This window comes from Zophobas morio, unplaced genomic scaffold, assembly GCF_036711695.1.
Source record: "Zophobas morio isolate AGI-343-1 ecotype UQ-CSIRO unplaced genomic scaffold, CSIRO_AGI_Zmor_V1 ptg000004l, whole genome shotgun sequence".
NCBI lineage: Eukaryota > Metazoa > Arthropoda > Insecta > Coleoptera > Tenebrionidae > Zophobas > Zophobas morio.
The window spans coordinates 4,039,179-4,182,622 of NW_026972109.1; the positions used below are offsets into that span (position 1 = coordinate 4,039,179).

The 143,444-nt window shown below is 32.4% G+C and overlaps 9 protein-coding genes and 1 long non-coding RNA gene across 19 annotated transcripts; 5 read left to right on the forward strand and 5 right to left on the reverse strand.

The window, feature by feature from the left end:
* Positions 1 to 22,540: 22,540 nt before the first annotated feature.
* LOC135137918 (tyrosine decarboxylase-like) lies at positions 22,541 to 71,670 on the reverse strand. The gene is made up of 9 exons (XM_064067701.1): positions 71,420 to 71,670; positions 30,563 to 30,879; positions 30,155 to 30,514; positions 29,356 to 29,895; positions 29,140 to 29,305; positions 29,021 to 29,088; positions 23,163 to 23,362; positions 23,028 to 23,111; positions 22,541 to 22,745 (listed from the first exon to the last, which is right to left on the reverse strand). Exons 2-9 carry the CDS (start codon positions 30,875 to 30,877, stop codon positions 22,586 to 22,588), a joined length of 1,893 nt encoding a protein of 630 aa, XP_063923771.1. The 5' UTR covers positions 30,878 to 30,879; positions 71,420 to 71,670; the 3' UTR covers positions 22,541 to 22,585.
* LOC135133674 (receptor-type tyrosine-protein phosphatase epsilon-like) lies at positions 39,954 to 42,513 on the forward strand. The gene is made up of 11 exons (XM_064062151.1): positions 39,954 to 40,101; positions 40,156 to 40,403; positions 40,453 to 40,573; positions 40,708 to 40,883; positions 40,929 to 41,358; positions 41,405 to 41,538; positions 41,585 to 41,672; positions 41,720 to 42,063; positions 42,112 to 42,227; positions 42,278 to 42,410; positions 42,460 to 42,513. The coding sequence occupies exons 1-11, from the start codon at positions 39,954 to 39,956 to the stop codon at positions 42,511 to 42,513; spliced, it is 1,992 nt and encodes a 663-aa protein (XP_063918221.1).
* LOC135134188 (uncharacterized) lies at positions 48,275 to 48,876 on the reverse strand. The gene is made up of 3 exons (XR_010281241.1): positions 48,656 to 48,876; positions 48,478 to 48,604; positions 48,275 to 48,343 (listed from the first exon to the last, which is right to left on the reverse strand). It is a non-coding gene; the product is annotated as an uncharacterized LOC135134188 (long non-coding RNA).
* Positions 61,947 to 63,355, forward strand: LOC135134194 (receptor-type tyrosine-protein phosphatase T-like). The gene is made up of 6 exons (XM_064062824.1): positions 61,947 to 62,245; positions 62,298 to 62,385; positions 62,438 to 62,787; positions 62,838 to 62,965; positions 63,016 to 63,151; positions 63,203 to 63,355. The coding sequence occupies exons 1-6, from the start codon at positions 62,090 to 62,092 to the stop codon at positions 63,257 to 63,259; spliced, it is 915 nt and encodes a 304-aa protein (XP_063918894.1). The 5' UTR covers positions 61,947 to 62,089; the 3' UTR covers positions 63,260 to 63,355.
* LOC135137897 (receptor-type tyrosine-protein phosphatase alpha-like) lies at positions 66,114 to 69,447 on the forward strand. 3 transcript variants are annotated; one of them, XM_064067681.1, is made up of 11 exons: positions 66,114 to 66,175; positions 66,225 to 66,472; positions 66,527 to 66,774; positions 66,994 to 67,147; positions 67,241 to 67,425; positions 67,492 to 68,148; positions 68,195 to 68,267; positions 68,329 to 68,678; positions 68,730 to 68,857; positions 68,905 to 69,040; positions 69,089 to 69,447. In XM_064067681.1, the coding sequence occupies exons 2-11, from the start codon at positions 66,328 to 66,330 to the stop codon at positions 69,143 to 69,145; spliced, it is 2,133 nt and encodes a 710-aa protein (XP_063923751.1). In that variant the 5' UTR covers positions 66,114 to 66,175; positions 66,225 to 66,327; the 3' UTR covers positions 69,146 to 69,447. The 3 variants fall into 3 exon arrangements, with proteins under 3 accessions (XP_063923751.1, XP_063923743.1, XP_063923760.1); XM_064067673.1 differs by having other exon boundaries at positions 66,117 to 66,175; positions 68,195 to 68,282; XM_064067690.1 differs by lacking the exons at positions 66,114 to 66,175; positions 66,225 to 66,472; positions 66,527 to 66,774 and adding an exon at positions 66,875 to 66,890 and having other exon boundaries at positions 66,957 to 67,151; positions 68,195 to 68,282.
* Positions 71,671 to 73,484: 1,814 nt separating the features above from the next.
* LOC135137864 (receptor-type tyrosine-protein phosphatase C-like) lies at positions 73,485 to 89,679 on the forward strand. Of its 6 annotated transcripts, XM_064067645.1 has the most exons (12): positions 73,485 to 73,734; positions 73,786 to 73,816; positions 76,193 to 76,282; positions 76,335 to 76,582; positions 76,793 to 76,949; positions 77,042 to 77,226; positions 87,784 to 88,440; positions 88,487 to 88,574; positions 88,621 to 88,970; positions 89,022 to 89,149; positions 89,199 to 89,334; positions 89,383 to 89,679. In XM_064067645.1, the coding sequence occupies exons 3-12, from the start codon at positions 76,201 to 76,203 to the stop codon at positions 89,437 to 89,439; spliced, it is 2,088 nt and encodes a 695-aa protein (XP_063923715.1). In that variant the 5' UTR covers positions 73,485 to 73,734; positions 73,786 to 73,816; positions 76,193 to 76,200; the 3' UTR covers positions 89,440 to 89,679. The 6 variants fall into 6 exon arrangements, with proteins under 6 accessions (XP_063923715.1, XP_063923707.1, XP_063923691.1 ...); XM_064067637.1 differs by having other exon boundaries at positions 73,485 to 73,816; XM_064067655.1 differs by lacking the exons at positions 73,485 to 73,734; positions 73,786 to 73,816; positions 76,193 to 76,282; ... (1 more) ...; positions 76,793 to 76,949; positions 77,042 to 77,226 and adding exons at positions 86,211 to 86,578; positions 86,660 to 86,760; positions 86,816 to 87,063; positions 87,283 to 87,439; positions 87,536 to 87,717.
* A 4,677-nt stretch (positions 89,680 to 94,356) lies between these two features.
* Positions 94,357 to 98,708, forward strand: LOC135137854 (receptor-type tyrosine-protein phosphatase epsilon-like). Its single transcript, XM_064067612.1, has 15 exons — positions 94,357 to 94,751; positions 94,806 to 95,053; positions 95,274 to 95,427; positions 95,521 to 95,702; positions 95,769 to 96,258; positions 96,311 to 96,471; positions 96,525 to 96,612; positions 96,662 to 96,744; positions 96,794 to 97,182; positions 97,232 to 97,364; positions 97,417 to 97,657; positions 97,709 to 97,908; positions 97,958 to 98,086; positions 98,143 to 98,291; positions 98,341 to 98,708. Exons 1-15 carry the CDS (start codon positions 94,607 to 94,609, stop codon positions 98,549 to 98,551), a joined length of 3,003 nt encoding a protein of 1,000 aa, XP_063923682.1. The 5' UTR covers positions 94,357 to 94,606; the 3' UTR covers positions 98,552 to 98,708.
* Positions 98,709 to 103,287: 4,579 nt separating this feature from the next.
* On the reverse strand, positions 103,288 to 104,923 carry LOC135137951 (facilitated trehalose transporter Tret1-like). The gene has a single exon (XM_064067734.1). The coding sequence runs from the start codon at positions 104,086 to 104,088 to the stop codon at positions 103,480 to 103,482; it is 609 nt and encodes a 202-aa protein (XP_063923804.1). The 5' UTR covers positions 104,089 to 104,923; the 3' UTR covers positions 103,288 to 103,479.
* Positions 104,924 to 110,720: 5,797 nt separating this feature from the next.
* Positions 110,721 to 113,790, reverse strand: LOC135137928 (facilitated trehalose transporter Tret1-like). 3 transcript variants are annotated; one of them, XM_064067717.1, is made up of 3 exons: positions 113,353 to 113,790; positions 112,325 to 112,405; positions 110,721 to 112,238 (listed from the first exon to the last, which is right to left on the reverse strand). In XM_064067717.1, exons 2-3 carry the CDS (start codon positions 112,389 to 112,391, stop codon positions 110,914 to 110,916), a joined length of 1,392 nt encoding a protein of 463 aa, XP_063923787.1. In that variant the 5' UTR covers positions 112,392 to 112,405; positions 113,353 to 113,790; the 3' UTR covers positions 110,721 to 110,913. The 3 variants fall into 3 exon arrangements, with proteins under 3 accessions (XP_063923787.1, XP_063923794.1, XP_063923781.1); XM_064067724.1 differs by lacking the exon at positions 113,353 to 113,790 and adding an exon at positions 112,776 to 112,877; XM_064067711.1 differs by lacking the exon at positions 113,353 to 113,790 and having other exon boundaries at positions 112,325 to 112,515.
* Positions 113,791 to 126,627: 12,837 nt separating this feature from the next.
* LOC135134215 (protein glass-like) lies at positions 126,628 to 141,532 on the reverse strand. Its single transcript, XM_064062845.1, has 5 exons — positions 141,458 to 141,532; positions 133,703 to 133,962; positions 133,319 to 133,631; positions 133,023 to 133,263; positions 126,628 to 127,054 (listed from the first exon to the last, which is right to left on the reverse strand). The coding sequence occupies exons 2-5, from the start codon at positions 133,921 to 133,923 to the stop codon at positions 126,642 to 126,644; spliced, it is 1,188 nt and encodes a 395-aa protein (XP_063918915.1). The 5' UTR covers positions 133,924 to 133,962; positions 141,458 to 141,532; the 3' UTR covers positions 126,628 to 126,641.
* Between the last annotated feature and the right edge of the window lie 1,912 nt (positions 141,533 to 143,444).

The window sequence follows — 143,444 nt, forward strand, 5'->3', positions numbered from 1 at the left end:
TCTTGGCGAAATCTATAGTTTAGTGTTCCTAAAAAATAACTTTAACAGAACAGAATTAGTAAATATTTTTGGGTTTTCTAGAGTAACAATTAATAGATATTTTGACGAAAGTACAACTATGTTTCACAGATTCTAGAATACGAAAATGTCGTTTTCTCATTTTCGTGTACCTATCTGTTGGCGATTTTCGTGCAACTGTTGCTGAAAAATCGCCAAAGTGAACAGAATAAAGTGAATTTTTTTTTTGATTTTCTAGGTTAAAAATTAACAGGTATTTTGACGAATGTGCAATTTTGTGTTTTATTGCACGCTTCACAGATTAGAGAATACGAAAATGTGGCTTTCCAATTTATGTCTATGTCTTGGTGATTTCTATTGTTTAGTGTTGCTGAAAAATAGTTAACATAAACGTTGAATAGAATTAGTAAATATTTTTCGGTTTTCTAGAGTAACAATCATCAGATATTTTGACAACATACAACTCCGTTTTTTTTCATGTTTCACAGATTCTAGAATACGAAAATGTCCTTTTCCCATTTTCGTGTGTCTGTTGGCGATTTTCGTGCAAGTTTTACTGATAAATCGCCAAAGTGAACAGAATAAGTGAATATTTTTTGATTTTCTAGGTTAAAAATTAACAGGTATTTTGACGAATGTGCAATTTTGTGTTTTATTGCAGGCTTCACAGATTAGAGAATACGAAAATGTGGTTTTCATATTTGCGTCTGTCACTTGGCGAAATCTATAGTTTAGTGTTGCTGAAAAATGGCTAAAATAAACGCTGAATAGAATTAGTAAATATTTTTCGGTTTTGTAGAGTAACAATTAACAGATATTTTGACAAATGTACAACTCCGTTTTTTTTCAATGTTTCACAGATTCCAGAATACGAAAATGGCGTTTCCTCATTTTCGTGTATCTGTCGGCGATTTCTGTTGCTAAAATCGCCACAGTGAACAGAATAAGTGAATATTTTTCAGTTTTCTAGAGTAACAACTGACAGATATTTTGACGAATGTACGGTTCCATCTTTTTTTTCTATGTTTCACAGATTATGGAAAACGAAAATGTGTTTTTCTTGTTTTCGTCTGTCTGTTGGCGACTTCCGTGCAAGTTATGTTGAAAAATCTCTAAAATGAACAGAATATATGACTATTTTTATTTTCTAGGTTCAAAAATTAACAGATATTTTGACAAATGTGCAATTTCGTGTTTTTTGAAGTCTTCACAAACTCTAGAATACGAAAATGTGGTTTTCTTATTTTCGTCTGCCTGTTGGCGACTTCCGTGCAAGGTATGTTGAAAAATCTCTAAAATGAACAGAATAAATGCCTATTTGTATTTTCTAGGTTCAAAAATAAACAGATATTTTGACAAATGTGCAATTTCGTATTTTTTGAAGTCTTCACAGACTCTAGAATACGAAAATGTGATTTTGTTATTTTCGTCTGTCTGTTGGCGACTTCTATGCAAGGTATGTTGAAAAATCTCTAAACTGAACAGAATAAATGACTATTTTTATTTTCTAGGTTCAAAAATTAACAGATATTTTGACAAATGTGCAATTTCGTGATTTTTAAAGTCCTCGCAGACTCTAGAATACGAAAATGTGGTTTTCTTATTTTCGTCTGTCTGTTGGCGACTTCCGTGCAAGTTATGTTGAAAAATCTCTAAAATGAACAGAATAAATGACTATTTTTATTTTCTAGGTTCAAAAATTAACAGATATTTTGACAAATGTGCAATTTCGTGTTTTTTGAAGTCTTCACAGACTCTAGAATACGAAAATGTGGTTTTCTTATTTTCGTCTGTCTGTTGGCGACTTCCGTGCAAGTTATGTTGAAAAATCTCTAAAATGAACAGAATAAATGATTATTTTTATTTTCTAGGTTCAAAAATTAACAGATATTTTGACAAATGTGCAATTTCGTGTTTTTTGAAGTCTTCACAGACTCTAGAATACGAAAATGTGGTTTTCTTATTTTCGTCTGTCTGTTGGCGACTTCCGTGCAAGTTATGTTGAAAAATCTCTAAAATGAACAGAATAAATGACTATTTTTATTTTCTAGGTTCAAAAATTAACCGATATTTTGACAAATGTGCAATTTCGTATTTTTTTGAAGGCTTCACAGACTCTAGAATACGAAAATATGGTTTTCTTGTTTTCGTCTGTCTGTTGGCGACTTCCGTGCAAGTTATGTTGAAAAATCTCTAAAATGAACAGAATAAATGACTATTTTAATTTTCTAGGTTCAAAAATTAACAGATATTTTGACAAATGTACAATTTCGTGTTTTTTGAAGTCTTCGCAGACTCTAGAATACGAAAATGTGGTTTTCTTATTTTCGTCTGTCTGTTGGCGACTTCCGTGCAAGTTATGTTGAAAAATCTCTAAAATGAACAGAATAAATGACTATTTTTATTTTCTAGGTTAAAAAATTAACAAATATTTTGACAAATGTGCAATTTCGTGTTTTTTGAAGTCTTCACAGATTGTAGAATACGAAAATGTGGTTTTCTTATTTTCGTCTGTCTGTTGGCGATTTCCATAGAATAGTGTTGCTGAAAAATAGCTAAGGTGGACGTCGAATACAATATTTTTCGTTTATCTTTGATAACAGTTAATAGATATTTTGTACAAATCCGTCGTTTTTCTATGTTTCACAGATTATGGAATACGAAAATGTGGTTTTCTTATTTTCGTCTGCCTGTTCGCGACTTCTGTGCAAGGTATGTTGAAAAATCTCTAAAATGAACAGAATAAATGACTATTTTTATTTTTTAGGTGCAAAAATTAACAGATATTTCGACAAATGTGCAATTTCGTGTTTTGTGAAGTCTTCACAGATTTTAGAATACGAAAATGTGGTTTTCTTATTTTCGTCTGTCTGTTGGCGATTTTCAGAGTATAGTGTTACTTAAAATTAACTAAAGTGGACGCCGAACAAAATAAATAAATATTTTTGGTTTTCTAGAGTCACAATTAACAGATATTTTGACGAATGTACAATTCTGTCTTTTTTATATATTTCACAGATTGTAGAATACGAAAATGTTGTTTTTCCAATTGTCGATTTCCGTGCTGAAACGTAACAATTACCAGCTATCTGTTTTTAGCGGACGATAAATTTAGACCGACAATTACTTGTGGTTTCAGTGTGAAGATTGGCGGGCGTTACACCATCCTTAATTAATTAAATTACGTGATGTGGTGGCTCTTTTTATAACCACATCTGTCACCACTTCCTGCAACCGTGAACCGTACCTAGAGGAAGCAAATTTGACCACTGAAGAAGCAGCAAATAATGAACGAATTCATCCTTTGAAGTAAAAAACTCGAACAGAAATTTTAAAACTACCTTAGAGGAGTGTTAAATTTGGCATAATCGACTGTGAAAGTCCCTGGGCTCGTTACGATATTAAAAAATAAAATAATAAGATTGTCCCTGATTTAATATGCTTCCAGGTATTAAACCAGTTGGCGTTGCAAAATTTCAGGAATTTCGGGCCAATTTGATTGCAGTGAATTAAAACAGAGTTTGATTATTTTTCAAGGTTGTTGTTTTACCCAAAACGTAGCGAACTGAAAGCAGGTAACTGATATTAAACTAAACAAAAATTTATTTCATGTAAAGAACGTAAGGGGAAAATTTGGCATTTCCCGAAACCCAGCTGTATTAACTGCACAATGGAGTGTCGACGTCACACTGTCTGCTGAAAGAGTACTGAAAGAACTTTGTAAAATAAAATAAACATGCTTAGCTAGAAGCTGGTTTATTTCTCAATGTCACCTTGTTTATTTTGAACATCAGTATGAATGATTTTTGCAGAAATACTAGACAGACCAGATCAGAGTAGTGTTACAGGTGTGCTCTTAAAAATAACTAACAGTTTAGTAGTGTTTGAACGATGAACGATGAAAAAGAAAATATGTATTGCTATTCTAGATGCATTCGTTGCAACAGGAACGTTCGGTCAGTCGTATTTGTGTGTAATAAACAACATTGATTGTTTAAATAAGCAATGTATATTATTTTTATCGTAAACAGTAAACATCGTTAAGTTTGAATTCGGTTATCTGGTGGAAACCCACGCCACCCCCAAAAGCTACAACTACATGTGTGGCATTTATCGTCAAAAAACGTGATTTATTTAATCCTAGGCACTTATTGAACCAGCGGTTTTGGAAAATTGTGTGGAATTAAGTTGTTTTTTAACTTTGTGATTACATTTTGTAATTATATAATAATTGGACTGTTGTTTCCAACGTGAAAAACAACAATTAAAAACGAATTCAGTAAAATTCATAATTACCAATTTTGTTAATTATTTAAACTAATTCGTTTTGTGTTAGTAAATAGTCGATAAGTTTAATCACTTCGCATCTTTTGTGTTTTCTCTTATTTGCTGACGTAAAAATGTCGCTAATGAACTCTACAAACTTTCTATTTTTTACAGAATTAAAGAAATTGGAAAAATATTAACAACTTGATAACATGAGATATTTTTTTTTGTTCTTGGAAATATTGTATCTTATGTTAGCTAAGTTAAGTGCGTCTTAATTATCGCTTTATATTTAATGGCCATGAACGAGTGGCTCAAACACTCAAATTGAGTCCAGTATTGTTGGAATTATTCTATTCCCACTAATAGTAAATCTTTATTCGTTAAGTTTTCATTTCATAATTAAACCGCAAGTGTCACATCATTTTTTAAATTAATTTTCATTAATCTTGCATGTTGTTATTGTTAATTAACAGGAACGTCGTCCGTGACTTTTGACCACAAATAATTGTTTTCATTTTCATTCTAATCATTCACCAAGTTATAATAATAATCCCGAGAGTGCACGAAACTCTAATAAAAATCACAGTTATTACACAAACGCATATTAAGGTGTGAACGCCAATTACGTCGAAACTTGCATTTCCACTGACGTCATTTCTTGGTGCAGTGGATCCCCGAGTACACTCCTCTTCGCTTCTCGCTGTTTGTATATAACCTCAATAACTATAATAATAGCCTAGATTTTTTATACACAATTAAAAAAAATCCCCATTAAATAAAATTGTGATTTATGGTTATGATAACAAAGAACCGCTCTGTACTCTTTCATTACCTAGAGATCTAACTCCATTGAAAAACCCAAACGAAAGTGATTTTCCATCCGTGTGACAAAATCTTAACGGTTATTAAAACATGAGTAACAAATTAGCGACCGTTTTTGAAAGTCATCGAACTAGAAATTGCAGGATCTCCGTTAAAAAGTGATGAAATAGCACAAACGCAATGTCATTTTTCTCCAATCCGGATACAGAACCTTTTGTTCGGAGCGATATTATCTGCAAATTGCTATGTCGAAAACTATTCTAACGTGAATGGTAAATCCTTTTTATTTTTTGGAGCTTCCGGGAGATGAAACAGAACGTAAGAATTGTAGTAGGATGTGGTGGCAGCGTAAAAACGGGATGAGGTTAACAAAAGCGGTATTTATTTATCTTAGTTTTATTTTGGTAAGTGTTGTAAATCATTTTCCGGAGGCAATTCATAAACTGCGATATTTAGCGATCCGGTGGTTTTAGACATGTGCGTGAATACTAACCTGGATACCTGTTATTATTCGTACGCCCACAGTCGGATAATGGAAAGTTAGAAGGCTATTCTTTTCTGAGATTTTGTTTTTTTTTCAATTGGTTTTTTGTGTCTAATTAGCACAAATTCTACTAGATAATACGTAACGAAAGCTGTATCCACTGTGGAAAAAAGTGTTGACGAAGTATGTAAATTAGGTCGTGAGTGTCTGGACCGATGAATTTTTCAGTTCTTTATTTGCACGTGTCCAGCAGCATTTTATTTTTCATGACTACAACAAGGTTAAATTGCACTTTATGTGGCAGCACTTTAATTAAAACAGGCATTTGATTATTTTTCAAGGTTGTTGCAGTTTTACCCAAAACGTAGCGTCAAAATTGTGAATAATGTCCGAGTAAAACATCTCGGGTCACTGGCTGAACTAGGCGAAGTATGCTGGGAAGACCGATTCACTTAATCTATGACTCACAATCTACATTCTGAAGAAATATCAAGTCAAGCAAAACCGGCTTAGTGTAAAGTGCATAAGTTAATAGTGGAAAATTCTGCATTTCCGGAAAATCCAGCTGTATCAATTACACAATGGCGTACGACGCCACAACTGTCTGTTGAAAAAATACTGAAAAAATTTTGTGAAATAAAATAAACATGTTTAGTTAGAGGGTGTCAATATAAATATGGAACCGTTTTTTATGAAACACTAGGCAGAGTAGATCAGAGTAGTGTGTGCTTTGTTTTGCACGAATTATATATTTAATAATTGTGAGAAGCCAGAATTAAATGATTTTGTTTGCTTTTTCGAGGTATCGGACAAATGGCCATTTTTATATTTTCTCGACGTTTCATGACCCCTGGACTACGAAAAAAGTAGTCTCCTGTTTCCGTCTGTCTGTCTGTCTGGTATTGGACCGCTTGTTGTCAAATTTTGTATATTTAGAAATATCATGTGGATGTAGATGTTTTGAGGGGACGAACTCATTCAAATCAAACGGTTTTTTCAAATTTTGAATTTTTCAGTTTTTCATTTCTTGAATTTTCGATCTGCAATTTTTCGTTTCGGTTTTTATTTTCTTTATTTTTTCAATTCTTCGGTTTTTCAAAGTTCTGATTTCATAATTTCTCCTTCTTTCAATTTGAAATTCTTCAGTTTTTGGATTTGTGAATTTTTCAGTTTTTCAACTTTTAAATTTTTTAGTTTTTTCATTTACTCTATTTTGAAATGTTTCGACTTTTAATTTTTCAGGTTTTGACTTTACAATTTTGATGATTCTATAATTTTTCAATTTTAGTTTTTGGGGTTTCCAATGTTTTGATTCGATGTGTTTTTTCTTCCTTCCAATTTTTCAATTTAACAAATCTTTTTCTTTTATTAGTTATTCAATCTTTCAATTTTTCATTTCTTCAGTTCTTCGATTTAAAATTTTTAGATTCTCCACGTTTTCGATTTTTCAATTTTTCCGACTTTTTGGTTTTTTGATTCTTAATTTTTCGATTTTCCAACTTTTCAGATGTTTTCAATTTTTAGTTTTTGCGAATTTTAGATTTGCAATTTCACGACTATTTTAACTTTTGGATTTTTCAGTTTTTCATTTCTACAATTTTCGATCTGCAATTTTTCGTTTCGGTTTTTATTTTCTTTATTTTTTCAATTTTTCTGTTTTTCAAAGTTCTGATTTTATAATTTCTCCTTTTTTCAATTTGAAATTCTTCAATTTTTGGATTTGTGAATTTTTCAGTTTTTCAACTTTTAAATTTTTTAGTTTTTTCATTTACTCTATTTTTCAATGTTTCGACTTTTAATTTTTCAGGTTTTGACTTTACAATTTTGATGATTCTATAATTTTTCAATTTTAGTTTTTGGGGTTTCCAATGTTTTGATTCGATATGTTTTTTCTTCCTTCCAATTTTTCAATTTATTAATCTTTTTCTTTTACTAGTTATTCAATCTTTCAATTTTTCGTTTCTTCAGTTCTTCGATTTGCGATTTTTGGATTTTCCACTTTTTCGATTTTTCAATTTTTCCGACTTTTTGGTTTTTTAATTCTTAATTTTTCGATTTTCCAACTTTTCAAATGTTTTCAATTTTTAGTTTTTGCGAATTTTAGATTTGCAATTTCACGACTTTTTTCAATTTTTGGATTTTTCAGTTTTTCATTTCTACAATTCTCGATCTGCAATTTTTCGTTTCGGTTTTTATTTTCTTTATTTTTTCAATTCTTCGGTTTTTCAAAGTTCGGATTTTATAATTTCTCCTTTTTTCAATTTGAAATTCTTCAGTTTTGGATTCGTAAATTTTGCAGTTTTTCAACTTTTAAATTTTTTAGTTTTTTCATTTACTCTATTTTTCAATGTTTCGACTTTGAATTTTTCAAGTTTTGACTGTAGAGTTTTGATGATTCTATAATTTTTTCAATTTTAGTTTTTGGGGTTTCCAATGTTCCTTCCAATTTTTCAATTTATTAATCTTTTTCTTTTATTGGTTATTCAATCTTTCAATTTTTAGTTTCTTCAGTTCTACGATTTGCAATTTTTAGATTTTCCACTTTTTCGATTTTTCAATTTTTTCGACTTTTTGGTTTTTTGATTTCTAATTTTTCGATTTTCCAACTGTTCAAATGTTTTCAATTTCTAGTTTTTGCGTATTTTAGATTTGCAATTTCACGACTTTTTTCAATTTTTGGATTTTTCGGTTTTTCAAAGTTCTGATTTTACAATTTCCCCTTTTTTCAATTTGAAACTCTTCTGTTTTTGGATTTGTGAATTTTTCAGTTTTTCAACTTTTAAATTTTTTAGTTTTTTCATTTACTCTATTTTTCAATGTTTCGACTTTTAATTTTTCAGGTTTTAACTTTACAATTTTGATTATTCTATAATTTTTTAATTTTAGTTTTTGGGGTTTCCAATGTTTTGATTCGATATGTTTTTTCTTCCTTCCACTTTTTAATTTTATTAATCCTTTTCTTTTATTAGTTATTCAATTTTTCAATTTTTCGTTTCTTCAGTTCTTCGATTTGCGATTTTTAGATTTTCCACTTTTTCGATTTTTCAATTTTTCCGACTTTTGGGTTTTTTGATTCTTAATTTTTCGATTTTCCAACTTTTCAAATGTTTTCAATTTTTAGTTTTTGCGAATTTTAGATTTGCAATTTCACGACTTTTTTCAATTTTTGGATTTTTCAGTTTTTCATTTCTACAATTTTCGATCTGCAATTTTTCGTTTCGGTTTTTATTTTCTTTATTTTTTCAATTTTTCGGTTTTTCAAAGTTCTGATTTCATAATTTCTCCTTTTTTCAATTTGAAATTCTTCAGTTTTGGATTCGTAAATTTTGCAGTTTTTCAACTTTTAAATTTTTTAGTTTTTTCATTTACTCTATTTTTCAATGTTTCGACTTTGAATTTTTCAAGTTTTGACTGTAGAGTTTTGATGATTCTATAATTTTTCAATTTTAGTTTTTGGGATTTCCAATGTTTTGATTCGACATGTTTTTCTTCCTTCCAATTTTTCAATTTATTAATCTTTTTCTTTTATTAGTTATCCAATCTTTCAATTTTTCGTCTCTTCAGTTCTTCGATTTGCGATTTTTAGAATTTCCACTTTTTCGATTTTTCAATTTTTTCGACTTTTTGATTTTTTAATTCTTAATTTTTCGATTTTCCAACTTTTCAAATGTTTTCAATTTTTAGTTCTTGCGAATTTTAGATTTGCAGTTTCACGACTTTTTTCAATTTTTGGATTTTTCAGTTTTTCATTTCTACAATTTTCGATCTGCAATTTTTCGCTTCGGTTTTGATTTTCTTTATTTTTTCAATTTTTCGGTTTTTCAAAGTTCTGATTTTATGATTTCTTCTTTTTTCAATATGAAATTCTTCAATTTTTGGATTTGTGAATTTTTCAGTTTTTCAACTTTTAAATTTTTTAGTTTTTTCATTTACTCTATTTTCATATTTTATTCATTATGTGTCTTTTGTGAGCAAGGTGCTGGCTAAAAAAGTGCCGGATTATTTATTTTCTAAACTGTGTAAAAGAAGTGATTCCCATAGTAGAGAGTTTAAATTTGTTGAAAAACAATTGACTATACCCACTCATATGACTGCTCGTTTTGAATCATCTTTCTCATATCTAGCTCCCTATATTGTGAATCACTTAGATCAATTTCTTGATAAGTATGTCGAGCCAAGTCATTAAAAAGCAGCTAATTTTTGATATTTTACGAGGTACCGACTTAGGCATTTCTTTTAATAAATTTTAAATTTGTGTTCTTTTTTATTGTGTTTGATGTATGATTTTATTTGTTTTATTCTTAGGTTAGTTAAGTTAATTATCAGTAGGTATACACTGTTAACTAACCGTTTGTACTGTTGTGCAATAAACTTATCTATCTATCTATCTATCTATATGTCTTTTCTTCCTTCCAATTTTTCAATTTATTAATCTTTTTCTTTTATTAGTTATTCAATCTTTCAATTTTTCGTTTCTTCAGTTCTTCGATTTGCAATTTTTAGATTTTCCACTTTTTCGATTTTTCAATTTTTCCGACTTTTGGGTTTTTTGATTCTTAATTTTTCGATTTTCCAACTTTTCAAATGTTTTCAATTTTTAGTTTTTGCGAATTTTAGATTTGCAATTTCACGACTTTTTTCAATTTTTGGATTTTTCAGTTTTTCATTTCTACAATTTTCGATCTGCAATTTTTCGTTTCGGTTTTTATTTTCTTTATTTTTTCAATTTTTCGGTTTTTCAAAGTTCTGATTTCATAATTTCTCCTTTTTTCAATTTGAAATTCTTCAGTTTTGGATTCGTAAATTTTGCAGTTTTTCAACTTTTAAATTTTTTAGTTTTTTGATTTACTCTATTTTTCAATGTTTCGACTTTTAATTTTTCAAGTTTTGACTGTAGAGTTTTGATGATTCTATAATTTTTTCAATTTTAGTTTTTGGGGTTTCCAATGTTCCTTCCAATTTTTCAATTTATTAATCTTTTTCTTTTATTGGTTATTCAATCTTTCAATTTTTAGTTTCTTCAGTTCTTCGATTTGCGATTTTTGGATTTTCCACTTTTTCGATTTTTCAATTTTTCCGACTTTTTGGTTTTTTGATTCTTAATTTTTCGATTTTCCAACTTTTCAAATGTTTTCAATTTTTAGTTTTTGCGAATTTTAGATTTGCAATTTCACGACTTTTTTCAATTTTTGGATTTTTCACTTTTCCGTTTCTACAATTTTCGATCTGCAATTTTTCGTTTCGGTTTTTATTTTCTTTATTTTTTCAATTTTTCGGTTTTTCAAAGTTCAGATTTTATAATTTCTCCTTTTTTCAATTGGAAATTCTTCAATTTCTGGATCTGTGAATTTTTCAGTTTTTCAACTTTTAAATTTTTTAGTTTTTTCATTTACTCTATTTTTCAATGTTTCGACTTTTAATTTTTCAGGTTTTGACTTTACAATTTTGATGATTCTATAATTTTTCAATTCTAGTTTGTGGGGTTTCCAATGTTTTGATTCGATATGTTTTTCTTCCTTCCAATTTTTCAATTTATTATCTTTTTCTTTTATTAGTTATTCAATCTTTCAATTTTTCGTTTCTTCAGTTCTTCGATTTGCGATTTTTAGATTTTCCACTTTTTCGATTTTTCAATTTTTCCGACTTTTTGGTTTTTTAATTCTTAATTTTTCGTTTTTCCAACTTTTCAAATGTTTTCAATTTTCAGTTTTTGCGAATTTTAAATTTGCAATTTCACGACTTTTTTCAATTTTTGGATTTTTCAGTTTTTCATTTCTACAATTTTCGATCTGCAATTTTTCGTTTCGGTTTTTATTTTCTTTATTTTTTCAATTTTTCGGTTTTTCAAAGTTCTGATTTTATAATTTCTCCTTTTTTTAATTTGAAATTCTTCAATTTTTGGATTCGTGAATTTTTCAGTTTTTCAACTTTTAAATTTTTAGTTGTTTCATTTACTCTATTTTTCAATGTTTCGATTTTTAATTTTTCAGGTTTTGACTTTAGAGTTTTGATAATTTTTCAATGTTAGTTTTTGAGGTTTCCAATGTTTTGATTCGATTTGTTTTTCTTCCTTCCAATTTTTCAATTTATTAATCTTTTTCTTTTATTAGTTATTCAATCTTTCAATTTTTCGTTTATCAGTTCTTAGATTTGCAATTTTTTTATTTTCAATTTATCCGATTGTTTGTTTTTTTTATTATTAATTTTTCGATTTTCCAATTTTTCGAATCAAAAAATGGAAAACTTGTAGGATAAAATACGAAAACACGAAAAAGTATAAAATTAAAATTTTGAAAAATCTAAAAATTAGAAATCGAGAACATGAAAAATTGAAAAGACTAAAAATTGAAACAACGAAATATTGTAGAATAAGGTCCCAACTGTCTTCTTTAAAAATGTAAAACCTTCTCGGGGACCCCAAACGCCTTTTTTTTAATGCAAAACCTTCTCGGGGGTCCCAACTGTCTGTTTTAAAAATGTAAAACCTTCTCAGGGGCCCCAAATGTCTTTTTTAATAAAATGAAACCTTCTCGGGGGTCCCAACGGTCTTTTCGAAAAATGTAAAACCTTCTCGGGGGCGCCAAATGTTTTTTTTTTAAGAATGTAAAATCTTCTCGGGGGTCCCAACTGTCTTTTTTTAAGAATGTGAAACCCTCTCGGGGACCCCAAATGCCTTTTTTTTTTAGAATGTGAAACCTTCTCGGGGGCCCCAAGTGTCTTTTTTAAGAGTATTAAATCTTCTCGGGGCTCCCAACTATCTTTTTCTATTACACTGTGAGTAGTACCTTCTATATTATTTTTATTCCATAGAGGTTATCATGAAAAGTAAAATTCGGCAAAATCAAATTTTATAATTTTTCAGAGAAGGAGGGAAGTATATTTTTTTAGAAAACGTTAATGGCAGTTAATGCACGCAAAATTTACTAGCATAAAAAATATTTTGCAACTATGTTTACACATGCATGGATTAGGATTACCCACATTAAAACCATTATCTTGTTTACACTATTTTTAGGTAACCTAGAATTCGATCACTTTTCACACAAATTCGTAGACTACTTTACGACTTAGAGCGGATTTATTATTGCAAGATGTCCCTGAGCAAATATTTATAAAAACTCGTTTACAAATTTTCTAGCACAATACACAGTGTAGTCAAAATAGTGCGACATATTTAGTTTGAAAATGTATTAAGAGAGTTAATCGTGTAAGCTATCAAACCTATTACCTTGAAATGATAATGTAATTGTGGTGCTCTCCTTCAAAAAATTGATGACGTCATTTCGACGAACTTAAAACGCAGTACCTGTGTTCAACCCAGATCCCATTAATAACCCCGTCTACAACTTCTCGAAAGAACACTGTAAACACATTTATTAATACAAAAAAGAACTAAACACTGAAAGTAGGTTATTTTGGTCTACTTCTCTATTAAAAATACCTTGATTAATTGACCAAATATTTGCCAAATTCCAGTATACTCCGTTCAATCAATTTCAAAAAATGTGCATACCTGATGTACATTTTCCATAAAACTGACGCAAAGTCGATGAAACTCAAAATGAAAACTACCCACCTACTGAACTCAAAATTTGATTAACGGGTTTTTATTTTAATCCGGATACGTTCACTGCTCGATTAATGGATGAATCGTTTACGTTAGCGTAAAATTTTCAACAAGCCGTTCGAGGAAAAAGACTTAATGAATCTGGTGCACTTCGGTATGATCTACAAAGTGGCAGACTGCAAATAAAGTTAGTCATTCGAGAAACGTAACATTGGTCTTGACATTGGCCGAGGTCCAGTTCTCATGATTGCTTAATAGAATTGGTAAAATCGTATCACGCGTGCTATCAAGGATTTGTTTTCGAACAGGAACTGAATTGCGTAACGGTTCGAACACCAGAAATGGAATCTGGTATTGAAATTCCAGAAACAAAAAAAATGAGACAACGTCACTTCAAGCGAAAGTGTGCGTCTTTAGGACACCTACACGGTTCCAGCGAAAAACTAAAGAGCAAATTCTTTTGTGGCATGTCATCCGGTAAAATTTTGACCGGTTCTTCACTAAGTTAGTCTAAATTTTGTTTGGTTAAGAAATCTTGAAAATATTTTTGTTTGGAGTTTGGTGAAAGATACGCTGCAAAGTTTTCACACTTTCGACCAATTTTGACCATGCCAAAAAATGCGGGCTGCTGTTTTGGCGATTACTCACCGTACACGTAGGTATGACGTAGACCAAAAATGTTTCATAGGTGGACTTAAAGTCTCAATGTTTACAAATTTCTAAATTTATTGGATATAGTAAAGCCGAACTACCAGGATAAATATACACTTGCACAATATAAATCGCCGCTGTCACTCTTCCAGACTTGCTTTATTGTCTCAAAAATTTCTATTAACACACGTATTTAAAAATTGGCCGTGGAGGTATAAATAGCACCGTGAATAAATGGTTAGATTTCCTAAATTCTGTCATCGGTTTCCTGGGCGGTTTAAAAAAATCAACGTCTTCATTTTTATGAAGTTGTTTCATTGACTGAAATAATTGAGGTGATGTCAAAACAGTAGGTGAAGGATTCCTAAAAATTATTAAGATGATAAATTACAACACGAGCTGTGAATAATAAAAAAAAACGGTTTTTCTATTTTGACTGCGGGTGATTTTTGCAACGTCTTTGTTGCATAAGCGCGTTTTGAAACGTTATCACATCAAAACATGGAGAAATCGTGATGCGTAATCCACATAGATTTATTTATTTTTGCTGAATTAATATGTAATAGCTATAATCATGACGTTTTTATTATCGATGACGCGAGTCATTTTCTGCTTACGTAGTTTTTAGCTGCTTTATATTCAGGTTGACACTAATTTGTGTTAAAAGTCAATTTTTCTTAATAGAGAACAACGTTGATTCATCGAGGCCAAGTGCATTTTTTGTGTTTGCTTTCAGTTTTTACTTACCGAGCGTAAGCTAAGGACGTATTGTAATCGAGTCCTTCGACAGGACTCCCTACTTTTGCGTTGTCTTGACTTTTCATGCCCCTTAGAGTACGAAAAAATAGGTCCCCCGTCTGTAGCTTATCACCTAGAGTTTTTAGAATTGCTTTAAAATTTGCAAAAACACTACTGTTACCATTAGTATAACACTAAACTACTAAATTCGCAAAATCAAACCTTGTAATTTTTCGAAAAATCTGGATTTATTTACCTTCAGCCAATTTTTTGTTTTTTCAATTTCTTTATTTTTTCAATTTTTTCATTTTTCAATGTTTCGGTTTCATAATTTTTCGTTTTTCCAACTTTTATTTTTTTTCAACTTTTCAATTTTTTACCTTCAAATTTTTCGATTTTTCAATTTACTTTTTCCAGATTTTGTATCACAAGTTTTCTTGTTTCCGTTTCCTTTATTTTTTCAATGTTTCTTTCGATTTAATAATTTTCCAGTTTTTAAATTTTTTAAGTTTGCAATTTTTGAGATTTCTCAATTATCTGTTTTTCCGCTTTCTTTAATTTTCGGTTATTCGATTTTTAAGTTTCTCAATTTTTAATCTTTCGATTTTTCAATTTTTTGGTTTCTTCAATTTTTCGAGTTTTTGATTTTCAGTTATTAGATTTTTCAAATTTTTCATTTCATAATTCTTTCTTTTTTGTTTTTAATTTTTCCATTTGGCATTTTTGCAGCTTTTCCATTTTTTTTTCATTTAAAAAATTGAAAAATCGAAAAACCAAAAAATCGTAAAAATTGAAAAATCTAATAACAGAAAAAAAAACAAAAAATTGTAAAATCGAAAAATTTCAAATCGAACGGATATTTAAAAGTTGAAAAAAATTAAAAAAAAATGGAATGAAGAAAAACGAAGCGAATCGAAAACCAGTTTTTTGGTACCACAATTTTTTGTTTTTTAAATTTCTTTGATTTTTCAATTTTTTCGTTTTTCAATGTTTCGATTTCATATTTTTCGTGTTTGCAACTTTAATTTTTTTAATTTTTCAATTTCTCACCTTCCAAATTTTTCGATTTTGCAATTTTTCAAGTTCCTGATATTTATTTTTCATTTTCTCGATTTTTTAATTTACTTTTTCCCGATTTTGTATTACAAGGTTTCGTGTTTTCATTTTCTTTATAATTGTTCACTTCTTCAGTTTTTCAAATTTTCAATCTTCAATTTTTGAATTCCTAGAGTTTCCAGTTTTAAAATTTTTCAAGTTGGCAATTATCCGATTTTCTGATTTCCTTAATTTTCAATTATTGGATTTTACAATATTTCGTTTTTTCGACTTTTAAGTCTGTCAATTTTTAATCTTTGGATTTTTCAGTTTTTTGGTTTCTTCAATTTTTCATGTTTTTGATTTCTAATTTTTAGATTTTTCAAAATTTTCATTTCATACTTATTTCTTTGTTTGTTTGTAATTTTTCCATTTTGCATTCTTGCAACTTTTCCATTTTTTTCATTCGGAAAACAAAAAAATCGGGAAAAAATTGAAAAATCTAATAACTGAAAAAACCGAAAAAATGCAAAATCGAAAAAGTGGAGAATCGAAAAATTTCAAATCGACGAAGAAGAAACGAAAAATCGAAACACTGAAACACTAAAACTCGAGATACTTAAAAGTCGAAAAAAAATGATCCAGAAATTGGAAAGAAGAAAAAACGAATCAAACCGACAAACAATTTTTTGGTACCACAATTTTTTGTCTTTTCAATTTCTTAAAGTTTTCAGTCTTTTCATTTTTCAATGTTTCGGGGTCAATATTTTTCGTTTTTGCAACTTTAATTTTTTTTCACCTTTTCAATTTCCTACCTTCCAAATTTTTCGACTTGGCAATTTTTCGTTTCCTCTATTTTTCAAGTTCTTGATTTTTACTTTCCATTTTCCCGATTTTCTATCACAAGTTTTCATGTTTCCATTTCCTTTCAATTTTATAGTTTTTCATTTCTTCAGTTGTTCAAATTTTCAATCTTCGATTTTTCAATTCCTCGATTTTCCAGTTTTTAAATTTTTCAACTTTACAATTTTTGGAATTTCTCAATTACCGGATTTTCCAATTTCCTTAGTTTTCAGTTATTCGATTTCTCAATTTTTTGGTTTCTTCAATTTTTCAAGTTTTCGATTTCCAATTTTTAGATATTTAAAAATTTTCATATCATGTAAATCTATGAGATTCTCTAAAAAAATTGTTAAAGTACCTGAATTCAACTATAATATTTCGGATGTAGTTGTAGAACAAGTAGCATATTTTTGTGACTTGGGTGTAATGTTAGATCCAAAATTAGCCTTTACTCTACATGTTGATAAAATTGTCAATAAAATTAATAAAACCTTGGGATTTGTTCTAAGACAATGTCAGGAGTTTACTAGCCTTCGTGTCTTTTGCATTTTATATAATTCATATGTTCGCTCATTATTAGAGTACTGCTGTATAATTTGGTCACCTTACTATCAGCTCTATATATCTAGACTTGAAAAAATTCAAAGAAAGTTCATTAAATTTTTATGTTTTAAACTAAATGTTATATTTGATAGGAATAATTACGAACTCATAGTTAAATATTTCGGGCTTAGTTTATTAATAAGTCGTCGCCACTACTTTGATTTGTGCTTTGTTTTTAATGTGTTAAATAACCGTGTAAATTGTTCCGACATTCTTAATCTGTTTTCTTTACATGTACCTAATCGCGCCACAAGAGGTTCTCATTTGCTCCAAGTCCCTTTCCATCGCACACTATATGCTCAAAAATCTCCGTTATGCCGCATGGCTAAACTGGCGATGGAGTATAATGATCTGAACTTTTGTGGTGTGTCAATTAATGTTTTTAAGAGGGAGCTGAAGAATGCTTTAAATATGTAAAGTGTAACTATTGTTATGATTTGTAATGGTATATTCCGTAAATAAACTATTATTATTATTATCACACTTTATTCTTTTTTTTGTTTTTAATTTTTCCAATTTGAACTTTTGGAACTTTTCAATTTTTTTTAATCGCAAAAGTGAAAAATCGAAAAGCTAAAAAATCGGAAAAAATTAAAAATCTAATAACTGAAGAAAAACCAAAAATTGCAAAATCGAAAAAGTGGAAAATTCAAAAATTTCATTTCGAAGAACCAAAGAAACGAAAAATCGAAACACTAAAAAACTAAAAATTGAGATATTCAAAGTCGAAAAAAAATTAACCGAAAATTTCGAAAGAAAAAACAAATCGAAACCATTTTTTGGACCATAATTTTTCGTTTTTTCCGTTTCTTTAATTTTTCAATGTTTTGGTTTCATAATTTTTCGTTTTTGCAACTTTATTTTTTGCAACTTTTCAATTGTCACCTTCCAAATTATTAAATTTGTTGTTTAGTCAATTTTTAAATTTGCAGTTCTCAATTTTTAATTTTTCGATTTTTCAATTTTTCGTTTCTTCAATTTTTTAAGTTCTCGATTTTTATTTTTAATTTTTCCGTTTTTTTCTCAATTTTGTATCAAAGGTTTTCGTGTTTTAATTTTCTTTATTTTTTCAATGTTTCTTTCGATTTTATAATTTTTCATTTCTTCACTTTTTCAAATTTTTAATCTTCGATTTTTCAGTTTCTCGATTTTTCAATTTTAAGATTTTTCAAGTTTGAAATTTTTCAGATTTCTCAATTATCCGATTTTCCGCTGTCTTTAATTTTCAATTATTCGATTTTACAAAATTTCGATTTTCGATTTTGCAGTTTTTTTCGATTTTTAAATCTCTCAATTTTTAATCTTTCGTTTATTCAGTTTTTTGGTTTCTTCAATTTTTCAAGTTTTTGATTTCCAATTTTTAGAATTTCCAAAATTTTCATTTCATACTTTTTCTTTTTTTCTTTTTAATTTTTCCATTTTGCATTTTTGTACCTTTTCCATTTTTTTCATTCGAAAAAAAAAAATCTAAAAACTGAAAAAAATGACTGGAAAGAACGAAAAAATGCAAAATCGATCAATTTTTTCATTTTTCAATGTTTCGGTTTCATAACTTTTCATTTTTGCAACTTTAATTTTTTTTAAATTTTCAGTTTCTTACCTTCCAAATTTTTCAGTTCTGGGTCAATTTTTAAATTTGCAGTTCTCAATTTTTAATTTTTCGTTTCCTGTATTTTCCAAGTTCTTGGTTTTTATTTTTCATTTTCCCCATTTTTAATATACTTTTTCCTGATTTTGTATCACTATTTTTTCAATGTTTCTTTCGATTTTATTATTTTTCATTTCTTCAGTTCTTCAAATTTTCAATCTTTGATTTTTCAGTTCAACGATTTTCCAATTTTTAAATTTTTCACGTTTGCAATTTTTGAGATTTCTCAATTATCCGATTTTCCGCTTTCTTTGACTTTTAATTATTCGATTTTACAATATTTCGTTTTTTCAATATTTTGGTTTCTTCAATTTTTCAAGTTTTTGATTTCCAATTTTTAGACTTTTCCAAATTTTCATTTCACACTTTTTTCTTTTTTTGTTTTTAATTTTTCCGTTTGGCTTTTTTGCAACTTTTAATTTTTTTCATTCGAAGAATAAAAAATGGAACAACTGAAAAATCGGAAAAAATTGAAAAATCAAATAACGGAAAAGAATGAAAAAATGCAAAATTGAAAATGTGGAAAATCGAAAAATTTCAAATCGAGGAACCGAAGAAACGAAAAATCGAATCACTGAAAAACTAAAAATCGAGATACTTCCAAGTCAAAAAAAAAAATTAATCGGAAAATTGGAAAGAAGAAAAAAGGAATCGAATTGAAAACCAATTTTTTGGTACCACATTTTTTTTTTGTTTTTCAGTATCTTTAATTTCTTAATTTTTTCATTTTTGAGTGTTTATTTCGATTTTATAATTCTTCATTTCTTCAGTTTTTCAGTTCAATTTTAAATTTTTTCAAGTTTGCAATGGTTGGGATTTCTGTAATTTTTTAATTTTCAATTATTCGATTTTTCAATTCTTTGGTTTCTTCAATTTTTCAAGTTTTTGAACTCCAATTTTCAGATTTTTTAAAATTTCCATTTCATATTTTGTTCTTTTTTTGTTTTAATTTTTTCATTTTGCTTTTTTGCAGCTTTTCCATTTTTTCATTGGAAAAATTGATGTCTAATATTTATTTATTTATTTATTTATTTATTTATTTATTTATTTATTTATTTATTTATTTATTTATTTATTTATTTATTTATTTATTTATTTATTTATTTATTTATTTATTTAACTGAAAAAAACGAAAAATTGTAAAATCGAAAAATTTCAAATAAAAGAACCGAAGAAACGAAAAATTGAAACAGTGAAAAACTAAATATCGAGAGGAAAAGAAGAAAAACGAATCGAACCGAAAACCAATTTTTTTGTACCACAATTTTTCGTTTTTTCAGTCTCCTTAATTTTTTCATTTTTCAGTGTTTCGGTTTTATAATTTTTCGTTTCTGCAACTTTAATTTTTTTTAACTTTTCAATTTCTCACCTTCCAAAATTTTCGATTTTGCAATTTCTCGTTTTTTCAAGTTCTTGTTTTTTATTTTTCATATTCCCTATTTTGTATCACAAGTTTTCATGTTTCCATTTCCTTTATTCGTTCATTGTTTCTTTCGATTTTATAATTTCTCATTTCTTCAGTTTTTCAAATTTTTAGTCTTCGATTTTTCAGTTCCTCGATTTTCAAATTTTAAGATTTTTCAAGTTTGCAATTTTTGGAATTTCTCAATTATCCGGTTTTCCGCTTTCCGTAATTTTCATTTATTCGATTTTACAATATTTCGTTTTTCCGATTTTCTAGCTTTTTTCGATTTTTATGTCTCTCAGTTTTTATCCTTCGATTTTTCAATTTTTTGGTTTCTTCAATTTTTCGAGATTTTGATTCCTAATTTTTAGATATTTCAAAATTTTCATTTCATGTTTTTGTCTTTTTTGTTTTTAATTTTTCCAATTTGAATTTTTATTTATTTTCATTCGCAAAATTGAAAAATCGGAAAACTAAAAAATAGGAAAAAATGAAACATCTAATAACTGAAAAAAACGAAAAATTGCAAAATCGAAAAACCGAAGAAACGAAAAATCGAAACACAAAAAACTAAAAATTGAGATACTTAAAGTCGAAAAAAAAAATTTGAAAAATTGGAAAGAAAAAACGATTCGAAAACCAATTTTTTGTACCACACTTTTTCGTTTTTCAGTTTCTTTAATTTTTCAATTTTTTCATTTTTCAATGTTTTGGTATTTTTTGTCAATTTTTAAATTTGGAGTGCTCGCTTTTTAATTTTTCGTTTTTTCAATTTTTTGTTTTTCCATTTTTCCAGTGCCGATTTTCTAATTTACTTTTTCTCGATTTTGTAAGGTTTTCATGTTTCGATTTCCTTTATTTTTTTAAATGTTTCTTTCAATTTTATAATTTTTCATTTCTTCAGTTCTTCAAATTTTCAATCTTCGATGCTTCAATTCCTCGATTTTCCAGTTTTTAAATTTTTCAAGTTTGCAATTTTTGGGATTTCTCGATTATCCGATTTTCCGATTTCCCTAATTTTTAATTATTCGATTTTACAATATTTCTTTTTTTCGATTATTAAGTCTCTGAATTTTTTGTTTTTCAAAATTTTCATTTCATATATTTTTTCTTTTTTGTTTTTAAGTTTTCCATGTTGCATTGTTGCAGCTTTTCTATTTTTTTCATTCGAAAAAATTGAAAAATAAAAAAAGTGGAGATACTTAAAATCGAAAAAAAAATGAATCGAAAAACTGAAAAGAAGAAAAAACGAATCGAAAAATTGGAAAACTCAAAAACTGTAAAATCAAAAAATCGAATTGTTAAGTCGAAAAACTGTATCGTTGGAAAATCGAAACATTGAAAAATCGAATAAATAAAAAAAAAAATTAAAATTCAATATCTGAAAAACCCTAAACTCGTAAAATGGATTACATATTTATAATGAAAACTAGAAAAATTGCAAATCAAAAATTGAAGAAACGAAAATTGAAAAACCGAGGAAATGAAAAATTTTAAATTGAAAAAAAAAAAAAAATTAAAAAAGTCAAACTTGAAAAAGCAAAATTTTAAAATGGAAATATTTCAGATGGAAAAAAGAGAAATTATAAAATCATAACATGAAAAATTGAAAAATAAAGAAAACAAAAAACCGAAACGAGAAATTACAGAAGAAAAATTGAAGACATGAAAAATTGAAAAATTAAAACTGAAAACTCGTGAAATTGCAAATCGAAAAACTGCAAAATTTAAAAATCCATCCAAAAGTTCGAAAATTGAAAAAGTGAAAAATTTTAAAATGAAAATTTGGAGAGATAGACAACGTAGAACTGAAGAAACAAAAAATGAAAAATTGAAAATTTGAAAATCGAAAAATTGGAGAATCGAAAAACTGAAAAAATTGAAATTGAGAAAACAAAACATTATAGAATCAAAACCTTGAAAAATCGTGAAAATAAAGAAAATAAAAAACGAATCGAAAAATTTAAAAACTAAAAATTGAAAAATTCAGAAGTTGGAAAATCGAAAAACTAAAAAATTTAAACTTGAAAATCCGAAAAATTCCAAGTCGCAAAAGTGATTAAACAAAAAAAAAAGAAAAATTGAAGAATTGAAAATTTCAAGTCAAAAAAGCTGCGAAAAAAGCCGGATTTGTTGGGCTGTACGTCAGGGACTACGGAAGTTCTGTCAAGATAACCTTCGACTAATTTTTATATAAGAAAATTCTTCTTAACAAAGAAAAATGTCGATTCTTCAAAACCACGTACATTTTTTGTGTTTCCTCCCACTTTATTTTTAGTCTTATTCAAGACTACAGTAACAATTCTTCATTTTTTTTATTTTTAACCCTTTCGAGACAAACACTCCCACCCTGACATTTCCTTTACGACCCACTAAATTTCCTCCAACTGAACACAACAACTCCTCCCGGATGGTCGGGACATAAAATAATAATTACGCCAAGTTTTATTACTTTGCAAGCCTAATTTATTATAATTATTGTACGGAAAGCATTACACTGATTTAGCGATTTTCGTGGGTGTGGGTAGAGTGCAATTTTCGGTTCAAAACCGGCGAACGTTTCGGCGACTTGCTGTTGTCACCCTCAGGGGACGGCGACTGACCACCGTTGCCGGATTTCCCAGCCGCCTTTAACCGAACCTTGGTATCGAGATGACGGAATCTGCAAAGCAAACATTTTTAAGAAAAGCAAACACTCAAAACTCGATGGTTTCCATATTTACTACCAGTCACGTAGCCCGCCATTCCAGAAAGCCACTTTACGTAAAATTTAGCACACCACGTGGCGAATTATTATATTTATATTTTTTCTCGTGTCTCGTAATAATAATAATAATAATGATAATAATAATAATGACCCCCACGTGCGCGACTTTTCCATGAATTCTCTATCTTGAATGCGTAATAATCCCGCGCGCTCCCGGAATACAAACGAGCTCCTTACCGGATCGGAACGTCGCTGCTGGATCCATCCTCGGCGATGCCCTGGAATAAAAATGCCAGGGGCCAGCTAATCCACGAGGCGCTTCTGGAACGCCACGATTAAAATTAAGCTAGAATTGAATCATCGAGCAATTACAGAGGAGGCTGAACGGTGACGTTTCCATCCGGAGACTCCGCGGCCTCCGTGAGGTGTCTCCTCGTCGCCGGGAGGGCTTTGGCGATCGACGGGTTGTAGATCTTCGGATCACTGACCATCCGCACGAAGAACGATCTTTTGTGGGCCAGAGTCTCCTTCTTCTTTCGCTCGAGGAGTTCAAACACCTCGTCCTGCAACTCCTACAGTTTTTCTCTTAATCTCTAGCCAAATATTCCGAATGAATTTGAATAATTTTAATTGAGTCGAGAAAGCAGGACCGTTAGGATCTAAATCTGATCTAATGATGCGATTATATGATAATTGACTTTTACTCGTGTGTCGAATTAAGGGTAATTAATTGAGCGTTTCGGGCGAAATCTGACGGCTATAAATATAAGTTAGATCATCTTTTCGCCATGTTAAATGCGTTATGGTCTCGTTGTGAATGCTGTGAATCATTGGCTTTGTTCTTTTTTTCGTGAAGATCTGCTTATGATCACTTTGTATATTGTTGTTGAGGGGAAAAAACGACATTGACATTGCGGGATTGTTTTCATAGCTGCGGCGCATTGGGATTGTGTGAGCCTGTCCTTTTTGAGAAGGGATTGCGAAAAAATTGGGAGCTATTTTAAGATTTAGGAGAACTCGTTTTACAATTTTAGTCTACTTTTAACATGAAAGAGTGCGTGTTTACGCGACAACTGGAATAGTTTTACTAAAAATTTGTCGTGTTACATAATTTTTAGTGTTCTGTTGAGATAATAAAATTAATTGCAGATCACATCTGGTGCGATTTTAAAGTCTCATTTTTCTGTTTAAAAGTTGTCATTAAAAATAAACTTGCCGTTAAATTTGCTTTGTGTTAAACGTTTTTATTATTACTAGAAAAAGTAACGTTGGGTATTTATTATAAATACAGAAGTAAAGCGGCAATAAAAGCTCATAAAGATCTGGCTAATTCAGTTTTTTATTTTATAAACATAATTATATGATGTAATTGTTTGTTCAAACAATAGTACCAGTATGGGGAAACTAAACTTTTACAGTTTTTTGTTCACTTGGATATTTATTGAGATTTTATTTGATTATTTATGGTGTTCATTACATTAGAACAAAGTATGGTTATCCAGATTTCAACAATTCCCATTAAAGCACCCACTGCTTTTCATCATCGCGAATTATAACTAAACTGCTAAAAGGACGTGACTTATCTAAGTCTAAGAATTCCTTTCAGAATTGGTTAACCACTCTATGCAAATTTTGTTTCTCGGAAATATCATTGAAATTAACGAATTTGTTCGAAGTTTGTGGAAGTTCTTTTTGTTTTAATAAATGTGTTTTCTGATTGGTTTCACCTTTTCTCACAAAAGCAAGAGAAGGTGGCAGGACGGTCTACATGCGATTTAGTAGCATTTTTTTGAAGTTGGCAATTAATTAAATAATAACCTACTTAAAAACCAACAATAAATAAATCTCGAAGTAAATAACTCAACCTTTCAAATTCGAGCGTAGCGAGCTTTTACTTTTTTTGTTTTTTCAGTTTCTAGATTTTGCAATTTTTCGATTCAATTTTTCATTTCTTCAAATTTTTGCTTTGCGGTTTTTCAATTGTTAATTTTTTGTCTTATTCGCACTTTTTTAGTTTTCATCTTTAAATTTTTGAATTTTTCGGTTTTCCATTTTTTGGATGTTTCAATTTTTAGATATTGCATTTTTCGATTTAAAAATTTCTCGAGTTTTCAATTTTCAATTTTTAAATTTTTCAATTCTTTAATTTTACAATTTTTCAGTGTTTTGATTTTATCATTTTTTGTATATTTTTTGAAGTTGGCAATTTATTAAATAATAATCTACTTAAAACCAACAATAAATAAATCTCGAAGTAAATAACTCAACTTTTCAACCTCGAGCGTAGCGAGTTTTTATTTTTTTTTTATTTTTTCAGTTTTGCAATTTTTCGACCCATCAATTTTTCATTTCTTCAAATTTTCGATTTGCGCTTTTTGAATTTTTAATCTCTTTTTCTTCTTCAGACTTTTCTAGTTTTCATTTTTAAATTTTTCAATTTTTCGGTTTTCCAACTTTTGGATGTTTCAATTTTTAGATATTGCATTCTTCGATTTAAAAATTTTTCGATTCTTCAATTTTACAATTTTTCAGTGTTTTGATTTTATAATTTTTTGTTTTTTTTTTGCAATTTCTGTGTTTCCAGTTTTTCGATTTTTCGATTTTTAATTTTCACTTTCGGCTTTTTATTGTCTTTATTTTATAGTTTTTCGGTTTTCCAATGTTCTGATTTTATAATTTTTCCTTTTTCAATGTGAAATTTTTCAGTTTTTGGATTTTTCTATTTTTCGATTTGCAGTTTTTCGGTTTTCAATTTTTCAACTTTTAGACTTTTTAGTTTTTCAATTTTTTCATTTGAATTTTTTTGTTTCTTCAGTTTTTACATTTTGCAATTTTTCGGTTTAAAATTTCTCGAATTTTTGCAACTTCTCAGTTTCCAGTTTTTTAATTTTTCGGTTTGCAATTTTTCCTTTCGGTTTTTTATTTTCTTTGTTTTTGTTAATTGTTCGGTTTCCCAGTGTTCTGATTTTATAATGTTTCTATTTTCAGTTTTTGGATTTTTCAATTTTTCGATTTGCACAATTTCGGTTTTCACTTGGTCGATTTTTCGACTTTTAGACTTTTTCGTTTTTCAGTATTTAGGTTTTGTAGATTTTCGGTTTACAATGTCTTTAATGTTCAGTTTTTAATTTTTCAATTTTTTAATTTTTCGACCCATCAATTTTTTATTTCTTCAAATTTTCGATTTGCGGTTTTTCAATTGTTGATTTTTTTTCTTCTTCAGACTTTTCTAGTTTTCATTTTTAAATTTTTCAATTTTTCGGTTTTCCAACTTTTCGATGTTTCAATTTTTAGATATTGCATTCTTCGATTTAAAAATTTCTCGAGTTTTCAATTTTCAGTTTTTAAATTTATCAATTCTTTAATTTTACAATTTTTCAGTGTTTTGATTTTGTTTTGTTTATTTTTTGCAATTTTTGAGTTTACAGTTTTTCAATTTTTCGATTTGCAATTTTTCATTTCGGTTTTCTATTTTCTTTATTTCTTAATTTTTCGGTTTTCCATTGTTCTGATTTTATAATTTTTCTTTTTTCAATATGAAATTTTTCAGTTTTTGGATTTTTCAATTTTACGATTTGCAGTTTTTCGCTTTTCGATTTTCCGACTTAGACTTTTTCATTTTTTTGTTTTTTCGATATGAGTTTTTTAATTTTTTGGTTTGCAATTTTTCCTTTAGGTTTTTATTTTCTTTGTTTTTTTTTAATTTTTCGGTTTTCCAGTGTTCTGATTTTATAATTTTTCTATTTTCAATGTGAAATTTTTAAGTTTTTGGATTTTTCAATTTTTCGATTTGCAGTGTTTCGGTTTTCACTTCTTCGATTTTTCGACTTTTAGATTTTTAAAATTTTTTAGTTTTTCGATATGAGTTTCTGGAGTTTTTAATTTTAATTTTTCAATTTTTTCATCTGCATTTTTTTGTTTCTTCAGTTATTAGATTTTGCAATTTTTCGATTTACAATTTCTCGAATTTTTGCAATTTCTGAGTTTCCAGTTTTTTAATTTTTCGGTTTCCAATTTTTTCTTTCGGTTTTTTTCTTTTCTTTGTGTTTTTCTTTTCTTTGTGTTTTTCTTTTCTTTGTGTTTTTTTTTAATTTTTCGATTTGCAGTGTTTCGGTTTTCACTTTTTCGATTTTTCGATTTTTCGATTTTTTCGATTTTTTAGTTTTTAGATTTTCGATTTACAATTTCTTGAATTTTCAGTTTTCAATTTTTCGGTGTTCTGATTTTATAATTTTTCTATTTTCAAAGTGAAATTTTTCAGTTTTTGGATTTTTTAATTTTTCGATTTGCAGAGTTTCAATTTTCACTTTTTCGACTTTTTCATTTTTCAGTTTTTCGATTTACAATTTATTGAATGTTAAGTTTTTAATTTTTCGATCGATCAATTTTTCATTTCTTCAAATTTTCGGTTTGCAATTGTTTAATTTATATTTATTTTTTTGCTTCTTTAATTTTACGAAATGCAACTCTTCTAGTTTTCATCTTTAAATATTTCAGTTTTTCAGTTTTCCAACTTTTGGTTGTTTCAATTTTTCTTTGTAATTTTTTTATAATTGTTCTTTTTTCAATGTCAAATTTTTGAGTTTTTTGATTTTTCAATTTTACAATTTGCAGTTTTCCTTTCTCGATTTTTCGACTTTCACACTTTCATATTATTATTATTATTATTAAAACATCAATGAATCGAAAAATTGAAAAATAGAAAAGTCGAGAAATTGAAAAAAATGGAAGATTTCACATTTTTTAATTTTCCGTTTCTTCAATTTTTGATTTGCAATTTTTCTAGTTTTCGTTTTAAATGATTATGTACCAATTAAAAAAAAACATGTCTTTTTCAATTAATCGATATATAAATTTTTCGGTTTTTAGTTTTTCTATTTTTCGATCTTCCAGTATTACACTTTTTCGACTTCACAATTTTGACGATTCTATAATTTTCGGACTTTACAATTTTTGGGTTTTCCAATGTTTCGCCTTCGCCTTTTTTCTTCTTTCCAATTTTTGAATTCGTTAATTCATTGTTTTAATTTGTCGTTCCTTCAGTTCTTCCATTTTGCAGTTTTTCGTTTTTTCGATTTTAAATATTTAGATTTTTCAACTATTCTAATAAAAAAAATGGAAAAATAGCAAAATTGTGAAATTGATAAATGAAAAATGAAAAAACAAAAAGTGTAAAATGAAAATTTTTAAAAATCTAAAAATTGGAAATCAGGAACTCCAGAAGTTGAAGAAACGAAATATTGTAAAATGAAAGAAATTGGAAAATCCGATAATTGAGAAACCCAAAAATTGCAAAACCGAAAAATTTAAAAATCAGTAAATCGAAGAATTGAAGAATCCAAGATTGAAAATTTGAAAAATTAAATAAACAAAAAATAAATTGGAAAGAAACTTTGAAAAAATAAAGGATATGAAAAAACGAAAAATTGTGTTATGAAACCGAGAAAATAAAAATTAAAAAATCGATAAAATGAAAAATAAAAATCAAGAACTTGAAAAAGTGAGAAAATTACAAATCCAAAAATTGATCACACGAAAAATTGAAAAATTTGGAAGTTGGGAATTTGAAAAATTGAAAAAACAGAGAAACAGAAAAAAGAAAAAATTGTGATATCAAAAGACTGTGAAATCGAAAAAATGTTCAAATCCAGAAGACACCAATAAATATTTTTTTAATAAAACCTGAATGTGCTCGCTGCGCTCGCATTCTGGTTGGGGATAATTAAACACTTAGTAATTCCTTTGGAATCGATGGAATTATTTTGGAAATACCGGGTGCTTGACTGAAGCAAATTTTTGTGTTGGCAATTCTGAATTATTGGCAGTCATGCTAGTATGTCAGTGTTGACATGAGCACGCCTAACAAACGTTGAATTTATGGCAGCTCTTATAAATGTCACTTTGACAATCAGGTATGCCATCATAAAATTTTAAATATGTTGCCAACCCGACAAAAAGCCAAAAACACTAATAGTCAGTCGGTGTTTAAAGTCAAATGTCATTTAACAACGTTGTCACCTAGCCGGATCATGTGCAAAAAACCCTAAGTAATAATCGTGATCAGAGTTTCTGGTTTTTTCCTTTTAAATTGTACCTTAAATAAATAATCATCAATGAATTTCTTGGACTTTTGGGTAACGATGCGAGAATAAAATTACAGTCACGCGCTATTATTATTAACCTAAATTTGACTATAATTACATTTTAATAGTATCTAATTTGTATCTTACCTGTTCTTTTTCCGCTTGGCTCTCTAAAAGTTCCTCAGAAAATTCCCTAATTACCTTCCACGCATAATCTGTATAAAAAAAATACCAATAACAAAACTCACTAATTAAAAAAAAAGTACCTATATCAGCCTCAGTGGCATTCTGTGCCACCACACAAAACCGTATCACATACTTATCATTAACATTCGCCGGAACCATGTGAAGTTTCCCCGACGCATTAATCCCACTCAACAACTTCTCATTAATCTTATCCGACCCTTTCAATCTAAAACAAACCAGCCCCAACTACAACAAAAAAAATCTCAAAATCACCCCCAACTCCCCACCCGCCTTACTTTAACATCATTACAAATCTCAAATCGCTTATCCTGCAGCACCAGCGACTCAAAAATCTTCGCCAATTTAATATGGTGCCTAATGTAGTTCTGCAGCCCGGAAATTCCATAACTCCTCAATACAAACCACAATTTCAAAGACCTGAATCTGCGACTCAGCGGGACTCCCCAGTGCCGATAATCGATAGTCGCGTCGGAGTACCCGTGCTGGAGATAAAGCGGATCCACCACCAATGCGGATGTTAACCGAATCCGGTCACGTACCCACATCGTGGAACAATCGAAATTGGTCAGCAACCATTTGTTGGGATTGGTGTTGAAGGAGTCCGCGTACTCGATCCCAGAGAGGAGGTACTTGAGCTCCGGGCAGATGAAAGCGTTGCCGGCGTAGGCGCCGTCGACGTGGAGCCAAACGCACGGGAATTTGCGGCAGATGGGCCCGATCTCGGCGAGGTTGTCGAAGGAGCAGCACGAGGTGGTGCCGAGGGTGGTGGACACGAAGAAGGGGATGAGGCCCATGGTTTCGTCCTCTTCCATGGCCTAGAAAAGGTGGTTACGCATTTTTTGTTTTGTTCAATCAATCGGGAGCAGTAGGTTTAGTTGCAAAATCAATTTCAGGGATTCCACGAAGTCACAGTTGACCCCGTTTCGTTTCTATTTTTAATCAGTAACATTTATCATAAATAAACATTTATATTTCCTATAAAATGACACAATGATTGTGTTTTTTTGTCACAAAACGTTATGCCATTATAGAACAAAAGCGGAATTTAAGCTACCGGTTCCACGAACGAAATACCATCATAAGCGTCGATCCTCTCAACGCCGACTTCTCATCCGGTTCCAAAATCCTCAACTTCACAAAACAAATCATCGCCGCCTTCTCCACGCACGAATGCGCCTCTCTTGAACAATACGCCATCAACTTCGACAATAACAACCCCTCTTCCACGAACGGATGCTGCTGTTTCAGCCTCTTGAGAGCTTGAGCCCTCGCCGCCAACATAGAGACCAAGACGCATTCACTGGCAGACGTCTGGATGACTCCTCCGCCGCGACTTCCTTCCTTAAAAGCCAGGAACTGGTCGGGTAGACCTATAGCTTTGCCCAGCCAGTCCAGAACGATGGTTTCGAGTTCTGTGAGGGCCGGACTGGAAGCCTACAACCGCGTTAGTAAGGGTTGGGAATGAGGGAGACTGTTCGGTACCCATGAGAATCCAATGCAGCCGATTCCGCCTGAGAGCATGTCCCCGAGGATCGACGGGAACGAGTTGCCTGATGGAAAATAGGCGTGGAAGCGGGGATGCTGCCAGTGGGTCACGCCTGGCATGATTTTGGCTTCCACGTCGGCCATTATGGAAGTCCAGTCTTCGGGGTTCTGGGGGGCTTCTTCGGGGAGGAGTTTGCGGAGGTAGCCGGGTTCGATGTTGGGGGTCACGCGGCGGGTGTGGAGGTTTTCGTTATAGTTGCAGATGTAGTCGATCATGTCTTTGCCCGTTTGTCTGAATTGGTCGCAGTCCATTTCTGAGAGAGGAAGGTTCGGGGGGTTAAATAGGGGTTTTGGAATTTGAATCACGAGTTTAAAATTTAATGAAGAAAATTGTACTGGGAGTTATGTAACCAGCTCTACAAGAATGGTGGTAAAATTGCATACACTCGAATGCAATAAATACAGTGGTTTCTTGGTTTGTATATATTTTTTTATATTAATATAAAAATTGAAATTATTGTATCACACATTGTATATTTTAGTTCCGACCTCAGTGTAAAGATAAACGCTTTTATCCACTTGTCTTGTGTCAATATCGCATGTAGGGGAAGGTGGAACAAAGTTTCATAGGGGAGCATAGTGAAACATGACACAATAATCTAATTAATAACGGCTTTATTTCTTTTTTTGTTTGTTTGTATTAATACAAAAATCTAAAGCCGCATTATTATCTCTTTTTCACCAAAATTCATGGTTGATCTGTCACAGTTGAGATCATAATTTTTTTTTTTATAGAAAACCCTTTATTCTTATTTATTTAGAAACAATATTAGAAAAAAGTGAGTGTTTTTTGAACCACGTGATGCCGCGTGCTACAAAAACTAGGCAATGGAAATATTTGTTGTTGAGTCCTTTTCTTTTATTTGCTTAATTATTTTTGTGTCTATTTTTTCCTTAATGCTGTCTAATAAACCTGGGACAAATCCTATAAAAAATTGGACAACAAAATTTGAACAAAATTTATAAAACCGATATTCTTTATTTGATGACATCACAACTGAGATTTTTAATTTAATAAAACCCCTTTATTTTTATTTATTTTAAAAGAGAAAAACTAGTCATCAAAATTTGAAATTAATTAAAAAGTATTAATTTTTTGCAAAAACGCTCGTCCATGTCACTGTTTTGACGCATACTCTAATTAAGGTAACCCCATAACAAATTTTAAGGGTGTTAACACTCGACGCTGTAATACTTTCATAATATACCAGGTGATCCAAATTTAGTTTTGCAAGTCAGAACTCTTACTGACATTAATTAGTTGAGCTATCGTTACATGGTAAAAGCTAAGTTTAATTCTGACTTGGGTATTTTTTGAACCACGTGATATAGTAAAAATACTCTGAGATAATAATATTTTTTGTAATAATTAATTATTACTTTTTTTTTGCTTAATTATTTTGTGTATCTTTATTATAATTTTTTTTTCATTATTGCTCTCTATATAATAATGAAGTCTGAAACAAATTCAATAAAAAAATCAGGGAACGAAGTTTAGCAAAATTCACGAACCGACATTTTGTACTTGATGATGTTATAGTTGATTTTGCCAAATGATAATACTGCATTTTACATTTAATATTTTCGTATTCGAGGTTAACCTTCTCTTCTGTTCTTTCTATTAACATGCCACTTTCCTTACATTTTTTACTTATATTCCTTTATTTCTAAAGCGATTCAGTTCTTGATTCAGGTTTTTTTCTAGTTTTATGAACACTACTCTTAATATTGCTCAGTTCTATCTTAGCAGATTTTAGCCCCGCCCACCCACCCTTACTTATCTTAGAAGGTATGTCATTTGCCAAAATCACTCTTACGTTAGCAGGTACTAGCCCCGCCCACCCACCCTCTTTTTTCTTAAAGCATATCTCATTTGCCAAAATCACTCTTTGCTTAGCAGGTAGTAGCTCCGCCCACCCACCCTGTCTTTTGTTACAGGGTATCTCATTTGCCAAAATCACTCTTATCTTAGCAGGTACTAGCCCCGCCCACCCACCCTCTTTTCTTAGAAGATATGTGATTTGCCAAAATCAGTTTTATCTTAGCAGATACTAGCCAAGAGTGATTTTGGCAAATGAAATACCCTCTAAGAAAAGAGAGGATGGGTGGGCGGAGCTAGCAGCTGCCAAGATAAGACTAATTGTGGCAAATGACATACCTTCTAAGAAAAGAGAGGGCGGGCGGGCGGGGCTAGCTAGCTTGCTAAGATAAAACTGATCTTGGCAAATGACATACCATTTAAGAAAATAAATGATAGAAGGTATGTCATTTGCCAAAATCACTCTTACGTTAGCAGGTACTAGCCCCGCCCACCCACCCTCTTTTTTCTTAAAGCATATCTCATTTGCCAAAATCACTCTTATCTTACCAGGTAGTAGCCCCGCCTACCCACCCTGTCTTTTGTTACAGGGTATCTCATTTGCCAAAACCCTCTCTTTTCTTAGAGGGTATCTCATTTGCCAAAATCACTTTTATCTTAGCAGGTACTAGCAATATCTTTTCTTAGAAGATGATTCATTTGCCAAAATCACTCTTATCTTAGCAGGCACTACCTCCGGCCACCCACCCTGCTTTCTTGGAGATATGTCATTTGCCAAAATCAGTTTTATCTTAGCAGGTGCTAGCCAAGAGTGATTTTGGCAAATGAAATATTTTCTAAGAAAAGAGAGGGTGGGTGGGCGGGGCTAGCAGGCGTCAAGATAAGACTGACTGTGGCAAATGACATACCCTGTAAGAAAAGACAGGGTGCGTGGGCGGGGCTAGTACTTGCTAAGATAAAACTGATCTTGGCAAATGACATACCATCTAAGAAAATAAATAATAGAAGGTATATCATTTGGCAAAATCGCTCTTATCTTGACAAGTATTGGCCCCGCCTACCCACCCTTTATTTTCCTCGAGAGTGTGCCATCTGGCAATATCGACTTTATCTTGGCAAGCACTAGCCCCGCCCACCCGACCTTTATTTTTTTAGAGGACGGAGTTCGTACGTGCTAAAGTAAGATCGATTTTGGCAAATGACATACCCGCTACGAAAAAAGTGAGTGGGTGGGCGGGGTTAGTACCTGCTAAGAAAAAACTGATTTTGGCAAATTATAAACCCTCTAAGAAAAGAGAGGGTGGGTGGGCGGGGCTAGTACCTGCTAAGATAAAAGTGATTTTGGCAAAAATAAAACATCAGGGGACCTAAAATTTCGAATATTTTAAATCTCGGATTTTCAAAAATGTGACAATTTTTGATACGTTAAACATTAATTTTAATTATTTTTGTGTTTATTTTTTTCCTTAATGCTGTTTAATAAATCCGAGACAAATCCTATAAAAAATTGGAAAACAAAATTTTACCACAATTCATAAAATTGACATTTTGTGCTTGATGACGTCACAACTGAGATCATCAGTATTTATTTTTAATAAAACCCGTTTATTTTTATTTATTGTAACAGAGAAAAAATAGTTAAAGTATTAATTTTGTGCAAAAAACGCTCGTCCACGTCACTGTTTTGGCACATACTCTGTTTAAGGGTGGCGTCTGGTTCGGTTTCGCCCAATACTAAATACATTGAAAACATCGTCGTAGTTTCCGGAATTGCATTTTTAAAATACTGAAATCTCCAACCAAGTCAGAATCTAAGTAAACCTGTATTCTGCTACCGCATCACTGCTCGTTTAATGCCGATTTCTCGTTTCAATAGATTTTGACTTTTCGCGAGTTAGTTACCTCAGTCGTGGATTTTTTAATATTATAAATGGTATCAAAAGAAAGCTGACACTTTTCCCCAGGGGACCTCCTATCTCAGAATGCAAAAAACTTCAGCACTTCGTCAAAAAATGCATCAATGTGCCGGTTAAAATGTGATGTAAAAGTTGTTCAACTTTATAATTTTTTTTTGTAAAAACTGCATACTAGATATGAAAATAAATATGGAAGTCCCCTGGACTGAAGTTTGTTAATTCGAAATATAATTTTTTTTAAAGCGATATATCTCATATTTTTATCACGCTTTTATTAGCTTGGGTTGTATGTAACGGAATCTTTGAGCTTAATTTTCATCGGTTTCTAAAAGTCTGATCATCTTGAAACTTTGCACGCGTCTCAAGGATCGATGACAATGCAATAATTTGATAACAGTTTCCCATTATCCTTATTAGGAGCGCCAGGATTTATAAATTCTTTTATGGATCCTGTGTAGTGGAGTAAAAGAGATAAAGCTAGCGCGCGATCTGCGCATGCCTGTAGTATCTGGTTTACTCTTCGTTGTAATTATAGTCTTGATTAAAATACAAATAACGGATATTAAATGAAAAAAACAAGAACGGACTTTTAATTAACTAAACGTGTGCAAAAATGGCTGATCGCATCTTAATTGTGTCAGTATATTATATACCACGGTTATCTCTCTCCGTGTCGATTATACCGATCTATACCGATTATTTCTGTTTCAAGGACAATTTCTGCATAGCTTTGGTTTTACAGTCGGTAAAGAAGGAATTAATTATAATTAAAACATATCTAATCATGAATTCTCACCAACTTAAATAAAGATAACAAATTTTGATTCAGAAATACAAACATGGAGGAAAATTAACCATTTGGGGGGTAAAACTAACCACAATGATGAATTGTGTCCCGTTGGTCCGTGAGGGCGATTGATTTCGAACTAATTCCCGTTGATCGATCATACGGAGACCACTGAGTGGTTCTTTCTAGAAAAATCTAAATAAGTAATTAATTCCCCAATTTATGAATTTGTCGCAGACTAAAAAATGAAAAATAAATAATAGTTTAAAAAACTAAAAAAACACGCTTTTATTGCTAATCGAACTAAAAACTGGAAAATAATTTTTAATGACACAGTTTAATATTACAGTAGTAGAAGATCAAACAATCAATCATAATAATTCACCTCAAATTAAAATTATAATAAAATTTAAGTTATTAACAGAATAATTCAATTCAGAGTAAAAAGCGTGGGGTGCTTGATATTTTAAATATTACAATCATTCTATTGGCAACTATCTATGAGAGGATAGTTATGAACCGCAGTAAAATGCACCCCACGCTTTTTACTCTGAATTGAATTATTCTGTTAATAACTTAAATTTTATTATAATTTTAATTTGAGGTGAATTATTATGATTGATTGTTTGATCTTCTACTACTGTAATATTAAACTGTGTCATTAAAAATTATTTTCTAGTTTTTAGTTCGATTAGCAATAAAAGCGTGTTTTTTTAGTTTTTTAAACTATTATTTATTAAAATGCAACTCCGGAAACCGCGACGATGTTTTCAATGTATTTAGTATGGGGCTAAACCGAACCAGACGCAAGCCTTAAGGTAACTCCATAACAAATTTTAAGGGTGTTATAAGACTCGACGACGAGGGTGGACGCTGTAATAGATTTATAACATACCAGGTGATTCAAATTTAGTTTTGCAAGTCAGAACTCTTACAAGTCTTACATTAATTAGTTGAGGTATCGTTAAATGGTAAAAGCTAAGTTTAATTCTGACTTGGGTATTTTTTGAACCACGTCATATAGTAAAAATACTCTGAGATAATAATATTTTTTGTAGTCCTAATTATTTCTTTTTATTGCTTAATTATTTTATGTATCTTTATTATATTTTTTTTTTCATTATTGCTCTCTATTATAATAGGGAACGAAATTTAGCCAAAATTCACGAACCGACATTTTGTGCTTGATAACGTTATAGTTGAAGTAATCAGTAAATATTTATTTTTCATAAAAAAACACCTTTCTTCTTATACCGAGTGTCTGGAAAATGGCGGATTAAGTTAGTCATCAGTATTTGCTAAGATAAAACTGACTGTGCCAAATGATAATACTACATTTTACATTTAATATTTTCGTATTCGAGGTTAATCACCTCTTTTGTTCTTTCTATTAACATGCCATTTTCCTCACATTTTTTACTTACATTCCTTTATTTCCAAAGGGATTCAGTTCTTGATTTAACTTTTTTCTAGTTTTATGAGCAAGCAGTAGCCCCGCCCACCCACCCCTTCTTCATTCCAGTGACTACTCTTAATATTGCTCAGTTCTATCTTAGCAGACTTTAGCCCCGCCCATCCACCCGTTTTTTTTCTTAGAAGGTATTTCATTTGCCAAAATAACTCTTATCTTAGCAGGAACTAGCCCCACCCACCCACCCACCCTCTCTTTTCATAGAAGGTATGTCATTTGCCAAAATCACTCTTATTTTAGCAGGTACTAGCCCCGCCCACCCACCCTTTCTTTTCTTAGAGGGTATCTCATTTGCCAAAATCACTCTTATCTTAGCAGGTACTAGCTAAGAGTGATTTTGGCAAATGAAATATCCTCTAAGAAAAGAGAGGGTGGGTGGGCGGAGCTAGCAGCTGCCAAGATAAGACTGATTGTGGCAAATGACATACCTTCTAAGAAAAGAGAGGGTGGGTGGGCGGGGCTAGCAAGTGCCAAGATAAGACTGACTGTGGCAAATGACATACTCTCTAAGAAAAGAGAGGGTGGGTGAGCGGCGTTAGTACCTGCTAAGATAAGACTGATCTTGGCAAATGACATACCATCTAAGAAAATAAAGGGTAGAAGGTATATCATTTGGCAAACTCAGTCTTATTTTGACAAGTATTGGCCCCGCCCACCTAACCTTTATTTTTTTCGAGGGTATGCCATCTGGCAATATCGGCTTTACCTTGGCAAGCACTAGCCGCGCCCACCCGACTGATTTTGGCAAATCATAAACTCCCTAAAAAAAGAGAGGGTGGGTGGGCGGGGTTAGTACCTGCTAAGATAAAACTGATTTTGGCAGATCATAAACCTCCTAAGAAAAGACAGGGTGGGTGGGCGGGGCTAGTACTTGCTAAGTTAAAAGTGATTTTGGCAAAAATAAAAAATGAGGGATCCTAAAATTTCGAATATTTTAAACGTCAGATTTTGAAAATTGTGACAATTTTTGATACGTCAAACATTAATTTTAATTATTTTCGTGTTTATTTTTTTCATCAATGCTGTCAAAAAATCCGAGACAAATCCTATTAAAAATTGGACAACAAAATTTTACCACAATTCGTAAGAGTGACATTTTGTGCTTGATGACGTCACAGTTGAAATCATCATATTTTATTTGTAATAAAACCCCTTTATTCTTATCTGTTTTAAAAGAGAAAAAATAGTTATCAAGATTTGAAATTAATTAAAAAATATTAATTTTTTTGCAAAAACGCTCGTCCACCTCATTTTGACGCGTACTCTACTTAACGCAATCTCACAACAAACTTTAAGGGTGTTAAGACAGCAAGACGAGGCTGGACGCTATAATAGTTTCATAATATACCAGGTGATTCAAATTTGGTTTTCCAAGTCAAAACTCTTACAATATTAGAGCTTAATAATTGTTTCTCTTTTTTTATGTTACTTGCGTATTTAAATAAAAAAAATCAGTGTCTCTTAATTTTTTTGGTTAATACTGTCTGTATAATCACAATTAGCTTGGGACAAATTCAGTAAAAAATTGTAGAACAAAATTTGACCAAAAATTCACAAAACCCATAATTTGTGGTTGATGACGTCAATATTTCTTTTTAATAGGAAAAATATAATTTACTTTTCATAATTACAGATCACTCATCATAAAAAATGGATTTTTGGGTGACATTAATAAAATTTATTGTACTTTTAATTGACACTTGTAACATAAGCACAGCATGGGGAATAATGCTTAAAAAATACCACAAAAATTAAATAAAACTTGTGGTGCGGCTGCCCTAAAATTTTACACCCACTTTTTTATTATTCAATTCGTCATTAAAATCAGCATTTTACTCGTTACTGTAGCTAAAAATTTTTCGGGGGAAAAATAATCCCCACTTCGAAAGTTTCATTTTGGAAGCTGCGTTCGCCAGCTTAAATAGTAGTAACAGTTCCTACCTGTTGCTCCCGAGTGACTCGTCGTCGTCCAGAAGCACACGAGTTTCACCACCGCCGGCCACCGTTTAACTCCGCGAATAATTTCCCGACCAAACCGCCGACTTCTTTCCCCAATAATTTTGCATCCCCGACTACAAAAGACGTTCTCCATCTAATTGACTTTTCGCACAGACGTCAAACGTGCAGGAATCTCGCTCCAATCACCGACTCATAAAGAACCCATTTTCACAACAATAGAAACAGAGCAGTTTTTATCCCCATCCAAACTAAAAAAAAAAAAAAAACTACGTTCGATTTTATCACCTAATTAGAAAATCATCCCTAAGCCGCCCCATTCCATTTCATAAAACGCGACATAAAGAGTTAATTGTTGTGGGGAGGATTTCGGAAGCGTAGGGTTAAATTTCATCCAACTCCTTGCAATGGAATGGGGTGCATTCCTATGAATTCATTCTTCGCGCTCTCGAGTGGGGTACTGGAACGACCTCAATATCGCGCCATCGACATTCTATTAAATTCTTCTATAACGTCATTACTGCTGCCGAGGGATGGTTTCGTCTCTTTCCGACACCCGGAGTTCGGCATGTGGTGTTTCCAGACGAAGCGAAAAACGCGGTCTATTTCATTTCGCAGGGTCTACTTCAGATAATTAGAATTTATTCGAGTATGACTTCTTTTTTTAGAACTTTGTAGTGCAAATTGTTTGCTTTTTTTATACGGCGCGAAGACGATGCGTGGAAATGACCTGAAAGAGCGCTTTGTTCTGGAATTATTGTCGCACGAGGCACTCGAAACGTTTTCTGTTTTTAATTAAAGGGCTCGAATGACGCAGATATTTCATAATTTCAAGTGCAAGACGAGGAAATATTAAAAAATAAACACAAAAGTGGGTCAGTTTTGCTATATTTATCTATAGTAGGAATCGCTAATACAGCTATAATTATTTATAAAACAGATAATATAGAAATGTTAATCTAAATAGGTTAGTGTACCTTAATATTTCAACATATTCATTTCGCACTAATTTGATAAGACATTTTTAAAATCGACATAATAAAAAAATCCCATTACTAATGTTTTGATCGTTGGTCTTAAATTTAACAATACAAGATTTGTTTAAAAAATAAATTTTGCATAGCTCTGACACACGAAATCATTAGAACACTGAAACTGTTGTCATTAAGTGTTAAAATTTGCGAAGCAAAAAAATTCACACTGAAAATTACTTCAAAAAAATCCTTATTGAACAACGCCGAAAAATAGTTTTTTTTTTTCATAATTTGCTTTAGCGCGTTGTTTAATTTCCTTATTTCAAAAGAACAAGATAACCGCAATCCGCCTATATAGAACAACTTTATTGATAAAATTTATTACTTGTCGTAATGTAGGACAAGATGAACCACTGCATTATACTGTTTATCCTGTGGAAGACAGTGGACTGTCAAAATTACTGTGTTGTGAGTGCTGACGACACAAGAGGTCTGTTCATCTTTAATTCCATACCCATGGTCAACCGTCATGACAAGGATGACACTGAAGTCGGTTGGTAAAACGTAATAATTTTATTATTTGTGAATACCTACATCATACATGTAGATACGACCTCAGAGTATACATTATCCTCTGAAAATGTAACAAGTGGATGGACTTTGTTGAATTCGCTCGAAAACAGCATTGTGGATGATCCTGTGATAGACGAACGCTGGGAAACGTTTATGAACAATCATGGCTCAACACCGCACGATTTTCGGGAGGTTTTGACAAGAAATGTTAGTATGTTTCTAAGTGTGAGAATCCGTAACTCTTCAAACTCTTCAACGACGACTGAGTTGTCGGAGTCAAAGGTATACACGTACGTAATTATTAATTGGTTGTAATACTCATACGTTTTAGTGGTATCATTTGAAATCTAACGCTTCTGGAATCTGCGAAAATGGCACTTTCCTAAACACGAATTTGACCATTTTGCAACTTTACAACAAATATTCCAAAAGTGTCTGGAAAATACACAAGTGTATGTAAAGAAGAGCTTTTAGTTGCACCCACACGAAATTTTATTGCAGAAATAATATTACCAACAAAATTTTTGTGCGTGCAGACTATTTTTTTTATGATTGTTATAAATGTATTAACGCAATTTGTTGGCAGATGATTATTTTCATACTACAAACAACACAGCCCACAGTGTAATATACAGTAATGACAGTGACTGCAGCAATCACAGTCTATGCTTTTTCATATATACAGCTGCTTGTAAGAATTGCAGCATGTTGGTGAAAATTGTGTCAAATGACGGTAGAAATCAGGTCATTCTGGATGACAAGGTATAACAGTTACCCAGTTGACCATAGTGTAGTGTCATTTTCTAGATCCCGGGAGAAGAAAAATGGACCCGAAAAGAAATCTGTGTTGAAAATGTTTCCAGTTGTTACAAAATAACCATACAAACCGAGGGTCCTAAAGATGGTTTCTGGGCTATATATCCGACCTTATATGTCGCAGTACCCCCAAGCATAAACTGCAGCAGTTACGTACGCTACATCGAGCTCCGAAGTGACTCCTATTTGTGTGAAGATTCTTCAGGCACGAGTATAAAATCAGTCCCTACAAGGTCCAAAGAATGCGCTGTAGATAGCAAAAACCAAAAAAATTCTTCAAATTATGTTGACAACTCTTTACAACAAACGTCAATTCCTATTTACTGGTGGTACCTAGCAGCTTTATTTACCACACTCATCATCATAATCATCCCATTGTTGAGTTTTATCCACTCAAAGAAGAAAAAAAAGTCCCTTCAAGGTAATTGTCCGATTTCAATTTCAACAAACTCATTTTTTTTAATTAGGCGACGCAGAAAATCTTCTTGAGAATAGTGGAACCAAAGAAGAAACCAACGTTTCAATTAAGAGGATCGATTTTTCGGAATATGTTCAACGGGAACGTAGTTCTAATTTTGCACGTCTTCGAACTCAGTTTTCTGTAAACATTGCTTTTGTTGTTTTTATTTACTAGTAGTGTATTTTAGACCATCCCTGATTCCTACTTGAGTGACTGTAGTGACGGAAAACAACGAAATAATGTGGCTAAAAATCGACGTCCAGACATCGTACCTTGTAAGTACATTGTGTAAAAGTGTCAATTTTGAAGTACGCACTTTCAGATAATTACAATCGAGTCAGGCTTAAAAACACTGGAAAGTACTTTAAAGGGGATTATATAAACGCCAGTTATGTGCAAGGACCTAGTAATTATAGAGAGTATATAATTGCTCAGAACCCCCAAACCAACACGATTGGTGATTTCTGGGCCATGATTTGGCAAAAAAAAATTACTTATTGTGTAATGATAACCGGTGAACACGAAAACTATCTTCGTTACTGGCCAAATTTGTCCGAAAAATATGTTGCCTATGACGATTTTCAAATTATTTTAGTGGAAGAATGTAACTACACATTTTTTCAAAAGAATAGACTTTCGGTTACGAGACAAAGCGAACGTAGGGAGGTCGGTAAGGAACGGTTTCATCATAAGATAATATTTTTGTTGTTGTAGATATCCATTCTCCATTATTATGCTTGGAAGGATGACGACTTGAGTAGAATTCTCGCGTTTGTAAATCGTTTACAAAAAATACCTCATTACAGTGCCCCCACACTATTTCATTGCTTGTATAAATTTGAACAAACGTTTTATCATTTTTTTAGAACTGTGTTTTCAGGGACGGCACTGGAAGATCTGGACTTGCTGTTCTATGCGATATAGTGCTAAGATCGCTGCCTATCACAGGCTCGATAAATATATGTCACGTAGCCACGATGTTAATAAAGTCGAGAATTAATGCCATAAATTCGGTAATGCGGATTGGTGTAAATGTGTTAAAGCTAACAGGTTTTGTTTCAGCAACAATACATTTTTGCACATTTGGTTATAAACGATTTCCTCAAAAAATACTAAGCAGTGGTTTTTGATTTTATTTATTGTATTTAAAATAAAATTTAATTTCAAACCGAATATGTCTAACTTCTTATCCCCTATATTTCTGGAATCAGCACGTCAAGATCCCTGAATTTTTCAAAAGTTTAGATGACTTTTTGAAAAATGAAATTTCCCACTGCAAATTTCGACCCATTTTCGACGATTTTCGAAATTCAACTAAACACTTTTCTTGGAGATTTCGGGCCGCAGAAGTCACTTCCGGCCTCATTTTTTCGATAATTCCAACCGTTTTTCCAGAATCGTCCACTGAAATATCGAAATTTTGACCCTAAACACGCTATATTTTTGGAATCAGCACGTCAAGATCTATAATCCTGAATTTTTTGAAACTTTTTTGCCAACTTTTTCAAAAATGAAATTTCCCACAATACACTAGTCATTAATCCTTGTGCATTATTATTAATAAATAAACTAACAAACAAATTTAATAAGACATTTATAAATTGTAAACCAAAAACATCAAAGAAAAATCCATTAAAGCATTAAAAGTTATCATCAGTACTTGCTAAGATAAAACTGATTTTGGCAAATCACATACCTTCTAAGAAAAGAGAGGGTGGGTGGGCGGGGCTAGTATCTGTTAAGATAAAACTGATTTTGGCAAATGACATAGTCTATAAGAAAATAAGAATTTTCGGACGACTTTTTCAAAAATAAAATTTTCCACTATACTGGGTGTCTGGGAAATTAACTCTCCGCTATGCTTTTAACAATCAAATGGTGAATCTAGCAAAAATAGTAAAAACAATTTTTCTCACATTTTGGTGGAGTTATAATGATTTAAAAATTGTGTCTTTTGCTGCGTTTAACAATTAAACAACACATTCATTATCACAATAACTAGTAATAAAACTTTTGGTTATTTTTTCTCTCGCCCATGACCATGTTTAAGTACCATTTCAGTTAGAATGTACAAAGATATGGTTGTGTTATTTTTGTAATAATTTGATAAAATTCCATTTGACAACAATGTTTGCCTGATATAAAGGTCTTAAGGTTTTAGGTATTCCTATTTGAAAAGAATTTGAAAGTGCTTTGGAGTCTCTAGTGTCTTTTTTGTAATAATTTAATTAAATTTCTTGGAGGATACGTCGTTTGGTAAAATCACTGTTATCTTAGCAGATACTAGAACTATCCACTCACCCTCCCTTTTCTTAGAGGATGTGTTATTTGCCAAAATCAGTCCTATCTAAGCAGGTAATAGCCCCGCCCACCCACCCTGTCGTTTGTTACAGGGTATCTCATTTGCCAAAATCAGTCCTATCTAAGCAGCTAATAGCCCCGCCCGCCCACCCTGTCTTTTCTTACAGGATATCTCATTTGCCAAAATCAGTTTTATCTTATCACGATTCACGACTACTAGTGGGAGGTATTCACGCATTAGATGTATGCAATGTTGCCAATTTTACTTTTATAAAATTACGTTTTTTCCACAATCTACCTCCGGTTTACTTTCTGATTTCTTAGTAATGATGGTGACTGAAATCCACATTTTATTTTTTTTAGGACAATCACCATAACAACCCCTAGTCATTAATCGTTGTAAGCTCGTAATGTTTCCAAATTTTGATCATTTTTTGTAAAAGTTAGTCATCGATACTTACTAAGATAAAACTGATTTTGGCAAATGACATACCCTGGAAGAACGGAGAGGGTGGGTGGGCGGGGCTAGTCACTGCTAAGATACGATTGATTTTGGCAAATGACATCCTTTAAGAAAAGAGAGGGTGGGTGGGTGGGCGGGGCTAGCAGCTGCTAAAATAAGGTCGATTTTGGCAAATGACACATCCTCTAAGAGAAGAGAGGGCGAGTAGCTGCTAAGATAAGACTGACTTTAGCATCGTTTAAGAAGGGATTTCTCGAAATTCATCCCCTAAGGGGGTTAAATAGGGGTGATAAAATTTGAATAGGACCAACATATCTACTGTAAATTTACATCGTTACGTGAAACCTGGTACATTTTCATTTTCTTCAGTACAAATAAGGAAGTACGTATTTAAGCATTTTCGAAGATTCGACCCCTAAGGGGGTGAAAAGTGGTGTCTAAGTTTGAGCGGTTAAATTTGTTTAGGAAGAATATTTCTACTATAAATTGAAATTTTTACGTGAAACTTGGTATTAATGTTTTTCAACACAAATAATGAAACCCGTCTTTAAGCGTTTTGTAATATTCAACCCCTAAGGGGGTGAAAGGTGGGGGCTAAATTTGTATGGGAAAATATTTCTATTGCATACTTAAATTTTTACGTGAAACTTGGTATTAATGCTCTTCGACACAAATAATGAAACGCGTATTTAAATATTTTCCGAGATTCAACCCCTAAGGGGGTAAGAAAGAGTGTGGCTAAGTTTGTATGAGAAAAATATTTTTATGGTGATGTGACTTGGTATTAATGCTTTTCAGCACAAATAATAAAACACGTATTTAATCATTTTTCCAGATTCAACCCCTAAGGGGGTGAAAAATGGTGGCTAGATTTATGTGGGTATATTTTTATTGTAAATTTAAATTCTTCCGTGAAACTTGGCATTAATTGTCTCCAACACAAATAAAGAAACACGTATTTAAGCATTTTCTGAGATTCAACCCCTAAGGGGGTGAAAAGTGGTGGGTAAGTTTGTATGCGAAAAATATTTCTATTGTAAATTTTGAGGTGATGTTTATTTCAAACTTGGTATTAATGCTCTTCAACACAAATAACGGAACCCGTATTTAAGCATTTTCGGAGATACGACCCCAAAGAGGGTGAAAAGTGGTGTCTAAGTTTGGGCGGCTAAGTTTGTATAGGAAGAATATTTCTACTATAAATTGAAATTTTTACGTGAAACTTGGTATTAATGTTTTTCAACACAAATAATGAAACCCGTCTAAGCATTTTGTAAAATTCAACCCCTAATGGGGTGAAATGTGGAGCCTAAATTTGTATCGGAAAATATTTCTATTGTATACTTAAATTTTTACGTGAAACTTGGTATTAATGCTCTCCGACACAAATAATGAAACACGTATTTAAATATTTTCCGAGATTCAACCCCTAAGGGGGTAAGAAAGAGTGTGGCTAAGTTTGTATGAGAAAAATATTTATATGGTGATGTGACTTGGTATTAATGCTTTTCAGCACAAATAATAAAACACGTATTTAATAATTTTTCCAGATTCAACCCCTAAGGGGGTGAAATATGGTGGCTAGATTTATGTGGGTATATTTTTATTGTAAATTTAAATTCTTCCGTGAAACTTGGCATTAATTGTCTCCAACACAAATAATGAAACACGTATTTATGCATTTTCTGAGATTCAACCCCTAAGGGAGTGAAAAGTGGTGAGTAAGTTTGTATGCGAAAAATATTTCTATTGTAAATTTTGAGGTGATATTTATTTCAAACTTGGTCTTCAGCACAAATAACGGAAATCGTATTTAAGCATTTTCGGAGATTCGACTCCAAAGGGGGTGAAAAGTGGTGTCAAAGTTTGGGCGGCTAAGTTTGTATAGGAAGAATATTTCTACTATAAATTGAAATTTTTACGTGAAACTTGGTGTTAATGTTTTTCAACACAAATAATAGGGGGTGAAATGTGGAGGCTAAATTTATATGGGAAAATATTTCTATTGTATACTTAAATTTTTACCTGAAACTTGGCATTAATTGTCTCTAACACAAATAATGAAACACGTACTTAAGCATTTTCCTAGATTCAGCCCTTAAGGGGGTGAAAAGTACTGGCTAACTTTGTGTGGGAAAATATTTCTATTGTAAAATTAAATTTTCACGTGAAACTTGGTATTAGTGCTTTTAAATACAAATAATGAAATACGTATTTAAGCATTTTCCGAGATTCAACACCTAAGGGGATGAAAAGCCGTGGCAAAGTTTATATGAGAAAAATATTTCTACTGTAAATTTAAATTTTTACGGGAAACTTGGTATTAATACTCTTCAACACAAATAATGAAACACGTATTTCAGATTGTTTTGAGGTTTCACCCCTAAGAAGATGAAAGGGGGTGACAAAGTTTTTATGAGCAAACATTTTTTATGTCGATTTTTACTGGAAATTGTATTAATGCCCTTCAACACACGAAGCCGCGGGCGAAAAGCTAGTTATTTATAAAAATGTTTTAATACTGAAGTTCATTTTCTGTTAATTATATTTGCACGTTACACTTCACTACAATTTATTGTTATTACCAAATTATTCTGCTATAAACTAAATCTCTTTTGTAAATAATCATTTCCAAATTAAGTATAATTATTCATTTAAGCAAAATACATACACTTGAAGTATTCCCTTTGCCCAGTCACTAGAATGTGTTAAAGGCTCCAAATCACTTTCAAATTCTTTGCAAACAGGAATACCTAGGACCCCCAGATTGTTCTAAATTTACAAAAAAAAAACGGGCTCCCAAAATTAACTCAAAAACAAGTCAGGTGAGAATTTTGCAAAAATAGAATACCAAGTCCCCCAAAATACTTTTAAATAAACTACAAAAAAAAAACTTAAAATAATACACCGTGGGTGTCCAAACATTGCGGCTCTCAAGACTTTTTCAAGTTCGTAAAAACTAAAACACTAAAAGCTCAAAAGATTTTTTCAAGTTCATCCAGCAACAAAACACCAGATGTAGGAATTCCTGTTTAGTAAGGATTTGAAACTGCTTTGGAGCCTCCAGTGTCTTTTTTATAACAATTTAACTAGATTTCTTAGAAGATACGTCATTTGCTAAAATCAGTCTTATCTTAGCAAGTACCCCACACCCGCCCTTAGAAGATATGTGATTTCCTAAAATCAGTCTTAGCAGATGTGGTGACCGAATTTGAATCAAATCGTCGCGCTGAAAGTATTTAACAACGGCACGAAATCACATTTCAATAATTTTAATTTGAAAGAAAAAAATTAAATAAAAAAAATCGTTAAACATAGGCAACCATGTGCACGTTAGCGATTGGGGGTAGTTCTGCATGGCTGAAAGCGGGGGCAAAATTAGTACTACGTTCCCGTTGAACATATTCCGAAAAATGGATCCTCTTAATTGAAAAGTGGGTTTCTTCTTTGGTTCCACTATTCTCAAGAAGATTTTCTGTGTCGCCTAATTAAAAAAAAATGAGTTCGTTAAAATTGAAATCGGACAATTACCTCGGAGGGACTTTTTTTTCTTCTTTGAGTGGATAAAACTCAACAATAGGATCATTATCATGATGAGTGTGGTAAATACAGGTGCTAGGCACCACCAGTAAATAGGAATTGGTGTTTGTTGTAAAGACTTGTCAACATAATTCGAAGAATTTTTTTGGTTTTTGTTATCTACAGCGCATTCTATGGACTTTGTAGGGACTGATTTTATACTCGTGCCTGAAGAATCTTCACACAAATAGGAGTCATTTGGGAGCTTGATGTAGCGTACGTAACTGCTGCAGTTTATGCTTGGGGGTACTGCGACATATAGGGTCGGATATATAGCCCAGAAACCATCTTTAGGACCCTCGGTTTGTATGGTTATTTTGTAACAACTGGAAACATTTTCAACACAGATTTCTTTTCGGGTCCATTTTTCTTCTCCCGGGATCTAGAAAATGACACTACACTATGGTCAACTGCGTAACTGTTATACCTTGTCATCCGAAATGACCTGATTTCTACCATCATTTGACACAATTTTCATCAACATGCTGCACTTCTTACATGCAGCTGTATATATGAAAAAGCATAGACTGTGATTGCTGCAGTCACTGCCATTACTGTATATTACACTGTGGGTTGTGTTGTTTGTAGTATAAAAATAATCATCTGCCAACAAATTGTGTTAATACATTTATAACAATTATAAAAAAAATAGGCTGCACGCACAAAAATTTTATTGGTAATATTACTTCTGCAAGAAAATTTCATGTGGGTGCAACTAAAAGCTCTTCTTTACATACATTTGTGTATTTTCCACACACTTTTGGAATATTTGTTGTAAAGTTGCAAAATGGTCAAATTCGTGTTTGGGAAAGTGTCATTTTCGCAGATAGTTATTCCAGAAGCGTTAGATTTCAAATGATACCACTAAAACGTACGAGTATTACAACCAAAATTAATAATTACGTAAGTGTATACCTTTGACTCCGACAACTCAGTCGTCGTTGAATAGTTTGAAGGGTTACGTATTCTCACACTTAGAAACATACTAATATTTCTTCTCAAAACCTCCTGAAAATCTTGCGGTGTTGAGCCATGATTGCTCATAAACGTTTCCCAGCGTTCGTCTATCACAGGATCATTCACAATGCTGTTTTCGAGCGAATTCAACAAAGTCCATCCACTTCTTACATTTTCAGAGGATAATGTATACTCTGAGGTCGAATCTACATGTATGATGTAGGTATTCACAAATAATAAAATTATTACGTTTTACCAACCGACATAAGTGTCATCGTTGTCATGATGGTTGTCCATGGGTTTGGAATTAAAGATGAACAGACCTCTTGTGTCGTTAGCACTCACAACACAGTAATTTTGACAGTCCACTGTCTTCCACAAGATAAGCAGTATAATGTAGTGGTTCATCTTGTCCTACATTACAACAAGTAATAAGTTTTATCAATAAAGTTGTTCTATGTATATAGGCGGATTGGGGTTATCTTGTTCTTTGAAATAAGGAAATTAAACAACGCGTTAAACGCAAATTATGAAAAAAAAGAACTATTTTTCGGCGTTGCCCAATAAGGAAATTTTGAAAGTAATTTTCAGTGTGAATTTTTTTGCTTCGCAAATTTTAACACTTTCAACAATAGTTTCAGTGTTCTAATGATTTCATTGTCAGAGCTATGCAAAATTTCTTTTTAAAACAAATCTTGTATTGTTAAATTTAAGACTAACGATCAAAACATTAGTAAAGGGATTTTTTATTGTGTCGTTTTTAAAAATGTCCTATCAAATTAGTGCGAAATGAATATGTTGAAATATTAAGATACACTAACCTATTTAGATTAACATTTCAATATTATCTGTTTTATAAATAATTATAGCTGTATTAGCGTTTCCTACTATAGATAAATATAGCAAAACTGACCCACTTTTGTGTTTATTTTTTAATATTTCCTCGCCTTACACGTGAAATTATGAAATATCTACGTCATTCGAGCCCTTTAATTAAAAACAGAAAATGTTTCGAGTGCCTCGTGCGACAATAATTCCAGAACAAAGCGCTCTTTCAGGTCATTTCCACGCATCGTCTTCGCGCCGTATAAAAAAGCGAACAATTTGCACTACAAAGTTCTAAAAAAAGAAGTCATACTCGAATAATTTCTGATTATCTGAAGTAGACCCTGCGAAATCAAATAGACCGCGTTTTTCGCTTCGTCTGGAAACACCACATGCCGAACTCCGGGCGCCGGAAAGAGACGAAACCATCCCTCGGCAGCAGTAATGACGTTATAGAAGAATTTAATAGAACGTCGATGGCGCGATATCGCCCATTGAAATATCGAAATTTTGAAAAATTTTAAAAAATTTAAAGCTCACTCCAAATATTTCCAAAATATTGCTCTGTGACCCTAAACACACTATATTTTTGGAATGTCGAAATCTATAACTCTGAATTTTTCGAGAATTTTTAAACGACTAATAAGTAAAATTTTAAATTATTATAAACAAAACCAAAAACAACGAAGAAAAATCCATTAAAGCATAACCAACTAGATTAGAGATGTTCAAAATACCTGCCTTTTGTCAAAGTTAGCCATTAGTACTAAGATAAAGCTGATTTTGGCAAATCACATACCTTCTAAGAAAAAAGAGGGAACCTGTTAAGACTGATTTTGGCAAATTTCCTATAAGAAAACAAGAATTTTTGGACGATTTTTAAAAATCAAATTTTCTACTACACTGTGTGTCTGGAAAATGGCGGATTAACTCTCCCCTACGCTCTTAACAATCAACTGGTGAATCTAGCCAAAAAAAGAAAAAAAAATCGGACATATCGGATAAACGTAAACTCGGATAGGAGAATAACCTCCGAAGAGAAGATCTGGGTTATATCCTTCCGCCGTTAAGATAGTCAAGGACAAAGAGGTAATGAGTAGTAAAGGGAAAGAAAGAAAGAAAAGGGATAGAGAAGTAGAGTCGCCGAAAGAGAACGAGCAGGTCTTCCAAAGAAGCAAAATAAGAGTAAGATCACCTCTGCAATCGAGAGAGGAAAGGAAGAAAGGAAAATCAAGAAGATATAGAGATGGAGGAGGTCAAGAAGATAATCAGCGAACTTGCGACACAAATCAGAGATGATATGAGAGAAAGTGTTAAACAATTATTGAACGAATGGAATACACAGCTTAAAGAGGAGCTTAAAACAATAAGAGAAGAATTAAAGCAAACAAGAGATCAACTACAGGAGCAAAATCAAGAAATTAGAGATAAGTATGAAGAATGGAAGAGAGCTAAGGACGAAATGGGAAAGAGAGTGGGTGAAGTAGAAAGTCAACTAGATCGAATGGAGAGAGAAAGGAGAAGAAATAAAGTAGTGATGATGGGATTGGAAATAGAAACAGGAGAGCAGAAGCAGATAATTGGAAAAGTGACAAAATTTTTAGAAGAGAAAGTCAAAGAACTTAGAGAGTAAAGTTAAAAGCGCGTACAAAATTGCAGAGAAAGTTTATGTAGAGGAATTCGAAAACAGAGAAGAAAAAATAAATGTAATGAAAAGCAAGAAGAACTTAAAAGGGTCGTCAATTTACATAAATGATGATCTGACGAAAACGGAAAGAAAAATTCAAAACATGATAAAAGAAGAGGCAACAAAAGAGAGAAATAAAGGAAAAATGGTTAGAATGGGATATAAAAAGTTAACTGTAGACGGCAGAAATTTTAAATGGAATGAAGAAGAGGGCAGACTTAAGAAGGCAGAAAATTTTTAGTAAAGAGCCAAAAGAGAAGGAAGAAAACGAGGAAAAAGGGAAGCAAACAAGGCAAAGGAAAAGGAATAAAGGATGTAGATAGGGAAATCGGAAAAAGGGAAGCTGGTACAAAATTAGGAGAAAAAGGGGTGAAGGTACTGTTTTGGAATGTCCAAGGGTTGCGAAAAAAGGGGGGATTACGTGGGAAAATTTGATGTTGTGGGGCTAGTTGAGACTTGGGTGCAAAGAGAAAACTGGGAGAAATTGGAAGAGACACTACCACATGAATATGTGTGGGAGTGTCAACGGGCGACAATGGAAAAGAAAAAGGGGAGAGCAAGCGGGGGAATAGTAATGGGAATTCGAAAAGAACTGCAAGAATTGGAAAAGGGAAATAATAATAAAAACGGACTAATGAAGAAAGTAATACAGCTGGATAACAGTCAATGGGAAATAATAACCGTTTATAGCAAGAAAATGGAGGAAACCAAGATAAACATAGAAATGGAAACAAAAGAAAAAGGAGATGAAAAAATACTTATAGGAGGGGATTTTAACGCAAGATTGGCGATAAGGGGACAAGAATAATAGATAAAGAAAAGGGAGAGAAAAGAGGATCAAAAGATAAAGCAAATAACAAAGAAGGTAAAATATTGTGGCAGATAATAGAAGAAATGGGATGGGAAATTTTGAATGGAAACAAGGAAGGAGATGAAGAAGGAGAATGGAAGTACGTAGGGGCGAGGGGAGAATCAATTATAGATTATGGGATTGTCAACGAACAGGCGTGGGAAGAAATAGAGAGTTTCAAAGTGGGGGAAAGGGTAGAATCAGACCACATGCCTCTAGAAATAAAAATCAAAGGAAAAGAGCAAGAGTATGAAAAACAAGAGAGATGACACGAAAGAAAAGAATTAGAAAAAAGAATATGGGATGAAGAGGGAATTCAAAGATACAGAAGTAGACTAGAAAAAAAAATTCGAAGTAAAAGAAGATATAGAAGCTACGATGGTGGAACTGAGCAACCTAATTATAGAAGCTACGGAAAAAAGAAAAATATACATATGGCAAGGGAGGGATAATGGATGGAACGGAGAATATAGTGAGTTGAAGAGAAAAGCAAGGGAAAAATTAAGAAAATGGAAAAATAACAAGGGAAGGAAAGACGAGTACCTAAAAGCAAGAGAGAATTATTGGAGAAAATGGGAACAAAGAAAAAGAGAAAAACGAGAAGAAGAAGAGAAGACGATAAAGTCCCTGAAAACAGAAGTGCAAGTATGGAGATATATAAACAAGGAACGGAGAAGGAAGACTGAAATCGGCGGGAAAATCAAAATACATGAATGGAAAACACACTTTATGGAATTATTGAGAGGTTGTGAGGAAAAATGCTGCAAAATAACTAAAGGAATCACAACGGCGGAAGAAATGTGGAGAGGTTCGGAAATAACAAAAGATGAAATAGAAAGATAGATTGGAAGACTGAAAAGAGGAAAGGCACCAGGAGGGGATGGAATCCAGAACGAAGCGTGGATGTTCGGGACAGAAGAAGTGAAAGAAAAGATATGGGAAGTGGTAAATGGAGTTTGGAAGGGAAAAGGGTTTCCTCGGCAGTGGAGAGAAGGTATAATAATCCCATTATTTAAAAAGGGGCAAAAAAGTGATGTGAAGAACTACCTTGCTCAATGCGGCGTACATGATATATGCAATGATACTCGATGAGAGGTTTCGAAAGGAGATGGAAGCAAGGGGTACGTTACCAGACGGTCAGGCAGGGTTTAGGAAAGGAAGAGGTACTATGGACAATGTGTACATCCTGCGGCATTTAGTGGGAAGAGAAATAAGGAAAGAGAGTGGACGAATGTACGCTTTGGCCATAGATTTCAAAGCAGCGTTTGATAGCGTGGATAGAGAGAAAATGTGGGAGTATTTGAGGAGAAAGGGAGTAGATGCATACTTGGTAACGAAAATGGAAGAAATATATGAAGAAGCAGTAAATACGGTGAGAGTGAATGGAATAGAGAGTGAGAGTTTTTATACAAATAGAGGAGTGAGACAAGGATGCCCACTCAGCCCCGCATTGTTTGCAGCTTATCTAGGAGATATAGATGAAATGTTCAGAAAAGCACAGACAGGAGGGGTGGTAGTCGGCAAAGAGAAAGTGTGGTCGTTGGCGTACGCAGATGATTTGGTGATTGTGGCAAAGAAAAGAGAAGAAATGAAAGCAATGATTAAAAGTTTGGAGAAGTATGTAAAAAAAAAGGAATTGGAAGTGAATGTGGAAAAAACAAAAATGGTGGTGTTTGGGAAGAAAGTAAGAAAGGAGAAGGAAGAGTGAGCATGGAGAGGGAAGAAGATTGAACAGGTGAAAGAATTCCAGTACTTAGGATATACATTAAAGAGCAATAACTCAGATAGAGCGCATATTCAAGAAATGGTCCAAAAAGCGAACAAAGTGGTAGGAATAGTATGGGGAATAGGAGAGAGAAAATTTGGACATGATTATAAGACAAGAATGATGATGTTTGATACTTTGGTCAAAAGTGTATTCATGTACGGAGTTGAGATTTGGGGATGGAGGGAATATGAAGAAATAGAGGGAGTGTAAGAAAAATACTTGAAATGGACATTGGGATTGGAAAAGTATACGCCGGGGTATATAGTGAGAGAAGAAACAAAAAGGGAGAAAATGAGAGTGGAAGCGGGTAAAAGGGCGGTTGGATTTGAAGAAAAGTTCAGTGAGAGAGGTGATTGCAAGATATTGCAAGAATGTTGGAAAGAAATAAGAAAGGAAGGGGGAATACATGTTTGGAACGAAAGGGACAAGTATTATAAAGGAAAGGGATATGCATGTGAAGAAATAGAGAGAATGAGAGAAATAGGAAGGAGTATCAAAGAAGAACTGAGTGTAAGAGATAAGGATATAGATAAGCAAGAACGTAGATCGAGAATATCGGAGTCTAGATATAATGCAGAATGATGGCGAGATTTAGGTGTGGAAATGAAGAGAAAGAGAATAATTTTTGGATGGATGAAACTGACAGAAGGTGTAGGATATGTTGGAGAGAGGGAGAAACAATAGAGCATATGCTGGAAGGATGTGAAGGATTGAGAGAATCGGAGGAAAGTAGGGAAGAAGTGCTAAACGAGGATGGAAGAGGGGTGGGCAAGCAGAAAGAATAGAATATTTATTATATAACACTCGAATTTTTATTTTATTTTATTTATTTTTATTGTTATTGATTTATCTGAGGTAGATTAAGTTAATTTGTACCCCTACTGGGAATATTATTAAGCCTGTAAGGCAAATAATAAATTAATTTTTCAACAGAAAAAAAATCCTTGTCACATTTTGATGGAGTTATAATGATTTTAAAATTGTTTCTTTTGCTACGTTTAACAACTAAGCAACACATTCATTATCACAATAACTAGTAGTAAAACTTTTGGTTAATTGTCCTCTCGCCCATGACCATGTTTAAGTACCATTTCAGTTAGAACGTACAAAGAAATCGTGAAACATAGGCAACCATGTGCACGTTAGCGCTTGGGGGTAGTTCTGCATGTTTAGTTAGAGGGCGGTAGTTGGCCTTGACAGGAGAGCATGGCTGAAAGCGGGGGCATTACTTATTACGTTTTGGTTGGGCGTAGTGGATGCACAGTGAAAGGACGCTCTAAGTAGCTAGGTTAAATTAGTTGGTTTGGTAGTTAATAAAAGAGAGGAATCTTTTGTTTAACGACAATTAACCGTAACGATGGCGCCCAGTTTTCCCCAACCCGCGGCTTTTAATCGGAAAACATGCGATCTTTCGACGACGGTACACGTGCTATAAATTTGTTTTATTGTGTGTAAATTCACCGATCAGGTTAGGGTTTTAATCGTTGCCTGTTTCTAACGCAATTTAACAGACATTAGATTTATTTAAAGAGGCATTTGCTAGGTGTTTTCATGAAATTCACTTAGCCAGGATAACACCTTGTTTGTTTAATTACGAATGAGGCTTTTGGATGCATGTACGCAAGTGGTCATTTTTCCAGAATTTAGACTTGGTTTCAAAAAACCATCAAGCCTTGATTTTCCCCAAGTCTCCTATGACGGATTAAAAAATCTAATCTGAATGATACATTATCTTAAAATATGTACATATCAGTTTGCACTTTTCTGGTTTTAAAAATATACCGTGTACAAAAATTTACAAAATATTCCAACCAATATAAAGCTTTCATTGTTCTAATTTTATTCTAGCATTATTATTTTTGCAGCTACTTAAGTTACTTATTGCAAAAAACTATTACTCACACACTGATGAACAGCCTCAGGATTCTGGATTCTGGATTCTTAATTTATGGGGGCTGACCGTAGCCAGCCGGCACTTAGGCCTCGCCTTTGGGCCCATTGTACCTTCCCCAAGTCCATATCAGGGTGTTTTCCCGCTCCTCTACTCGTCAAGCCATCCAACTGCTTGAATGTACTTGAGTAATGCAGAGGGTGGAAACTCCCTGATATTTGCCATACTAGGCCAGATGTCCCCTAGTATGGATTCCCTGTAGGAGGCTAGGGCTGGACACTCACGAAGAATGTGCTCAGCTGTTTCCTCTTCTTCATTGCATCCACGACAGATTGGGTCTGTTGCTACCCCTATCGTATGTAGATGTTTGTTAAACTGGTAATGTCCCGTAAGGAATCCTACCAGTTTACGCAGTTTGTCCCTTGAAAGTGAGAGATAAAATTTTGTCAACTTACGGTCTGGTGTCGCCATACAAGCTCTACTATGCCGACAGCTGCTCAACGTCGCCCATATCTGCTCATGGCGTCTATGGGTATATTGCTTTACGAGTTCGTTCGAGAGGGCGACCGAAGGCGTGATTGCCGGTTCGGGTCCCCAGAAGGGCATACGCGCGGCTCGCTTCGCCATCTCATCTGCCCTCTCGTTTCCTTCGTTGCCACTGTGTCCTTTGATCCAACAAAGTACCACACTATTCCTCTGCGTTACATACTTTAGCGTTTGTCTGCACTCCCAAACCAGCCCGGATCGAACCATACAGCTGTCCAGGGCTAGTAGTGCAGACTTGCTGTCAGTAAGTATGCGTATTGATTTGTTGCCGATTTCACGTTCAGCAATGATTCTAGCTCCCAGCATTATTCCCATCAATTCTGTTTGTAAGACAGACGTGTGGGTGCCGAGAGGTACACTGATTTGTGCGTTCAGTTGTTCGGAGTAGATGCCGGCTCCTGAACCACTATCTGTTTTGGCACCATCGACATAGATATCTATGTCGGCTCGTCCTTCTGAATTATCACTCATTGATATTCTATATGTCTTCTCATATATTAATTTTGTGCCCATTCGGTCACAACCCATCCTCAACAAGGGTATTCTGTTGAACGCCTCCGTTAAGATCCGAGTGTGCTTCGTTGTGCGGCCTTGCTTGTTCCATACTCCCAGAGAGTGAAGTCTTAGAGACGTCGTCATTGCCGCTTCCTCTATATAAAGGTTGAGAGGTGCTAAGCAAAGAAGAGTCTCCAGAGCCGCTGTGGGAGTGGTCCTCATTGCTCCTGTAACACTGAGACACGCCATTCTCTGAACGTGTTCAAGTTGCAGGGCTGTTGTTTTTTGTCTGGCTCTGGGCCACCAAACTAAAGCTCCATAGCACAGCATCGGTCTGACTATTGCCGTGTAGATCCAAAGGGCGATCTTGGGATTTAAACCCCACGACCTTCCCACCACCCTACGACATTGCCAGAGAGCCGAGCGTGCCTTTTCTACTTTATCATCTACATGCTTCTTCCAATTCAGTCGCCAGTCCAATACAACTCCCAGGTATTTGACTTCGTCCGAAAGTTGAAGCGTTGTGTTAAATATTTTTGGCATCTGTAGTGTGCCAATTTTCCTTTTCCTGGTGAACAGGATTAGTTTCGTCTTTTCTCCATTAACGGAGAGGGTATGTCTGTTGCACCATTCCTCGACTATTTTTACTGCAGCTTGCATTATCTCACATAATGTATCTGCGTTTTTTCCTGTTAGCAGAATGACTAGATCGTCCGCGTATCCAATTGTGTGGTAGCCAAGATCATTGAGGCGTCGTATCAGGCTGTCAACGACAGTATCCCACAGTACAGGAGAGAGAACTCCTCCCTGAGGACATCCCCTGTCTACAACAGCCTCGATCTCAGTGCCACCTACATTAATCATTACTTCCCTGTTCCTCAGCATACTGGCCACCCACCTACTTAGGGTGGGGTCCACGTCGTGCTTTCGTAGGGCTAGTTCTATGCTTTTGAAGGTCGTTTTATCAAACGCTCCTTCAATATCCAAAAACATTCCTAAGGTGAAGAGTTTGTTCTCCATCGCCCACTCTATACGGTTTACAACTGTGTGTAGGGCCGTATCGGTGGATCTTCCTTGGATGTAGGCATGTTGGTTCGGATGTAGAGGTTGCTTGCTCAAAGCAGTCTCCCGAATCTCTTTTTCGCTTAGTCTTTCTAGCGTTTTCAGCAAGAATGATGTTAAGCTAATTGGTCTGTAGGATTTAGCCAAGGTGTAATCTTGTCGTCCTGGCTTAGGTATAAAGATAACCTTTACTTTTCGCCATGCATTCGGTATGTAGCTGAAAGCCAGACACGCCCGAAGCATTGGCAACAAAATAGGGCGTAGTCTGCTCATTCCCCTCTGCAGGAGGGCGGGATAAATACCGTCAACTCCTGGAGATTTGTATGGGGAAAAGCTGTCCACTGCCCACTCCAGTCTTGCCTCCGTGACTACCTTTGCAGCCAGCGCCCAGTCCTTCGGGGAAGGTTGAGTACCGACTACATCCCTTTTGGAATGGGAGGTAGTCCGTGTGCTGCCTGGAAACATGGTCTGCAGCAAAAGTTCTGCGGACTCTTCTAAGGTGGCTGTAAAGGTGCCATCTTCTTTCTTTAGGAAACCTGGTTGATGTGTGTGGTCCTTCGAGAGAACTCTCTTCAGCCTTGCGGCCGAAGCAGTCGACGTTATGTCGCTGCAGAAGGATCTCCACGTTTCCCGTTTCCTCTTTCTTAATTCTTTTTTAAACTCTTTCCGGTGCTCTTTATAGGCTTCCCAGTCTTCAGTTTTCTTAGTGTTTTTTGCTCTATTGAAAAGTTTTCTTAGCCCCGATTGAAGTAGGCTGAGCCTTCGGTTCCACCATGGTGTACCTTTGCCCAGACCTTCCTTCTTTAGGGGGCAACTTTTCTCATACGCTGACATTAGAGAGTCGTTGATAATGGTCAAGGTTTTCTCTATGTCTTCTGTCGAAATGTATTCCGTTGGTATAGACTGCACGGAGGTCCCCAGTCTGTCGTCCAGTTCTTCGTTGTATAAAGCCCAGTTCGTCAGCCTAGGGTTCCTGTACGTCTTTATCTCCATGTCTATACATTTTGATGTATACATGATCCATCTATGGTCTGACACTGACGCCTCTTTAGAGACGTGCCATCCCATTATATATTGTGAGATATCCCATGTAGCCAGTGTAATATCTATTACTGACTGACTACGTGATGTTACGAAAGTTGGTTCGCAGCCTCGGTTGAGAATCTCTAGATTTGTTGATAAAAGATATTCAGCTAGTGTTCTTCCTCTATCATTAGTGTCTTTGCTCCCCCACAACAGACAGTGGGCATTCGCATCGGCACCGATGATGAGGTTTATATTTCCGGTATCACAGTGTTCCACCAAGTTCGCCATTTCCCATGTTGGACATGGTTCCTGTGCTCCCTGTGGTAAGTACACAGATGCTATTACCAGTTGCTCTTCGCCTCTTCCTATGTTACACTTAACATTTACCGCAGTCACATCCCTGGAGCTGACCTGAGGTAGGAGGACGGCTTTGATTTTCCTCGGAATGTAGACGCATGTCCTTGGAGATTCTATTGTGGTACCTGAAACAACAGTGCCATTTAAATTGCTCAACCCTGCGATCCTGGATTTTACAATCCATGGTTCTTGGATTATTGCTATAGTGTTCTGCATCTTGTCTAGACGACGACACAAAACAGTCGTCGCCATGCGACAATGCTGCAGGTTGATCTGAATGAAATTTATCTGCTGCAGCGCCATCTCTGCAACCAAAAATCCCATAATTGTCCTAGGAGACACGAGGCACATTCTCAGGCGGGCCCGCCCCCACTGGTAGAGGCTTCATCCCCTGGGGTTTCTACCTCTTCCATAGGGGTCCGCCCTTCCTGAGCCGACGCCTCGTTCTCCTTGAGTTTCAGGTTGAAAGAGGACAGCATATAATTAATTCTGCCCTCTCTCTCCCTGATTATCTTGGCCTCTTCCATCCCAAGACCAAACACAAAGAGGTTGCCTGGAGAGGCAGCCTCGGGTTTGGCCTCGCGATGGAAAAGAAGCCATTTTTTGACGTGGGCCCATTGGTTCTGACCCTCCAGGCGGCGAAGTACGACTCCTGCATCCACCGGTGGTCCCGGTATCCACAGGGTCGCCCTCACCAGCCTTGGTAGCTCAGCCAAGGGGACCACGTTAAGTTGTGCGCCCTCCCACAAGGGTGTTAGGGAGCGCACTGTTTGTTGTAGCCATTTCAGGGACAACTCGTCTTCACAGGTTATCCTTAGGACTTCCCCTGTGTACTTCATGCCCCTGAAAGTGGCTGCTTATCTACCCGATGCCAAGCACTGGTCCAGTTGCCTGTCCAGCGCTCCCATCAGGCCCTTTTGTACTATATCCACCTGGCCAGCAGTCAGCTTACCAAGTGGATGCTGCACATCAATCACAGCTACACGGAGATGACTTGCAGCCGCCTCCCTGTAGCTCTGTTCTCTAGAGGTAGTCTCCTGCCTCCTCATCCTCTTTTGCTTCTCAGCTGCCGGAGGTGTGGAGGTTGAAGACCTCACTCTCTTCTTTGACCCTGAGGTCTTTTTCCCCGCGGGTTGTTTAGGGTTGGCTATCGTAGCCTGCCCTTTACCCTTGAGGTTTATCCCGGAGGAGGATGGACCCGGTTTCGGCGGGTCGGTATTCGCCGCCTCCGCCTGCAAACGAGCCTTCCTCCGCCTTTTTACCTCAGCCCCGCAGATTCGCTTCCTCCTAGGAGGCTGCGACCCCACATTGGCTGGGTTTCCTGTTTGAGGTGCACCCGAAGGCACTTCCTCAGTGGTTTTTTTATTGTTTTCGATTTCCATAATCTGGATTTTGATTTCGTCCTCCTGCGTCCCCACCCACCACGGAGTCCAACAAGGGGACGCCGAACTTCGACGTCAGGGCTAGCAGAAGGATATAGCCCCCAGGGAAGCTCATCCTGCAGTACGCAGCCTCAACTAGTGAGGTTACTCGTGCTCAGACTACACTTCCCCCAAGGACTCACCCTGTCGGCGGTCTGACCCGACGACACAGCCGATTGATCTGAGATGGGTTAGTCTCGACCTCCCGTTTTGGTGGAAATCCAGGCCAAAGAGGCGTGTTGCCCAGCCTTGGTGACACACTGCACCAAGGGGGGCTCAACCTCCAGGATTCCTTCATCCCACCTTACGGGTCTCCACGCACGGCACAAACACGCGGGAGCTTGTCCGCGGGGCTGTTTTGACGACCCCACACCAGGGGTTTAATCCCGGGGGGGCACGTTTATTTCCAGCCCTCCTCTACTGAACCGCCTTCGCGGCCGTCTAAGCCGACAACCACCAAGGCATGTCCAGGCAAGACGAGCCTCAGCCCTAACCTACATATCTGGAGAAGGGAAAAATCCAGGTCGGACTTCCACCACCCCCAAGAGTGTTTAGTTCCCGGGGGCATATCCGCCCTCCCCAGACCCCCCTTCCCCAGACAATGCCGGTCTCCCCCTATCCGCAACACTGGGGACGCGCCTGATAGGTAACTCAACCCACAGCCTCAGTAATCAATATCCAAACACTTTGGCAAATAATACAGATAAAAATTATGTGCGTAGGACGTGTCAGTTTTAAATTTGCGACTCCGCAGAACTGGAGTTGTATTAATTAAATAGTGAATTATGAAGTTTACAATACTGTGTATACTTTTTTGTGCTACGTCTAGCTTGTGTTTACAGGCAAATACGTCCTATTGTGTAAAAAGTGGAGAGATTGAACTCATAACATCGGATAAAAAAGCAAAGTCAACGAATTGTTTTTTTGTTCAAAACAGTAGAATTAAACTTCATATTGTTAAGTGTAGTAATGGTACAATATGTTCAAAACTGCAATCACACAATCCAACAAAGGGCGAAATTTTGTACATAGACGTAAGTAAAACGAACTAGAAAATTAATCGTAATGAAAAAGATTTTTTAGGGGACTGAACCCGGGGAAATAAGAACACAATATACCATAAAATTTACACGTTGCTTTAATTTATCAGCGATAACAAACTTTAAAGCCACAGGCGAAAATGAATCGTTTTGGACAATTGTTCATAAATCCTTAGAAAATGTCCAGGCAGCAAATCTTTCGCGAGAAATTGTTATTTATAACGCAAAATCATATCGATTTTGTGAAGACCTCGGTCCACATGCCATGATGCCCCAAGAACTATATTGCAAATCTCCTAGTCACGCCAGTTTTTTGTATTTGTTCCTTCTTATTCCAGTAGTATTCTTAGGTGGAGCAATATTTCTGTTTTGGCGAAGGCGAAAAATTAAAACGAAATGTGTAAACAATTTGTCTGGCGAAAACATGGAACTAATGGAAGATGGTGCAAGCAAATCCGTGGTCAAACCGACCGAAAAAAAATGGCCCCCTATAAAAATCAACGACTTTGGGGACTACATGCGGGACGTTCTTGAAGCCAACCGAAAGTACCGTTATTGTTGTATTCAAAACCAATTTTCTGTGCGTGTTGTCTTTTTATTACCTAAAAAACCACAAAAGAGTCATATTTTAGGATCTACCATCTGGATTGGTAAAGTCCGTCAAAGAAGCGACAAAACAAAAAAATGCCGACAAAAATCGTTGCAACACGATTTACCCTTGTATGTTTATTACTTCTATACTTAGTATTATCTCACCCAGGAAATGTTTCAGATGATAAAAATCGTGTCAAACTTGACACAACTTCAGCCGGGAAATATTTCAAAGGAGACTACATTAATGCGAGCTATATTCAAGGCTCCACCAATTACAAAGAGTACATCATTGCTCAAAATCCTCGAACTAACACAGTCAATGATTTTTGGATCATGATTTGGCAAGAAAGAATTAGTTACTGTGTAATGATAACCAACGAACACGAAACATATCTCCGTTACTGGCCTACTTTAACCGAAAAAAGTGTCACTTTTGCAGACTTAGATATAGTGTTACTCGAAAGACTCGACTACAGATTTTTTCAAAAGTATAAACTTGCTGTTAGTAGAAAGGGTCAGACTAGAGAGGTTTACTAAGTTGTTGTTTGATGATGTGGGGGCAACTTTTGTCGTTTTAGATATGCGTTCTACATTATCATTCTTGGCAGGACTATGACATGATTCTATCAAAGAAAAAACTTCTTCCATTCATTAGCTTTCTACAAAGTATACCGCATTACAGCGCCCCTGTATTGTTTCATTGTCGGTATGAGTTTCCAAATTCGGGTTAAGGTTTTTGTGACGATTTCTTTGCAGAGACGGGACTGGGCGATGTGGAAGTGTCGTTTTGTGCGATATGGTGTTAAGATCGCTGCCTGTGACCGGCATGGTGGACATATTTCACACAGCGATGGTGCTAATGAAATCAAGAGTTAATGCTATCAGCAACTTGGTAACTTATTTTTACAGAGTTTTGTTGAAAATTACAAAAAATTGATTGCAGGAACAATATATTTTGGTCCATTGGATAATAAGAGATTTTTTGGGAAAGTTTTACTAACCTAATTTTGCAAAAATACAGTTGTTTTCAATTCAGCGGATGTTTTTACAGGTTTAAAATTGTATCGGTTGTAAATAAATATTTACTGTATTAATATTTTGCTCAGACTATTAGTTTACTGATAAAAACATGGTACGCACGTGAAAAATCATAAAAATTGTTTTATTTCCAGAGGCGGCTTGAATGTGCGCTGGATTATTTTTTTTATTATTTCTGACCGATATATTTCCAGACAATAATTTTTTTCTAATATTTTAAACATAAATGAAAAATTATTGTTACTCTCATCTTAAATTAAATTGATGTCGTTTAATATGATTTCTAATTTTTCCTTTCTCGAATATTTGGATTTGCAATTTTTTCAGTTTCCGGTTTAAATTTTTTAATTTTTGACTTTTCGATATTTTATTTTTTCGTCTTTTCAGTTGTTAGATTTCCCATTTTTTGACTTTTTATTTTGGATGTTTCCATTTTCGAACAAACACAAAATAGACGAGCAAAATGAAAAAAATCCTGCTTCACAATTTTTTTACTTTTTAATTAAGTAATACATATAAAACGATTACTTAAGAAAATATTTCACATGGTAATTTCTCGTAGAAAAATAATGATTTAACAATTAAGCTTCGCCCCTCGGCTTACGACGAATAAAAAAAATCGTCAGAATTGAGATAGGGTGGGTGGGCGGGGCTTATATTTTGCTTTTTTTTAATATACATAGCCATCTTTTGACAACAAGAGACTTCAAACATGGTTAAAATGGTACATTTTTACAAGGAAATATGGATTTTGTATTTATGTGGTGGAGCCTAATTTTCTATTTTAAACATATTTTAAAAACATGTTTTTGAGTATCGTATTGTTCAAAGAATATTATATGTACATTAAGAAAAAAAAAGGCAAAATATAAACCCCGTCCACCCACCTCATCTCAATTAAGATGATTTTTTTCATTCATAGAAATTGAAAACACGTTTAAAATGGTAAAATTTGTAAGGATATACAGATTTTGCAATTAGGCTCCTCCCCTAGGTATTACATGGTAATTTTGTAGAGAAATAATAAGGATTTTGCCTCGCTTGCTCTCGACGATTATAAAAAATCATCACAATTGAGATAGGGTGGGTGGGCGGGGCTTACATTTTACCCTTTTCTTAATATACGTTGTCGTCTTTTCACAACAGGAAACTTAAAACATGTTTAAAATGGCAAATTCTTGTAGACAAATATGGATCTTGCAATTAAGCCCCGCCCCTCGATCTGACAACGAATGAAAAATTAATTACAATTGAGAATTGAGATCAAGGCGGTTATAGGTGGGACCTAATCTTTGGCTATATTCTTCTTAATAGATAGTTTCTTTGAAAAACTTAAAATAAATTCGTAAAATTGTAAAATGTATCAAAAAAAACTAAAGAATTTTTAAAAACTCAAAACTCATGGTTGCTATTAAAAAATGCTCAGTCTACACAATATAAATAAACGCGGCGAAAGCAATTAAAATTGAATTAGTTAAGAAAAAACTGTAAATTCGTGAAAATTTCAGTTTTAATAAATTTGTTCCTTTTGAATTATTTAAAGTAAAAGTAAAGAAACATTAAAAAATTAAGAACGTGAAAAATTCAAAAGCTAAATTAAAAGTTGAAATTTCGATTAATCGAAATGAGGAAAAATTTAAATAAATATCTTCATTTTAAAAAACTGAGGAAGTGCAAAACTGAAATATCGAAAAAAAGCAAATCAAAAATCTGGCGGACCGAAAAAGTATAAAATTAAAAAATTGTAAAACTGAAAAATTAAAAACTGAGAACTAGAAAACTTAAGTGTGAAAGATTGAAGACACAAAAATTCACAAATAGAAAATATGAAAATCGGAATATTAAAAATCAAGAAACTGGAAAATCCAAAAAGTGAATAAACATTCTAGAAATTGACAAATCGAGATAACTGTAAAATCGAAAAAATGTAAATTAAAAATTGCAAAATTAAAATCGAAAAACTGAGAAATCATAGAACCAAAAAACTGTGTAATTTTTAAAAATTCGAAAGCAGTTGCTATTAAAAGTCCTCATTCTACACGATGTGAATAAACGTCGAAATTAATACTGTTACGATGAGCAGTGATTAAAAATGGACGTGGGTAAAACTCAACAATTTATTTCTTAACAATTCGAATTTAAACGACAACACAGCGATTATGTACAAAATAATTCCGGCGCAACATTCACTGGACTCGACTCGTTGACTGAATAACCCTCGTTCCCGACGGTGGCCTCTATTTAAACCTATACGTTCCTCTGGATGAATCGAGAACGCCGCTCGACTATCCTGACCGCCTCTAGAGTTGTCAGTAGTCCCCAGGCGTCGTACCCTCAATTAAAAATCATAAAGTTAAAAAAAATTAAATACAAAAATTGAAAAACGACAAATTGAAAAATCAAAAATTAAAGTAATCATGAGCCCCCCTGTTTATTTCCCAAGCGTAATCTAAACCTTTTAATAATTTGTCTATGGTTTAGGTATTGTTTTCTAATAAAGAATAAATTCACACGTATGATTTACGGAAAAATATATACAAGGATAGTTTACACTTCTTTTGAATTTTGATAAGATATTAAAATTGATTTAGTGATTACAGACCGTGTGTTCAAATTTAGTTAATTCGTCGGTCCCAGAGAACTGATATCGTTATCTCAAAAAATTGTGAAATAAATGTTTATTAAATTATTATTTTTAGAAAAAAATCCAGTGCACGAAATTATTAATTCTACTAGTAGCATATGTGCACCCTTGTTGCAATAATGTATTATATTTTAGTGTGACGTCGTGAAGATGCCAACCTTGTTAGTGAAGTGTTACTAAGTTGTATTAAGTGTGGTGTTCTTCAGGCGGAATTGGGTTAAAGTAAACTACATCGTGTGTATATTCGGAAAATTTTGTTTATTTTTATTTGATTAATTTGCAGCATTAAATTTTTTGAGGCAATGACGTCCTAGGTATGGCTATATCTATGACAAACAAGGAAAGATAAGCAATGAGTAAAGAGTTTTTCAAACGGAAAAAGAAAAATGAGGTTGAAAATACTCTGTACTTTTTTTTATGTTGCGACTAGTTTGTGTTCAGGACAAAATGGGCATTACTGCCTAACTGAAGGAGATGCTGGACTTATAGTATCAGATAGGGAGATGGGGAAAGATGGCAATATCGGTTCAAGTAAAACTGTATCTAAATAAATTGCTACATTGTATTTACGGTTAATCATTGTAGTCCCTCAGTATTTGGAAAATGTGACATCAATAAATCTCGATATTACACAATGGCAGCGTTCATCTTGGAATAATAATGCTGTACTACAAGAACCAATTTTGGATGAAAGATGGGAAACCTTCTTGTACACGAACGATTATACAAAATTCCAAGAGATATTGAACAACAGTACAATCAAATCTGCCATTTTTAGCGTTAGAATTTACACAGATCTTACTGAAATTAGCCCACAATTTAACAAGGCGCAGGTAAAATTATGACTTCATTAGTCTTATTCAGTTATTCAGCATTTGTGTTTCCCAAATCTGCTGTAATTTTTGGCCCCACTTATACAGGTTCCCCTAAAGGAAACCAAAACTTTATAGTTAAGTTTAAAGTTAACAGACTTAAAATTGTTTAAACAAATTTTATTGGATATAATTAATTATAGTGGCTATTGCGGTTAATCACAGTTCAACTGGTTTTAGTGGTACCACCTTAAAATTAACGAAAATGTTCTGTATATTTGCGAAACTGATCCGAACATTAGGTGTAACGAGACTTTGGACACTAAAAACCTTTCCAGCTACGAGTTTTACGTTAATACCACAATTAATCAAAGCATGTGGATACTACACGAATGTAAGTACGTATATAATTTGTAAAACCAAACAATTTTGATATACGTTTATTTAAATCGGTAGTCGAAAATTCGAGAATTTTTTGTTTTTCCAGATTATTATTTCTACAGTAATGAGATTAACGCCACTGTAGATGTATATACAGGAACCTCAACAAGTTGTTCTAATGTAAAATACGGCTGGATTAAACTTCATGTAGCTATGTGTAGTGACTGTAAAATGTCACTGGAATTACAGTCAAACGATGATACTAACAAAACCGAGACTTTTGACATAAACGTACGTAGAACGAAATTGGCAAGCTCTTTATTGTGTTACATAATTTACAAAATCAACAAATTTTAGGGGACCGGACACTGGGAAACATTAACACATTATGTCGTAAACTTTACAACTTGTTTCAAATTGTTGGCGACAACAATATTTGAAGGTACAGATGAAAAAGAACCGTTTTGGGCAATTGGTGATAAGTTGTACTTTTCAAAGAATGAAAATTGCGCAAACACTACAAGATACACTCGCATTTATAGCAACGATCCATCAAATTTAATTTGTGAAGACAGCAGGAACAACCAATACAACATAACTCAAGAAGCACCCACCACGCAGTGCTACGAACCTCAACCTACTACTACTACACCATTAACTGAAACTATATCAGTAAATAGTACTAGGTCATCAAAAGAGAAAGAGTCTGAAGAAATTGAAAAATCTTCTTTTAATTTTTTATATTTATTAATTGTTATTCCAGTAGTGATTCTAGTTGGTCTAACGATTCCATTTTGCCATATACGAAAAACCAAACTAAAGCGTAACCGCATATTATCAAGTAAAGACGACGAAAATATAGAACTAATGGAAAACGGTGCCCAAAGATGGACGTTTAAACCGGGTGAAAAGCACTGGCCCCCTGTGAAAATCACCGATTTCGGTGACTACATCAGCGACGTGTTTGATCCCAACAGGCAATTCCGTTACTGCTATATCCAAAACCAGTTTTCTGTGCGTATTATTTCCCGTTTATTAATTAACAAAGCGGCTATTTTAGGACCTACCGTCTGGGTTTATAAAATCTGCCATAGAAGCAAGAAAACAGAAAAATGCAGACAAAAATCGTTGCTGTGAGATTTACCCCTGTACGTTTTTTAATTGTATGGTTCGCATTGTCAAAAAAATTTTCAGATGATCGTAATCGTGTCAAACTGGACCAATCTTTCGCCGGAAAGTTTTTCAAAGGGGACTATATTAACGCGAGTTACATTCAGGGCTCTACCAATTACAAAGAGTACATAATTGCGCAAAATCCTCGCGCGAATACAGTCGACGATTTCTGGATTATGATTTGGCAAGAAAGAATTAGTTACTGCGTGATGGTAACTGACGAACAGGGAGAATATTTTCGTTACTGGCCTAGAGTAAACGAAAAATGTCTTACTTATGGGGATTTGAATATTACTTTAGATGAACGACTGGATTATACGGTCTTCCAAAAGTATACACTTACAGTTCGGAGAAAAGATCAAACTAGAGAGGTTTATTGGAGTACTTATTTGATGATGTGGCAAATTTTTTTCTCGTTTTAGATTTTTATCGTGCATTATCATTCGTGGCAGGACAACGACATGGATTTAGCAAGGACTAAACTTCTCCCATTCATAAGTTTTCTACAAAGTGTACCTCATTACACCGCTCCTGTACTGTTTCATTGCCGGTAGAATTTTCAAAATAGTGTGACTTTTAATAAATTTATTTTTTCAGAGATGGTGCTGGACTGTCTGGAACTGTCGTTTTGTGCGACATAGTGCTAAGATCGATACCTATGACCGGAGTGATAGACATGTATCACGCAGCGAAAGAATTAATGAAGTCTAGAGTTAATGCTATCAGCCATTTGGTAATATTTTCGCATTTTTATTTTAAATTACTAAGAAAGTGATTGTAGGATCAGTACATCTTAACTCACTGGATAATAAAAGATTTTTTGGAGAAGTTTTACTAATTAATAATTTTTTAGTACTATCGTAATAATTGTGGTTAAAGTATAACCAAGAGTCATAAACAAAATAAGCTTCTAAATTAAGTGCACGTTTAAGTTTAAAATTCAAAAAGGGATCTTTAAAAGTCCGAAAAAATTATCGTTGCAGTAACAGAATAATTTTAAGTATTTATTTTGTAGTTTAAAATATTGCTTCTATTATTTTTACGTTATTTTTATCAATTGCGAATATTTACTTTAATAATATTTTACTTAAACTTTTCGTTTGTTGATTTAAATGTGACTTACACATGAACAATCATAAACATGTTTTTTATTTCCCTAGCATAACATTACACATCATGTAGAAAATTAAAATAGATTTCTTCGAAACTACAGACCATTTCGAAATTTAAACGGCGACAAAAATTGAGAATGAATTCAGGGGCGGCTGGTGCCAGGGGACACAAGGGCACGTGCCCCCTCAATATTACAACGTCTACAAACACACGAACATGGCAAAATAGTAATTTTCAAGATTTAAAAAATTATCCGGAAATTTGTGTCATACTTTTCAAAAATGTATCAAAACTTACATCCACTTACATCTAAAGAAGTTGTGTCTTGTCTTATATGATATATTATTGCGGGTGAAGTGCTGATAAAAGCCGGAAACGGAGACTAAATCATGGCTGATTATTAGACGTTTTGTTTACACCGTTGCCATTGAAACCGTGCGACTAGCTGCGGCATTGGACTGGAATCGAGTCCCGTTCTCACAGTGCTCAGCTGGATTAATACAGGCGTGGATGAACCACGACACTTAACGGAAAGAGGAACAAATCACGAAAGAAGTGCATCATTTATTAGTGGATTTTATAATCTCGGTAATGCAGACATTCGGAAACAACTAGACACCGCCTATATTAATAATATTCGGGCACATAGCACAAGGGTCGACAAAAATCGCCATATATTACGCCAATTGATAATCTGCATAAAATTTTGTGGAGTGTTCGAACTTGCTTTACGTAGACATGACTAAAGTAGGGAATCACAAAATCTATCTTATTTTTTGCATTATTTTCTTAATATACATAGCCATCTGTTGACAACAAGAAACTTAAAACATGTTTAAAATGGTACAAATCGATATTTTCTTATACAAATTTTCCCTTTTAAACATATTTTAAGTTTAATGTTATGAAAAGAAGTCCAGACATATTAAAACAAAAGGGTAAAATGTAAGCCCGCCCACCCACCCTATCCTAATTGCGATGATTTTTTTCATTCGCCGTGAACCAAGGGGGGCGGAGCTTAACTGCAAAATACTTATTTCTTTACAAAAAATTAAAAACATGTTTTTGAATATCGTGTTGTTCAAGGAATATTATGTACATTAAGAAAAAAAAAGGCGAAATATAAACCCCGTCCACCCACCCCATCTCAATTGTGATGATTTTTTTCATCCTTATAAACTTAAAACACGTTTAAAATGGTAGATTTTTGTAAGGAAGTACAGATTTTGCAATTAGGGTCCTCCCCTAGGTCTGCCAACGAATGAAAACTCCATTACTAAGGGCCGGTCTTTTCATGTCCCAGATAAAGTGTTCGATAACTATCATCCCGATAACTTTACCTGGAGGTCTTATCTTCTAAATAAGCTCGTACCGTCTTTTCATTTTGCAACTGTTAGACATGGGTTTCCGATAACAATCAGCTAGTCCAGCTGTAAGCGAGAGAGTGGGAGCTATTGGTATTGTAATATGAATAAGAGAGAAAGACTATTTGCAACTGGGTTTGCAACAGTTTTTGACGTTTGAAGTCGTACCGCTGCTAACATAACCTCATTTACTTCGTATATTATCGTTTTATTTTGGTTGCGCTATGGAAGTCTATGAACTTATGAAGGTATCGACATGTTATTTGATGCATATTTATTATTAATAATAAATGTGATTGAAGAAATAAATCCACATCGAACATATTTTGTTCGCGAAAATAGAGATTATGTCAACTTTTGGAGTGACCAAGAGATTTTTAATCGTTTTTGTCTTTCAAAAGCCACAGTAGAATTATTGTTTAACGAAATTCAAAAGCAGTTACAACATCGGGCCACAAGGTAAAGATAAATACGAAATATTAAACGTACTATTTTGTATATTAAAATTTGTGTTAAAAGTCGGCTTGTTTCGGCCTTGATGCAATTTGGCTCTCTGTTCCGTTTCTGTTCGCTTTCAATTTTTCGTTTACCCATTTTTCGTTTACCCATTTTTTTTTATCAAGAAAATCACTTACGGTTTAATAAGTAAACACCGTCTTTGGCAGAAATGGGCAGGTGAATTTGAAACAATCGCGCAAGTTCGCTGCGCCATCGGTTGTCGCCGTCAGATATCAGCAAGAATCGGCGACTATCCGGAACTTAAAGTTCCGAATAGTGTATCTGCCGAATAAGAGCTATTTATCTGGAAGATAATTTTATCAGGTGGTGAAAAGACTCCATTTGACATTATCTAGTAGATAAAAATAATCAGGAACTCTATCAGGAGGTGAAAAGACCGGCCCTAAGTATTTAGAACAGGGCAGGTATGGGTGGGGCTTAATCTTTGGTTTCAATTTTTTCTTAATATACATAGTATTCTTTGAATAACATGATACTCAAAAACATGTCTTAATTGGTAATTTCTTGTAGAGAAATAACAAAGATTTTGCAGTTAAATTTCGCTCCTTTTGCTCTCGACGATAAAAAAAATCATCACAATTGAGATAGGGTGGGTGGGCGGGGTTTATATTTTGCCTTTTTTTCTTAATATCCGTAGTCGTCTTTTTAGAACAAAAAACTTAAAACATTCTTAAAATGGTAAATTCTTGTAGACAAATATGGATCTTGCAATTAAGCCCCGCCCCTTGATCTGACAACTAATGAAAAATTCATCACAATTGAGAATTGGTATCGGGGCGGTTATGGATGGGACCTAATCTTTGGTTTTATTATTCTTAATAGACAGAAATTTTGAAAAACTTAAAACAAATTCGAAAAATTGTAAAATCTAACAAAACAAACTAAAGAATTTTTAAAAACTCAAAATTGGTTGCTATTAGAAAAATGCTCAGTCAACACAATATAAATAAACACGGTGAAAGCAATTCAAAATTAATCAGTTAAGAAAAAACTGTAAATTCGTGAAAATTTCAGTTTTAATAAATTTATTCCTTTTGAATTATTTAAATTAAAAATTAGAATATGGGAAAATGAAACATTAAAAAATTAAGATCTTGAAAAATTTAAAAGCTAAATTAAAAGTAGAAATCTGGGGAAAAATTTAAATATCATCATTTTGAAAAACTGAGGAAGTACAAAACTGAAATATCGAAAAAAACCAAAACAAAATTCTGGGAGACCGAAAAATTACAAAAACAAAAAAATAATAAAACTGCAAACTAGAAAACTTAAAATCGGAAAACTGTAAAGCCGAAAAATTGAAGAAACAAAAATTCACAAATGAAATATATGAAAATCGGAATACTAAAAATCGAGGAACTGGAAAATCCAAAAACTGAACAAACAATCTAGAAATTGACAGATCGAGCTAACTGTAAAATCGAAAAACTGAGAAATCATAAAACCAAAACTCTGTGTAATTTTTAAAAATTCGAAAATTGTTGCTATTAAAAAATCCTCTTCTACACGATGTAAATAAACGTGTTGTATTTGTCGAAATTAATACTGTCACGATGAGCGATGATAAAAAATCGACGTGGGTAAAACTCGACAATTTATTTCTTAATAACTCGAATTTAAACGACAACACAGAGATTATGTAGAAAATAATTCCGGCGCAACATTCACTGGACTCGACTATACGTTCCTCTCGATGGATCTAGAACGCCGCTCGGCCATCCTGACCGCGTCTAGACTTGTCTGGAGCACCCATTCGCAACTTCCGTCTCTCCGGCCGCTGTCACCGACAAGGAGTCATCACCGCCGTACAGCCTAGAAAGCTCTCGACGGCCCATAGGCGTCGTATCGAGGCGGCGTGTGGGTTTATTTCGTAACAATACATACCCTCAATTAAAAATCGAAAAATTTAAAAATGACAAATTGAATATCTTGTGCTTTGTCTCATTAATTTCTCAACTAATGAGTCGCCCCTATTTATTTCCCATGCGTAATCTAGGCATTGTAATCATTTGTGTAGGGTTTATAATGTATCTTAATACAATACCGAAATTTTTAAATTCGCACGTATCATTTACGGAAAAATATGTACAAGGATCGGTGACACTTCTTGGAATTTTGATAAGATATTAAGATTGACTTAGTGATTACAAACCAAGTGTTCAAATTTAGTTAATTCGTCGGTCCCAGAGAACTGATATCGTTATCTCAAAAAAAAATGCAAAATAAATGTGTATTAAATTATTATCTTTAGAAAAAAGCCAGTGCACAAAATTATTAATTCTACTCGTAGCATATGTGCACACTTATTGCAATAATGTATTAAATTTTAATGTGACGTCGTGAAGATGCCAACTTTGTTAGTGAAGTGTGTTACTAAGTTGTGTTAAGTGTGGTGTTCTTCAGGCGGAATTGGGTTAAAGTAAACAACATCGTCTGTATATTCGGAAAATTTTGTTTTTTTTTTAATTTGATTAATTTGCAGCATTAAATTTTTTGAGGCAATGACGTCCTAGGTATGGCTATATCTATGACAAACAAGGAAAGATAAGCAATGAATAAAGAGTTTTTTAAACGAAAAAAAAAAAAAAATTGGTCTAAAGAGTTTAGACAGTACTTCCCTCGCTGTCGGAAACTTGACGACTGCATGCCTATTGTGTTTTTTTTCTCATTACATTTTTGTAGTGGGAATTTAAAAAAAAAATGCGATGACGTCATCAACATTTTTGCAAGGACACGTATATCAGTTGGGATAGATGTAGTGTAATACTAAGAATAAAATTATTATATTCTCAAATTTTCGGGAAAATGAATTGGGTCGTTTGAATATTGATTTGTAATAATCAATAAAATAACGAAACAATTTACTCACGTATACCTACGTATCAGAGGCAACTAAAAATCGTGTATGTATAAAAATTGTTAATTTAAGATGACAGGCGTAACAGCATACGTGAGAGCCAAACACAGAAACTGTAAACAAAACGACCGTCGGTTTTATTGCTTCGACTTCCGCTTATTATATAAAACATTGGGTTTTATTTTAATTCTTGACGGTGAAATTCACAATTGGTTGATTATAAACATGTCTATTTCGCATTCGCGGAACCAAGTGACCGCATAAAACAAATGCAGATCTGTAACGTTAAAGTCGATGTAAATAAGCGTGCTACCCTTATGTTTCAACCGAGTTTTTCCTTTAACAAATTTTGTGTCTACCAAATTGGGTTGGTTGGGGTGTAATACTAATAATAAGTGTTGCCTTTAATTTAATCAATAAAATAAATTGACTTCATTAATTTTTTTGAACCACCTCTTAAGAAAATCTAAAAAATATGAATGGAATGATAAATCACAAGTACAAACTCATCATATTTTTTGCATTTTAGATAGGATTTATTCAGCAAAATTTAAGGGTGACGTCATCAATTTTTTTAGGAGGGATGAACAAATACATTTTGAACAAAAGTTTACCATGCTTATAATAACTTTAAAATATTCCCAAGATTTCAAAGCATTCGGTTTTGTAATTCCTGATTAAATCGATAAAATAAATTCACGCCTTCATTAATTTTTTTCAGTCACCCTGCATATGCAAATCCAAAAATATGAATGGAATGATAAATCACAAGTACAGACTCATCATATTTTGTACATTTTAGATGCGATTTATTCGGAAAACTTTTGAGCTGACGTCATCAGTTTTTTGTAGAAGATAACCAAATATATTTTGACTAAAAATTTATTATGCTCTTTATAACCTTAAAACATCTGCAAGATTTCAAAGCATTCGGTTTTGTAGTTCCTGATTAAATCAATAAAATAAATTTACGCATTCATTAATTTTTTTGAGTCACTCTGTATATGCAAATCCAAAAAATATGAATGGAGTGATAAATGACAAGTACAGGCTCATCATATTTTGTACATTTTAGATATGATTTATTCGGCAAACTTTCGAGCTGACGTCATCAAGTTTTTGGAGGGGATAAGCAAATATATTTTGACTAAACATTTATTATGCTCTTTATGACCTTAAAACATCTGCAAGATTTCAGAGCATTCGGTTTTGTAGTTCCTGATTAAATCAATAAAATATATTTACGCATTCATTAATTTTTTTGAGTCACCCTGTATATGCAAATCCAAAAAATATTAATGGAGTGATAGTTCACAAGTACAGACTCATCATATTTTGTACATTTTAGATATGATTTATTCCACAAACTTTTGAGCTGACGTCATCAAGTTTTTGGAGGGGATAAGCAAATATTTTTTGACTAAAGATTTATGATGCCCTTTATAGCCTTAAAACATCTGCAACATTTCAAAGCATTCTGGTTAGCAGATTAAAAATTAAATTTCAAAATGTTGTTTTATAATTTTGATTTTTTTTCCAAAAATCTGGACGTTTCGGGTGAAAAGTCGATTCAGAGTTGTAAACTACATGTGTAGGACTATGTTATTTTATACAATTGAAAACCCATTTACTATGTACAATTTTGAAGTGACGTCATCGGTTTAGTGGTGGGGATGATTCGACAAATTTTGGTTAGCGTTTTACCATCTACATGATATTCTTAATATAAGTACAAAATTTCACAACAATCGGTCGAGTACTTTCGAAGATTATCTGTCTAATAAAAATCCGTGACAACAGACGGACAGACGGACAGACGGACAGACGGACAGACGGACAGACGGACAGACAGACGGAAATGGGAGACCTATTTCTTCGTCTTCTAGGGGTCATGAAAGATCGAGAAAACGTAAAAGTAGAGAGTCGGCCGACGGACTCGATTACAATACTTCCTTTGCTTACGCTCGGGAAGTAAAAATGAGGTTGAAAATATTCTGTACTTTTTTCTATGTTGCGACTAATTTGTGTTCAGGACAAAATATGCGTTACTGCGTAACCGAAGGAGATGCTGGATTTATAGTATCAGATAAGGTGACGAAGAAAGATGGCAATCCCGGTTCAAGTTAAACTATCTAAATAATTTGTTATATTGTATTTACGTTTAATCATTGCAGTCTCTCAGTATTTGGAAAATGTGACATCAATAAGTCTCAATATTAGACAATGGCAGCGCTCGTCTTGGACTAATAGTGTTGTACTACAAGAACCAATTTTGGATGAAAGATGGGAAACCTTTATGCAGATGGACGATGATACAAAATTCCAAGAGATATTGAACAACAGTACAATCAAATCTGTCTTTCTTAGCGTTAGAATTTACAGAGATTTTCATGAACTTAGCCCACAATTTAACAAGGCACAGGTAGAATTATAACTTCATTAGTCTTATTCAGTTATTCAGCATTTGTGTTTTCAAAATCTGCTGTAATTTTTGGCCCCACTTATACAGGTGGAAACCAAAACTTTATAGTTAAGTTTAAAGTTAACAGACTTAAAATAGTTTAAACAAATTTTATTGTATATAATTATTTATAGTGGCAATTGCGGTTAATCACAGTTCAACTGGTTTTAGTGGTATCACCTTAAATTTAACGAAAATGTTCTGTATATTTGCGAAACTGATTCGAACATCAGGTGTAACGACATTTTGGACACCAAAGGCCTTTCCAGCATCGAGTTTTACTTTAAGACTGTTGAAATTGATAGAAGCATATGGATGCTACACGAATGTAAGTACCTATATAGTTTTTAAAAATAAACAATTTTGATATAGATTTTTTAAATTGGTAGTCAAAAATTCAAGAATTTTTTGTTTTTTCAGATTATTATTTCTACAGTAATAAGACTAACGCCACTGTAGGTGTATATACAGGACCATCAACAAATTGTGCTGATGTGGAATACGGCTGGATTAAACTTCATGTAGCTATGTGTAATGACTGTAAAATGTCTCTGGAATTACAGTCAAACGATGATACTAACAAAACCGAGACTTTTGCCATAAACGTACGTAGAACGAAATTGGCAAGCTCTTTATTGTGTTACATAATTTACAAAATCAACAAATTTTAGGGGACCGGACACTGGAATACATCAACACATTATGTCCTAAACTTTACAACTTGTTGGAAATTGTTGGCGACAACAATATTTGAAGGTACAGACGAAAATGAATCGTTTTGGGCAATTGGCGACAAGTTGTACTTTTCAAAGAATGAGAATTGCACAAACACTACAAGAAAGATTGCCATTGATAGCAACAATTCACCAAATTTAATTTGTGAAGACAGCAGGAACAATCAATACAACATAACTCCACCTGTAAATTCTACACCATCAAACGACACAGAAACTCAAAATGCTATTTTACCAAACAAACACGAACATGAAATGTCCTCTTTTGAGTTTTTATATTTACTCCTACTTATTATTCCAGTAGTAATTTTAGTTGGTCTAACGACTCTATTTTGCCATATACGAAAAACCAAACTAAAGCGTAACCGCAAATTATTATCAAGTGAAGATGACGAAAATATAGAACTAATGGAAAACAGTGAGGAAATTAATGAAGTCTAGAGTTAATGCTATCAGCCATTTGGTAACATTTTCGCATTTTTGTTTTAAATTACTAAAAAATTGATTGTAGGATCAGTACATCTTAACTCACTGGATAATAAGAGACTTGTTGGAGAAGTTTTTCTAATTAAAAATTTTTTAGTACTACGGTAATAATTATAACTAAGAGTCATAAACAAAATAAGCTTCTAAATTAAGTGTAAAGTGCACGTTTAAGTTTAAAATTCAAAAAGGTGTCTTTAAAAAACCGAAAAATTTATCATTGTGGTAACAGAATAATTTTAAGTAATTATTTTGCAGTTTAAAACATTGCTCCTATTATTCTTACCTTATTTTTATCAATTGCGAATATTTACTTTAATAATATTTTACTTAATCTTTTCGTTTTTTTGATTTAATTGTGACATACACATGAACAATCATAAACATGTTTTTTATTTCCCTAGCATAACACTACACATCATGTAGAAAATTAAAATAGATTTCTTCGAAACTACAGACCATTTCGAAATTTAAACGCCGACAAAAATTGATAATGAATTCAGGGGCGGCTGCTGCCAGGGGGCATAAGGGCACGACCCTCGCAATATTACAACATCTACAAACACTGAACGTACCAAAATAGTAATTTTCAAGATTTAAAATTATTAAATGATTTAGACGTTTTGTTTACACTGTTGCCATGCAAACCGTGCGACTAGCCGCGGCATTGTACTGGAATCGAGTCCCGTTCCGACAGTGCTCAGCTGGATTAATACAGGCGTGGATGATCCACGACACTTAACGGAAAGAGCAACAAATCATGAAAGAAGTGCATCATTTAGTGGATTTTATAATCTCGGTAATACAGATATTCGGAAACAACTAGACACCGCCTATATTAATAATATTCGGGTACATAGCACAAGGGTCAACAAAAATCGCCATATATTACTTCGATTGAAGATAATCTGCATACAATTTTGTGTAGTGTTCGAACTTGCTTTACGTAGACATGACGAAAGTAGGAATCACAAAATCTATCTTATATTTTGCCTTTTTTTTTCTTAATATACATAGCCATCTGTTGACGACAAGAAACTTAAAACATGGTTAAAATGGTACAAATCGGTGTTTTCTTATACAAATTTTCCATTCTAAACATATTTTAAGTTTCATGCTATGAAAAGAAGTGCAGACATTAAAAAAAAATTGGTCTAAAGAGTTTAGACAGTACTTCCCTCGCTGTCGGAAACGTGACGACTGCATGCCTATTATGTTTTTTTTTTCGCAGTGGATTTCAAAGAATTCGGTTTTGTAGTTCCTGAGTAAATCAATAAAATAAATTTACGCATTCATTAATTTTTTTGAGTCACCCTGTATATGCAAATCCAAAAAAACATCAATGGAGTGATAAATCACAAGTACAGACTCATCATATTTTGTACAGTTTAGATAGGATTTATTCGGCAAACTTTCGAGCTGACGTCATCAATTTTTTGGAGGGGTAAGCAAATGTATTTTGACTAAACATTTATTATGCTCTTTATAACCTTAAAATTTCTGCAAGATTTCAAAGCATTCGGTTTTGCAGTTCATGATTATATAAAAAAAAATAAATTTACGCATTCATTAATTTTTTTGAGCCACCCTGTATATGCAAATCCAAAAAATATGAATGGAGTGATAAATTACAAGTACAGACTCATCATATTTTGTACAGTTTAGATAGGATTTATTCGGCAAACTTTTGAGCTGACGTCATCAATTTTTTGGAGGGGATAAGCAAATGTATTTTGACTAAACATTTATTATGCTCTTTATAACCTTAAAACATCTTCAAGATTTCAAAGCATTCGCTTTAGTAGTTCCTGAGTAAATCAGTAAAATAAATTTACGCTTTCATTAATTTTTTTGAATCACCCTGTATATGCAAATCCAAAAAATATGAATGGAGTGATAGATCACAAGTACAGACTGATCATATTTTGTACATTTTAGATATGCTTTATTCGGCAAACTTTCGAGCTGACGTCATCAAGTTTTTGGAAGGGAAAAACAAATATATTTTGACTAAACATTTATTATGCTCTTTATGACCTTAAAACATCTGCAAGATTTCAGAGCATTCGGTTTTGTAGTTCCTGATTAAATCAATAAAATATATTTACGCATTCATTAATTTTTTTGAGTCACCCTGTATATGCAAATCCAAAAAATATGAATGGAGTGATAAATTACAAGTACAGACTCATCATATTTTTACAGTTTAGATAGGATTTATTCGGCAAACTTTCGAGCTGACGTCATCAATTTTTTGGAGGGGATAAGCAAATATATTTTGACTAAACATTTATTATGCTCTTTATAACCTTAAAACATCTGCAAGATTTCAAAGCATTCGGTTTTGTAGTTTCTGAGTAAATCAGTAAAATAAATTTACGCATTCATTAATTTTTTTGAGTCACCCTGTATATGCAAATCCAAAAAATATGAATGGAGTGATAGATCACAAGTACAGACTCATCATATTTTGTACATTTTAGATATGATTTATTCCACAAACTTTTGAGCTGACGTCATCAAGTTTTTGGAGGGGATAAGCAAATATTTTTTGACTAAAGATTTATGATGCTCTTTATAGCCTTAAAACATCTGCAACATTTCAAAGCATTCTGGTTAGCAGATTAAAAATTAAATTTCAAAATGTTGTTTTATAATTTTGATTTTTTTTCCAAAAATCTGGACGTTTCGGGTGAAAAGTCGATTCAGAGTTGTAAACTACATGTGTAGGACTATGTTATTTTATACAATTGAAAACCCATTTACTATGTACAATTTTGAAGTGACGTCATCGCATTAGTGGTGGGGATGATTAGACAAATTTTGGTTAGCGTTTTACCATCTACATGATATTCTTAATATAAGTACAAAATTTCACAACAATCGGTCGAGTACTTTCGGAGATTATCTGTCTAATAAAAATCCGGGACAACAGACGGACAGACGGACAGACGGACGGACAGACGGACAGACGGACGGACAGACGGACAGACGGACAGACGGACGGACAGACGGACAGACGGACAGACAGACGGAAATGGGAGACCTATTTCTTCGTCTTCTAGGGGTCATGAAAGATCGAGAAAACGTAAAAGTAGAGAGTCGGCCGACGGACTCGATTACAATACTTCCTTTGCTTACGCTCGGGAAGTAAAAAGGGTAAAATGTAAGCCCACCCACCCACCCTGTCTCAATTGCGATGATTTTTTTCATTCGCCGTGAACCAAGGGGGGCGGAGCTTAACTGCAAAATACTTATTTCTTTAGAAGAAATTGAAAACATGTTTTCGAATATCGTGTTATTCAAGGAATATTATGTACATTAAGAAAAAAACAAATAGCCAAATTTTAAACCCCGTCCACCCACCCCATCTCAATTGCAATGATTTTTTTCATTCTTAGAAACTTAAAACACGTTTAAAATGGTAAATTTTTGGAAATACAAATTTTGCAATTAGGCTCTTCCCCTAAGTCTGCCAATGAATGAAAACTTCATTACTATTTAGATCAGGGCAGCTATGAAGGGGCCTTAATCTCTGGTTTTAATTTTTTCTTAATATACATAGTATTCTTTGAATAACACGTTACACAAAAACCCATCTTACATGTTTCTTGTAGTGAGATAAGAAGGATTGTGCAGTTAAATTCCGCACCTTTTGATCTCGACGATTAAAAGAAATCATCACAATTGAGATAGGGTGGGTGGGCGGGGTTATATTTTGCCTTTTTTCTTAATATACATAGTCGTCTTTTCAGAACAAAAAACTTAAAACCTGCTTAAAATGGTAAATTTTTGTAGACAAATATGGATCTTACAATTAAGCCCCGCCCCTTGATCTGACAAGGAATGAAAAATTCTTAATCTTTTCTTAATAGACAGAAATTTTGAAAAACTTAAAACAAATTCGAAAAATTGTAAAATCTAACAAAACAAACTAAAGAATTTTTAAAAACTCAAAATTGGTTGCTATTAGAAAAATGCTCAGTCAACACAATATAAATAAACCCGGTGAAAGCAAATCAAAATTAATCAGTTAAGAAAAATCTGTAAATTCGTGAAAATTTCAGTTTTAATAAATTTATTCCTTTTGAATTATTTAAATTAATGTAATTGTAATGGTCTTAATCATTCGTTAAAGACTTGTAAAAAAAAAAATCTCGTTGCCCTAGGTGCTCTGGTCCACATATGGTAAATGATTGTCATGCTACTAATGAGCAACTGCGATGTATCAACTGTGTTAGCATTCAAATTAAAGACAATTTAAGTGATGAGGACATTGCCCATGCTTGCTGGGACATTAACAACTGTTTTTTGTATAAACGGACTATTGAGAAAATCAAGTTAAATGTCTTTGGGATATCTAGCTTGTAGCAATTAAACTATTTTCCTAACTTAATTTCTTCCTCATCAGCATCATCTCCAGCAATATCGAACAAGAGTGTAGATAAAGGAAATATATCTCTCTATTATCAAAATGTTCGTGGTCTCAATTCCAAGCTGTTGCGGTTCTCCAATGCTGTAGCTGCCTGTGCCTATGATTTAATCGCACTTTCTGAGACATGGCTGCACAGTGGAGTTAATGACAGTGAAGTCTTTGACCAAAACTATGAAATCATTAGAAGGGACAGAGACTTGTTGCGTACCAACAAACAGACAGGTGGTGGTGTGATTATTGCGATTAGATTGGGACTCCATTATACTGAAATTAATCTATCTAACACCCCTTTTAATAACCTTCACCTTATTGACATTGTCTGTGTTAAGGTGTTGATTGCTTCTTTATCTATCACAATATTTGTCCTATATATTCCTCCTTCGTTGGCATTAGATTACTATCAATTAATCTTTGAGGCGTTTGTAATGTTAGAGCTCTTGGATGACTCCAATATTCTTATAATTGGTGACTTTAATATATCTGAATTTTTTTCATCTCTTAGTAATCCTCATTGTATAAAAAGTTTGGAATTGTGTAATTTTATGAAAATGTTTGAACTGAAACAGTTTAATACCATTTTAAATTGTGATAATCGGCTTCTTGACATCGTCTTATCCAATATGTGCTGTTCAGTATTAACTTCTGATGATCCATTTGTAGACGAAGATCCACGTCATCCTTCTCTCCATGTAGGTATATTTGTGAATAACATACCATCACGCAATTTTCTGAAAGCAGCGTCTAATGGAACCAGTTACAATTTTCCTAAGGCCAATTTTGTTAGTCTGTATGAGGATATTCTAAATGCTGATTGGTCTCTCCTTAATAAATTCATTGATATTAACTCTGTCTGTTGCTTATTTTATGATGTAATATATAAACTGTTCGATAAACACATACCTATGTATAAAAAAAGGGAATATACCTACCGTGCATGATTTTTACCTGAAATTATTCGGCAGGTTCGTTAAAAAAATCAGCTTAGAAGGAGATATTTAAAGTACGGAAATACAGCTGATGCGCTTGCATCCAGGGAATTGAGACGTAGCATTAAACGAGAAATATCAATAGCTTATAATGCATTTATCAAGAATTCTGAAGACATGATTAACACAGATCCGTCAACTTTTTGGGGTTATATACGACGTAAAAGACGACACACCGGGACCGGGATACCATCTTGTGTGACTCTTGGTGATACTGTTGTAACAGGAGCAAAAAATATTGCTAATGCGTTTGCACAATTTTATGAATCAACCTATATCCCTAGTTCTAGCTGTAACCTTAACAAAGTTAAATATGACAATACAAATGTGAATATAAATGTGTCTATCATTAGTGAAAATGAAGTGTGACACAGTTTATCGCAGATTCTATCGATTGTGGACTACAGACCGATGTAATATATCTTGATTTTTCAAAGGCTTTTGACAAACTAGATCATGGTATATTAATTGATAAACTTTATGCTTTGGGCCTGAATATGCAATTAATTAGCTTTTTTGGGTCGTACTTAGCTAACAGAAAACAATATGTCCATTGCTGTGGATATGATTCTGATGTCATTACTGTTTTATCGGGAGTACCACAAGGTTCTGTACTTGGTCCGCTTCTTTGTTTATTGTTCATCAATGATATCTCGAATGAATTAAATGTTGAATTTTCTTTATATGCAGATGACATCAAGATATACAATAGAATAAGTTCAACTGATGACTGCCTTAAGTTACAACATAATTTGAATAGGATTGTGGTATGGTGCAATTTGAACAGGCTTTTGTTAAATCAAGATAAAATGTTGTGTAATGTCATTTTCTTTAAAGTGATATAATATTCACTTTGAATATGTCCTTAATGGGGTAGTCTTAGCCAGGCCTCAGACCGTTTTGGATCTTGGGGTTGTTTTTGATAGTAGGCTCACATTTGCTTATCATATTAACAAAGTTGTGGCAGACTGCATGAAAACTTTGGCTTTCATCATAAGGAACTCTAGAGATTTTCAACACTGTGACACTATCATTCGACTTTTTAATTCATTAATTGGCAGCAAACTTTACTATGCTTGCATTATTTGGTGTCCTCACCATAACATTCATTTAATGCATCTGGAACGTGTCATACGAAGGTTTCTTAAATATTTGTTTTACCGAGAGAATGGTTTTTACCCACCTATTGGTTTTCCTCAATCTGAGCTTTTAAATCACTTCACTTTCTCCAGTTTTATGGAAACTTGTAAAAAATTCTTTGTGTTGTTCCTAGTTAAAATGATAAATAACAGTGTTGACTGTCCTTTAATGCTAGCCAGATTATCATTTAATGCACATCCTCGAAGTCTAGTATCTCGCCACTCTGAAATTTTCTACATAGCTTGCCCGAGAACTGATATCGCCAAATTCTCTCCTATGTCCACTATGTGTAGGATCGGTAATAGAACACATAATAAGATTGGTCTTTTTTCAACATCACTGCGGGCTCTTAAATTCTTTAATTATTCCCAAATTTAGTAGGCTTTCACATTACTTCGTAAGTTAATTTACTATCTGAATTAACTGATCTTCCATGATTATTGATTACACGTATATTTTGATCTACCTAATCTGAAAATCTGCATTGGGATTTGGAGTAGCTTTAAACTTTTCCTTTTTGGGATTCACAGTAATTTGCTGATTAGTTATTCTACTTCTTATCATTTGCTTTCGGTTATTTGTTGGTCTGTAATTGGGTAAATAACCTATTGACCGACTATATATATAATAATAAATTAAAAATTAGAATCTGGGAAAATGACACATTAAAAAATTAAGATCTTGAAAAATTTAAAAGCTAAATTAAAAGTTGAAATCTGAGGAAAAATTTAAATATCTTCATTTTGAAAAACTGAGGGAGTACAAAACTGAAATATCGAAAAAAAGCAAATCAAAAATCTGGGAGACCGAAAAATTGTAAAACTGAAGACTAAAAATCTTAAAATCAGAAAACTGTAAAGCGGAAAAATCGAAGAAACAAAAATTCACAAATGGAAAATATGAAAATCGGAATATTAAAAATCGAGAGACTGGAAAATCCAAAAACTGAATAAACAATCTAGAAATTGACAAATCGAGCTAACTGTAAAATCTAAAAATTGTAAATTAAAAAATTGCAAAATTAAAACCGAAAAAATAATAAATCATAAAACCAAAAAACTGTAATTTTTAAAAATTCGAAAATGGTTTCTATTAAAAAATCCTCATTCTACTCGATGTGAATAAGCGTGTTGTCTTTGTCGAAGATAATACTGTTACGATGAGCGGTGATAAAAAATCGACGTGGTTAAAACTCAACAATTTATTTCTTAATAACTCGAATTTAAACGACAATACAGCGATTATGTACAAAATAATTCCGGCGCAACATTCACTGGACTCGACCATACGTTCCTCTTGCTCGGCGATCCCAACCGCTTCTAGACTTATCTCGAGCACCCATCCACGACTTCCGCCTCCAGGTTCTTCTCCGGCCGTTGTCACCGACAATGAGTCATCATCGCTGTACAGCCTACAAAGCTCTCAACCGCCCATAGGTGTCGTATCGAGGTGGCGTATGGGTTTATTTCGTAACAATACATTAAAAATCGAAAAATTTAAAAACGACAAATTGAAAAATCAAAAATTAAAGTAATTTTTTCGATATTCAGATATTTGAACATCTTGTGCTTTGTCTCATCAATTTCTCAACTCATGAGTCGCCCCTGTTTATTTCCCAAGCGTAATCTAAGCAATTTAATCATGTGTTTAGGGTTTATAATGTGTACGAATGTGTACGCATATTTTTAAATTCGCACGTATGATTTGGGGAAAAATGTACAAAGATCGTTTACACTTCTTTGGAATTTTGATAAGATATTAAGATTGATTTAGTGATTACAGACCATATGTTTAAATTTAGTTAATTCGTTGGTCCCAGAGAACTGATATCGTTATCTCAAAAAAAATGTGAAATAAATGTTTATTAAATTATTACTTTTATACAAAAACCAGGGCACGAAATAATTAATTTTACTTATAGCATATGTGCACACTTGTTGCAGTAATGTATTAAATTTAGTGTTATGTCGTGAAGATGCCAACCTTGTTGGTAAAGTGTGTTGCTAAGTTGTGTTAAGTCTGGTGATTTTCAGGCGGAATTTTATTTAAACGAAACTACATCGTGTGTATATTCGGAAAATTTTGTTTTTTTATTAAATTAGCTTGCACCATTAAATTTTTTGAGGCAATGACGTCTATGGATTATATGGTTATATCTATGACAAACAAGGAAAGATAAGCCATGAGTAAAGGGTTTTTCAAACGGAAAAAGAAAAATGAAGTTGAAAATATTCTGTACTTTTTTCTATGTTGCGACTAGTTTGTGTTCAGGACAAAATATGCATTACTGCGTAACCGAAGGAGATGCTGGACTTATAGTATCAGATAAGGAGATGGGGAAAGATGGCAATATCGGTTCAAGTAAAACTGGTATCTAAATAAATTGCTACATTGTATTTACGGTTAATCATTGTAGTCCTTCAGTATTTGGAAAATGTGGCATCAATAAATCTCAATATTAGACAATGGCAGCGCTCGTCTACGATTAATAGTGTTGTACTACAAGAACCAATTTTGGATGAAAGATGGGAAATCTTTATGCAGGCGAACGATGATACAAAATTCCAAGAGATATTGAACAACAGTGCAATCAAATCTGCCTTTCTTAGCGTAAGAATTTACAAAAATCTTACTGAAATTAGCCCACAATTTAACAAGGCGCAGGTAAAATTATGACTTCATTAGTCTTATTCAGTTATTCAGCATTTGTGTTTCTAAAATACGCTGTAATTTTTGGCTCCACTTATACAAATTCGCCTAAAGGAAACCAAAACTTTATAGTTAAGTTTAAATTTAACAGACTTAAAATAGTTTAAACAAATTTTATTGTATATAATTAATTATAGTGGTTATTGCGGTTAATCACAGTTTAACTGGTTTTAGTGGTATCACCTTAAATTTAACGAAAATGTTCTGTATATTTGCGAAACTGATTCGAACATCAGGTGTAACGACACTTTGGACACCAAAAACCTTTCCAGCTTCAATTTTTACATTAAGACTGTTGAAATTGATAAAAGCATATGGATACTACACGAATGTAAGTACGTATATAATTTTTAAATGCAAACAATTTTGATATACATTTTTTCTTTAAATCGGTAATCAAAAATTCAAGAATTTTTTGTTTTTTCAGATCATTACTTCTACATTAATGAGAGTAACGCCACTGTAGATGTTACAGAAACCTCAACAAGTTGTCCTTCTGTAAAATACGGCTGGATTAAACTTCATGTAGCTATGTGTAGTGACTGTAAAATGTTTCTGGAATTACAGTCAAACGATGATCCTAACAAAACCGAGACTTTTGACATAACCGTACGTAGAACGAAATTGGCAAGCTCTTTATTGTGTTACATAATTTACAAAAACAACAAATTTTAGGGGACCGGACACTGGGAGACATTAACACATTATGTCGTAAACTTTACAACTTGCTTTAAATTGTTGGCGACAACAATATTTGAAGGTACAGACGAAAATGAACCGTTTTGGGCAATTGGCGATAAGTTGTACTTTTCAATAAACGAAAATTGCGCAAGCACTACAAGATACATTGCCATTGATAGCAACAATTCATCAAATTTAATTTGTGAAGATAGCAGGAACAACCAATACAACATAACTCAAGAACTACCCACAACGCAGTGTTACGAACCTCCACCTACAACTACTACACCATTAACTGAAACTATATCAGTAAATAGTACTACGTCATCAAAAGAGAAAGAGTCTGAAGAGATTGAAACGTCTTCTTTTAATCTTTTATATTTATTAATTATTATTCCAGTAGTGATTTTAGTTGGTCTAACGATTCTATTCTGCCCTATACGAAAAAACAAATTAAAGTGTAACCGCGAATTATCAAGTAAAGATGACGAAAATATAGAACTAATGGAAAACGGTGCCCAAAGATGGACGTTCAAACCGGGCGAAAAGCACTGGCCCCCTGTGAAAATCACCGATTTCGGTGACTACATCAGCGACGTGTTTGATCCCAGCAGGAAATACCGTTACTGTTACATCCAAAACCAGTTTTCTGTGCGTATTACTTCCCGTTTATTAATTAACAAAGCAGCTATTTTAGGACCTGCCATCTGGGTTTATAAAATCTGCCACAGAAGGTCGAAAACAAAAAAATGCAGACAAAAATGGTCGCAGTGAGATTTACCCTTGTAAGTTTTTTAATTGCATGCTTCGCATTGTCAAAAAATGTTTCAGATGATCGTAATCGTGTTAAACTGGACAAGTCTTTCGCCGGAAAATATTTCAAAGGGGACTATATTAATGCGAGTTACATTCAGGGCTCTACGAATTATAAAGAGTACATAATTGCTCAAAACCCCCGCGCGAATACAGTCGACAATTTCTGGATTATGATTTGGCAAGAAAGAATTAGGTACTGCGTGATGGTAACTTACGAACAGGAAGAATATTTTCGTTACTGGCCTAGTGTAAACGAAAAACGTGTTACTTATGCTGATTTGAATATTACTATAGATGAACTACTGGATCATACAATCTTCCAAAAGTATACACTTACAGTTCAGAGAAAGAATCAAACTAGAGAGGTTTATTGCAGTATTTATTTGATGATGTGGCAACATTTTTTCTCGTTTTAGATATATATTGTTCATTATAACTCGTGGCAGGAGAACGACATGGATTTAGCAAGGACTAAACTTCTCCCATTCATAAGTTTTCTACAAAGTGTACCTCATTACACCGCCCCTGTATTGTTTCATTGCCGGTAAAATTTTCAAAATCGGGTGACCATTTTAATAAATTTATTTTTTCAGAAATGGTGCTGGACTGTCTGGAACTGTCGTTTTGTGCGACATAGTGCTAAGATCGATACCTATGACCGGAATGATAGACATGTATCACACAGCGAGGGTATTAATGAAGTCAAGAGTTAATGCTATCAGCCATTTGGTAACATTTTCGCATTTTTATTTTAAATTACTAAAAAATTGATTGCAGGATCAGTACATCTTAACTCACTGGATAATAAGAGATTTTTTGGAAAAGTTCTACTAATTAATAATTTTCTAGTACTACGGTTATAATTGTGCTTAAAATTTTAAACGGTATCTTTAAAAGACCAAAAAAATTGTCGCTGCCCTAACAGAATGATTTTAGGTATTTATTTGGTAGTTTAACATGTTGCTCCTATCATTCTTACGTTATTTTTATCAATTGCAAATATTTACTTTAATAATTTTCCTCAAATTTTTCGTTTATTGATTTAAATGTGACATACACTTGAACAATCATAAACATGTTTTTTATTTGCCCAGCAGACTATTTCGAAATTTAAACACCGACAAAAATAATTTACCTTAGTTTATATTTTTCCGCAACGATTCTAGTTCAAATCCTGACTTCGTGATAATGAATTATGGTTTAAAAAAATGGTCTAAAGTTATTTATATAGAACCCTCTCTCACCTGGACGAGCAGGCCGTTACGGTCGCAAACTCGCCATTGGGTCCCGGCTACTGGGACAAGCCGACAGCGACACGTCATCTTGACCGCCCCTGACTCCTATTCAAGGCCTGCACTCCTTGTGCAGATGGCGCGACCGCCAGCTCGACAAGGAACCGCGGACTCCGCTTCCGCCACGTGTTATTGTGTTATTTACCACAATTCTATTTAAATATTCAGTTTCTATAACTCTGATATTAAACTACAACTGAATAAGTGTGACAGTTTCCAAAAAGAACAATAAACAACATTTAAATTCGACATACACTCTCGTGAAATTTTAAACAACAAAGAATTCTTATCTGAGATTAAGATGGGCAGCAGACAATTTATGTGATGGAAGCATTAATCAACAAAATATTTACATGAAAAAAAAATCTTGTGTGAAGTAAAAGTTGTGCAGACAAAAATATTATGTGAGGTTAGGAACTGCACTTTCAATCCAGATTATACAACAACAAAAATCACTGAGGCTAAAATTGCGAGATAGTGAAAAATTGTAAAACTAACAAAATTACATGAGGTTCATATTTGCCACATTTTATCAACGATACAAACAGAGAATTTAACTGATATTAAATTTTTCCTTGATCCAAGTGACTGGTTACTTAAATTAGTTTTAAGAGTATATATCGTGCACTGTCCCCACCTCATCCCAAACAAACACATGGCAAATAAACACAAAATGCATCCAGTGTTGCCAGGAATATGCGTCTCGGTGATAAAGTTTTCCACGTTGCGAGAAATAAATATGTCTCGATGAGTTGATGATGATAACGATGATAACTAACTAAGGGGAAAAATTTTAATCCTCTGGTACCTCAGTCCACGATATTATGAATTCTACCGCTAACTATTAGCAATCTTGTCAGAAACCTTATTCATAATTTGATGAACGAAGGATGAGTCTTGACTAAGGGAATTTCATGGAATCTCCTAGCAAGTGCTGTATTTGTAGACTCTCATGACTGTTGCATTGTATTAGAACCAGTTAACGATTAAAAACCTAACATGAACTGTGAATTTACAAACAATGAAACAAATTTACACCACGTGTTAGCGTCGATCTAAAATTTGCATATTTCTGGTTGGAAAAACAAGTAAACTTTACCACTAACTCTTTACCTACAAATTCCCCCAGGAGAGCTACCGAATACCAGAAAAGAACTAAACGTCCACATGGTTGCCTATGTTTAACGATTTTCTTGATTGAATTTTTTTCAGTGCGAAATCTGATCACCACAACTTGATGTTTTATTTTGAAAGATTTTGAAAAAAATCTGAAAGGCTTCTTTCATTGTTAAAATTCTTTGAAAGAATCTTACAGTCTCCTAGTGTTTAATTTTAAAGAATTTGAAAGCATCTCGGTCCTTCCTAATGTCGTGTCAAGTGTGAAAGAATTTTGGAATCAGTTGTTTTTTTTTTTTTAGAATTTAAAAAGAAGAAGAATCTCGGGGACCTGTGGATCCTGTTTTTGAAGTAATTTGAAAAAAAAAAATTCGGGGACCCATTGTTTTTTTGTTTTTTTTTTTTGAGCAGTTTGAAATAATCTCGAGGACGCTCTGCCTGGTTTTTGAAGTAGTTTGAAAGGATCTCCGGAATTCTTTGTGTTTTATTTTTGAAGTAGTAGTAGGGATGTTTCTGTTTATTGTTTTTAAAACAATTTGAAAGAATCTCCAGAACTCCTTGTGTCTAGTTTTTGAAGTAGTTTGAAAGAATTTTAGGGTCCCTTTATGTTTTGTTTTGTTTTTGAAGTAGTTTGAAATAATCCGAGGACACTGTCTGGTTTTTGAAGTAGTTTGAAAGGGTTTCCGGAATTCTTTGTGTTTTATTTTTGGAGTAGTAGTAGGTATGTTTCTGTTTATTGTTTTTAAAACAATTTGAAAGAAACTCCAGAACTCCTTGTATGTAGTTTTTAAAGTATAGTTTGAAAGAATTTTAGTGTCCCTTTATGTTTTGTTTTTGAAGTAGTTTGAAAGAACCTCGAGGATCCCCTGTGGGTCTTGTTTTTAAAGTAATTTGAAAGAATCTCGGAGCCCACTTGTATTTTGTTCTCGAATTTATTTGAAAGAATCTCAAGGACACGTTGTTTTTTATTTTTAAAGTAGTTTGAAAGAATCTCGGGGATACCCTGTGGGTCTTGTTTTTGAAGTAATTTCAAAGAATCTCGGGGACCCCTTGTGTTTTTTTGAAAGAATTTCGGGAATTATTTGTATAATATTTTTGAAGCAGTTTGAAAGTATCTCAGGAGCTTTTTGTGTTGTATTTTTGAAGTAGTAGTAGGGAGATTTCTGTTTATTGTTTTTAAAACAATTTTAAAGAATCTCTAGTACTTTTTGTGCCTAGTTTTTGAAGTAGTTTGAAAGAATCTCGGGGACACCCTGCGAGTCTTGTTTTTAAAGTAATTTGAAAGAATCTCGGGGGCACGTTGTGTTTTGAAGTATATTGAAAGAATCTCGCGGATGCTTTGTGTTTATTTTTGAAGTAGTCTGAAAGAATCTTGGGGACCCCTTGTGTTTTGGTTTTGAAGTAGTTTGAAAAAATCTCGGGGACACATTAGGTTTCATTTTTGGAACAGTATCAAATAATCTCGAGGACCCTTTGAGTCTAGTTTTTGAAGTAGTTTCAGAGGATCTAGGGAACCCCTTGTGTTTTGTTTTTGAAGTAGTTTGAAAGAAACTCGGGGATTCCTTGTCTTGTTTTTGAAAAAATATCGCGGACCCGTTGTTTTCTTTTTATTTTTGAAGTAGTTTGAAAGAACCTCAGGGACCCCTTGTGTCTGGTTTTTGAAGTAATTTGAAAGAACCCTCGTGAACCCTTTGTGTTTGTTTGAAAGAATCTCGGGAATTCTTTGTATTATTGTATTGTTTTTGCAGTAATTTGAAAGGATATCAGGAACTTTTTGTGTTTTAAGTATTTTTGAAGTAGTAATAGGGATATTTCTGTTTATCGTTTCTGAAACAATTTTAAAAAATCTCTAAAACTCTTTGTGTCTAGTTTTTGAAAGAATTTGAAAGAATTTTAAGGACCACTTATATTTTGTTTTTGGAGTAGTTTGAAAAAATCTCGGGGACTCCTTGCTTTGTTTTTGAAGTAATAATCTGAAAAAAATCTTGGGGACACGTTATGGGTCTTGTTTTAAAGTAATTTAAAAGAATCTCGGGACCCGTTGTGTTTTGTTTTTGAAGTAGTTTGAAAGAAGCTCATGAACTGCTTGTGTTTTGTTTTTGAAGTATATTGAAAGAATCTGGCGGACGCGTTGTGTTTATTTTTGAAGTAGTCTGAAAGAATCTCGGGCACCCCTTGTGTCTGGTTTTTGAAGTAATTTGAAAGAATCTCGGGACCCTTTGTGTCTCGTTTTTGAAGTAATTAGAAAGAAATTCAGGAACTGCTTGTGTTTTATTTTTGAAGTATACTGAAAGAATCTCGTGAACTCTTTGTGTTTGTTTGAAAGAATCTCGGGTATTCTTTTTGTTATGTTTTTGAAATAGTTTGAAAGGATATCAGAAACTCTTTGTGTTTTATTTTTGAAGTAGTAATAGAGATATTTCTGTTTATCGTTTCTGAAACAATTTTAAAAATTCTCTAAAACTCTTTGTGTCTAGTTTTTGAGAGAATTTGAAAGAATTTTAGGGACCACTTATGTTTTGTTTTTGAAGTAGTTTGATGGAATCTCCCTGATCACTAATGTCTGTGGGACTGAAACATCCTGAACATGCTCGCTTTGCTCGCATTTTAGTAGTTGGTTTTTTCAGAGTAATTTACCTTCACATGAAGATTTCCATAACTATAATAAAAGTAAGTAGACTTAGTAATCGTTGATTCGTAAATGTTGTAATTGTAGGTATTATTCAAAATCAACTAAATTTATTAACGGGAGAATTTTTTTTAATCTTAGGAATGTTTGTGAACACTAAAGTAGAAAAAAAAGTAAAAAAGACTCCAGCAGTCAAAACGTGCTCGCTGTGCTCGCATTCTACACAATTGCGTTTTTAAGTAATAAATCTAGAGATTTATTATTTCAACAAAACCGATGCTGATTTTAAGTAAGTAGGGTTTATTCGGCAAAGTTTTAAGATGGCGTCATCAATTTTTTGGGAGGGGGTAAATTCATAAATTTGCTTTTGAATTGAATGTTGTTGTAATTGAGATTTTTTTCCAAAAATGTGGATGTCTAGAACAAAAATTCCACGGATTCATAAACCACAAGTGCAGGAATATCTCACAACCGAAAAAAGTTCTAATTTAGAGAATGAATGGGGAATACCATTGACGGCACCTCAGTAATGTGCTTATCGGTGTTTGCGCCACGATGAAACACTTTAAAATTGACAATGATCATTTACTTAATTGATATCGTTATCTCAAAGAAATTATTAAATAAATGTTTGTTAAATTATTTTTAGAAAAAATCATCCTTATTGATAACGTGTATAGATAATTATTGCAGTAATGTATTGCGCGATTTAGTGTTTACACGTCTTGAAGATGCTAACCTTGTTTGTAAAATGTCTATGACTTGTGTTAAGTATTTTTTTTTTTTTTCAAAAATGTTTCATTGAGTTTGACCGTTAAATTATCATTTGACGAAATGCCGTCTACGAGTTGTATGACTTTCTCAATGACAGATAAGGCAAGATAAGAAATGAGTAAAGGGTTTGTCAACCGTACTAAGTGAATATTAAATGTTCTATAATATCGGGAAAAGAAAATACTGAAATATGAAGTTTAAAATATTGTGTAGTTTTTTCTATGTTGCGACTAGTTTGTGTTCAGGACAAAATGGGCATTACTGCGTAACCGAAGGAGATGCTGGACTTGTAGTATCAGATAAGGAGATGGGGAAAGATGGCAATATCGGTTCAAGTAAAACTGTATCTAAATAAATTGCTACATTGTGTTTACGGTTAATCATTGTAGTCACTCAGTATTTGGATAATGTGGCATCAATAAATCTCGATATTACACAATGGCAGCATTCATCTTGGAATAATAGTGCTGTACTACAAGAACCAATTCTGGATGAAAGATGGGAAACCTTCTTGCAGGCGAAAGCTGATACAAAATTCGAAGAGATATTGAACAACAGTACAATCAAATCTGTCTTTCTTAGCGTTAGAATTTACAAAAATCTTACTGAACATAGCTCACAATTTAACAAGGCGCAGGTAAAATTATGACTTCATTAGTCTTATTCAGTTATTCAGCATTTGTGTTTCCAAAATACGCTGTAATTTTTGGCCCCACTTATACAGGTTCGCCTAAAGGAAACCAAAATTTTTATAGTTAAGTTTAAACTTAACAGACTTAAAATACTTTAAACAAATTTTATTGTATATAATTAATTATAGTGGCTATTGCGGTTAATCACAGTTCAACTGGTTTTAGTGGTATCACCTTAAATTTAACGAAAATGTTCTGTATATTTGCGAAACTGATCCGAACATCACGTGTAACGACACTTTGGACACCAAAAACATTTCCAGCTACGAGTTTTACGTTAATACCACAATTAATCAAAGCATATGGATACTACACGAATGTAAGTACGTATATAATTTTTAAAAGCAAACAATTTTGATATACATTTCTTTAAATTGGTAGTAAAAAATTTGAGAATTTTTTGTTTTTTCAGATCAGTACTTCTACACTCATGAGATTAACTCCTCACTAAATGTTACAGAAAACTCAACAAGTTGTTCTTATGTAAAATACGGCTGGATTAAACTTCATGTAGCTATGTGTAGTGACTGTAAAATGTCTCTGGAATTACAGTCAAACGATGATACTAACAAAACCGAGACTTTTGACATAAACGTACGTTGAACGAAATTGGCAAGCTCTTTATTGTGTTACATAATTTACAAAAGCAACAAATTTTAGGGGAACGGACACTGGAAGACATCAACACATTATGTCCTAAACTTTACAACTTGCTTCAAATTGATGGCGACAACAATATTTGAAGGTACAGACGAAAATGAACCGTTTTGGGCAATTGGCGATAAGTTGTACTTTTCAAAGAATGAGAATTGCGCAAACACTACAAGATACATTAAAATTACCATTGTTAACAACGATACATCAATTTGTGAAGATAGCAGGAACAACCCATACAACATAACTCAAAAACTACCCACAACGCAGTGTTACGAACCTCCACCTACAACTACTACACCATTGACTCAAACTATGTCAGTAAATAGTACTAGGTCATCAAAAGAGAAAGAGTCTAAAAAGATTGAAACCTCTTCTTTAAGTTTGTTATATTTATTAATTATTATTCCAGTACTACTCATTGTCATTGGAGTGGCTCTCTTCTTCTACATTCGAAATAAAAAAGCCACCGCCAAAAACAAACTAATAAACATGAGTATAATTAACCAAATGCATATAACCCACTGAATTACAACAAACACTTTTAGGTGATGAAGAGCTAGAATTATTACGTAATGATGGATACGAACTTCCCACGTTAAAGCGGACTGAAGACTACTTACCCATAAAAACGGGCGAATTTGATAACTACATTCATGACGTTTTTGTGGCAAGAAAAAATTATAACTACCTCGAAAAACAATTTTCTGTTGGTATCGCCCCGTCACCACCAACCTTAGCTAATTTCAGTATTAATTTCAGAACTTACCCTCAGGCTACTTAAAGGACGCCAACGAAGGCCAAAAAAATGAAAACTCGGACAAAAATCGATACAATAAAATTTACCCATGTGTGTATTAATAAACATTCACCCCAGCCTCACTAAAAAAATTTTTCAGATGATGAAAACCGCGTCAAACTCGCAAAAAGCTTAGGCGACGCTAACCATTTTTCGGACTACATCAACGCCAGTTACGTTGAGGTAACACAACATGAGTTAATTCAAATTGGTGCAAAAGTTACAATTGTAGGGTGTTAATGGGCCGAAAGACTACATATTAACGCAGAACCCTTTAAAAAACACCGCTGTGGATTTTTTCCGGATGATTTGGCAAGAACAAGTGGAGTATGTTGTGATGGTCAGCACCCCCAATGAAAGCTACCACCGGTACTGGCCGGATTTTAAAAAAATGCAGACTCACAACAACGAAATCGAAGTGTTTGTAGACGAAATGAAAACGTACGAATTTTTTGACTGTCGTACTTTAATTATTCAGCGATTTGGAGAAAAAAGGAAAGTGCAACATTTGCACTTTTATTCGTGGTCGCCGAAGATGGTTTCTTCGCACATTTTTCTGGAGTTTGTTGATCAAATGTTGAACATACCCCATGTGGGTCATCCAGTGGTGTTCCACTGTTTGTACGTACGATTTGTTTTATTTAATTTGTGGTTTGAAAATCTATTTTAGAGCTGGAATTGGAAGATCGGCTACTTTGGTTTTATGTGATATTGCGTTAAGATCGGGTATAACAGGGTATTATAACTTCTTTGATACCACGAAAAAGTTGCGTGAGTGTCGAGCTGGTGTCATACCAAATCCGGTAAGAACAATGGTAATCGAGACAAACTTTGTGACAGAATAATGTTTTCCAGAGTCACTACAAATTGGCACATTTAATTGTTTTCGAATCATCACACTATAAAGACACCTCGAATGAGATAAACAGTGATTTTGAGGCTAGCTTTAGTAGGTTGCTTGAAGGCAACAGTATTAAAAAAAAATGGTCAACGTATTTAGAAAACACGGACTGGTTATACGAAGCTATAAATCCGTACCAATTTTGTACAGAATATCCACCTAGAAATCGCTATATCGACAATAATCTACTACCAAGTGAATTTTTAATTGTACTTTAGAAACTAGTGACCCTTTATACTATTTTAGCACAACATAGTCGAGTGGCTCTTCAGTATAAAAAACCGGATTACATCCACGCAATGTTTGTTAGTGGTTACAGCCAACGGAAAGACTTCATAGTAGCCCAACAACCACTATCAAGAACTGTGTCAGATTTCTGGATTATGATATTACAAAACCACGTAACAACGGTTATTAATCTCAACGAGCCAGACGTTACACTTCGAGTAAAATCCACACTTCAAATATGTAATTTAACTCAAAGATATTTTCCAGGGAAACGTACAGTTTATTCCAACTCCTAAACACGATGTTGTTAAAATCCAGGGCAATATCACAATTCAGTTCACTAAACTAGAAGAACACCTCAACTACGAAAAGCTCACTCTGGCAGTTCACGCCTCGGTATATATAAAAAGTTTTACGTCCGGTATATACATATACATTTTTTTCTTGTATAGGGAAAATTTGAAAAAAACGTCGAAGTCCTCAACATAAAAAACTGGCCCAAAATTAAAGGAATTCCGGAATCGACGGACGTAATGATGAGCATTTGGGAGAACGTGAGGGGGCAGAAAACCCAGAATTTTCCTACGTTGGTGTGCTGCGAGTAAGTTGCTCGTTTTTGTGTGTAATAACATTTAGAGAAATGGTTTTAGTGACGGGATAAGTTCGAGCAGTCTGGTGGTTTGCTTTTTCTACATGGCTGATAAAATGCTCCAGGAAAGAAAGTGCGATGTGGTGGGTGCTGTTAAGGCCGTGCGTCGTAGCCACACGAAGTTTATCAATTTCGAGCAGTTCGTGTTTCTGCATCACTGTGCGTTGGCTTTTTATAAAAACTGCTACAAAACATACGGCGAAAGTCTGTAGTGCATTGGCGAATTGTAGAAAATTGTGGTGTTAAAAAAATTTGGTGCTCGAGTGGACCATGTACCAACTGTATGTTCGAACTATTATGTATTTTTATAATTTTCACACTTTTGTTATTTATTTGTATGTAAATCAAAGAATTATAGTTTTTACTGTTTTGGTGAGTTGAAAAACGGTTACCATCTTTGCAGATCCGACACTGATTTTGTAGTATTCGTTACTGAGCACAACGGAATCTAGTTGAAGTAAATTTAGGTTTGACGAAAGTTTCACCTGATGGCGCCACCATACAAAACCTGGAAACCTGCTACACAGACCAGTAAAGAATTATTTTTTAGAATTCTGTACTGGTCTATCAGATCAAAGAATTCTGTAAAGTCAGCAATTTAAATCAATATATTCATAACTCATTGATTAAATGGATACTTTCTACAATTTAAAGTACATAACATTCACACTTTGACTGTTTTCTAACATTCTCTAAAAATAAGCAACCGAAGAAAACCTAAAATCCTTTAAAAAGCACCAAAAATTTTGTTTTGAAAATCATCCAAAATCAGGCATAATTCCCTTAAAAGCATCCAAAAAACATCACAAATTCGCTTGTTTTTTGACACCCCGATTTTTATTTGTGGACCAGATCAATTGGCACATGCAAAAATCATTGGAAAATGATTAAAAAAAATTGGTCGAAAGTTATTTCAACAGAACTTCCCTCGCTTCTGAAGTACATACTTTCCAATCTCTAGATTTTTAAATTTTTTGATGTTTTCTGTTTTGGAATGTTTCAATTTTTCAATTTTTTACTTTCCCGATTTTCAAATTTTAGATTTCTCGATTTTTTTTATTTTTCGGTTTCTGAAATTTTCGAAATTTCGATTTTTCGATTTTTAAATTTTCGGCCTTCATAAATTTTCAATTTTTATTGCACAATTTCTCGATTTCTTGATTTTGGGATCTTTCAATTTTTTAATTTTCTCAATTTTTCGATTTTTTGATATTTCTCTTATGGAACTTTTCAAAATTTTGCAATTCTCTATTTATCGATTTATTATTTCTTCGATTTTTCAATTTGTCAGTTTTTTGATGTTTCGATTTCTCTATTTTACAGATTTTCGATTTTTTTTTCGATTTCTGAGCTTTCCGGTATTTCCAGTTTTACAATTCTTCGATTCTTTCATTTTTCGATTTTTTGATTTCTCGATTTTCCGTTACTTTTTTTTACGATTTTCCACTTTTTCAATTGTTCAATTTTTGGAATTTCTAAATTTTTGATTGTTAGATTTCTCAATTTCTCAATTATTGAATTTTCTTCGGTTTCTTCGATTTCTTGATTTTCGGATTTTTCAATATTTTAATTTTCTCAATTCTCAATTTTTAGATTTTTAGATTTTTTGATGTTTCCAGTGTTGGGGTTTTCAAATTTTTCTTCGATTTTTCAATCTTTGGATATTTCTCTATTTATCGATTTATTATTTCTTCGATTTTTCAATTTTTCAGTTGTTTGATGTTTCGATTTCTCTATTTTACAGATTTTCCATTTTTTTTTTCGATTTTTCAACTTTCCGGTATTTCCAGTTTTACGATTCTTCGATTCTTTCATTTTTCGATTTTTCGATTTTCTGACTCGCCTTTCTCGTTTCGATTTTTGAGTGATTAGATTTTTCAGCTTTTTGATTTCTCAATTTTCCGTTGCTTATTTTTACGATTTTCCACTTTTTCAATTGTTCAATTTTTGGAATTTCTAAATTTTCGATTTTTAGATTTCTCAATTTCTGGATTATTGAATTTCCGATCTTTCGATTTCTTGATTTCTCGAATATTCGAATTTTTGGTTTTTTGATTTTTCGACTTTTCGATTTTTTGGTTTTCCAATTTCTTCGGTTTCTCGACTTGTCATCTTTCGATTTTAGGTTTTTTCTATTTTTCCATTCTTCAGGTTTTTATTTTTAGATTTATTGATATTTTCGATTTACGTTTTTTTTAAATTGTTCATTTTTCAAATTTTCGATTTCTAAATTTTCAATTTTTTGAAGTTTTCTGTTTTGGAATGTTTTAATTTTTAAATTTGTTAATTTCCCGATTTTCAAATTTTAGATTTCTGGATTTTTTTTATTTTTCGATTCCTGAAATTTTCGAAATTTCGATTATTAAATTTTCAATTTTTATTCCACAATTTCTCGATTAATCGATTTCTTGATTTTTTTTATGTTTCCAGTGTTAGGGTTTTCAAATTTTTCCTCGATTTTGCAATTTTTGGATATTCCTCTTATTATTAGTTTACAATTTCTCCATTTATCGATTTATTATTTCTTCGATTTTTCAATTTTTCAGTTGTTTGATGTTTCGATTTCTCTATTTTACAGATTTTCGATTTTTTTTTTCGATTGTTCAGCTTTCCGGTATTTCCAGTTTTACGATTCTTCGATTCTTTCATGTTTCTATTTTCGATTTTTTGACTCGCGTTCCTCCTTTCGATTTTTCAGTGATTAGATTTTTCTTTTGATTTCTCAATTTTCCGTTGCTTATTTTTAATGAATTTATTGCTGGCGTTAAATTAGCATTATATTAAAATTTTTTGTTTTTTTGGGTTAAGTTTACTATTGGCTATTATTATGTCCTATGTGGGCGATTTGCCCGTTGGATGATCAATAAACTATTTATTTATTTTACGATTTTCCACCTTTTCAATTGTTCAATTTTTGGAATTTCTAAATTTTCGATTTTTAGATTTCTCAATTTCTGGATTATTGAATTTTCGATCTTTCGATTTCTTGATTTCTAGAACTTTTGAATTTTTGGTTTTTGGATTTTTCGACTTTTCGATTTTTTGGTTTTCCAATTTTAGATTTCTCGATTTTTTTTATTTTTCGATTTCTGAAATTTTCGAAATTTCGATTTTTAAATTTTCTGCGTTCCTAAATTTTCAATTTTTATTGCACAATTTCTCGATTTTTCAAATTTTTCTTCGACTTTTCAATATTTGTGTATTTCTCTTGTGGAATTTTTCAAAATTTTGCAATTCCTCTATTTATCGATTTATTATTTCTTCGATTTTTCAATTTTTCAGTTTGTTGATGTTTCGATTCTTTAATTTTTCGTTATTTTAAATTTTACATTTTTCAATTTTTTTGTTCCAATTTCTGAATCTGCGATTTTTTGACTTCACAGTTTTAGATTTTCCGGTTTTATTTTTCGGTTTTCAAATTTCTCGATATTTCAACTTTTCGATTGTTCAGTTTCCCGATTAAATTTCTCAATTTTTTAATTTTTCGATTTCACGTTTGATGTTCGATTTCTTGATCTTTAGATATTTCTATTCCTCAATGTTTCAATTTTTGATTTTTCAGCTTTTCGAAAAACTAAGTAAGCGGAAAAAATTGGAAGAATCTGAAAACCAAAAAAATGGAAAAAATCGAAAAAATCAAGCAATCGAAAATTTGAAAGCAAAAAAGCGAAAAATCCAGCAATTAAAATGCGAAAAATCGCGGATCAGTAAATTCGAAAAATCGAAAAATGAAAGAATCGAAAAACCAAAACAAAGAAAGAAAAATCAAAAAATCGAAAAAATCGGAAAATCGAGAACTCGGAAAATCTTAATCTAGAGTAATTCAGAAGTTGAAAAATCAAAAAATTTTAAAGCCTTCAATTTGATTTGCAATTTTTCGATGTTACAAATTTTCATTTTGCGATTTTCTTGATTTTTTTTTCATTCTGCAACTTTTTATTTTCCATTTTCTCAATTTTAGACCATAATTTTTTGTTTTATAATTTTTTTTATTTTTGCAATCTTTCTTTCGGCTTTATAATTTTGCTGTTATTTAATTCGTCAAATTTTCAGTTTTGGATTTTTCAGTTTTCCAATTTTTAGATTTTTCAATTTTCAATCGAAAACACGGAAAAAATCGAAACATTGAAAACAAAAAAATTTAAATAAGTCAATGAATCGAAAAATTGGTAACAAGAAAAAACAAATCGAATCGAAAAATTGGATAAAAATTGTAAAATCGTCAAAATTATAAAGTGGAAAACTGTAACATTGAAAGATCGAAAAATTGAAAAGTTAAATAACAAAAAATTGAAAATTACAAATCGACAAATTGAAAAATGAATAAAAAAGTTTTAAAATCCACTAATTGAAAATTGGAAAAATTTTATAACCCTACAATTGAAAAAGTAGATTTATTTTTTAAATTATAAAAAATATTAGATACATATTTAAAAGGATAACTAGAAAAATTGCAAATCAAAAATTAAAGAAACTGAAAAGTCTAAAATTGAAAAAGCCAAAATTTAAATATCTAAAAGTTGAAAAACCGAGAAAAAGAAAACCAAAAAATTGTAAATCGAAAAATTGAAAATGAGGACATTGAATAATCATAAAATTAAAAAATAAAGAAAATAAAAAACCGAAACGAAAAATTTTAAATCGGAAAATTGCAAAAGCTAAAAATTGAAACATTCAAAAGTTGAAAATGAAAAATCGAAAAATTGAAAAAATTAAGAAAAGAAATTAGAATTGCAGATCGAAAAATGGAAGAAATAAAAAATTGAAAAATCTAAAAATCGAACAATTGTAAACTGAAAAGTGATAAAATTGCAAAATCTAAAAAATGACACTTCGAAAATTTCACCAAAACACTCAAACTTTTTTCAGATTTTTTTTAGTGAAAATGTTTACGATATTTTAAAATTTTTGAAAAGAGGGGAGTTGTGACTTCCAAAATAAAAACCAATTTATTTATTTTTCAATTTATTTTTCAACGATTTAAACAATCTAATATAAAATAGCTTCTACGTTCACACTTAAGTACTACATAAGTACCAACCGCAGAAAATCCACAATAATTTATCTATCTTTACAACAGTCTTATTAAACACTATCCTAATGAGAAATTGTCATATTTTTCTAAATCATTACAAAATTCCTACTTATTCAGAATTTGTTGAATTTCCAGCAGCGTCGTCCCCCTAGTTTCGGGCACCACAACCGCCACATAAATCGTAGCAAGTGCCATAATCCCCGCACAAATATAAAACGAAATGTGCGCCCCCAGACTATTATTAATAATCGGGAAGAAATAAGTGACCAAAAACGCGCACGACCAATTCGTGGCGATAGCAAACCCATTCCCAATCCCTTTAACCTCCGGTGCGAACAACTCACCCATGAGCAACCACGGAATTGGCCCATACCCAATCGAGAACGAAATCATGAACATGACAACACTACCAATCGGAATAAAACCCAAAGAACTAATATCGACATTCAAACGCTTCAAGTGGAAATACATCCCCAGAGCGGTCAAAAACAGCAGCATCCCGACAGAAGACAGCATCAAGTAGAATCTCCTGTTGGCTTTTTCTATAATGAAGATGGACACGTAGGAGCACAAAACTTGTACTAGTGCTATAATGATTCCAGCCAGATTAGGCGAAATGCTGCTGCCAACTGCCTGGAAGATTGGAACCGTGTAGAAGACCACAGCGTTGACTCCACACAGCTGCTGGAACGCCAACACTGCAACTACTGACATGAACGCTCTTCGGTTTGCTTTAAAAGTGAAGATGTCTTTAATGCTTGCTGAGTTCTTATGCGAATTGTCCCATATATATATTTTTTTTTCTGTACAGGGAAAATTTGAAAAAAAACGTCGAAGTCCTAAACATAAAAAACTGGCCCAAAATTAAAGGAATTCCGGAATCGACGGACGTAATGATAAGCATTTGGGAGAACGCGAGGGGGCAGAAAACCCAGAATTTTCCTACGTTGGTGTGCTGCGAGTAAGTTGCTCGATTTTGTATGTAATAACATTTAGAGAAATGGTTTTAGTGACGGGATAAGTTCGAGCAGTCTGGTGGTTTGCTTTTTCTACATGGCTGATAAAATGCTCCAGGAAAGAAAGTGCGATGTGGTGGGTGCTGTTAAGGCCGTGCGTCGTAGCCACACGAAGTTTATCAATTTCGAGCAGTTCGTGTTTCTGCATCACTGTGCGTTGGCTTTTTATAAAAACTGCTACAAAACATACGGCGAAAGTCTGTAGTGCATTGGCGAATTGTAGGAAATTGTGGTGTTAAAAAAATTTGGTGCTCGAGTGGACCATGTAATCAACTATATGTTGGAACTATTATGTATTTTTATAATTTTCACACTTTTGTTATTTATTTGTATGTAAATCAAAGAATTATAGTTTTTACTGTTTTGGTGAGTTGAAAAACGGTTACCATCTTTGCAGATCCGACACTGATTTTGTAGTATTCGTTACTGAGCACAAGGGAATCTAGTTGAAGTAAATTTAGGTTTGAGAAAAGTTTCACCTGATGGCGCCACCATACAAAACCTGGAAACCTGCTACACAGAAATCTTTAATCTGATAGACCAGTAAAGAATACTAAAAAATAATTCTTTACTGGTCTATCAGATTAAAGAACTCTGTAAAGGCAGCAATTTAAATCAATATATTCATAACTCGTTGATTAAATACATACTTTCTACAATTTAAAGTACATAATATTCATACCTTGACTGTTTTCTAACAATTGGCACATGCAAAAATCATTGGAAAATGATTAAAAAAAATTGGTCGAAAGTTATTTCAACAGAACTTCCCTCTCTTCTGAAGTACTGTCCAACAAATACTAGGTACTTCTCTGAAAAATTATAAAACGCTTTCTGATTGGTTATTTTTGGATTGATTTAGAGTAAAAAAAAACATTTGCGGATCAACGGTCAGTAAACTTAAGCAGTTGTTCTAATAATAATAATAATGCTCGAGATCTCCTTTTGTTTCAATTTTTCTATTTTTCAGTGTTCGGTGGTCCTAAATTTGCAATTTTTATTACATAATATTTCGATGTATCGATTTTTTGATTTTTCTATTTCTCAGTTTTTAGACTTCGATTTTTGTTCCGCTTTTTGATTTTTCGACTTTTTGATTTTAGAACTTCCCGATTTCTAGATTTTTTTAATTTTTCGAAGTTTTCAGTTTTGAGATTTTTAAATCTTTCTTCGATTTTTCAATTTTTAGATGTTCGAATTTTCGATATTGGAGTTTTGGGATTTTTCAATTTCTCGTTTTTCGATTTCTCGTTTTTTTTTTTGATTTTTCGATTTTTTTTTCGATTCTCAGCTTTCTGGTATTTCCAGTTTTACGATTCTTCGATTCTTTCATTTTTCGATTTTTCAGTAATTAGATTTTTCAGGGTTTTGATTTCTTAATTTTCCGTTGCTTATTTTTACGATTTTCCACTTTTTCAATTGTTCAATTTTTGGAACTTCTAAATTTTCGATTTCTTGATCTCTAGAATTTTCGAATTTTTTGTTTTTGATTTTTCGACATTTCGATTTTTTGGGTTTCCAAATTCGTCGGTTTCTCGACTTGTCAATGTTTCGATTTTAGGTTTTTTCAATTTTTCGTTCTTCAGGTTTTTATTTTTCAATTTAATGATTTTTTCGATTTACGTCTTTTTTTTAATTTGCGATTTTTCAAATTTTCGATTTCTAGATTTTTACATTTTTTGATGTTTTCTGTTCTGGAATGTTTCAATTTTTCAATTTTTAATTTCACGATTTTCAAATTTTTAATTTCACGATTTTCAAATTTTAGATTTCCCGATTTTTTTTATTTTTCGATTTCTGAAATTTTTGAAATTTCGATTTTTCGACTTTTAAATTTTCGGCGTTCCTAAATTTTTATTTCATAATTTCTCGATTAATCGATTTTTCGATTTTTTGATTTTTCAGTTTTTTAATTTTCTCAATTCTCAATTTTTAGATTTTTCGATTTTTTGATGTTACCAGTGTTGGGCTTTTCACATTTTTCCTCAATTTTTCAATTTTTGGATATTTCTTTTAATTTTGCAATTTCTCTATTTATCGATTTATTATTTCTTCGATTTTTCAATTTTTCAGTTTTTTGATGTTTCGATTTCTCTATTTTACAGATTTTCAATTTTTTTTTCGATTTTTCAGCTTTCCGGTATTTCCAGTTTTACGATTCTTCGATTCTTCGATTCTTCGATGACTCGCGTTTCTCAGTGATTAGATTTTTCAGGTTTTTGATTTCTCAATTTTCCGTTGCTTATTTTTACGATTTTACACTTTTTCAATTCTTCAATTTTTGGAATTTGTAAATTTTCGATTTTTAGATTTCTCAATTTCTCGATTATTGAATTTTCGATCTTTCGATTTCTTGGTTTCTAGAATTTTCTAATTTTTGATTTTTTGATTTTTCGACTTTTCGATTTTTTGGTTTTCCAATTTCTTCTGTTTCTCGACTTGTCAATGTTTCGATTTTAGGTTTTTTCAATTTTTCGATTCTTCAGGTTTTCATTTTTCAATTTGATTTTTTCGATTTACGCTTTTTTTAATTTGTTGATTTTTCAAATTTTCGATTTCTAAATATTTCAGTTTTTTAATTTCCCGATTTTCAAATTTTAGATTTATCGATTTTTTATTTTTCGATTTCTGAAATTTTCGAAATTTCGATTTTTCTATTTTTAAATTTTCGGCGTTCCTAAATTTTCAATTTTTATTGCACAATTTCTCAATTAATCGATTTTTCGATTTCTTGATTTTCGGATTTTTGAATTTTTTAATTTTCTCAATTCTCAATTTTTAGATTTTTCAATTTATTGATGTTTCCAGTGTTGGGGTTTTCAAATTTTTCCTCGATTTTTCTATTTTTGGATATTTCTCTTATGGAATTTTTCAAAATTTTGCAATTTCTCTATTTATCGATTTATTATTTCTTCGATTTTTCAATTTTTCAGTTTTTTGATGTTTCGATTTCTCTATTTTACAGATTTTCCATTTTTTTTTTCGATTTCTCAGATTTCCAGTACTTTTAGTTTTACGATTCTTCGATTCCTTCATTTTTCGATTTTTCGATTTTCTGACTCGTGTTTCTCGTTTCGAATTTTCAGTGATTAGATTTTTCAGGTTTTTGATTTCTCAATTTTCCGTTGCTTATTTTTACGATTTTCCACTTTTTCAATTGTTCAATTTTTGGAATTTCTAAATTTTCGATTTTTAGTTTTCTCAATTTCTCGATTATTGAATTTTCGATCTTTCGATTTCTTGATTTCTAGACTTTTCGAATTTTTGGTTTTTTGATTTTTCGACTTTTCGATTTTTTGGTACCAATTTCCTCGGTTTCTCGACTTGTCAATGTTTCGATTTTAGATTTTTTCAATTTTTCGATTCTTCAGATTTTCATTTTTCAATTTATTGATTTTTTCGATTTACGCTTTTTTTAATTTGTTGATTTTTCAAATTTTCGATTTCTAAATATTTCAATTTTTTAATTTCCCGATTTTCAAATTTTAGATTTATCGATTTTTTATTTTTCGATTTCTGAAATTTTCGAAATTTCGATTTTTCTATTTTAAAATTTTCGGCGTTCCTAAATTTTCAATTTTTATTGCACAATTTCTCGATTAATCGATTTCTTGATTTTCGGATTTTTGAAATTTTTAATTTTCTCAATTCTCAATTTTTAGATTTTTCGATTTTTTGATGTTTCCAGTGTTGGGGTTTTCAAATTTTTCCTCGATTTTTCTATTTTTGGATATTTCTCTTATGGAATTTTTCAAAATTTTGCAATTTCTCTATTTATCGATTTATTATTTCTTCGATTTTTCAATTTTTCAGTTTTTTGATTTTTCGATTTCTCTATTTTACAGATTTTCCATTTTTTTTTCGATTTCTCAGCTTTCCAGTACTTTTAGTTTTACGATTCTTCGATTCCTTCATTTTTCGATTTTTCGATTTTCTGACTCGCGTTTCTCGTTTCGATTTTTCAGTGATTAGATTTTTCAGGTTTTTGATTTCTCAATTTTCCGTTGCTTATTTTTCCAATTTTCCACTTTTTCAAATGTTCAATTTTTGGAATTTCTAAATTTTAGATTTTTAGATTTCTCAATTTCTCGATTATTGAATTTTCGATCTTTCGATTTCTTGATTTCTAGACTTTTCGAATTTTTGGTTTTTTGATTTTTCGACTTTTCGATTTTTTGGTACCAATTTCGTCGGTTTCTCGACTTGTCAATGTTTCGATTTTAGGTTTTTTCAATTTTTCGATTCTTCAGGTTTTCATTTTTCAATTCATTGATTTTTTCGATTTACGTTTTTTTTTAAATTGCTGATTTTTCAAATTCTCGATTTCTAAATTTTTCAATTTTTTGAACTTTTCTGTTTTGGAATGATTCAATTTTTCAATTTTTTAAATTCCCGATTTTCAAATTTTAGATTTCTGCATTTTTTTTATTTTTCGATTTCTGAAATTTTCGAAATTTCGATTTTAAAATTTTCGGCTTTCCTAAATTTTCAATTTTTATTGCACAATTACTCGATTTTTCAAATTGTCTTCGATTTTTCAATTTTTGGGTATTTCTCTTGTGGAATTTTTCAAAATTTTGCAATTTCTCTATTTATCGATTTATTATTTCTTCGATTTTTCAGTTTTTCAGTTTTTTGATGTTTCGATTTCTCTATTTTACAGATTTTCGATTCTTTAATTTTTCGTTATTTTAAATTTTACATTTTTCAATTTTCTTTGTGCCAATTTCACAATCTGCGATTTTTCGACTTCACAGTTTTAAATTTTCCGGTATTATATTTCGGTTTTCAAATTTCTCGATTTTTCAACTTTTCGATTGTTCAGTTTCCCGATTAAATTTCTCAATTTTTTAATTTTTCGATTTCACATTTGATGTTCGATCACTTGATCTTTTGATATTTCGATTCCTCAATGTTTCAATTTTTAATTTTTCACCTTTTCGAAAAACTAAGAAAGCGGAAAAAATTGGAAGAATCTGAAAACCGAAAAAAATGGAAAAAATCGAAAAAATCAAGCAATCGAAAATTTGGAAGCAAAAACCGAAAAATCGAACAATTAAAATGCTAAAAATTGCGGATCAGTAAATTCGAAAAATCGAAAAACGGAAGCATCGAAAAGCCAAAATAAAGAAAGAAAAATCAAAAAATCGAAAAAATCAGAAAATCGAGAACTCGGAAAATCTTAATCTGGAGTAATTCAGAACTTGAAAAATCAAAAAATTTTAAAGTTTTCAGTTTGATTTGCAATTTGTCGATGTTACAATTTTTCATTTTTCGATTTTCTTGATTTTTTTTTTCATTCTGCAACTTTTTGATTTCAATTTTCTCAATTTTAGACCATAATTTTTTGTTTTATATTTTTTTTTATTTTTGCAATCTTTTTTTCAATTTTATAATTTTGCTATTATTCAATTCTTCAAATTTTCAGTTTTGCATTTTTCAGTTTTCCAATTTTTAGATTTTTCAATTTTCAATCGAAAAAAACGGAAAAAATCGAAACTTTGAAAACCAAAAAATTTTAAAAAAGTCAAAGAATCGAAAAATTGGTAACAAGAAAAAACAAATCGAATTGAAAGATTGGATAAAAATTGAAAAATCGTCCAAGTTATAAAGTGGAAAACTGTAACATTGAAAGATCGAAAAGTTGAAAAATGAAATGACAAGAAATAGAAAATTACAAATCGACAAATTGAGAAATGCATGAAAGTTTTATAATCCAATAATTGAAAAATTGGAAAAATTAGAAAATCGTAAAACTGAAAAGTGAAAACTTTTTTAAAGTTATTATTATTAACATATTTCAAATGAAAACTATAAAAATTTCAAATCAAAAATCGAAGAAACTGAAAATTGAAAAATCGAGAAACTGAAAAATATAAAGTTGAAAAACCGAAAAAAAGAAAACCAAAAAATCGTAAATCGGTAAATTGAAAATGAGGACATTGATAATCATAAAATTAAAAAAATGAAGAAAATAAAAAACCGAAACGAAAAATTTTAAATCGGAAAATTGCAAAAGCTAAAAATTGAAACATTCAAAAGTTGGAAATGAAACAAAAATTGAAAAATCGAGAAACTGAAAAATCTGAAATTGAAAAAACGGAAAACTAAAAATTGCAGATCGATAAATGGAAGAAATAAAAAATTGAAAAATCTAAAAATCGAACAATTGTATACTGAAAACTGATAAAATTGCAAAATCTAAAAATTGAAGCTTCCAAAATTTCACCAAAAAACTCAAACTTTTTTGAGATTTTTTTTAGTGAAAATGTTTACGATATTTTAAAATTTTTGAAAAGAGGGGAGTTGTGACTTTCAAAATAAAAACCATTTTATTTATTTTTCAATTTATTTTTCAACGATTTAAACAATCTAATATAAAATAGCTTCTACGTTCACACTTAAGTACTACATAAGTACCAGCCGCAGAAAATCCACAATAATTTATCTATCTTTACAACAGTCTTATCAAACATTATCCTAATGAGAAATTGTCATATTTTTCTAAATCATTACAAAATTCCTACTTATTCAGAATTTGTTGAATTTCCAGCAGCGTCGTGCCCCTAGTTTCGGGCACCACAACCGCCACATAAATCGTAGCAAGTGCCATAATCCCCGCACAAATATAAAACGAAATGTGCGCCCCCAGACTATTATTAATAATCGGGAAGAAATAAGTGACCAAAAACGCGCACGACCAATTCGTGGCGATAGCAAACCCATTCCCGATCCCTTTAACCTCTGGTGCGAACAACTCACCCATGAGCAACCACGGAATTGGCCCATACCCAATCGAAAACGAAATCATGAACATGACAGCACTACCAATTGGAATAAAACCCAAAGGACTAATATCGACATTCAAACGCTTCAAGTGGAAATACATCCCGAGAGCTGTCAAAAACAGCAGCATCCCGACAGAAGACAGCATCAAGTAGAATCTCCTGTTGGCTTTTTCTATAATGAAGATGGACACGTAGGACGACAAAACTTGTACTAGAGCTATAATGATTCCAGCGAGATTAGGCGAAAGGCTGCTGCCAGCTGCCTGGAAGATCGGAACCGTGTAGAAGACCACAGCGTTGACTCCACACAGCTGCTGGAACGCCAAGACTGCAACTACTGACATGAACGCTCTTCGGTTTGCTTTAGACGTGAAGATGTCTTTAATGCTTGCGGAGTTCTTATGCGAATTGTCGATTTCCTTCTGGATGTCTTTGAGTTCTGTGTGGATGTCGTAGTTGCTACCTCTGAGTCCAAGTAGAGTCTTCTCGGCTCGTTGGAGGTTGCTAATTTTGACTAAGTAGACTGGAGTTTCGGGCATGAAGAGGAAGCTAGCACCGAAGATTACAGGAACGGCTGCTAAGATCATCGAAAGCACTCTCCAGGTGGTGAAAGAACCAAACACACAGGTTAGAAGAATTCCAGTGCAGAGGAACATGTTGATGAACGCTCCTAGGATGCCTCGGACTGAAGACTCGGCGATTTCTCCTATGTACATGGGTCCGACGACACAAATGGCCCCAGTTCCTATTCCAGCGAAGATTCGACCAGCGATCAAAGTTGCTGAATTTTGAGCAAAAATGATTAGCAGCCAATTTAGAAGAAACATTAAGGAAACGAAGAAGATTATTTTCTTTCGTCCGAACTTGTCGGCGAGGAAACCAGCCGGAATTGCAGAAATTAGGGCCCCTATTGCTATCATTCCACCCACGGCGGCGCCTTCAGAGTTCGTGAGGTGGAAACTCTCGGTGGAGTTGTCAGTTTTGGTCAGGATCGAGAGTTGGGAGAGGGCTGGGGAGGTCCAAGCCAGACAAGTGCCAGCACATAGCGCACCCAAAGATACTACAAAAAAAAAACCCAAAATTATACACCGGTCACGATTTTCACAATTTGTTATTAGTTTTGAGAAAAAAAAAAAAAAAACTAACCTGATGTTGCTGCTACGTACTGCTTCATTTTTCGCCCGGAGGTCCTCGGTGCGTTTGGATGGAGCATCGGAGTGTTCGTATCTGCATCACGATCCATGATTAGAGATCAAAATGTCAATTAACTTATCGAAATTTCGTGGAACAATTTATTCACTTTTTTATCGCAAAGGGATTACGTTTATGTTTCAAATCAATATGACTTCTCTTTTATAAGATCCCTTAATAAAACAATAACCCTTCCACCGAATCTCTTATCTTGTTTGATTTGTCAAGTACGGATTTTGGTTTCGAACAAAACAATACTAATTATTTTAAAATTACGGTTGTGTGCACGGAGCGTTCAATAATTTTTATAAATATTTAACAAAGCTTAAAATTGAAAGAGAGACTTAGGAAGCAAATATTTTGTTAAAATTAATTTTAAACAATGAATAGCGAAAGAAACACTTACGAGTTATTTTTTAAAAATAATCCGGACTTGTCCGGAGTCACTGGCACAGGACAAAGTGTAGTGATTTATGTTCGCGTTCATCCATGGCTGTTAATATTGACGTAATACAAGAGTAATCCCCATATTTGTTCAACTGATTCTAACTTTCTCACCTTGCATATAATTATAAACAAGTAAAAACCCAAGTTTTCGACACAATATTTTATTAAAAATATCAACATTGAGATTTTATTTACAATATACAAAAAGATGACTAGTATTAATACTTAGCGTTTGTCTTTGGTAATTACATAAATATATTCGATTATGACAAATCGTTGCTTTAGGTTTCGATTTTATCAGTTGCTACGTTTCGACCACAAATTTAACGATGGAAAATTTTGACAAATTATTTAAAAAAACAGTAGCAACGGGAAGGAAGGAATGACTTATCAACAGATCACTCCACTTTTTATCAGATTGATCCTATCAAACACTTGAAACGAATAAGACAAGTCGGCGACCCGTCCTAGAATTTTGGTCACACAAAAAATGTTCAAAATTTTTACAAAATTTTATAGTCACTATTGGTTATTACCTTTACGATTAATAAGTAACTCTAGAACGGTCTTGAGCACTTGCACTGCACTCTCACCCAGTTATCTTGTTTATTACCTATACAGTTGGAGAGTGTTTATATTTATTAGATGTTAGTTGGAGTTGGGAAACTGATTTCTTACAATTTCGGTTATCTTTTTTCAATAAAACGCGTTGGCGTAAACACATTTTCTAAATAATGTTTTTATAGTGCCGGTCTCTGTAAATTAAATTAGAACAATCGTGGCACTTTTATGACTTAATTTGAAAAAGAACGTAACACTTCATGAAAATGTGTCTGCGTTTGTTGTTTTTTCACCTTACGCACGTCTTTGTACTATTATCTAATTTCCAGAGGACAGATTGTTTTGTTTTGTCGACGTGAATCACAATAGTGTTGTTAAAAGTTTTAGATTAATTAGAACTAAGTGTACTAAAAACAATATATTTTTTTTTAATTGTTTAAGTTTATGAATTCGCTCAAATTATTGTAACAAAGTTATTACGCCATCACTAGAAAAACTTGTTGACACTATAAGTTTAACAATGCTTATCTTACCATCACTACATAGATTTCTACAGATTAGTTGCTTCACTTGAGGAAATTAGTATCTACTTAACCCAGAATAAATTACGTATTTATTTGCACGTAATACATTCTTACTTATCGCAATTCGATTAAGTCTAGTAATGAAGCTTCAGTTTCGGATAATCACCTAGTGATATTTTTTTCTTATACAGGAGGTTAAAAATTGTAATCTCAGGTGTTCAACCACGTTTTTCTTATTTCTAATGAACTGCGTATATCGGTAGACAAACGACCTGTAATTAGTTATTTTATTGCGTCAGACTCCCGTTACACATTATTATTATAAAAAAAATCTAGAGATTAATAAATGCAACACAATTTATGTAAGAAAAAAAAGGATTTAAAAGACAATTTTTGTTTATAGCAGTTGTTTACGAAAGGTCTAGAAAATTTTATTTTGTTAGAATAACCCCTAGATGTTAAGATATATTACAAATCGGTTATGTAAGTTCTAGTTCTACACTTTTTATTTTTTTTAAGATTATTTATTTAATCTTAAGATTAAAGGTATGTGTGTATTATTACATCGCAAGTAAAAGAGCAAGTCATGACTTAGTTAGTAAATTTTGATGAGCACTCTATAACCATTCCCATTTTCTATATGTGTTTCTAGGTTTAGCAGTTGTGGTCTGACTCAAAAATGTTTTGATTTAGAGTTGACTCTGATTCTGAATTTGACTCCCGGTCCTTCTTGTCAAATTATAAAGATAATAATAATTCAGTATTTAACAGTTACTTTTGAAATTGTGTGGTGGTATTTTTTTAAATTATGATGCATTTTAATCCTGGACTAAAAAATATTTTGATTTAAAGTTGATTATGACTCTGAATTTGTCTTCCTGGTTCCTCCCGTCAAAACATAAAGATAATAATAATACAGTATTTTACAGTCACTTTTGAAAATTTTACTTTAAGAAAATTTAAAACACGTCTTAAAATTCGCAAAATTATGAAAACTGGACACAACTGTGAATTATTATTTTTCTGAAAATTATTTCTATTTCAAACAAGTATTACAAAATTTGGCCTTTTTCGACAGTTAATTAAACAGTATTTTTTTTAATTTTCATTCTTTTCTTTCAAATGTTGATGAAACACCGAATTTTTTGTTTCCATCTAAAATTTAAACAAGATTTTTTTACAAAAAATATATGTGTATTGATTTTTTCTGCGTGATGAAGGTTCTGTATACCGAAAAAAATGTGGCAGTGATCTACAAATAAATTATTTTGGAATTAAAACTACATTTTTATTTATAAATTAATGATGAAGCTCCAATGATTCCTCAATTTAAATATCGAAGAAATTAAAAATACGTCTTAGGAAATTTTTGGAAAAAATGATATATTTTGTACTAATCTTTTTTTAAATCTAGTTATCATTGTTTTAAAGAAGGTGATTTTTTTTTAATTGGCCTATAAATTTTTTGACATTGTGCAACCACATAGTCACTATTCCCAATGTGTGGTGGTATTTTGTTTAATTATGATGCATTTTTATCCTGGACTCAAAAATATTTTGATTTAGAGTTGATTATGACTCTGAATTTGTCTTCCTGGTTCCTCCCGTCAAAACATAAAGATAATAATAATACAGTATTTTACAGTCACTTTTGAAAATTTGACTTTAAGAAAATTTAAAACACGTCTTAAAATTCGCAAAATTTATAAAAACTGGACACAACTGTGAATTATTATTTTTCTGAAAATTGTTTCTATTTCAAACAAGTATTAAAAAATTGGGCCTTTTTCGACAGTTAATTACACAGTTTTTTTTTAATTTTCACTCTTTTCTTTCAAATGTTGATGAAACACCGAATTTTTTGTTTCCATCTAAAATTTAAACAAGATTTTTTTACAAAAAATATATGTGTATTGATTTTTTCTGCGTGATGAAGGTTCTGTATACCGAAAAAAATGTGGCAGTGATCTACAAATAAATTATTTTGGAATTAAAACTACATCTATTTATAAATTAATGATGAAAATCCAATGATTCCTCAATTTAAATATTGAAGAAATTAAAAATATGGCTTAGGAAAATTTTGTAAAAATTATATATTTTGTATTAATCTTTTTTTAAATCTGGTTATCATTGCTTTAAATAGGCGATTTTTTTTTATCGTCCTATAAATTTTTTGACATTGTGCAATCACTTAGTTAGCATTCCCATTGTGTGGTGGTATTTTGTTTAATTATGATGCATTTTTATCCTGGACTCAAAAATATTTGGATTTAGAGTTGATTATGACTCTGAATTTGTCTTCCTGGTTCCTCCCGTCAAAACATAAAGATAATAATAATACAGTATTTTACAGTCACTTTTGAAAATTTGACTTTAAGGGAATTTAAAACACATCTTAAAATTCGCAAAATTTATAAAAAGTGGACACAACTGTGAATTATTATTTTTCTGAAAATTGTTTCTATTTCAAACAAGTATTAAAAAATTGGGCCTTTTTCGACAGTTAATTACACAGTTTTTTTTTTAATTTTCACTCTTTTCTTTCAAATATTGATGAAACACCGAATTTTTTGTTTCCATCTAAAATTTAAACAAGATTTTTTTACAAAAAATATATGTGTATTGATTTTTTCTGCGTGATGAAGGTTCTGTATACCGAAAAAAATGTGGCAGTGATCTACAAATAAATTATTTTGGAATTAAAACTACATCTATTTATAAATTAATGATGAATATCCAATGATTCCTCAATTTAAATATCGAAGAAATTAAAAATACGGCTTAGGAAATTTTTGGAAAAAATGATATATTTTGTACTAATCTTTTTTTAGATCTGGTTATCATTGTTTTAAAGAAGGTGATTTTTTTTAAACGGCCCATAACTTTTTTGACATTGTGCAACCACTTAGTCACTATTCCCAATGTGTGGTGGTATTTTGTTTAATTATGATGCATTTTTATCCTGGACTCAAAAATATTTTGATTTAGAGTTGATTATGACTGGGAATTTGACTTCCTGGTCCCTCCCGTCAAAACATAAAATTATAATAATACAGTATTTTACAGTCACTTTTGAAAATTTGACTTTAAGAAAATTTAAAACACGTCTTAAAATTCGCAAAATTTATAAAAAGTGGACACAACTGTGAATTATTATTTTTCTGAAAATTGTTTCTATTTCAAACAAGTATTAAAAAATTGGGCCTTTTTCGACAGTTAATTACACAGTTTTTTTTTTAATTTTCACTCTTTTCTTTCAAATGTTGATGAAACACCGAATTTTTTGTTTCCATCTAAAATTTAAACAAAATTTTTTACAAAAAATATATGTATATTGAGTACTTCTGCGTGATGAAGGTTCTGTATACCGAAAAAAGTGTAGCAGTGATCTACAAATACATTATTTTGGAATTAAAACTACATTTATTTATAAATTAATGATGAAGCTCGAACGATTCCTCAATTTAAATATTGAAGAAATTAAAAATATGGCTTAGGAAAATTTTGTAAAAATTATATATTTTGTATTAATGTTTTTTCTAAATCTGGTTATCATTACTTTAAAGACGACGAATTTTTTAATCGTCCTATAAATTTTTTGACATTGTGCAATCACTTAGTCACCATTCCCAGTGTGTGGTGGTATATTTTTTAAATTATGATGGATTTTTATCCTGTACTCAAAAATATTTTGATTTAGAGTTGATTATGACTCTGAATTTGGCTTCCAGGTCCCTCCTGTCAAAACATAAAAATAATAATAATACAGTATTTTGCAGTCACTTCTGAAAATTTGACTTTAAGAAAATTTAAAACACGTCTTAAAATTCGCAAAATTATGAAAACTGGACACAACTGTGAATTATTATTTTTCTGAAAATTATTTCTATTTCAAACAAGTATTAAAAAATTTGGCCTTTTTCGACAGTTAATTAAACAGTATTTTTTTTAATTTTCATTCTTTTCTTTCAAATGTTGATGAAACACCGAATTTTTTGTTTCCATCTAAAATTTAAACAAAATTTTTTTACAAAAAATATGTGTATTGAGTTCTTCTGCGTGATGAAGGTTCTGTATACCGAAAAAAAGTGTAGCAATGATCTACAAATAAATTATTTTGGAATTAAAACTACATTTATTTATAATTAATGATGAAGATCCACTGATTCCTCAATCTAAATATCGAAGAAATTAAAAATATGGCTTAGGAAAATTTTGTAAAAATTATATATTTTGTATTAATCTTTTTTTAAATCTGGTTATCATTGCGTTAAAAAGGCGATTTTTTTAATCGTCCTATACATTTTTTGACATTGTGCAATCACTTACTCACCATTACCAATGTGTGGTGGTATTTTTTTAAATTATGATGCATTTTATCCTGGACTCAAAAATATTTTGATTTAGAGTTGATTATGACTCTGAATTTGTCTTCCTGGTTCCTCCCGTCAAAACATAAAGATAATAATAATACAGTATTTTACAGTCACTTTTGAAAATTTGACTTTAAGAAAATTTAAAACACATCTTAAAATTCGCAAAATTTATAAACACTGGACACAACTGTGAATTATTATTTTTCTGAAAATTATTTCTATTTCAAACAAGTATTAAAAAATTTGGCCTTTTTCGACAGTTAATTAAACAGTATTTTTTTTTAATTTTCATTCTTTTCTTTCAAATGTTGATGGAACACCGAATTTTTTGTTTCCATCTAAAATTTAAACAAGATTTTTTTACAAAAAACATATGTGTATTGATTTTTTCTGCGTGATGAAGGTTCTGTATACCGAAAAAAATGTGGCAGTAACCTACAAATAAATTATTTTGGAATTAAAACTACATCTATTTATAAATTAATGATCAAAATCCAATGATTCCTCAATTTAAATATTGAAGAAATTAAAAATATGGCTTAGGAAAATTTTGTAAAAATTATATATTTTGTATTAATCTTTTTTTAAATCTGGTTATCATTGCTTTAAAGAGGCGATTTTTTTTTATCGTCCTATAAATTTTTTGACATTGTGCAATCACTTAGTTAGCATTCCCATTGTGTGGTGGTATTTTGTTTAATTATGATGCATTTTTATCCTGGACTCAAAAATATTTGGATTTAGAGTTGATTATGACTCTGAATTTGTCTTCCTGGTTCCTCCCGTCAAAACATAAAGATAATAATAATACAGTATTTTACAGTCACTTTTGAAAATTTGACTTTAAGGGAATTTAAAACACATCTTAAAATTCGCAAAATTTATAAAAAGTGGACACAACTGTGAATTATTATTTTTCTGAAAATTGTTTCTATTTCAAACAAGTATTAAAAAATTGGGCCTTTTTCGACAGTTAATTACACAGTTTTTTTTTTAATTTTCACTCTTTTCTTTCAAATATTGATGAAACACCGAATTTTTTGTTTCCATCTAAAATTTAAACAAGATTTTTTTACAAAAAATATATGTGTATTGATTTTTTCTGCGTGATGAAGGTTCTGTATACCGAAAAAAATGTGGCAGTGATCTACAAATAAATTATTTTGGAATTAAAACTACATCTATTTATAAATTAATGATGAATATCCAATGATTCCTCAATTTAAATATCGAAGAAATTAAAAATACGGCTTAGGAAATTTTTGGAAAAAATGATATATTTTGTACTAATCTTTTTTTAGATCTGGTTATCATTGTTTTAAAGAAGGTGATTTTTTTTAAACGGCCTATAACTTTTTTGACATTGTGCAACCACTTAGTCACTATTCCCAATGTGTGGTGGTATTTTGTTTAATTATGATGCATTTTTATCCTGGACTCAAAAATATTTTGATTTAGAGTTGATTATGACTGGGAATTTGACTTCCTGGTCCCTCCCGTCAAAACATAAAATAATAATAATACAGTATTTTACAGTCACTTTTGAAAATTTGACTTTAAGAAAATTTAAAACACGTCTTAAAATTCGCAAAATTTATAAAAAGTGGACACAACTGTGAATTATTATTTTTCTGAAAATTGTTTCTATTTCAAACAAGTATTAAAAAATTGGGCCTTTTTCGACAGTTAATTACACAGTTTTTTTTTTAATTTTCACTCTTTTCTTTCAAATGTTGATGAAACACCGAATTTTTTGTTTCCATCTAAAATTTAAACAAAATTTTTTACAAAAAATATATGTATATTGAGTACTTCTGCGTGATGAAGGTTCTGTATACCGAAAAAAGTGTAGCAGTGATCTACAAATACATTATTTTGGAATTAAAACTACATTTATTTATAAATTAATGATGAAGCTCGAACGATTCCTCAATTTAAATATTGAAGAAATTAAAAATATGGCTTAGGAAAATTTTGTAAAAATTATATATTTTGTATTAATGTTTTTTCTAAATCTGGTTATCATTACTTTAAAGACGACGAATTTTTTAATCGTCCTATAAATTTTTTGACATTGTGCAATCACTTAGTCACCATTCCCAGTGTGTGGTGGTATATTTTTTAAATTATGATGGATTTTTATCCTGTACTCAAAAATATTTTGATTTAGAGTTGATTATGACTCTGAATTTGGCTTCCAGGTCCCTCCTGTCAAAACATAAAAATAATAATAATACAGTATTTTACAGTCACTTCTGAAAATTTGACTTTAAGAAAATTTAAAACACGTCTTAAAATTCGCAAAATTATGAAAACTGGACACAACTGTGAATTATTATTTTTCTGAAAATTATTTCTATTTCAAACAAGTATTAAAAAATTTGGCCTTTTTCGACAGTTAATTAAACAGTATTTTTTTTAATTTTCATTCTTTTCTTTCAAATGTTGATGAAACACCGAATTTTTTGTTTCCATCTAAAATTTAAACAAAATTTTTTTACAAAAAATATGTGTATTGAGTTCTTCTGCGTGATGAAGGTTCTGTATACCGAAAAAAAGTGTAGCAATGATCTACAAATAAATTATTTTGGAATTAAAACTACATTTATTTATAATTAATGATGAAGATCCACTGATTCCTCAATCTAAATATCGAAGAAATTAAAAATATGGCTTAGGAAAATTTTGTAAAAATTATATATTTTGTATTAATCTTTTTTTAAATCTGGTTATCATTGCGTTAAAAAGGCGATTTTTTTAATCGTCCTATACATTTTTTGACATTGTGCAATCACTTACTCACCATTACCAATGTGTGGTGGTATTTTTTTAAATTATGATGCATTTTATCCTGGACTCAAAAATATTTTGATTTAGAGTTGATTATGACTCTGAATTTGTCTTCCTGGTTCCTCCCGTCAAAACATAAAGATAATAATAATACAGTATTTTACAGTCACTTTTGAAAATTTGACTTTAAGAAAATTTAAAACACATCTTAAAATTCGCAAAATTTATAAACACTGGACACAACTGTGAATTATTATTTTTCTGAAAATTATTTCTATTTCAAACAAGTATTAAAAAATTTGGCCTTTTTCGACAGTTAATTAAACAGTATTTTTTTTTAATTTTCATTCTTTTCTTTCAAATGTTGATGGAACACCGAATTTTTTGTTTCCATCTAAAATTTAAACAAGATTTTTTTACAAAAAACATATGTGTATTGATTTTTTCTGCGTGATGAAGGTTCTGTATACCGAAAAAAATGTGGCAGTAACCTACAAATAAATTATTTTGGAATTAAAACTACATCTATTTATAAATTAATGATGAAAATCCAATGATTCCTCAATTTAAATATTGAAGAAATTAAAAATATGGCTTAGGAAAATTTTGTAAAAATTATATATTTTGTATTAATCTTTTTTTAAATCTGGTTATCATTGCTTTAAAGAGGCGATTTTTTTTTATCGTCCTATAAATTTTTTGACATTGTGCAATCACTTAGTCACCATTCCCAGTGTGTGGTGGTATTTTTTTTAAATTATGATGCATTTTTATCCTGGACTCAAAAATATTTTGATTTAGAGTTGATTATGACTCTGCATTTGGCTTCCTGGTCCCTCCCGTCAAAACATAAAAATAATAATAATACAGTATTTTACAGTCACTTCTGAAAATTTGACTTTAAGAAAATTTAACACACGTCTTAAAATTCGCAAAATTTATAAAAAGTGGACACAACTGTGAATTATTATTTTTCTGAAAATTGATTCTATTTCAAACAAGTATTAAAAAATTGGGCCTTTTTCGACAGTTAATTACACAGTTTTTTTTTTAATTTTCACTCTTTTCTTTCAAATATTGATGAAACACCGAATTTTTTGTTTCCATCTAAAATTTAAAGAAGATTTTTTTACAAAAAATATATGTGTATTGATTTTTTCTGCGTGATGAAGGTTCTGTATACCGAAAAAAATGTGGCAGTGATCTACAAATAAATTATTTTGGAATTAAAACTACATTTATTTATAAATTAATAATGAAGCTCCAATGATTCCTCAATTTAAATATCGAAGAAATTAAAAATGTGGCTTAGGTAAATTTTGTAAAAATTATATATTTCGTATTAATCTTTTTTTAAATCTGGTTATCATTGCTTTAAAGAAGGCGATTTTTTTTAATCGTCCCATAAATTTTTTGAAATTGTGCAATCACTTAGTCACCATTTCCAGTGTGTGATGGTATTTTTTTTAATTATGATGCATTTTTATCCTGGACTCAAAAATATTTTGATTTAGAGTTGATTATGACTCTGAATTTGTCTTCCTGGTTCCTCCCGTCAAAACATAAAGATAATAATAATACAGTATTTTACAGTCACTTTTGAAAATTTGACTTTAAGTAAATTTAAAACACATCTTAAAATTCGCAAAATTTATAAAAACTGGACACAACTGTGAATTATTATTTTTCTGAAAATTATTTCTATTTCAAACAAGTATTAAAAAATTTGGCCTTTTTCGACAGTTAATTAAACAGTATTTTTTTTAATTTTCATTCTTTTCTTTCAAATGTTGATGAAACACCGAATTTTTTGTTTCCATCTAAAATTTAAACAAATTTTTTTACAAAAAATATATGTGTATTGATTTTTTCTGCGTGATGAAGGTTCTGTATACCGAAAAAAATGTGGCAGTGATCTACAAATAAATTATTTTGGAATTAAAACTACATCTATTTATAAATTAATGATGAATATCCAATGATTCCTCAATTTAAATATCGAAGAAATTAAAAATACGGCTTAGGAAATTTTTGGAAAAAATGATATATTTTGTACTAATCTTTTTTTAGATCTGGTTATCATTGTTTTAAAGAAGGTGATTTTTTTTAATCGGCCTATAACTTTTTTGACATTGTGCAACCACTTAGTCACTATTCCCAATGTGTGGTGGTATTTTGTTTAATTATGATGCATTTTTATCCTGGACTCAAAAATATTTTGATTTAGAGTTGATTATGACTCTGAATTTGTCTTCCTGGTTCCTCCCGTCAAAACATAAAGATAATAATAATACAGTATTTTACAGTCACTTTTGAAAATTTGACTTTAAGTAAATTTAAAACACATCTTAAAATTCGCAAAATTTATAAAAACTGGACACAACTGTGAATTATTATTTTTCTGAAAATTATTTCTATTTCAAACAAGTATTAAAAAATTTGGCCTTTTTCGACAGTTAATTAAACAGTATTTTTTTTAATTTTCATTCTTTTCTTTCAAATGTTGATGAAACACCGAATTTTTTGTTTCCATCTAAAATTTAAACAAATTTTTTTACAAAAAATATATGTGTATTGATTTTTTCTGCGTGATGAAGGTTCTGTATACCGAAAAAAATGTGGCAGTGATCTACAAATAAATTATTTTGGAATTAAAACTACATCTATTTATAAATTAATGATGAATATCCAATGATTCCTCAATTTAAATATCGAAGAAATTAAAAATACGGCTTAGGAAATTTTTGGAAAAAATGATATATTTTGTACTAATCTTTTTTTAGATCTGGTTATCATTGTTTTAAAGAAGGTGATTTTTTTTAATCGGCCTATAACTTTTTTGACATTGTGCAACCACTTAGTCACTATTCCCAATGTGTGGTGGTATTTTGTTTAATTATGATGCATTTTTATCCTGGACTCAAAAATATTTTGATTTAGAGTTGATTATGACTCTGAATTTGTCTTCCTGGTTCCTCCCGTCAAAACATAAAGATAATAATAATACAGTATTTTACAGTCACTTTTGAAAATTTGACTTTAAGTAAACTTAAAACACATCTTAAAATTCGCAAAATTTATAAAAACTGGACACAACTGTGAATTATTATTTTTCTGAAAATTATTTCTATTTCAAACAAGTATTAAAAAATTTGGCCTTTTTCGACAGTTAATTAAACAGTATTTTTTTTAATTTTCATTCTTTTCTTTCAAATGTTGATGAAACACCGAATTTTTTGTTTCCATCTAAAATTTAAACAAATTTTTTTACAAAAAATATATGTGTATTGATTTTTTCTGCGTGATGAAGGTTCTGTATACCGAAAAAAATGTGGCAGTGATCTACAAATAAATTATTTTGGAATTAAAACTACATCTATTTATAAATTAATGATGAATATCCAATGATTCCTCAATTTAAATATCGAAGAAATTAAAAATACGGCTTAGGAAATTTTTGGAAAAAATGATATATTTTGTACTAATCTTTTTTTAGATCTGGTTATCATTGTTTTAAAGAAGGTGATTTTTTTTAATCGGCCTATAACTTTTTTGACATTGTGCAACCACTTAGTCACTATTCCCAATGTGTGGTGGTATTTTGTTTAATTATGATGCATTTTTATCCTGGACTCAAAAATATTTTGATTTAGAGTTGATTATGACTCGGAATTTGGCTTCCTGGTCCCTCCCGTCAAAACATAAAATAATAATAATACAGTATTTTACAGTCACTTTTGAAAATTTGACTTTAAGAAAATTTAAAACACGTCTTAAAATTCGCAAAATTTATAAAAAGTGGACACAACTGTGAATTATTATTTTTCTGAAAATTGTTTCTATTTCAAACAAGTATTAAAAAATTGGGCCTTTTTCGACAGTTAATTACACAGTTTTTTTTTTAATTTTCACTCTTTTCTTTCAAATATTGAAAAAACACCGAATTTTTTTTTCCATCTAAAATTTAAACAAGATTTTTTTACAAAAAATATATGTGTATTGATATTTTCTGCGTGATGAAGGTTCTGTATACCGAAAAAAATGTGGCAGTGATCTACAAATAAATTATTTTGGAATTAAAACTACATTTATTTTTAAATTAATGATGAAGCTCCAATGATTCCTCAATTTAAATATCGAAGAAATTAAAAATACGGCTTAGGAAATTTTTGGAAAAAATGATATATTTTGTATTAATCTTCTTTTAAATCTGGTTATCATTGTTTTAAAGAAGGTGATTTTTTTTTAATCGGCCTATAAATTTTTTGACATTGTGCAATCACTTAGTCACCATTTCCAGTGTGTGATGGTATTTTTTTTAATTATGATGCATTTTTATTCTGGACTCAAAAATATTTTGATTTAGAGTTTAATATGACTCTGAATTTGGCTTCCTGGTCCCTCCTGTCAAAACATAAAGATGATAATAATAATACAGTATTTTACAGTCACTTTTGAAAATTTGGCTTTAAGAAAATTTAAAACACGTCTTAAAATTTGCAAAATTTATAAAAAGTGGACACAACTGTGAATTATTATTTTTCTGAAAGTTGTTTCTGTTTCAGTCAAATATTAAAAAATCTGGCCTTTTTCGACAGTTAATTAAACACTAGTTTTTTATTTGCATTCTTTTCTTTCAAATGTTGATGAAACACTGATTTTTTTATTTTCATCTCAAATTCAAAAAAGATTTTTTTACAACAAAATAGTGATGAACAACTAAATTATTTTGGAACCAAAAATACAGTGCAATATTTACTTATAAATTGTGGTTTCGCAAATTAAAAAAAAATATAATCTTTTTTTAAACCATCGTAATTTGTTTAATCGTGCTATAAATTTTTTAGCGTTTTAAGAATTTACTACCAGATTATATTGTTAGTTATTTGTCACTCAGTTCGTTTTTGTGTGATTATTTCACCTACCGTCGACTGTATTTAAACTTTTTGCGTTCTTTTTCACCGTAAAATAATCTAGTCATGACGCATTCAAATGCATAATACATGAACATAATTCTTGATAATAATTATTATTAATTCCACTTTAAATAAAAATGTCGTTAAATAAACAAACGGAAAATTTTGCATTTTTAAACATTACCTTGTCATACATAAATCCCGGAATATTAAAAAGATAAACGCTTGATCCGGTGAATGTTTAAACAGACTTGTTCTAAAATAAATCTCTTATTTTTTGGAGAGGTGTTTGCTTATTTAAGCAACACTTAATTAAAACCAACAACAACATTAATTGTGCAAGTGCTCCTGGAACCCTATCTCTAAATTCCATCAAACAAACTCAACAACACAACATCGTTATCATTTGTGGTCAAAACGCTCAACTCCCAACTGCGCCGATTAACCAATCACTCTAATCGGCGCACTTGGACCACGCTCTTATACTACATCCGCTTGTGGAGAAAATGATTAATCACCCACTAATTACCCTGTAAAGGGCGCACTTTCAACCGATTACTCAACCTCTCTGCGCAGTTTGATCTCGCCCCCGACCCCACCTCTCGGTGACCCCGCCCTCTCATCAAATGAACCCTCCGAACCCCAAGAGTCCCTGTCATGGGGGCATCATGTTCGTGGCGCCGTGCACTCGCATATGCCTGTTTAGGTTTCCGCTTTGACTAAACCTCAGAAGACACAGTTTGCATTCGTAGGGTTTTTCTCCGCTGTGTATCCTGAGGTGTTTGGTCAGGGTGCTGCTGTCGGAGAAGGCTTTCTTGCACAGTCTGCATCGGTAGGGTCTTTCTCCGGAGTGGGTTCGCATGTGTGTCGTCACGGAGGAGCTTTGTGAGAAGCGGCGGTCGCAGACCGGGCACCGGAAGGGCTTTTCTCCGGAGTGGGTCCGGACGTGCGCCGTCAGGTTGGCGGCCTGAGAGAAGGACTTGTTGCAGTCGATGCAGCGGTAGGGCTTCTCGCCGGAGTGGGTGCGGAGGTGGGTTTTCAGCGTGCTGGGGCGGGCGTAGCTTTTGCCTGAAAGTAAAAATTGAAACAATGATTATGATGTAACTGAATTTTGAATTTAGGTTTAAAGTTAAAAGAATGTTTACCGAAAAGTGTGCGAAGAAGAGTCGCCAAAGTATATATTTTTGAACTGATTTGGATAGATTTTTAAATTATGAATATAACAACACAAAACAATGGCGTTTACACAATTTCGATGTTTGTTTCTATTCTCAAGAGTCAAGATATAAAAAGGCCACGGAATTTTATCTGGGACACCTGTGTACATATTAAAGTGCATAATTTCGAGTTTTTTATTTTCTATGGTCAATTTTCAAATTTTTTTGCCCAGTTTGGATTTTTTTTTTAATCTGAATGTCTACAGTATAAAATAAGGACCAATTACAATTACAGAAGTATATTATTTTCTAGAATTTACGATTTACCTAACAAAATTTTAATAACTTCATTAATTTGTTTTAAAAAAATATATACCTAAAGTTATTTACACGGAACTTTCCCTGTTCCAAAGGCACAATCACTTAGAAGGGCAATTTTTTATGATAATGTCTATATGTTAAAATAATACTATTTCTAGAATTTGGAAATATGTATTAGAAAAATGATTTTTTATTTAATCATCAAAATTCAATAATTTTATTAGTTCGTGAGAGGATTAACCGATTTTTCATGTTTTTCGATTCTTTCAAAACTTTTTAAAGACATGAAAAATCCATAAAAATTCTGGGATTTCGATCTCGACGTACTGTTTTCAAAAATATCACATATTTATGGTTCTGGAGCAAGATTTTCGAAATATTCGTTTTGAAGATCAATCTTTTTAAAAATCCAAAATTTTCGTACATATTTCACTGGGCGATTCGATTTCGAAAGAAATAAGGCCAAAAGTAATTTCTGGGGGTCAAAGTCTACAAAAAAACTCTCTTAAAGCAATTTTCAAAGGTCGAAATACTTACAATTTCGTAAGTCAAAAATTCAACTTTTGACAAAGTTGCTCAAAAACTCGTAAAACATTATAAGGTATAGATTTTGACGACTTAACTCAAAAAATTTAGTATTTTGACCGTTTCGATTTGCATAATGTTTGCTCTGAAAATCCAATTTTCAAAACTCTTAAAAATTTTGTTTTTTTTAAGTTCCCTAAAAATCTGTAAAGAATTCTGGAATGTGGATTTTAACGAACTGAATCGAAAAAGATAGGGCTTTAAGATCGGTTCGAACAAAGATTGAAAAATTTGGCATGTTTCGTGTTTTGCAATTTTTTCCAAAAATTTTTAAAGTAACTTCCGATAATCGAAATCTTTAAAATAAATTCTGTACGTAATTTTCGAAGGTTCTCGAAAAAGAGTCAAAAATTTCATCTGGGTGGGGGGCGGGCATACGGAAAAAAATTAATCTTTTGAAAAAGTTATCCAAAAATCCAAAGAAAATTTTACAATTTAGATCTCGACGTGCCGATTCCAGAAATAAAGCATGTCTATAGTCCTTAAGCAAGATTTTCAAAATACTCGGTTTCAAAGTCTTTTAAAAATCCAAAAAATTGCCAAGTTTCACTGGACGATTATGAGAAAATGGTAAGGGTTTTTGAATAAATGGAAATCTACAAAAAAGCTTCTTTAGACAATTTTCGAAGGTCGAAATACCTACTGTCGAAAATTCCGATTTTGAAAAAGTTGCCCAAAAATTCGTAAAAAATTCTAAAATATAGATTTTGACTCCTTATAACTCAAAAAAATTAGCGTTTTGATTGTCTTGATTTGCAAACTCTTTGCTCTGAAAACCAAATTTTAAAAATTTTAAAAATTTTGTTTTTTTTAAGTTACCTAAAAATCTATAAAGAATTCTGGAATGTGGATTTTAACGACCCGATTCGAAAAAGATAGGGTTTTAAGATCGGTTCGAACAAAGATTGAAAAAATTGACATGTTTCGTGTTTTGCAATTTTTTCAAAAATTTTCGAAAATAACTTCTGGAAATCGAAATCTTTAAAATAAATTCTGTGCGTAATTTTCGAAGGTTCCCGAAAAAGAGTCAAAAATTTCGTCTGGGTGGGGGCAGCTATACGGAAAAAAATTAATATTTTGAAAAAGTTATCCAAAAATCCAAAGAAAATTTTACAATTTAGATCTCGACGTGCCGATTCCAGAAATATAGCATGTTTATAGCCCTAAAGCAAGATTTTCAAAATACTCGGTTTCAAAGTCTTTTAAAAATCCAAAAAATTGCTAAGTTTCATTGGACGATTATAAGAAAATGGTACTGGTTTTTGGAAAAATGGGAATCTACAAAAAAGTTTCTTTAGGCAATTTTAGAAGGTCGAAATAGCTACTGTCGAAAATTCCGATTTTGAAAAAGTTCTCCAAAAATTCGTAAAAAATTTTAAAATATAGATTTTGACTACTTATAACTCAAAAAAATTAGCGTTTTGATTGTCTTGATTTGCAAACTCTTTGCTCTGAAAACCAAATTTTCAAAATCTTAAATATTTTGTTTTTATTAAGTTACCTAAAAATCTGTTAAGAATTCTGCAATGTGGATTGTAACGAGCTGATTCGAAAAAAATAGGGTTTTAAGATCGGTTCGAACAAAGATTGAAAAATTTGGCATGTTTCGTGTTTTGCAATTTTTTCAAAAATTTTCGAAAATAACTTCCGGAAATCGAAATCTTTAAAATAAATTCTATAGTTAATTTTCGAAGATTCCCGAAAAAGAGTAAAAAATTTCATCTGGGTGGGGGGCGGGCATACGGAAAAAAAAATCTTTTGAAAAAGTTATCCAAAAATCCAAAGAAAATTTTACAATTTAGATCTCGACGTGCCGATTCCAGAAATATGGCATGTTTATAGTCCTAAAGCAAGATTTTCAAAGTACTCGGTTTCAAAGTCTCTTAAATATCCAAAAAATTGCCAAGATTCACTGGACGATTATGAGAAAATGGTACGGGTTTTTGAAGAAATGGGAATCTACAAAAAAGTTTCTTTAGGCAATTTTCGAAGGTCGAAATACATACTGTCGAAAATTCCGATTTTGAAAAAGTTGCCCAAAAATTCGTAAAAAAATTTAAAACAGATTTTTGACAACTTATAACTCAAAAAAAAATTAGCGTTTTGATTGTCTTGATTTGCAAAATCTGTGTTCTAAAAATCAAATTTTCAAAATCTTAAAAATTTTGTTTTTTTTTTCAAGTCCTAGAAGAAATCTGAGATGTAGATCTTAACGAGCTGATTCGAAAAAAAATAGGTTTTGAAGATCGTTTCGAACAAAGATTGAAAAAATTGCGATGTTTCGTGTTTTTCGGTTGTTTCAAAATGGTAGGAATTTTTGAAAATAAGGTGCTCGAAAAAAAGTCAAAAATTTAACTTCTGAGGGTGGGAATCTACAAAAAACTCTGGTTAGGTAATTTTCGAAGGTGCTCGAAATACGATCGAAAATTTCGTAAGTAAAAATGGAGCTTCTGAAAAAGTTGCCTAAAAATTAGTAAAAATTTCTGGGATATAGATCTTGATGAGTTGACTCAAAAAAAACGCACGGTTTTGACCGTCTGGAACCTAGATTTATAGCAATTTTTGAAGAAATGAAGGCGAAAATAAGTTCTAGAAAAGGAAATCTCTAAAATAAATTCTTTAGATTGTTTTCAAATGTGCTCGAAAAAGCGTAAAAAAATTTATAAGTAGAAAATTGACCTTTTGGAAAAATTCTGTAAAAATCCATTAAAAAATCTACGAGTTAGATTTCGACGTGCTGATTCCAAAAATATAGCATGTTTATGGTCCCGGAACAATATTTACAAAATATACGATTTGAAAATCAATCTTTTTAAAAATCCAAAATTTTCATATTTCACTGGGCGATTTTGGAAAAATGGTATGAGTTTCGAAAGGAATAAGGCCGAATATAACTTATGGGGGTCTAAAACTACAAAAAATTCTCTTTAGGTAATTTTCAAAGGTGTCTGAAAATTTCATAAGTGAAAAATTGAATTTTTGCAAAAGTTGCCCAAAAATTTGTAAAAAATTCTAAGATGTATATCTTAACCAACGGATTAAAAAAAACATAGGGTGTTGATCGTCTCAAACAAAAATTTGCGAAGTATTCGCTCTGAAAATCCATTTTTTTTATCCTAAAAATTGCTATTTTTCGTGTTATTCGAATCTTTCAAAACGGTAGAAATTTTCGAAATAAAAAAATTTACTTCTGGAAATCGAAATCTCTCAAATAAATTCTTTAGATAATTTTCAAAGCTTCTCGAAAAAGCGTCAAAAATTTTGTATAAGTGGGGTGGCAATAAGGAAAAATTGAGCTTTTGGGAAAGTTGTTCGAAAATTTCATAAGTGAAAAATTGAGTTTTTGAAAAAGTTGCCTAAAAATTAGTCAAAAATGTAGATATTAACTAGCTAATTCAAAAAACATAAGGCGTTGACCATCTCAAACCAAGATTTGCGAAGTATTCGCTCTGAAAATCCATTTTTTTATGCTAAAAATTGCTATTTTTCGTGTTATTCGAATCTTTCAAAACGGTAGAAATTTTCGAAATGAAAAAAAATAACTTCTGGAAATCGACATCTCTGAAATAAATTCTTTATATAATTTTCAAACCTTCTCGAAAAAGCGTCAAAAATATTGTATAAGTGGGGTGGCAATATGGAAAAAGTGAGCTTTTGGGAAAGTTGTTCGAAAATTTCAAAAGTGAAAAATTGAGTTTTTGAAAAAGTTGCCTAAAAATTCGTCAAAAATTCTAAGATGTAGATATTAACGAGATGATTCAAAAAACATAGGGTGACCATCTCAAACCAAGATTTGCGAAGTATTCGCTCTGAAAATCCATTTTTTTATGCTAAAAATTGCTATTTTTCGTGTTATTCGAATCTTTCAAAACGGTAGAAATTTTCGAAATGAAAAAAAATAACTTCTGGAAATCGACATCTCTGAAATAAATTCTTTATATAATTTTCAAACCTTCTCGAAAAAGCGTCAAAAATATTGTATAAGTGGGGTGGCAATATGGAAAAAGTGAGCTTTTGGGAAAGTTGTTCGAAAATTTCAAAAGTGAAAAATTGAGTTTTTGAAAAAGTTGCCTAAAAATTCGTCAAAAATTCTAAGATGTAGATATTAACGAGATGATTCAAAAAACATAGGGTGACCATTGTCTCAAACAAAGATCTGCGAAGTATTCGCTCTGAAAATCCTTTTTTTTTTTAATCCTAAAAATTGCTATTTTCGTGTTATTCGAATCTTTCAAAATGGTAGGAATTTTCGAAATCGAAAAAATAACTTCTGGAAATCGACATCTCTAACATAATTTCTTTAGATAATTTTCAAAGCTGCTCGAAAAAGCGTCAAAAATTTTATATAAGTGGGGTGTCGGGGATAAGGAAAAACTGAGCTTTTGGAAAAGTTGTCTAAAAAATAACTGGAGGTCCAAATCTACTAAAAAATCTCTGTGAATAATTTTTGAAGGTGTGTGTTCGAATAAAGTTTACATTTTTAATTTAAAAAAAAAAAGAATTTATGGCATAAAATAACGTTCAGGCATTTCATAGAAATTGCATCATTTTTAGCATAGATACAAGATATGAAAAGCAAGATACATAAAAAGATTAAAGTACGCTTGGAGATTCCCATTATAAAATCTTTACCGCTCGGAAACAATAAATTAATTCCGACAAATATGACTAATAATTACATCAACGAAAAAGATTAACGGATTAAAAAATATAATCCCTCCAGTAATTAAATTAGTTTTTGATATGTATAAAGTAATCTCGACAGTTACTAAGCCGACAATGGAATATTTTTATCGAGGAAATTAATCACGAAACAAAGCTTCCAATCCAATCTCTTGATAAATATTCGATTTTCACGAAAAAATCTCGTGGCTGGATTACCACACCATCACGGTCAACACTACTTGAACCACAAAAGTGTGAAAAGTCAATAATAACAAGGTGAAGGTTCAAACTCGAACAAACAAACTTACCACATATCCTACACACGTTGGGTTTTTGATTATCGTCCTCTATTAAATTTACACTGTGCCTCCTTCGTGGCGACGAAAACGACATAGGAACGGATTTGTACGAAGTCAAGACCGGGGCTTCCTGGGGCGGCCTAAAGTCCGCCGTAAACGAATAAGTTGTGCCTCCATACGAAGGACTCAAGAGTCCTTGCGTCTGGTACGTAGCCGGAGAAGCTCCCTGCGGAGCCGCGTTCCACTGAACCTTCAAAAGCTCTCACTTCAACCAAAACCACCCAACACGTTATCCCGCTATATACCTGAGGACAAGAAATCTCGTTCGTTGGATAACCACTCGTAGGATGATACCCATGCATGGTCATGTTCATGGACACGTTCACCGACATGCTAGGGAACATGGGCGCTTGCTGGGCGAACCCTTGGTCGCACAGCGACCCCGAATACCCCCCCGGCGACAGCAAAACCTGCGGATGGTACAAGTGCTGCTGGTCGTACTTATCCGAAGGACTCTGTCCAGGATGCACCACCGCGTGCTTCAAGGATAATAGCACGTCCGCCATGTCCGAAGTGGGCTGCTTGTATTGCGAATTCTGGTTCTGGAGAGGTTCCGTCCTGGAAACGAAGGATAGGCGATAAAAACGGGGATTTAGAATCCGCTCTTTAGTGCTTTGAAAGGGTCTTACTTGTAGTTGGAGGTAGTGTTGCAAGGCGAGAAGGGAAAAAGGCTGGGCAAGGGCTCGAGGTCCAGAGGTAGAGAAAAAGAGCCCATGTCTTCGCTCCAGCAGGAAGAGAGGTCGTCGGTGCACGAAGAAGACTGCTGGGCTCCGGCGCTAGGGGCGGAATTCCAGTTGCATTCGAGCTGCAGACCGAACTGGGGGTTGTTAGGGACGTAACTGGCATCCATCGTGAAGCTGGAAAAGGACCAAGACGACGACTTGCGCACCTGTTACAAAATAGAAACCGTACAGGAATTAGGGAATGGTCGATTAGCGATTTCGGCATTTTTCAATTTTCAAAATATTTGCGTCTTAAATTGGTTTTTATTTTCTATTTAGATCCTGCGGTGGTCATAGTGAAAGAAATTTTCGTTTTCAGTTGTTATTATTATCATTATTATTATTATTATTGTTATTACACAGCTGGTGGTTCGACAAACAAATTGGGATTGATTATTCGCTTTTTTGCTCATGTGTGTCCAAAAAAATGTGCGTCACACAAAAGGAAGCTCGAAATTTGTTTCCGGAAAATATTTCCCGCAAACTAATATTCCTGTGCCTGCGAAGCCCTACCAAGCCGCCTTTCTATTAATTGGTAGCCATGGCGACAGGCTGAAGGCGGTTTTCCGCCGGGAGCGTGAACAGTTTTTATTTGGCGCATCATCGGTGTTTGGAATTAATCCCGATGCCTTAAAGATTAAGGTATTCGCGTCGAGTGGGTATGCGTTAATGGTGCTGATAACATCGCGTTATAAACAGTTTAGTATCAAAGAGGTCATCACCAGGAGCGTCTATTTCCCATCGTGTCACCTGATAATAATTGATTGCTTTGTTTTTTATGTTGGTCAAATTATTGACCTGCTTTTACTTATATGACGTTGGATTGGGAAATTTTACGATTGTTCCGAGTTTTTTAAATTTCGAGATAATACGTTTATAATCCTTGGTTTTGTGGTATTTTGAGATTATGGCGGAGTTTATGGAGATCGGAGGGGTTTTCGAGGTTTTGTGCACTCGTGCCCATTTTTTTGCAAAACAAGTTATTGTACTGTTGCACTTGGAGTTTTCAGATAATAAGTAAAATTATGATTCATAATTTATATAGATTAGTTTGTCAAGTTTTGACTTTTAAAATTATTGCAGGTGCGTTCGATATAAATCCTTCAGTGTAATTACTGCACAAGCGGGAAAAAAGTAAAAAAATTGTATTATTCCAACCCAAAAGTTACAAATCATACGTTATTATGGACTTACATTATCAAGCTCAGAAAATAAAATAGTTCTAAAAATTGGTTTAAAGCTATTTAGAAAGAGAACGAAAAACAGAATAAAATGCGGTAAACTGAAATATCGATAGTACGAAATTGTAAAAATTTATTTTACTTTCATAAACACTCTGTCCACTAAGACTTACTTTTATTGATACCATAACAAAGCGCCTTCTTTCATCTCTGCACAAAATAGTGTCACAAATTGCTACAAATTTCAAGTAAATTGTAAGAACACGGCAACGTCGCAATTTCGAAAATAAGGCGGATGGGACCACCTGGAAATCGAGAATTTTCCTCCAGTAACCGTGATAGACATGATTCTTTCAAATTACTTCAAAAATAAGATAAGGAATTCGCGAGATTCTTTCAACCTACTTCAAAAATAAAACACAAAGGGTCCCCGGGATTCTTTCAAACCACTTCAAAAACAAAACACAAGCGGTCCCTGAGATTCTTTCAAACTACTTTAAAAACCAGACACATGAGGCCCGCTAGATTCTTTCATATTACGTACTTCAAAATGAAAACACAAGTGGTCCACGAGATTCTTTGAAATTACTTCAGTAACAAGAGAAGGGATCTCAAAAAACAACAACAAGGGTCCCCGAGATTCTTTCAACTTACTTCAAAAACCAAACACAAGGGGCCCCCGAGATTCTTTCATATTGCTTCAAAAAAATACACAGAAATATTTCCCAGATTCTTACAAATTACTTCAAAAGGGAGGCATCATGAATCACGAAAATTTGAGATTATTTGAAATTACTTCAAAAGCAAGACAAGATATTTCCGAAATTCTTTCAAACTACTTCAAAACTCAGATACAAATGGTCCCGAGATTTTTTCAGACCACTTCAAAAATAAAATACAAGTGATTTCTGCGGTTCTTTCAAATTACTTCAAAAACAAGATCCATAGCGATCCCCAAGATTATTTCAAAATACCTTAAAAACAGGACAAGTAATCCCCGAGATTCTTTCAAACTACTTCAAACAAAAGATAATATGTTGGCGAAATTCTTTCAAGCTACTTCAAAAATAAAAAAAAATCGGATCCCCGAGATTCTTTCAAATTACTTCAAAAACAAGATCCACAGTGGGTTTCCAAGATTCTTTCAAACTACTTAAAAAACAAGACAGGATATTCCCGAGATTCTTTCAAGCTACTTCAAAAATAAAATGAAGCGGATCCCCGAGATTCTTTCAAATTACTTCAAAAACAAAATCCACAGGGGTGTCTGAAATTCTTTAAAACTACTTCAAAAACAAGATAAGATATTCTCTAGATTCTTTCAAAAATAAAACAAAACAGATCCCCGAGATTCTTCAAATTACTTCTAAAACAAGATCCAAAGTGAGTCTCCTAGATTCTTTCAAACTACGCAAAAACAAGACAAGTTATTCCCGTGATGCTTTCAAGGTACTTCAAAAATAAAACAAAGCGGATCCCCGAGATTTTTCCAAATTACTTCAAAAATAAAATCCACAGGGATCTCTGAGATTCTTTCAAACTACTTCAAAAACAAGACAAGATATTCCCTAAATTCTTTCAAGCTATTTCAAAACCCCGAGATTCTTTCAAATTACATCAATAACAAGACAAGGGATCTCCAAGATTCTTTCAAACTACTTCAAAAACCAAGCCCAAGAGGTCTCCGAGATTCCTTCATATTGCTTCAAAAACAATACACAGAAATATTTCCAAGATTTTTACAAATTACTTCAAAATCGGAACATCACGGGTCATGGAACTTTGAGATTCTTTCAAACTATTTTAAAAACAAAACACAAGCGATCTCTGGAATTCTTTCAGAAACAAGATCCATTGGGGTCCTTAAGATTATTAGTTCAAATTACCGTAAAAACAAGAAAAGCAATCCCCGAGATTCTTTCAAACTACTTCAAAATTAAAACAAAAGGAGTCCCCGAAATTCTTTCAAACTACTTCAAAAACAAGACAAGATATTTCCGAGATTCTTCCAAATTACTTCAAAAACAAGCTCCACAGAGGGCTCCGAAATTCTTTCAAACTACTTCAAAAACAAGACACGATTTTTCCGAGATTCTTTAAAGCTACTTCAAAAATAAAACAAGGCGGATCTCCGAAATTCTTCCAAATTATCCACAGGGTGTCTCTGAGATTCCTTCTAAAACTACTTCAAAAACAATAAAACAGATTTCCGAGATTTTTTCAAGCTACTTCAAAAATAAAATAAACGGATCCCCGAACTTCTTCCAAATTACTTCAAAAATAAAATGCATAGGGAGTCTCTGAGACTCTTTCAAAGTACTTCAAAAACAAGACAAGATATCCCTAAAATTCTTTCAAGCTACTTCAAAAATAAAACAAATCACATCTCAGAGATTCTTCCAAATTACTTTAAAAACAAGATTCACGGGGGGTCTCCGAGATTCTTTCAAACTATTTCAAAAACAATACAATATATTTCGGAGAATCTTTTAAGCTACTTTAAAAATAAAGTAAAGCGGATCCCCAAGATTCTTGAACTTACTTCAGAAACAAGATCCACAGGGGATCTCCCAGATTTTTTTCGAACTACTTCAAAAACAAAACACAAAGGATCTCAGAGATTCTTTCAAACTACTTCAAAAACAAGACAATATACATATTCCCGAGATTCTTTCAAGCTACTTCAAAAACAAAACAAATCGGAGCCCCAGGTTCTTCCAAATTACTTCAAAAACAAAATCCGCAGGGGTCTCTGAGGTTCTTTCAAATTAAGACATCAAAAAAAGGCAAGATATTCTCGGCATTTTTTCAAGCTACTTTAAAAATAAAATAAAGCGGATCCCCGAGTTCTTCAAATTACGTCAAAAAAAGATCCACAGGGGGTCTCCGAGATTCTTTAAATTACTTTAAAAACAAAATCCACAGGGAGTCTCCAAGATTCTTTCAAACTACTTCGAAAACAAGAGAATATATTGCCGATATTTTTTCAAGCTATGTACTTCAAAAATAAAACAAAGCGGATCGCCGAGATTCTTCAAATCACTTGAAAAACAAGATCTACAGGGGGTCTTCGAGATTCTTCAAATTACTTCAAAAACAAAATCCGCAGAGGGCTCCGAAATTCTTTCAAACGAAGTAGTTGAAAAACAAGACAAGATATTCCCGAGATTCTTTCAAGCTACTCCGAAAATAAAACAAAGCGGATCCCCGAGATTCTTCAAATTACTTCAAAAAAAAAAAAAAGATCCACAGGGAGTCTCCGAGATCCTTTAAATTACTTTAAAAACAAAATCCACAGGGAGTCTCCAAGATTCTTCCAAACTACTTCGAAAACAAGAAAAGATATTCCCGATATTCTTTCAAAATAAAACAAAGCGGATTGCTGAGATTCGTCAAATTACTTCAAAAACAAGATCCACATGGAGTCTCCGAGATTCTTCGAATTACGGCAAAAACAAGATCCACAGGAGGTCTCCGAAATTCTTTCAAACTATGCACTTCAAAAACAAGACAAGTTATTCCCGAAATTTTTCAAGCAACTTCAAAAATAAAACAAAGCGAATCCCTAAGATTCTTCAAATTACTTCAGAAACAAAATCCGCAGAGGGCTCCGAAATTTTTTCAAACTAAGTACTTCAAAAACCGGACAAGATATTCCCGAGATTTTTTCAAGCAACTTCAAAAATAAAACAAAGCGAATCCCAGAGATTCTTCAAATTACTTCAAAAACAAAATCAGCAGAGGGCTCCGAAATTTTTTCAAACTACTTCAAAAACAAAACACAAAGGGCTTCCGAGATTCTTTCAAAACTATTTCAAAACAAGACAAGGTATTCCCGAGATTCTTTCAAGTTACTTCAAAAATAAAACAAAGCGGATCCCCGAAATTCTTCAAATTACTTAAAAAAAAGATCCACAGGGGGTCTCCGAGATTCTTTAAATTACTTTAAAAACAAAATCCACAGGTAGTCTCCAAGATTCTTTCAAACTACTTCGAAAACAAGAGAAGATATTCCCGATATTCTTTCAAGCTACTTCAAAACTAAAACTAAGCGGATTGCTGAGATTCTTCAAATTACTTCAAAAACAAGATCCACAGGGGGTCTCCGAGATTCTTCAAATTACGTTAAAAACACGATCCACAGGAGGTCTCCGAAATTCTTACAAACTACTTCAAAAACAAAACACAAAGGGTCTTCGAGATTCTTTCAAACCACTTCAAAAACAAGACAAAATATTCCCGAGATTTTTCAAGCTACTCCGAAAATAAAACAAAGCGGATCCCCGAGATTCTTCAAATTACTTCAAAAACAAGAGCAACAGGGGGTCTCCGAGAATATTTAAATTACTTTAAAAACAAAATCCACAGGGAGTCTACAAGATTCTTTCAAACTACTTCGAAAACAAGAGAAGATATTCCCGATATTTTTTCAAGCTCTTACTTCAAAAATAAAACAAAGCGGATCGCCGAGATTCTTCAAATTACTTCAAAAACAAAATCCGCACAAAGGACTCCGAAATTCTTTCAAACTACTTCAAAAACAAAACACAAAGGGTCTCCGAGATTCTTTCAAACTACTTCAAAACAAGTCAAGATATTCCCGAAATTCTTTCAAGCTACTTCAAATATAAAACGAATCGGATTCCCGCGATTCTTCCAAATTACTTCAAAATCAAGATCCACAGGGACTGTCCTAGATTGTTTCAAACTACTTCAAAAACAATTCAAGATATTCCCGACATTCTTTCAAGCTACTTCAAAAATAAAACAAAGCGAATCTCTGAGATTCTTCCAAATTGCTTCAAAACTAAGATCCACAAGGGGGTCTCCAAAAATTTTTCAAGCTACTTCAAAAATAATCATCAGGTTTTTATCCATACTTTTTTTCATTTTATAATGTTAACACCAACTAAAAAATTGTTGAGATTGAATGTGACAATAGTGGCTAATTTTGCATTGTTTTCATCTGTTTAACCTAAATCGATATGTTGTTTTCAAAAATGGAAGTCAGTTTTTCATAATGAATTTATTAGATTTTTGAACTTCATAATGTACCTACCGTTGAGTTAGTGCTCCATTTTTTAATCACGCTGTATAGTTATACAGCCAAGAAGAGATCAATCGCAGTATTTATATTGAAAATAATTTTGGTATATGGTCTCCAAAGAACTGTATCTACAACTTCAGTTTTAGACTTATTTGTATGTCCAATAATTAAGGAGATAACAAAGAATTCCGAATTTTGAGAAAATTATGTAAACCGTTTTTTGATTTAACCAAAAAAATAAACTGCTTATTTCACTAATTTTTGAGACACTTTCCCTATAACTAATACAATTTTGACATGACATGAAAAAATTTTCCACTTCTACGCAATATTCTAAATATTTCTAAAATTTCACAATAAGTTTAGGAGTTTCCGAGATTGTCTGTTTAATAAAATCGCCAACGGAAGTCTGTAACGCGAAAAGTAAAAAATAAAAATGAAGTTAGAAATGGAAAAAATTAATTGAGGATAACTAACTGTTATCTGCTTTGACTACAAAGAAAATCGTTCGCTCCCTCACGTGATGCATATCGGTGTTGTAAATTGTGGTATTATGTGCTTGATCTACAAAATCTTACCCACAATAGTGTTCTAATATAAATGTGTGATTAATCGATTACCAAAATTAAAAACAACTTGAAGTGGTTAGTTGTTTCACTAAATAAGGATCTCGAAGCTTACTGAGTGATGGATACGTTCGACAGGATAAAAATTTGTCATGTTGATTTTAATTTACTTAAGTTTTTTTGTAACTACTAGAAATTGCTGAAATACCTGACCACTAATGAGACTTATTTATTTATCTACAGTTTCCCAACTTGTCATACTTACATGTATGCATGCATTGTTTCTCACAGCTAACTTGACATATTTTTTGTTCGGTCTACAAAATGTCGGTGATTAACGTTGTAGTAATTTTCCCAATAAGTTATCAACGACAATTAAAATCAAACAGCTGGTAATGTATATCAAAATTAAACAAAAATTGGAGATTTTGATTGATTGATTAATTTTTTATCAAATCAATGTGATGACGTAAGGTTTTTGTAAATAGTGTAGGACTTCTTGAAAAAAATAAAGATCCAATAATAACATTAAAATTAACAAATAGTTCATTTATCTCTATAAACTAGACCCATTTCGGTGTTTGGATTAGAAAAGGATTAGAAATCACCTAATTTCAAATCTTAAAATAGAAATAAAACATTTTTGCCCTCAAATTCTAAGCTTCCTCCAGCTTAACGTACGTACGTCACCCAAACTAGATAATTTTGTGGAAAATCACCAAACAGCTGAAAAAATCAAAGGATAAAAACATCCCATAAACTTAAGCCGCTCACATAAATTTCCGAGAAACAATACCGATTATCCTAATCTCCACAAATCCACTTCAGATTTCCACAAACAACGAGACAAACACTCAAAAACGCTCACCTTGATACAATTTATTTAACACAAAAAAATCATTTTTACGATTCACATTGAAACCACTTTCGCGCCCGATCATCAGTTCATTACAGTTTATGTATTCAAACTGCTTTAAACAGTAGTATGAGTGACCGATCACCCTATCTGCGTCCAATACTGTCCCCGCGCCCCTTCCTGACGGGGGTGTCTTCTATTATTACATCAACAAGCCACTTGATTTGAGCGAATTATCCGGTGTGGGTCGCATCGAGGACGTGGTGGTAAAACGTAACAGTAAAAATATGCAACCATATATTACAAAATAAATACGCTTTTCCAAAAAAACGGCAAATTTTCATAAACTGACGTTTAAAGCAAAAACAGAAACGACAATTTCGTCGTCAGTGTGACAATTTTAATTTTTTTTTTAACAATGTTCGCAACTATGTTGCTCCTAAAGCGAGTACTGTAAAAGCAACGACAGAAATTAAGTCATGAAGATTTTTTTTTATTGTTTCATTTGAGGATAGTTCCCTGGAAATTATCCATCAGGTATCATTTTTCCTCACTTCCCGTAGTCGAAAAGTCATCGATACCCTCACTCCGCCCGCTCGCCACCTGACAACAACTTAATACATCCCAATAACCATCGATCCGGAAGTCCTTTACATTCCCACCTTCGACATTTCCACAAAACCACCCCACACTTTTATTTTTGGTATTGTTTCAAAATAAAACTATTGTCCCTTTGTCGCGAAGGGCGGCGCATCCGTTTAATCCCTGCGGTTCGCCGGCCCTTCGACCAATCGGAGCCGGTTCTGCGCTATTATCCTGACATGGCGTCGCATGATGCGATCGATTGCGTAAGCTCGCAATTCCTGCTAGAGATAAATTGTTTGACTGTGAAAACAAATATTTCCCACCCTGCAAGCTGTACTTCCTTCTGGTAAAAAATGCGGGGATTATTTTTCGTAAGATGCCTGAGACGGTGTTGGGTTACGCCTTGTCCTGACCTGAAACTATGGGGTATCAATTTTCAAGTATTTATACTTGAGTGAGTAAAAATGGAGAAAATAAAGTAAGAATGACGTGTTGTGGGGTTTTTTATTCATGATAGTGGCAAGATATGGTGCAGCGAAATGTGGCTTGGGTGGGAAAATCAAAAATTTTTTCACAAAAATTTAGAGGAAATTGTTCCATTGATGGAGCACCATCTTGTTGAAACTAAATTACACAAAACGCGTCTAATCTCGTCTTGAAAGTTGCTGCTTGAATGCATCTAGACACTTATTTTGCTGGAACTTTAATCATCTGTAAAATCAATATTCAGACCTAAAGTGCCACTTCATTTATTTTATTATAATGCTAATACAGGATACATTTACGATAATGTAGTAGATAAGAGGATAAGAGACACACGTTAGACGATACGTCTCCGATGCTGATCCGTTTAATGTTCACGTGTCTGTAAGTAGGGTCCCTCATCTCGATAAGCCTTTAAAAAAATATGATACAGGAAAGTACACTTTTTTTTTACGAATCTATACATTTCATACTTTTCTTTAAAAAATGCACGCAATTTTTGTGTTTATCTTAATTACTAACAATTTGATGACGTCATCTCAGAATTGCTAAGTAACTTCCTATAGAAATTTATGTATAAATAATGCATCCATATTTTTAATTTTGCGTATGTACCTACACATATAGTTTATCATAAAAAAAATATTTGGTGATCGAAATTTTATATTTATCTTAAAACCTATACATATAACGAATCCTTGTGAAATTTGGTACGATCGCAACATTGATTTAATGATTACAGAACATTGATTAAAATTATTTGTTCATACCCTGTAGACAACTGATAACGTCATCACTAAATGTTATATATTAAGAAATCCTATTTGAAACATGCTGCGATTTATAAAATATATAAGTATATTCAATTTTTTCATTTTTAAAGATTCGCCAGTTTTTCGCTTTTACGATTTCCCTATTTTTCCATATTTCC

Bases quoted from the DNA above. Each gene is read 5' to 3' on its own strand.
- LOC135137864 (XM_064067621.1), top strand. From the start codon at position 76,138: ATGAGGTTGAAAATATTCTGTACTTTTTTCTATGTTGCGACTAATTTG. The intron at 76,950-77,041 runs GTAAGTACCTAT...TTGTTTTTTCAG, and splicing joins CATATGGATGCTACACGAAT to ATTATTATTTCTACAGTAAT. The intron at 89,150-89,198 runs GTAAAATTTTCA...TTATTTTTTCAG, and splicing joins CCTGTATTGTTTCATTGCCG to AAATGGTGCTGGACTGTCTG.
- LOC135137928 (XM_064067711.1), bottom strand. From the start codon at position 112,421: ATGGATCGTGATGCAGATACGAACACTCCGATGCTCCATCCAAACGCA. The intron at 112,239-112,324 runs GTTAGTTTTTTT...TTTTTTTTGTAG, and splicing joins GTACGTAGCAGCAACATCAG to TATCTTTGGGTGCGCTATGT.
- LOC135137854 (XM_064067612.1), top strand. From the start codon at position 94,607: ATGAAGTTTAAAATATTGTGTAGTTTTTTCTATGTTGCGACTAGTTTG. The intron at 96,259-96,310 runs GTATAATTAACC...AAACACTTTTAG, and splicing joins AAACAAACTAATAAACATGA to GTGATGAAGAGCTAGAATTA. The intron at 98,292-98,340 runs GTAAGTTGCTCG...AAATGGTTTTAG, and splicing joins CCTACGTTGGTGTGCTGCGA to TGACGGGATAAGTTCGAGCA.
- LOC135134194 (XM_064062824.1), top strand. From the start codon at position 62,090: ATGGAACTAATGGAAGATGGTGCAAGCAAATCCGTGGTCAAACCGACC. The intron at 62,246-62,297 runs GTGCGTGTTGTC...GTCATATTTTAG, and splicing joins GTATTCAAAACCAATTTTCT to GATCTACCATCTGGATTGGT. The intron at 62,966-63,015 runs GTATGAGTTTCC...ATTTCTTTGCAG, and splicing joins CCTGTATTGTTTCATTGTCG to AGACGGGACTGGGCGATGTG.
- LOC135134215 (XM_064062845.1), bottom strand. From the start codon at position 133,923: ATGGATGCCAGTTACGTCCCTAACAACCCCCAGTTCGGTCTGCAGCTC. The intron at 133,632-133,702 runs GTAAGACCCTTT...CTTCGTTTCCAG, and splicing joins AACACTACCTCCAACTACAA to GACGGAACCTCTCCAGAACC. The intron at 133,264-133,318 runs GTATATAGCGGG...GAGCTTTTGAAG, and splicing joins ACGAGATTTCTTGTCCTCAG to GTTCAGTGGAACGCGGCTCC.
- LOC135137918 (XM_064067701.1), bottom strand. From the start codon at position 30,877: ATGGACTGCGACCAATTCAGACAAACGGGCAAAGACATGATCGACTAC. The intron at 29,896-30,154 runs GTATTTCGTTCG...CACCTTTTCTAG, and splicing joins GAGGATCGACGCTTATGATG to GCCATGGAAGAGGACGAAAC. The intron at 23,112-23,162 runs GTAATTGCTCGA...GTGGCGTTCCAG, and splicing joins GTCACCGTTCAGCCTCCTCT to AAGCGCCTCGTGGATTAGCT.
- LOC135133674 (XM_064062151.1), top strand. From the start codon at position 39,954: ATGAACCACTGCATTATACTGTTTATCCTGTGGAAGACAGTGGACTGT. The intron at 40,102-40,155 runs GTTGGTAAAACG...TCATACATGTAG, and splicing joins CAAGGATGACACTGAAGTCG to ATACGACCTCAGAGTATACA. The intron at 42,064-42,111 runs GTCGGTAAGGAA...TTGTTGTTGTAG, and splicing joins GACAAAGCGAACGTAGGGAG to ATATCCATTCTCCATTATTA.
- LOC135137897 (XM_064067673.1), top strand. From the start codon at position 66,328: ATGAGGTTGAAAATACTCTGTACTTTTTTTTATGTTGCGACTAGTTTG. The intron at 67,148-67,240 runs GTAAGTACGTAT...TTGTTTTTCCAG, and splicing joins CATGTGGATACTACACGAAT to ATTATTATTTCTACAGTAAT. The intron at 68,149-68,194 runs GTGCGTATTATT...CGGCTATTTTAG, and splicing joins ATATCCAAAACCAGTTTTCT to GACCTACCGTCTGGGTTTAT.
- LOC135137951 (XM_064067734.1), bottom strand. From the start codon at position 104,088: ATGTCAGTAGTTGCAGTGTTGGCGTTCCAGCAGCTGTGTGGAGTCAAC.